This window comes from Mauremys reevesii, linkage group 21 (assembly GCF_016161935.1).
Source record: "Mauremys reevesii isolate NIE-2019 linkage group 21, ASM1616193v1, whole genome shotgun sequence".
Taxonomy (NCBI): Eukaryota; Metazoa; Chordata; order Testudines; family Geoemydidae; genus Mauremys; species Mauremys reevesii.
In genome coordinates this window covers 8,448,750-8,560,152 of record NC_052643.1, presented here as the reverse complement: position 1 = coordinate 8,560,152, position 111,403 = coordinate 8,448,750, and the positions used below count along the sequence as shown (strand labels likewise).

The following is a 111,403-nucleotide window of genomic DNA, read 5'->3' as shown; positions in this document are numbered from 1 at the left end:
AATCAGGGAGACTTGCTCAAATCCTGCATCTGCTCTTTGGTTTCATGCTGCGCGCCCTGGGATCAAGAGGTGAGTGTTTGAAGCTTAAATGTCTTACCAAGGGTTCTGCAGAAATGGAAATCCCACTCCTTTAATACAACACAATTCAGGGCCTGATCCAAGACCATGGAAGTCAGTTGGGGTCTTTCACGTTGCCTTTGGCTCAGACCCTGAGCAAATAGAGAGAAATGCAAGACTGACAGCCCTGGAGAGTGAGGGTCTCTCCATCACCCCAGAACAGGTACAGACAGCCTGGGCACCAGTGCCAGCTTCCCCCATTGCCCTGCTAATGTGCTTCAACCTTGCCCTTGAAAGATCAGACTCTAGAGGGGAGAAAGCTCAGTCGCCTTAGCTTCCCTATTATACTGCCAAGAAGGGAGCCAAGTGAGTGATAAATACCCATCCAGTAGCAACTGGACTGTTACCACCAGCATATTTGGCATGGGCTGCCAAGGAGCCTGCTGATTGTCACAGCTCAGCTGAGCTATTCTGAACCAGGGGGGAGCTAGCTGTTAAGAGCTCCATATCCCATTAACGAGCTTGTGTGCCGTTGGAGTCTCCCTGGAGACGCTTCCATAACTTCCTGCTTATCTCTTCCACTCTGTTTGTGTTGCTTTAGTTATCATGCCCAGGGAATGCAACACAGGCAGCCGGAGAGAGTGCAACAAAGTTAGACAGCGAGGCAATTTACAAGGTACAAGCAAAACAAAGCAGAGATAAAAAATAGCCCAGATAGGCATGGGAGACGTGCAAATGCACAATGCAAATAATGGCTCTAGTTGTTTTCAGATCCAGGGGATCATTAAGACATTTCGGAGTCACTTGAGTCCAGGGCACACCGTGATAACTAGGGATGAATGAACTACGCCATACACTGAAGAACAAGGGGAAGGAAAAGGGTTGATTGTATAAGAAGAAAGGAATGTCATGCACTAAATGGCAATTGTATCAATCCAAGTTATGACACTCATCACCCATAATAATACATGATGTCTTGCTCTGGACTGAGTGAAGGTGTTGAAGGGTGGCAGGAGACCTGCACAGGGCTGCATCTAAATCGTGCTTTTGCGTACACTCCTCATGGAGAACAGATTGCAACACGAGCATGGAATTGGCTTTAGAATGACAGTGTCCTTTTCTCCAGCGCTGGGGTTTCCCAGGCACTGGCTGGCTACTCCGCGATAAGGAAGAGGAGCGCCCCCTGCAATGCGCCACAACGGAGTAAACCAGCAACAAAGCCCACTAAGTTATCTTCCTCTCCCATTTGTCTCCAACCCATCTCTACACTAGGGATGAAGTTCCCAAATCCTCAAAAGTGCCTAATTCCCATTGGGAGTTAGGGGTCTAAATACCTTTGGGGATTTGGGCCAAAGGCCTGGTCCTAGTGAAGTCAATGAAGGTTTTGACGTTGATTTCAGTAGAGACTAGACTTCAGTGTGAAAATTTTCCACAGTTGCTACCACTAGTTCAGCTTGAGGGGGGGCTGGTGGAAAGGCTGGTGTATTATTATTATTATTTAACACATATATTGCAGGAACACCTAGAGGCTAACCAGGTCAAGGTCCTAGGCTCTGTATAATCACATAGTAATGACAGTCCCTTGGCAGACAAGTCATTTGTTGCCATCTGTGTTTTAGCCACTGTGTTGTATAGACCTGTCCTGAACAGGGATTAGATGTCACAGGGTTAGTGCTTAAAATGCCATCAGTCACCTGGATTCCTGTCTGCATTAGCACCCCACCCCCTCACCATTGCTACCTCTGGTGGAGCTGCTGCAGGAAGACACTCTATGGAAATAATCCTAGTGCTGATGCAGCCCTGGATTCTAAACTCTGCAGGGCAGAGCCAATTTGGGTTTTGTACAGGGCCAAGCACAATCTCTTTGGGGCAGGCAATGTCTTTTCATTAGATATTTGTTCAGCTCCAAGAACAGTAGCCCTGAGCCCTCATTTGGGTCTCCAAGTGCTACAGGAATACCGATCATAATTGCAGACCCGTAACAGATAATAAATAAAACAAAGGTAATAAATTTGCTATGAGGATAAGCCGTTAATTACACCCTTGTAAGAGTCTGTGGTTGGTATTAGGGACCAGTCCAGCAAACCTTACTCAGGCAGATAGTCCTGCCTCACCTGAGAGATCCTGTTGAATCATGTGCCCAACCTGGGCTACAGCCCTGCAAGGCCAAAGGCTGTAGCACAGTCCAGGAACCCCATAAAAACACAATATTTTACTGTTACCAGATGACCAACTTGTGTTGGGAATGTGTCATCCACCACCGTTCTGTACCATGGTCCTGCAATCCTATGTGGCCAAGATTTTCAAGAGTGGCTATTTGTTGTGACTGGCTCCATTTTCACGAGTCCAACTTGAGACACCCTGATTTTCAGAAGAGTTTTGAAAATATCAGCTACAGATTTTTGTAGTGTAGACAGGGCGTCTGCGTGAAACAGGGAAATGAGAGCTTAAAAGAGAAGTGGATCCTAGCTGAAAAGGAATATGGAAATAGTGAGTCATGCTTCGGTCTCTTACACAATTGAAGTGGTGCAATCTGGGAGAATTCGGGAGTCTTTTTTGGTTCGTTATTGCAGTTGCTCTGACCTGTAGGTACAGCCAAGCTTTTTCTGGTGCTGGAAGTGGCGCAAAAGCCTGGGCTTACTAACACACATCCTGCCTTGCGTGTTTCCGAAGAGAACTAAATAGTAATAGCTACAATGTTTGGCATCTACATGGACCTGGTGAGCCTCCACCTTCTTTGCTGGATCTGTTCTTTCTAATCTGCACAATTCTCGGAGTGGTTTTTACTAGATTAGCAGTTTGTAAATAATAGTTCCAACCTGGGCATTTAAGCAGCACTTTCTACTCAGACATACCAAACTCAGCAGGCAATGGGACTGGAGACACGATGAAAGGCCGGTCACATGAGCAGGATACAACTCTAAACTGCCCCCACCACAGATTTTCCAACACCAAACGGCCTGCCCACCAACAGATAGCAATGTGGTGTTGCAAACTTCTAGATAGCGATCGGCACCTCTTTCTCTACTGTCAGAGCAGCTCTCGTCTTGGTAGCTGTAGGGCTGGGGTGAGCTCAGCACACAGCTCCAGGAATGTGGCCTTCTGCATCTGAAAGGTCTGCAGCCACTTCTCGTGGTCTCAGATGTGTATCACAATCCAGCCTCACCACTTGGTGCTCATTGTATGGACCCAAAACTGCCGCTCCGTGTGCCGTCGCTCAGTGAATGCCTGCAAGAGGTGGTCAGCTTCATCCTCCATCTGTATCTTCCACTCGTCTTCAGTATCCCTGCTGAATGGCTGGCTGCTATGGTAGCCCTTGTCCTGTTCTTGAAATGGACAAGAGAGCTGCATTGATCAGTGCCGATTCCAGGTTTCTGCTAGTGAGACGGAGAAACAGTGGGAAAGAGGTGATTATAAAACGAGACAGATCTCTGGAAATTTGGCCCCAGACTTGCACAATTCCGTGGGAGGAGTGATGCTATCCCATAATACATGGCGCCAGCCCCATAATAGGCTGCAAACATTTCCACAAGTTAGCGACCAGACAGCAGTGTGGGGGACACTGGGATCTTACCACAGGGCCACGTCTTTTGCCGACACTGCCTGTTTCTGTGAGGACGTGCTCTACCGGCAAAGGCAGCCCAATGTGAATGCACTCTGCCAAAATAGCAATGTCTGTAGCACTTCTGCTGCTAAAACTTTCTAGTGTAGACAAGGCTTCTCCCTACATACGTGAACTCCTGACCAATGAAATGCAGTAAATCTTAAACAAGCCCATGCAGACCCACTGTCCCCTGCATGAACACACCATCTGTGTTTTCCATTTATGTGTTGATCAGACACTCCGGTGATCAGGGGCGGCTCTACAAATGGCATGAACACACCATCTGTGTTTTCCATTTATGTGTTGATCAGACACTCCGGTGATGATCTATGCCACTTTGCCACATATTCTGACTCGGTCCCCTTCTCCCAGCCTTCTGGAGATATTTTGCAGTCAGTTCCAAGAGCTGCAGGTTGGGCAGCCCTATGGTTTCCCATTGCATTGCATAGAGTTAATCCCATCACCTGAGTCTCTTCCTACTTGCCTCTCCACATACATAGAGGGACTGATCCAAAGCACAAGTGACGTCAGTGGGTATCTTTTGTCGTGAAAGCCAGCGGCCTTTGGATCAGGGTCATATAGCAGGAGCTTGTACTCTCACGGGGTAGGAATTCCTTGTAGGGTCAACTCCTCTTCTGGGAACTTGCTTTTCAGAGGATTTGAATCCTATTCAGGGGACTTGCTTTACTTCTTTTTCAGCCAGCAAGATTAGTGATATCAGGTGGCTCAGTTTACAGTTGTACAGTCTTGGGTTAGTGATACCGCTGCTCTATATTGCTATTTACCTTAATAAACCAATCGGCTGAGCCAATGTATGCAAACCCTCAGCTTGTAGTGAGATTAATTTGGGGTGCAGCTGGAGCAGCTGGGACTTTTTAAAGCAGCGAGAGAGCAAGACTCAATGTCCCTGAGTCCTAAAGCAGGCTAGCCACTGAGGAGAAGAGGTATTTCTCTAGGTGAGGAGAAGGATTTTATCACCCTTTCGGCTGGGGCCCTCAGGCAGCAATGGGGGGGATGTGCAGAGACATTTGGAAGGCCCTGGTCCTTTAGGAATATATACACCAAGAGCTTCCGAAAGGGTCTGGCCTCGGGCAGGATGGGTTTTTTTGCCCGCTCGCTTTTAAACAATAGCGTTTGCACCTGCAAAAATCTTTCACCGTCACATTTGATGTGCAATCCAAGAGGGACGGGAGCAGCCATGCGAAGGAAGGGGTGGTGCACAGAACGCCATGTCAGGGGTATGTGGGTGCTACCTGCCTGGTCCCAAAGGTCACCTTGGAATATTGACCAGCAGCCGATGTGCACAGGGCCGGTAGCCAGCCGGGCGGTGGCATCCTTCCTTACCACAGTCCCTGGTGCACCTGGGCCCCCCAGCCCCCTGCCCAGCCTCGGCACTGCCTGTGTCCAGCCCCAGCCCCATCTCTATCCACCTGGGGTCATCGCCCCACACTTCCTGCTCCCCCCGGCCGGGGTCCCTCTGCTCTCGGGGAGGGGGGTTCATTCTCCCCCTTGGGGGGGGTGACCGATCTATGCACCCCCCCGCAGGGAGCCCCCTCTGAGCCGGCTGGGCGGGGCGCGGGGACCCCCCCGGGGCTCAGCCAGCCCACCAGCGCCCGGCCCCGCCCCGCCGGCCCACGTGAGGCGCTGCCCGCTCGGTCACGGGGGCGGGGTGGGGCCGCGGAAAGTTTGGAAGTGGCCGGGGCAGGCGCCCTGCCAGCATGGAGGTGCCCGCGGTGAACCTCAAGGTACCGGGGCGGGGGGACACGGGCTGCGGCTCAGCGCCGCGTGGGGGTGGCGCCGGATCCCCCGGGAGGCTGCGAAGGTTGAGCCCCCCCCCCCGCTCCCAGGCGTGTGCAGGGGGTCTTCGTGCAGCGCCGAGCACTCGGTTAGCGTAACCCCCGCTCCTGAGCCCACGCGAACAACGGGGGAGACAGCGGGTCTGTCCCACGGGATCGGGGCACCCTCTGAGCAGTGGCGGGTCTTCAGTCCAGGGGTATCGCCGCACAGCCCTGAGCCCAACCCCCCCTCCCACCGCATTCTGTCCACACGCAAATCAGCCTGACTCCGGGCCCCAAGCACTCAGGACCCCGTTCCTAAGGCCGCTGCTAGGGAGGAGCCTGGGTCGCCCTGTAACTTGGGTCCAAACACTTGTCATTTTGTTAATGTAGACACAGCTCAAGCTGCAGACCCAAGCCAGCGGGTCTGTGTTGCACAGTAGGGCTGCGAGACCCCTGCGGCCAGCAGCTGTTAAGCCCATGTTTCCAGGGCAGTGTGGATGCTCAGACCCTGGCTTGGAAATACCAAACCCACAAGCCCAGGTCCCACAGACCTGGGTTTACAGTGCAGTGTAGACATACCCCCAGGGACTACCCTCTAACCCCAATACGTCAGACAGGAGGGTGGCTTTTATTTTGACAGTCTCCCTGTAAAGGTTCCATGACTCTTGACCAAGCATTTACCCAAGCAAGGGTCAAAATTCCCCCTCTGCTGTAGGCTGCATTGGTTACAGATGCCCCTGACTGTGCACTCCAGGGAGAGCTGCATTCGCACAGTGCGGGTGACTTGTCACTCTCTCGCTGACATTGGTTGTTGGTTTGATCAAAGATAGTGACTCATTCTCCCCTCAGAGGAGCAAATTTTTCTGTGGCTCAGGAGGGAGCTGCACTCTTGGGGGATGGGTGCTGGAGGCTGGCTTTCTCACTCAGTCTGTTTTTGTCTTCAAACCTTTGCAAGAATCTCCCCTGGCTGCAACTGGTGGTGCTTCTAATTTGACTTGTGCCCACCAGAAGCTAGGAGGCCAGGCGGGGTGCTGAGGTGAGAAACTGGGCTAGGACTCTGTCCTAACAGAGCTGGCGTGTGCCAATTGGCTTTGGAGAGAGTGCAAAGACGTTCCTTAAACTCTGTTATGTTCCTGTCATGTATTTGTGCCACCCAGGACAGGGTCTTGTTGTGCCAAACATCAGAAAATATGCACATTTCCTACAAGGAAGGAGGGAGTATTTATAACTAAGTTTCCTTCTTGCAACATTAACCCAGTTAGTTATTAACTCTGTCATGCATTTCTGATGTACCCAAAGCTCCCTTTAACTACAGGGCAAGTTCTGGGCGCAAGAAGACTGCAGCAGCGACAGTTGGTTAATTAACCATGTTTTTTAGCTGCCGACACTTGATCTCAGATAAAATTCTGCACAAGTTTTCAGAGTCAGAATGGGCTTGGCTGCTGTTGGGCCGAGCATTTTAGGAAGTGATCCAAATATCCTGGCAGTTTCTGTATAGCTGAAAACGGCTATGTTTTTTTGTTTTGGTTTGATGTGTAGGCTGTAGGGCATAGTTTCTAATCTGCAGGGTTTGAAACCTTTACTGGATAGCTAGTGGCCAGAGACAGATGCCGATGAGTGGCCTCTCCCAATATGGATCAGAGTCAACACCTGGGTGAGAAGCCCGTCCTCCTTGGAGAAATCCCAGCTGCTGGGAAAAGGGAGGAAGCTAGAATTCCTCTGCGGGGGGTGAGTCCTTGGACTCTGCTCAGGGACTCTTTCAACTGGTGTCTGATGAAACTGAGGCCTTCTGCACATTTTCACTGCTGTAAGAGAGCAGAGCCTTTCTCCTCAGAGCTCCCTGGCTGTTAGGGGGTGTCAAAGACTAGTTTATCGTTCCCTATCCTCCATTTTGGGGGGGGGTAAGTTAAGGATGAGGGGCCACTCTTCATTTTGAATTCCCTGGTTTTTGCTTGTTTATATTGCAGCTTTATTGGTTATTCACATTTTAAAAAGCAACAGTCTTTGTGTTAAACTAGAGAGTGGAGGAAAGGTCTTATGACCGAGGCTCTGTGCTGAGATCCAGGAGAGACCAATAGCGTCTCAGAGCTGTCAGTTTGTCCTGTGTTTGCACAGCCCCCTAGCACCATGGAGTCCTGATCCCTGACTGGGGCTCTTAGGTGCTACAGTAATACAGATAAATAATGACCCTGGATTCAGTTCCCAGCTCTGCCACAGCCTATCTCTGTGACCATGGGCAAGTCACTTCACCTCTCTGTACTTCCATTTGTAAGGTGGGAATGCTACGACTTCCTTTTTCCGTCCTGTCTCTTAGATTGTTCTCTGAGGAAAGGATGGACCTTTATTGCGTTGGATCCTTGAGGCCTCTAGGTGCTCCTGTGAACAAAGAATGACGCTTTAGTGCATGCGCTACATATTAGATGGCTCAGTAAATGCAATGAGATAGGAACAGTTCTGCGCCCAATCCCTACAATATCTAGACATGCCAAAACCGTTCCTAAATTTGAGTGCAATGCATGTGGACTGTAAGGGCTGGATAGAGACCCACTGACACCTGTTGAGAAGTCCCAGTGATTTCAATAGGACGTCTGCTTTGCATAAGTTAAGGTATTGCTATGGGGCCTTAAATGATGACGCGTGTTGGGGTTGATGTAATTTTCATGAAGCACCTGTCTCATACGATCTCTCTGAAAACTTTGCCAGGAGATCTGGATCCAAGCGTTGCAGTCAATGTGAGCTAACTGAGAGCATCTTTGATTTTTTTTTTCCCCTGTGGTTCCCCATCAAGGCTCATCATGTTTTAGAGAGAGTCCCACCCACACCTTGTACCAGTGGAACATACGTCCTGTGTTTCTCTGCAGGCCAGAGGTGTCTTAGGGAGCGGTAACAGAGCACAAATTGTTTGGACTCAGCAGGTTCAGTGTGTCGTTTTTCATGCTGCTGTTCATTCAGAAAGAGCAAAGCTCACAACAGTTGGTGGAAGTTCACAGAGGAGGCCCAGGGCACCTTTCCCAGCTGTAAATCAAATTAAACACAACCGGAGAGAGAATGTCCTGCAATGCATGGAGAATAAGAGTGTCTCCTTGGTTACAGAAAATCTCAAACCACCAGGAAGAGAATGCTTGTGCGGCTCAAGTTTGCTTTATTGTGAGCCTCTAGCTTCTGCCATTTGCCTAATTAAACACAATGGTCAGAGCCCTTCCTGTAAATATTTGTATTGTGACAGTGCCTGGAATGTCATTGCCATGCAAGGAGCTGGGATCTGACTGTTCTACTCCCATTGACTTCAGTGAGAGTGGAGGGAATTCAGCACCTTGCAGGATTGGCCCTGGATTTTTTTTTAGCAGGCATCTGGGAGGCTGAAAGTCACCGTTTCCGTCTTCAGGCCTGGCGAGGTGGCGCTGGGGCTGAGCGCTGACTCTGAACAGAATGGCAGGAGGGGAAGGGAGAAAGCGTATTAAACCCTCTGTGCCAGCAGGCAGGGACGTCTGCTGAGGGCTGGTACAAAATGGCCTTGCAATGGGAGCCGGGGCGCCAGGGCTGGGACACCTATTCGGTGGCGTTTTAAATGCGCTAATCAAGTGTAGATCAGATTGTCAGGCTTTCTAGTCAAACTGTTTTCTGGTTCCAAAATCAATAACTCATTTAAAAATCCTAACTGGGCCCTGAATAACCTGCTCAAAGAGGCAAGAACAGGAACAAATTGTGACCAGATCGAAAGAAGCCCAGCAGCAGAGGCCAAGGGAAATGGCAGTGGCCATTGTGCCTCTGCAAACCAGCTCTTTGAACTGGTCTGTTTCTATGGCCTGGCTGGCGCTCTTTGCTTTCCTTGCCCTTTGAAGCCAGTAAGAACCATTTCCCTCCAGTTCTCCCCCGTTTCTCAGACTTTCTGACCTGTCTTCTCTCCGCTCTCCTGCAGGCAATCGTTCTGGTGCACTGGCTGCTCACGACATGGTGAGTCATTGGTACGCTGCTCGGATCTGGTGAGAAGAGGGGGTTCTTGAGAACCGAGAGTCGGCTTGCGATGGGTTGGGTCACAGAAACTCCCTCAAGATGTGCTGGGATCCCACTGAGAACAAACCCTTCTGCCAGAAAAGGCTTCCCTCCACTCTGCACCAGTCTGCTCCAGCACTGACCAAGAGGTTGGGCCACCCACGCCCCGCCGCACTTCACAGAAATTAAGATTCACTTAGCCCAGGGGTTTCTCAGTTAACTGGGACTTTCCCAGCACCCAGTATTCAGTCTTTCTGGGACCCTAAACCCCAAATACATCCGTTTTACTCTTACAAACTCATAAATTGTCCGCCCAATATAACACTGGTAGACGTGCCCAGCTGTTTGCTCCCCCAGGTATTAATTACTTACTCTGGGTTAATTACTAAACAGACGTGATTTTATTAAGTACATCAAGTAGGATTTAAGTGGTTCCAAGTAATAACAGACAGAACAAAGTAAATCACCAAGTAAAATAAAGCAAAACACGCAAGTCTAAGCCTAATACATTTCAGGAACTGATTACAGATGAAATCTCACCCTCTGAGATGTTCCAATAGGCTTCTTTCACAGACTGGACTCCTTCCTAGTCTGGGCCCAATCCTTTTCAGACCAACGTTGTAGGTTATGGCCTGGGTCCTGCAATCACTCACATCCCCATAGCTACTGTCCTTTATTCCAGTTTCTTTCAGGCATCTCTTTGGGGTGGAGAGCCCATCTCTTGAGCCAGTTAAAGACAAAATGGAGAGGCTTCCAGGGCCTTTTATATTCTCTCTCTCTTGTGGGCAGAAACCCCTTTGTTCTTCTGTGCAAAATCACAGCAACGAGATGGAGTTTGTAGCCACCTGGGCAAGTCACATGTCCATGAATGAGCCAACTTTTTGCAGGCTGACGCCATTGTTTACATGTTAGTTTGAACGTTCCCAGGAAAGCTCAGACGTGGATTGGTGTCTCCCAAAGTCCATTGTCAGTTAAGTTTCTTGATTGGGCAGTTCTTTCTCAAGAAGCTGACCAGATGCTTCACTGAGGCTACTTAGAATTAAAACACATTGAGATACAAGTACATAGCCAATATTCATAACTTCAAATACAAAAATGATACACACATACAGACAGCATAATCGTAACCAGCAAATTATAACCTTTCTATAGACACCTTACTTGACCGCCTTTGTACAAGATTTGGTGCAGCTATAAGACCTTGGTTGCAACAATGATCTATATGGTCACAGCTCATGTCATTAACATCACACTGCTGTTTTGGTGTTGGGGGAGCAGTCTCCGTACAGCATTGTTCTCTGCCTGGCTATAATATAAGCACAGCACAGTGGTGTTGGTATGACCCTGGGGTGGCTGCTCTCTTAAATCATGCCCCTGCCCCATGAGCTTTTTCACAAGCGAAGCTGGGTCCTGTTTGGGTGGCAGCATAAGGCAAAAGCCAATGAAATGTGTCTCCAAATTACTCACTGATAACTCTTCTCTCTGTGTTGGTCCTGGGTAGTGCTCCAGCGTGGTGCTGGGGGTACCTTGATGCTGGGCGTTCTGTCTTTCAGATGCAAGGTAAAAGTGACCAACCACATGGAACTTAATGCTTGGCTGGTGTAAATCGGTGTTGCTCTGTCGGCTTCAAGAGAATGAGCTGGGAACCAGGCCCAGGGCTTCCTGTCTTTCTCCTGCCTACTTACATGGCCTTGCAGGAGGGCTGCCACCTACTGAGCAGTTCCTTGTGGCGGGCTCCCTCTGCTCTGCTCTCCCTTTTAGAGCCACCCACAGCCTTCCTTGTAAGTCCTGCCGCCCTCCTCTTGGGGCTGCGTTAATGACCTCCAACCGTTCCACCAGCAGAGTCCCATCGCCACAGTCCATCGGGTCACACTTAGCTCTGGCTCTTCTGCCGTCCACACACAGCTCGTCCCTCGCCACCTCCGGCTCTTCGCAGACTCGTCTCTCGTTGCTGTCTCTCCCTGGAGTTTGTGGCTTCCTTCTCTTGCCAGCATCTCCCCTGTACTGAGGAAGAAGGCTCCTGCCTCAAGAAAGCTCCTCCTGATTGGCTGGAGGAGAGGGGAGTCCTGACCCGTCCTACGCTACAGGGCTCCTGATCCCGAGCCCTTAAACCCCAAGACACTGTTCCTTTTCCTCCCATCAAACTCCTAATTCCCTGGGATCGGTTCCTCTCTTCTATTACCAGGGCTTTTCCTGAGCCTTTGCTCATTTCAGCTTCTTGGAACAGGGTCTTCTGGCCCCCTCTACTCTGAAAGGGCCAGTATACCCCATTATAGGCCCTCATCACTGTGGTATCTGAATACCTGTCAGTCTTTATAACCCCCCTGTGAGGTAGGGCAGTGCTCTTAGCCCTCATTTCACAGGTGGGGAACTGAGGCACCAAGAGGCTAATGACTTGCCCAAGGTCACACACAGAGAGTCCGCGGCAGAGCAGGGATTTGAACCCAGGTCTCCTAGGCTGGTCCCTCACCATGGAATCATCCTTTCTTGACCACCTAGGGCCATTTAAAAATCTTTTGTCATGGTTAGCACAAGCAAGATTAACTCGGGTGTCCTGCCCAAATTCCCGTGCACGTGTATTAATGCATCTCTGAGGCATTCTTTGTCATAGTATCTGGATACGAATTATATCAGTATGAAGTAGCAGAAGATTGCTCGGGATGGCTGAACAGAACTGCCTCCCAGTCTGCCGCCTTTTAGATTTAAGATGCTACTCAGGAAGAATCAAACCAAGATAGCTGGGGCCAGTTCCACCAGCCACTGTCTTAGGAAGAAGCTTGCTGGAAAAAGCTGAGTTTTGCAGTGCATCCTGCATTATATCCTGTCTATGACCCCTGTAGCTTTAATTGACTCTAATAGCCTTCACTTCTTGTTCTAAACTGCCTTCATGCTGTTGTGGGCTGCTAAACAGCTGTCATTTCCCCATGGAGGTGGCTGCATTTCAGTGACGGGTGAAGATCACACTTTGGAATCCTTCAGCATTAAGGTGCATAATGAACGTAAGAAGCTGTCAATTATTTGATTTACACTGCAGCAGTGCTTAAAGGTCCCTGTGACAGAGTTTCTGTGGGGCCCATTGTATTAAATTTAAGAATGGCTTATGTATAGGCTTGGCAGAATTCAATTTTTATCTTTTGATCATTTCAATGGGCAATGTCGATTTTTTTTAAGCATTTTTTTTGTTAGATTTTATCAGTTTAAATGCCAATTGTGGGAAATTACGGGGGATATCAGACAATGAAGGGAGTCCGGTAATAATTATTCAGTGACGGTAGATGTTACGATTCATAAAGCTTTATCACTGTTAAAACACAAGCTGTCAACATCGCAATATTGACAAAATATACAAAGTCGATGTCCTTAAATCAAACTCGAGTAAGTTCTCAAGCAGCATTTTTCTTACTTTACCTAGCTGTACGTTTTGATCATCATCGATGGAAATATTTTTTGTCGGGGTGTGTGTGTGTGTGTGTGTGTTTGCATGCGTGTGTAGTGAAATCGATGTTTATAAACATTTACTAATACAAATCGAATCTTTTCAAGCCTATTTATGTATCCATGTGGGCCAGAGAGTGTACGCAATTCCAGGGGGAGGGTTACCAGCATTGCTCCAGGAACCAAAAGCAGCAGGGAGCGATTATGGTGAATCACTTAGTTTGTAAGTACGGCTTGTGTACGCTGGGTCAAACTGGATTTTTCGGAGACCGACAGACCAAGAAAGGACTTTTGGCATAAAAAGGCTGAGTTTAAACTGTCTTGGGGCCTTCCTTCTGATCCAGCAAATGGACAGAACCTTCTGTCCATGGTGGGACCCCCAACCCTTGTGGAAGGGCTGGAAAGACATTGGCCTCCTCTAGGGGGCCATTAGACTCCTGGGTGACTCCTGGTATGTTTAGCGTGTGTGTTTATTGTTTCCATTATGTTTTCTCTATGATGCTTTTATCCTAAGAATAAATGTGCTTGTTTGAAAGAGCTGTGTGATAACTTGTAAGTGCTGGCACCACACTGTTCATAGCCCTTGGGAAGGAAGCAGTGCATAGAGGCTTGCTGTTAAGCAATCTGGCTTGCTGAGGATATCACACTGTCCCTGCCTTAAAATTCCCTAGTCAGAAGGGAATGGGACAAGGCTCTCTGTCCAGAGACAGGTGATGGCTGGTGACCTGACCGGGCAGTCCTGGAGTGGACCATAGAGGTGGGGATACAGGTGCAGTTACCCTGAAACTGACAATACCAAACAAGGTCCAGGCTCCACTGCGGTAGGTACAGTACCCACACCTTGCAAGAGCTGGTCTCTGCCCCATGCGGCTTGCAGTCTCAACTGACTTCATCCTGAATCAAAGCATTAGCCTAACTGTTGTCTGTAGCTTTTATTTTTGTGTAGGCTTGGCAGCGTTAGATTTTTATCCGTAAACGTCAATAAACATTGATTTCACCATACACACGCACATTAAGGAACAAATATTTCTATTGAAAATATAAATTTACACATAGGCAAAGTACGAAAAAGACTGCTTGAGAACTTTAGAGTTTGATTGAAGGCTAAAATGTTGATGTATGATATTGACAATTTGTGTTTTAACAGTTTACTGCTTAACTTTTTGAATCTCAATTTCTGTCATTAAAAAATTAGTCTGACTCCCGCCATAATTTCCTGTGACTGTGGAAAATTAAATGGATAAAACTAAAAAAAGCTTAAAAATAAACATGGATATTAGCTGTTGAAATTATTTAAAAAATTAATTCTGCCAAGCGTGCTTATGTGATTAGATTTTTTAGATGTAAATAAATCTCCATAACAGGGTGAAGGTAAATATATATCTGCAATGGAGGCCAGCTGGGAACAGTGTTCTGAACAAACATCAAGAGACCCTAAAGAAAAAAATCCTAACCCTTTGTTTGTAGGGGATTTGACTGTGCGAATTGCATGCGTATGCTGTAGGAAATGCTTGAGCTTAATTGGCCTCATAGCTGATGTTGGGATGATAGTTATAACTCTGGGAAAGGTTAACTGAGACTGGAGGGCAATCATCGGCTTCTTCCGGTTGTTGCTGCAGACTCCCTATAGTAGCAAATGGAGAGATCTTGTAGTAGTAATTCTTGGCTCTTACCCGTGATTGATCCAGAAAGCCGATAATTCCTATATATGCAGAGTTCTAGGGATGGGGAAGTAATCTCTTCATATTGCTGGAATCAGTTATGAGTCTTACCTGCAGGGGAAAACCCGGCATATTGCGGGAACAGATCTAGCATTCCGTATCGAAATCTTGCAGCACACAGCTCTAAGGACGGGGGTTGAATTCCAGTGGTTAAGATCACACTACTCATGCCGGACATGTTCTGAGTGGGGTTTTTTTTGTGTGCCTTGTTTGCCAGGGGATGCTTGCTGTTTTCGGGCTCCTACACATGGGGAAACTTCACCGTCCTGGCAGTGGGGGTTTGGGCAATTGCTCAGCGGGATTCCGTCGATGCAATAATCATGGTAAGTCTGGGGGCAGGCACCTTCCCGAACGGGCTCTGTAAGAGGGTGTTGTGGGGAAGACGTCACTGCTTTTAAGGAGAGAGGAGCAAAAATTGCTGAGAGTCTATTCCGCTTTTCAGCGGTGCTCGGAATTGAAAAGGGCACTTCCGACTCTCAAGCAGCCAGATTGTCAGAATAGCTCAGCTCTTGTTTAGGCACCTAACTGAAGGTTAAATGTGCTCAGCACCCATTGTTCCTACTGGGATCCGCTGGATGCTGAGCACTCATGGCCTTTACTGGATGAACTCCTTAACCTTGCATCGACAAGAAAGAGGCCGCCGCCACCAGCACCGCTTTAAAACAAACCAGTGTTCAGCTTGTTTGTAGAAATAAATTGGACGGCCTCTTTGAAAGGGACCCGTTCGAATTGAAAAAACAGTCTCTCACTTCTACCAGCAGCAGGCAAGAAGCTAAGACCTAAGATGACTGTAACTAAAATATATTGGAGAGACTATTTTCTCCTTTTTAAGTCTTGTGTATTTGACAGCATTTTGTCTGGTCAGTTTCAGTGATTTCCCTTCATATGCAGTTTGTCCTGTTGTTCCCTCCCATTTGTGTAGGCCTTTCAGATGATAAGGGAAAGAAAAACGTTTTTTTTTTTTAATAGGAAATTTGATTGTGAAGCCACAAAAATTGGCAGGGGGATTTAGGCAGGTGTAGGACAGGGAAAGTACTGTTAACTTTTTGAATTAACTAGGCCCTAATCCTGCAAAAACTTACACACATACTTACCTTTAGGCATTGTGAGTGATCTTATTGAAGTCTATGGGATGAATTACAGCAGTAGAGTTAAGTATGTGTATAAGTCTGGTGTCCACAGTTCATGAAGGACTAATAAATTGGAGAGGGTTCAAAGCAGAGCCAGGAGAATGCGCAAAGGATTCAAAAACCTGCCTCATGGCGATAGACTCAAGGAACTGTTTAACAAGAGAAAATTAAGAGATGATAAGTTTATAAGTAGCTACATAGGGAATACATATTTGATAATGGGCTCTTTCGTCTAGCTGACAAAGATCTAACAAGATCCTGTGGCTGGAAGCTGAAGCTAGACAGATTTAGACTGGAAATAAGGCGTACATTGTAACAGGGAGGGGAATTAACCATTGGAACAATTTCCCAATTCTCCATTAGAGGCCTTTTTAAAATCAAGACTGGATGTTTGTCTAAAAGATAGAATCTAGTTCAAACAAGAATTACTCCGGGTGAGTTCTATGACCTGTGTTGTATCAGAGGTCAGACTAGATGATCTGGCCTTAGAATCTACGATTCGTCTTTACAGAGTGTCTGCAAAGAGCCAGTAGCTGGTTAATGTAATATATTAAACAACAAATGTTTGTATTTTATGAACACAGAATATTGAATCTGAAAATTAAAAGACTGTAATGTACTCTCTATCCTTGGGCTTGGATACCACAGTGAGGGGCGGCAGTATAAAAGCACTAGAATAGAGCATTAATGCTCCATGTTTACTCTCAGCATTTCACTCAGCTTGGACAACGCAGAGAAGCGACTCAGTTTCACTTTGTCTCTCGTGTGCTAGCACAAAGCTACTGTTAGGGCCACAGCCGCTTTAGAGGAATATTGAAATCCTCACATACGGTATTCTTTTAAATCCGATACCAGCTGAATCCCTGATTGGAACTGCTAAGTGCTACTGCAGTATGAATATGAAATTTTGTGTCTACCTTAGACATGTCAAATCTCGTTTCATACCAACGCTAGATTTTTGGACCTAGCCTGACTTGGCAAAGGGTCCCACCGAAGACTCTGATCTGCCCCCCCCTGCCCCCGAGCTCAAAGTGCTGCATGTACTTTAAAAATAAATCTCTCTCTCACCCTGGAAAATACAAATGAGAAGGAAAAAATGTAAATATGAGACCAAGAGACGTCGTATTAGGAAAATCCATCTTTTACAGGGAAAAGTGGAAGGTGTTAAGAAATGAGCGGGAAGGGGGTGAGACTCCTGTCAAGGGGGTGTGAATTCCACATGCTAGAGGCCACCGTGGTTACAATTTCGTGCTGGCCTGGAGGAAAGGCAAAGTAAAGCCGGTGGCATGTGAGTGCAGCTCTTCAAGGATGGAGACGCATTACCTCCCGAGACTCTGATTTCCATTGGTTTGGGCTGTTTGGCTCTTGGTGGTGAATCAAATTTCCAGTCAATGTCTTTGTGTTTCTGATTTCCAGTTCCTGATTGGCCTGTTGATCACGATCCTCCTGGACATCATTTACATCAGCCTCGCCTATCCCCGGGATAGGTCTCTAACTGACCTGCAGCGCTTCAGTTCGGGCATGGCCATCTTCAGCCTCCTCCTCAAACCCCTGTCATGCCTCTTTGTCTATCAGATGTACCGGGAGCGTGGGGGAGAGTACATCGTCAACCTAGGTAGGAGGCCACACATCCAGTTCCTGTTGTCGGTCTGGGCTTATCCTGCCTTCTGGATCCTTCATGCCGGCTCTCGGTCTGGGATACGCACAGCTGGATTCTGCCTGTCCTAGTGGGTCTCTCTCTTGCCCAGTCTGTGTTCTCACCTTCTTGTGCCCCCAGTTTGTCTCCTGCTTTGTGGGTTTTTTATGTTCTCCCTCTTTTCCCTTGCAGAGCTGGAGTCCTCGCCCGACAGCTGTGACGGTATTGGCTCCAGTGCTATCCCCCTTGTCCGACGTAACTGAGCTGCCTGGCTCCTCTTCCTTCTCCCTGGGCGGAAGCCTTTGTGTCTGTCTTCCTCACCGACCAGTTCTGTTCCCGCTGGCTGTGACTGGGGCGGGAGGAGAGGGGAGAAATGAAAGCCTGTTGAGAGAACGGGGGCAAGGTGTGGGGGGGTTGGATGCTTTACATATGAGGTCGCATTGCCTAGACAACTGAGCATGGATATGAAAGTCTGGCTTCTCATCCCAGCCTTGTTGTGACACCTTGGGGCAAATCGTTTTAATCTGTGCCTCGGTTTCCCCTTCTGAAACATGGGGCTAATATCTACCTCGTGGGGGGGGGGATGTTGTGAGGAATAGGTGTCTCCAGTGTCCTGGATAGGTGAAACATGTCTCTAGTTGACAGTTCCTCAGTGACGACCGCAGAGAAAAGAGGGTGTTAGCTGCTGTGAAACGACCTTCTGCTGTGTGTCTGGGGCAAGCCCTGAGTCTGAACTAGCTGGCTTGCAAATCGCCACTGAGCTGCTCCTTGGCAGAGGGGCCTGCAAGTGGAGGCTGCAAAGCGAATTCTGGCCCTGTTGGACTGTGCCCGTCACTAGCCTTGCTGCTGCCCTCCTCCCCCTTCCTGCAGAGGGTACCATGCTCTCTGGAGCCTGCTTTTTGCCTCCTAAAAACCTCTCGAACCGCAGCTTTCCACGCTCGTCCCTTCGGAGAGCAGCTGGGGCTAATGCACCACTCCACCACCCCCAGCTCTGAACTGCCTGACTTGTAGGAAAGTGGAGAGGTGTTAGAAGGTCCTTGCTTTGCTGCTTCTGTGCTACTGCAGAGGATAAGGCCTCCCATGGAAGGGGGCACTGTAGAATCCAGAAGATGGGATCAGCTTGGGCACCTGGGGATGCCAGCTGTAGGATTCCAGTCTCATCCCACCTAGTGTAAAGGGGAACAGCTTTGATGCCTGCCAGTCTCTCTCCTGCCGCGCCGTTCATGAAGCTGCAAGCAGAACGCGGAGGTGCCGGTCCCTGTGGGTTCTCAGCACAGTCTTGCCAGGCACAAGCCACGTCCACGAGCTGCTTGCTGTGCTTGTAACCCAGACTTCCCATCTACTTGCTCGCAGCAGGAAGAGTAGGTGGCGTTGAGCAATGAGCGCCGTTCCCTTCACCTCTCTAGGTGTTAGGTGCTGTCCCTTCCAGCCCAAGAGTGAGTCCTGCACGTGGATCTCGTCTCTAGGCTTACGCAGCTCCGTCACTAGACCGAACTCAATAAAACCTGTAGCACTAGTTTCCTGCGCTAGTCCAAACTGGCTTCACTGCAGCCTTTCGGTACAAGGCGAGAGTCACTGATGAGGCTAACACGTTTACCAAACACCCCTTTCTATTAGCTTTTCCCAGTGGCACCTTCATGCCACCAGGTCTGTTCCACTGCAGTGCAACTATCCCACGTTGTTCCCCTTATGTATTTTCCTGGTCACTACTTAATCAGTTTTGTTCTATGCGGAATAGCTGTCTGTTGCTTGGCAGCTCCCCCTGCCTGCTTTCAGCAGGGGCTGTCACATGAGTCAGTGACTAGCATTGATTTAAATAATTTTCTAGCTCATGACAGTTGATCAGCCTAGATAGACAAAAAGCTTCTCTCTCTCTCTCTCGTCGCCATGAGGCTGCATCAAGGCTCTGTAAGATGCTTAACACTGCCAACCGTGTTTGTACCATAATCGGGGCACAGTTGTATTTTAAGACTGTGCCTAAGTGTGATATACTTTGCTTTGTGACTGGGTCCTCAGAGATACGAGGCTGGGCTTATTAGGAAGAGAGACTGAGGGGTGAATCATGCGTTCAACTCTTCGCTCATTTCCACCAGCTAGACATGGTGCCCCCTGGATTCATTTATTGCAGCGTGAGTTCAGTCTCCCCTGGCTCCCACAGGAAACTGTTCAAACAGGCCCAAACAAACTGTATTTCAGCAGCATTTCTACTGTGAGTAAGTGTGGGTCCGGCTATTCGACTCAGCCTCGTGGCTGCAAAAGCAGTACCTCAGTGAAAGAAAAGCAGCCCTGGCTTGAGTTGTTCTGAGTGAGGATCTAGAACTCATCACCTCCACCTATTAAAATTATTTTGCCTCAGACTAGCCCTTCTCCAGCTAGCTGTGCAGCTGTGTGCATGCTCCTGGTACCATACTTCTTCCAGGAACTCTCTCGCTGCATAAGCGTTAGGTCCCTTCTTCAGGATAAATCCAGTTGGAGTGGAGGACCCACTTACAGCATGATTGTACTACACCATTATTAAAACACCTGACACGCAGTTGTAACTGTAGAGGACCTTGTGGCATCAGTGTTTATTATTCAAAGCTAATGGCAACAGTGGTGTTTAGAATTAGCCATACTGCAGCAGCACACTGGTCCGTCCCTTCTGATATCCTGCACCTGGCCATTGCCCAGTTCTGCTTAAAAAAAACTCTGTAATGCAACTGGCAAATGGTGCATTGCCAAGCAAGGAGGTTGGGTGAGGGAGTCCTTCCTGCCCCCAGTGCTAATTGTCTTTGGAAGGAAGAGTGCTGTTACTTAAATGAGCGTAATTACAAGTGGCATGCATCACAAAATTCCTTAGGCGCAAGGAAAGCAAGGGTGCAATTAATGTGATGCAGTGCTGGACTGTACATTCATTTTATGTGACTTCCTGAGCTGGCATTGTCTGAAAGCTTCATCTCTTCCTCCCCATGCAGGTTTCCTCAGCGTGGGCCGGGATCGCAGCTCATACCAGTCGATTGATCAGCACGATGCACCTTGCCCGTACCCTGATCTGGACAGCAAGCCAGCCCCACATCCCTTTTGAGGCTCCCCCCCCTTGCCAGAAACAGAGAGCAGGATCTCACTGATGTCCCCCACCCAGCAACAAATTAAAAACTACCCCTCACTGTTTCTTCCCCCCTTATTGGAGTAGGCGCTAAAATGAGCAAGCAGTAGGGGCTCTAATTTTACTCTCTTCCCTTTGAGCATCCATCCCTCCCTGAAGGTGTGTAGGTGGATTGGGTCCTGCAGTGAGTTCAGAATGTCCCAGAGAAGTCAGTTTAAGAACCATAGGTCTGTCTAACCCTACCATGCCCTGCTCCACAATGTCACTATTGTCTGAGTAATTGGAAAAACCTTCCCTGTGGTCTCCCAGATCCTATGCTCTGCAGCTCCTGCATCACCGATACACCTCGCTACCCAAGATGTTCATGAAGAAGCTTGTTTAAAAGGCTCTTTGAAATGTCCATCTGATTGGCCAGCAGTCTACTGAGCCAGTGGGGGTGACCTTGGTCATATGGATAAATCTCACAAGTGATGGCCACTGGAGTTCACAGACACTCTCCTGGTTCAGTAAGGTGTGGTGGATGCGCATAAAGTTGTGTTCATGCGAGTAACTGCCCAGGCTAGCTGAGAGTAATTGCACACAGCTGGGCTGAGAGAAGGTGGGTCTGCAGGGCCAATGTGTTCTTATTCTCCCTCTGCCTAGTCTTGGGTTTTCATTTGTTGTTTGTATGCAGGTGCCAAGTCCACAAGGACACTGTGTGATGACTGTTACTTGTGCGTTGTAAATATGTGCCTTAAAACACACTCTTTGCCTTCACTTGGCATCTAAATAGAACTAATTTTTTTCTAAAATAAAATGAGCACCTTAGCGCTGACAGAATTCTGTGTTAAAAATTACACCACTCGCCCCACTGCCTCATCCGTAATGTGGGGAAATTCCTGATGAGTTAGAATTAAGCCCAGTGGCATGGGAGAGTGGTAAAAGAAGAAACAGCCTTTTATTTCCACTTGGTTACTGGTTCAAGTCCAGCACAGGACCTTGTGGGGGAGTTTGTATTGTAGTTAATCAGGGTGGAGTGGATGATGTGTCTTTCTGGGACTGCCACAGAGATACAGGTCTGTCTGATGCGGGTGTCCCAGTAGTAGGGTGACCAGCTAGCAAGTGTGAAAACTCAGGACAGGGAGTGGGGGGTAATAGGTGCCTATATAAGAAAAAGCCCCCCAAAATCAGGACTGTCCCCATTTTATGGCTGGTCACCCTACCCAGTAGTATTCCATTTTAAACAGATACTGCAAGTCCTCTAACCATCTCTTGTATTCTATTCATTATTCATCATCAGACTTCACATTTTTTCTAGTGCCTTTTGTGGGAAAATCACTGCGGCTTACAAACAAATCACAACATTCCTGGAAGGTAGGTGCTCCATAGTCAACAGATTGCTAAAGGGTGCCCTAAGAGCGCTACCCCTGCTCACTCAGCAAATCAATGGCAGAGCTAGTGACGTGGAATCTTGGCTAATGATTTACTCTAATAATTAAATAACACAGTTAAATTAAATAACACCCTTCTCTGAATATAAGCACAAGTGCCCTTGTATTCAGATATACAGCAAAAGTGAACGAGTGTAGCATATGCTATCACGCATATCGCTGCTGCGGCTCTGAATGCAGGCTTTATTCTATGCCTGCAGGAGTGTACAAAATCCAGTATTTTCCAGAGATCCTCCTTTTTAAACTGACAGCAGGATACCTTCACACAGAAATACAGAAGGTGCCAGGTGGAATACACCCACAGCCCGTGATTTGCAGGATTTCGGTTCTAAGGTGTTTACTTGCCCTACATTCTTCATTATCAGCTGGGGACAGTTTTCTGGATTCAAAACAACTGTCTTTGTTGCTGTGTTACTTATATTTCTCACGCTGCTGCCAAGAAATAATAGCAATTAAAAAACAACTTTTGTAGGACCTAAGTAAAGCTGAGCCAGCACCTTTTGCAGATAAAGCGAACCTGCAGTGTCTTATCTTTAAAATCTGGAGATTTTTAAAGCCGATCTGGTGATTTGGTGGGGAGGGTTCTGACTCGTGATTTTTTGATGCTGGGGGTTGGCAAGTTATGCCTGGTAAGTGGATGTTACGACCCTCATTCACGGATGGGGAAACTGAGGCACAAAGAGGTTTCCCCCCCCCTTTCTGGTTGTTTTGTTTTTTAAACAAGATCAGGCAAGTCTGGTGCACGCGCAGCTCACCGGGGGCTTCTACCCACGGGGCTCACTGAATTGCCACGGGGCTGTCCACGGCCTGCGTGGGCCAGGAGCAGGGCCCGGCTCTTGGGAGCTCGGCGGCGCCGGCTGAGGGGCGGGGGAAGCCGCTGCCTGGCGGCCCGGGGAGGCGCCGCGGCCACCGCGCTGCAGAGCCTGGCCGGGGGTTCGCGCTGCCCCCGGCCCGCCGCGTGTCGCGGGCTCCCTGCCGGGGCCCCAGCGGGGCGTCTCCGGCTCCGCTCGGTCGCCCCCGCCCCGCCGGTGACGGGCTGAGACTCAGAGCCGCGCCCGGTTCGAAAGGGGGCGGGAGACAGACAGACCGACCCAACGGCCGGCACGGGGCGCGTGCCCCCGACCGACCGACCCACCCACCCACCGGCCGGCACGGGGCGCGGGCCCCCCCCCCCCCGCGCACACACACCCCGGTAGGAACCTCCCCCCGCACACACAGACCGACCCACCCAACGGCCGGCAAGGGGCGCGTGCACCCCCCCCCCCCCCGCACACACAGACCGGTAGGAACCTCCCCCCCGCACACACGGACCGACCGACCCACCCAACGGCCGGCAAGGGCGCGTGCACCCCCGCACACACAGACCGACCCACCCAACGGCCGGCAAGGGCTGCGTGCCCCCGCACAGACCGACCGACCCACCCAACGCCCCCAGCACACACAAACAGACACACACAACAACAGCCCTGCCCCCAGCACAGACACCCCACAGCTTCCACCCCACTCCAGACAGACAGACACCCAGCTGTGTCCCCTCCTCAGACAGACAGACAGCCCGTAGCCCCCCACCCCCCCAGCACAGACAGACATCTGACAGCTCGCCCCCCTCACCCAATGAGTAAACCTCATTCTGGCTGATTCGGTGGGATAGTCAGGAACATCTGGATGCTCCCCTGGCCCGTAGGCCTTCCCAGTGGTGTGGGATGTGGGGAGGACACCTGGGACTGTAGGTCTGGAAAAACATCTGGCTGCTATTAGATCCTGCTCCCCCTGATGTGGTGGTTTTGGTTTCCCATATCATGGGCCTGCAGTGGCGTATAACCTGCGTTGCTGTGAGAAAGGCCTTTCCGTGAAGCCAGTTTGCAGGGTGCAAAGGTCTCCCCTGAACTGTGTAGAGAGATGGAGAACACAAATAGGTGCTTGAGCAGCCTGAAGAAAGAAAACATCCCCCCTCTCCTAAGCAGCTATCTGAAATCAGGTAAGCAAGGCTGCTCTGTCTGCTGTGGGGTTTCTAGGGTGATATCACTGTGTTACCTAGGGGCTTTGTCCAGGTAACCTACCAAAGTGGGCATCAGGAAGTGTGGCCCACCACTTTTCATTAGCCCTCCCCAATTGGTTAGCTAATTTATCTGTGCCATCTTGAGTATGTAGCTCTAATTAGACATGGGTCAAAGCTCCTTTTCCATGGACATCTGTAGTCACAATGACAAGCCAGCATCACTAATCATGGGCGATAAGCTTCTTAAAGTGCCTCAGCTGGGGTGCGCTTGCTGCTGGGATTTGGGGCATTAAGTGGACAAAGCTGCAGGTTTGCAGTGAGTTCAGAGAATCAAACACAAAGCGACGTTTGTTCTCGTCCCCGAGGTTCTGGCTGGAGCGAGTGGCATGTCCTGTGGTGGCTCTCAGAGTGAGTAACTTCATACAGGAGAGGTGCTTTATTTAGCACAAAAGGAGAGACTATCCCATGGTTGATATGAACTATACTGGGACGTGCAGCTCGGGGGCTTGTGATGTGTGCCAGAGTGATTTCCTGCTGAGAACAGCTTAGCATGGCTCCTCCAGGCTCGGCCCAGGGAGAGATTTCTCTAACCCAACCAGGTACAGCTTCCAGTGCTGTGGGTGGACCACCACGGGAGCTAGTATAGTTGTTGGCAGGCGGAGTGTGCAAGTCACATCATGCTGCAAGATGATGGGGGGAGAGAGGGTCTGATGGTAACTTAGCAGCCATGGCAGACCTGCCCTGTTTCCAGCTCAGCAAAGTAACATTTGTGTGTCTTTCTTAGACTTCAAGGGACAATATTGGGTTAAAAGCCCTTCATGTGCATGGTGGTCTAGAGTGCAGTGAGCAATCAGGACATCTCTATTCCGGACTTACTGTGTGACCTTGGGCGAGTCACTGCTCAATATCTCAGTTTCCTCACCAGTGAAATGTAAAATCTGTCACCTTAAATTGCTGTGGATGGGGAAAGAACCCACTGATCTGATCTAAGTGCTGCATGTTGGTTTGTTATGTGTTTTAACAATAGAGGTCTCCTTTGTTATTGATAAAGTTTCATAGTATTGACATGGAATGAATTTAAAACAATCCTGTTGACTTTGGTTAATTATGCTGTTTGTTTCCTTTCTGTGAACATTGAAAATAGACTGATCAGTTTCACTTTGTTTCCAGTCAGTTTTGTTTTTCAGTTCCAGTGCACTAGCTCAATGCTGCACAACTTAGTTTGCAATTACTTGTGTTTGTTTTTTTTTAATCCTGCTTATTGTTATTGGAATTACCACAACAACAAAAAATCCCTTGGTCGTAGGGTTTGTAATACTTGTTTTTATTTCAAAGCCTAAATCTGGGTCTGAGTTTGACCTATGTGTCTGTTAAGCCTTATCTATTTTCCTTGTCTAGACATTTTTTAAAATGGCTTTGATCAATTAATCCTGATTTTAAAAGTGTTAAACTGCATCTACACTAGGGTCCAAGTGGCATTTCTAAAAGGGTTAGTTAACACATGTTAGCTAATGTGGATTTAATAGACACAATTTTTTTTCTAATCTACACACGGCCTAAATGAGTTGGGGGAAAAATAGTTGTTAAAATCTAATCCTGGCCATGTGTTAAGGACCTAGTGCTTGGCAGAAAGAAATATGGGGATTGGGATAGCATATGTGTCTATATGTGAGAGATCGTTTGCTTGTAGCTTTTAGATTCTCAAACTTAAAAGCAGACTGATGTGACCCTGTGGTGAACATTGATGGAAGGGAACATAACACCTGAAGGGGTTTGTCCCTTTGTGATTCTGGGCCTGTTATTAAACCCCCCTTTTAGCAACATGCTGCTAGCTGTGTGGAAATTCCTGGGATGCAATGAATCCCTTTTTGAAGCACCAGCGTGCTGTGCTTTGTGATTATGCTTTGTGCAAGAATAGGCACTGAAAAGCCAGTGCCACTCTGGAAACTTGTGGAAAGTCTGTTCACTTTTGCGATGCCAGCCCCTAATTAAAATCTTCCCCTTTGCAATATGTTTGAGAACATATGAAAGACAGTGACAGCCGTTCCCAAAGATAATTGGAGTATCAGTGAATGAGCGTCTCCTTCCTGGCTTTGATGAGATTATTGGCTGAATTTCTGTCTCAGAAGGACCAGCAGCCCATTTGCAAAGAGAGAGAGCTGAGGTTGGTAGTTGGCTGTCTGGGCCTTTTTCTGAGAGAAAGAGGATGAAATGTACATAGTCTGGAAATTAAACCTTAGTGTGTAATACCTGACTAAAGATACATAGTTGGCTTTCGAGCATATTGTTCCGAAACGCTCTCAATGTGACAAAGATGATTGGTGTTCATGTCACAGTCAGCTCTGGCTTTTCCCCCCGATTCATCACGTTTGCTGACGAGGGAGGGGTGCGGGTGTGAGTATATTTCATAATGTACTTTTCAGCTCACATTCACTACCCATTAAAAAAAAAAAAAGTAACTAATAGTCAAACTGCTGACTTCAAGCTGTTCCTTCAGTCCCCCCTACTTTTTTCTGATGCTCTGTCGTGTGTGGCTGTAAATGGGTGATCTTCGATCTTAATCAACCAGCAGGCCAGCGAGATGGAGTAGTGGGGACTCCTCCTTGTAAATATTAAAAAGGGGTAAATAGCAACAGTTTCTGCCATCCTTTTTACAGAAGTCAGGGGAATGAAAGCACACAGCCCCCTAGTTCTGCAGTATCTCAGCAATGGGTATGAGCCTACATCCTGGAGGGGATTTGAACAGAGGCAAGACTGCTAATTAGGGACCTGTGTGCACTGTAGTTCTACTTAAAACATGCTCTGGTCTTGTAATGTAGACAAGACTAAACTGCGATTCCTAAATGTGCTGCAGCCTTGGACTTTTGCCAGACCGCAGCATGATTTGGGAACCTGGTTAAAACACAGTTCAGTTGCTTCCATGCGGCAAGACCGAATTGTACTGTAAAGAGCTCAGGGCATTATCGTGTACCCCAGCCCAGGAGGAATTAGTGTGGATGAGAAACCCAAGCCCTGCTGACAAAGCTGAGGCAGTGTCCGTGCTCCAGTTCAAACCACATTGTGAAACATGGTTCTTGCTAGAAATGTGTGTGTTTGATGGCAACTGGGCCTACCCATGCTACAGAAAACCATCTACAGCCTAGTGTGTGCACTGGCCGGGGACAACTGTATTCGCATCTTACTAGGAAAAACCTGTATTTAGTCATGGTTCTGGCTAACACATTCTGAGCTGAAGAGTAACTAGGGCCTTAGCCGTTGGTGGCTGCAGGTGTATGAATAATAATGCTAGGAGAGAGCCCTCTTTCCCTAGGCTCCTGTTGAGATCTCGGACCGTCCCCTTGAAATTCCTCCTGCCCTGCCAGAAGGAAGTGTCTTTCTTTAACAGGAACTCACTAGTGTATATGATATTCTCAGTGCTGGGACTGAGGCTGATCGGCGAGAAGAGGTTCATTATATGGGGAGTCCCTGAGGTGCGTGGAAAGCTGTTGGGGATGTGGTGATGAATTACTGATGCTCCCTTTAAAAGAACATTTTTTGTTTTTCTTTAGAGCACAGAAAAGTCCAGAAGAACGTGAACGTAAATCTGTATTTGGGCACTGGAAGCCGAGCGGAAGCTACTCATTGCTGGGCCAATGCTGCTGCGTTCACTGTAACCCCTGGCTGGGAAGCGGAGCAAGGCAGGAGTGCACCAGCTGTAAAAAGCAAAGGCCCCAAGAAGAGGGATCCCAGCCTGATACAGACTAATCTCTCTTGCCCTTCTCAGCCTTTCAGGGCTGCTACCAACCAGCTCTCCGCCTCCTGCTCCCAGCAGCAAAATAACCTCTACTGCAGGCTCCAGCGGCGCAGCTCTGAAAAGGTGGCATGTGGTAATCCCCCGCTGCCTTCATCATCTCCACCCAACGTGGATCTTCAGCGGAGACGTTCCTGCTCTGACACGTCTGGGGAGAATGTGAGTGCCGACGACCTCGCAGAGAGGAGCCTGCAGTACAAGAAGAAACCAAAGGAGGGGTCTAGGTCTAGCCCCTGGGATCAGTGCTCTGTGCACTGCACCAGCCATAGCCTTCCAGAGGGAGGAAACCGGAGCAATGAGCAACAAGGGGAAAAGCAGCAACATGGACCTTTTGCTGCTTATGATGCAGACCATGCAGATTCCCTCTCTCCAGCTGTAGTGCCTGTAATCTCCTCTGCTGGGCTTGTCCCCCCCCACAGACCAATGGTATGTCTCTCTCCAGGGAGCTCCAGAGGAAGTGTGAAGTCCTGTTGTCCAGGGCCTGCCCTCACCTTGGACGAACTGGGTCCCCCCAGCTTGGCCGAGTCTGCAGCCCTTCAGTCTCTCTTGCAGTCCTCCAAGACTTCTGCCAGCCTGCACTGCTCAATCCAGAGGCTTAAGCAAGAAGCTGCTTTAATGGGGATATGGAGCTCCCTCCCTTTGGAGTCCAGGTCTTCTCCACTAGCTTGCAGGTTGTGCTTTGCCCCTGAGGTCTCTACACCTGCTGTCCTGAGTGTGGGAGAGCAGCTTGCTAGAGAACAGAGCAGTGCTAAGCAGGCTAGAATGAAATGGGGTCCCCCATTTGTTAGGGATTGGGGTCTTGGTTCAGTGACTGGTGATGTGGGGGATGCCGAACCTACCTTTCTCTGTCACAGGTGCAGAAATGCTGAATTATTTGTGCAAAGAACCAAAGTTTCAGGTGGAATCTGGCCAGAAACCCTCTGTGCCGGTGCCAGCTCAGTCTACCTGGTTGATACAGACGCAGGTAGTCCCTATGACTGCTCTCCCTACCTCAGGTATAAATCTCAGGCACAGCACACTCCACAAGGGGACGGCACATTCAGCCGTGTAAAAACTCATTTCCCTGAAAAGCCACTTGGAGTGGAAGAGTCCTTTGCCAGAGCATCACCCTGCTCCGTGTGTTGGAAGAAGGTCCTTCCATCCGGCTCAGACCCAGATGGTTTGCAGATGTTGCTGGAGACCCAGGAGGGTGGGGCTCCGATGAATGTCAGTGTAGCTGTGTATGGGACTCCAAGGGGAGTGCATCTGAGAGTCCAGTCTCCTTCTGGAGATGCAGGGATCGGTCAAGTCCAGCAGCTTAGTAATGGCTTCATAGACGTCGGCACCTCTGAGCCTCATGGCGAAGACCAGGGAGAGTCAGCAGAGGCATGTGACATCGTATTGTCTGCAGCCAGGAGAACAGCCATGGTGAATAACAGGCAGTCTGTGCCTAGTCCCAGCTACAGCCCTTTTAGGGTAACAGCCAGGCAAGGTCCCGGTGAATATTCTTTGGTTGCCACTGGCGTGGATGATGTGAACTCTACCATTGAGGGAGGAAATGAAGAACGCTCCCAGGAGGCCTTCTGCAGGGATCAGGGGCTCAACACTGACTGGGACCAATCTGAGAAGCTTCTTGCAGAAAGGAGCAGCAGGGAACTGCAGAGCTGTGAGGAAAGCAGCCAGGCACAGGACAGGAGACTAGCATGGGTGAGGACCCTCTCAGTGCACAGTATCCAAGTCCTGTACCCTCTTGTGTTCATCTCCACCTTTCGCCAGCAGCAGCTGGAGGTGAAAAATGAAGGTGCTGAGGGAAAGGAGGTGTGGGGATGAATCTCATGGCCCTGAATGGTGAGAGCCCCCAAGAATAATTGCAGCTGTCATTTCCCTTCCCCAAGGGGACAGACCAGTAGTCCATCTGGTCTTGTAATGTATCTCTGACAAGGGCCTTAGAGTAAATATCACCATCTCCCTTTCCCTCTCTCTAGTGTCTTATTCTCAAAGATCAGCTTGTCACCTTTGCATTTTACCTTCCCTGGCTCTGGGGAGGGAAAGCACCATGATGGCTAACTCTGCTGCAGGCATGGCCATGGAGCACAGCGGGCCCAGTTCTCCCACTCTTTCGCATGCTGAAATTAAAAGGAAGCATTGCAGAGCAAGGTTCTACCCAGCATAGAATGAGCTGGGGCAGCCAGCTAGGACCACCCTGAGCGTTAGAGTTTCCCAACCACAACGGTTGAGTGAGGTTGCGCACCATACTGACCACAACCTGATTCTTCCACCTGGGGGTTGTGAGTACTTGTGAGACCGGCGCTTATTGCAGCTAATACCAGTGCGTCACTGTCTGCTCTTACTTGTAGGATCTAGAGAACAACTTCTCGCATTTGGAGATGAAGGAGAGAAGGTAAAGGGGGCCTCGGGTTGGGGGTTGAGCGGGGAGTTGCCTGGGGAAATGTGTGGCCAGGGAACATTTCCTGGGGCTTATGGTTCCAGGGAATGCTCCGCAATCCTACCTGGAACATGTACAGTTGGGGGAGTAGTTAGCCCTTGGGGAATAAATGGATGCAACATGCAGAACTGAGTATGCTTAAAAAAAATAATTGGCACGTCTTTTAACTTCCACCTTGGGTAGCTACCAGCAGTGGGCCGAAGGCAACGTCAGTTTAATATTCCTGTCTAGCAGTGCAGCTTTTTCAGCTGAACTCATTGCATAGTCAGCAGAGAGCAATCAATGAGCTAAGGCCTTGAGAAGGGACTTGAACCCACAACCTTTGGGATAAGAGGGGAGAGCGCCACTAGGTTTGCAATACTTATGCCTGTGTTTGGTGCAGGGCCGTGGCTGAGTACATGGTCTGGAAGCTGCTTTGGGGAGGCCTGGGATCACTTAGTCCCTGGGAATGAGAGGACTAGTCAAGTAGATGGAGTCCAGATGACGTGTCTTGGCTGGATTTGACCTTCCTTGCTCATACCGGAGTTCAGTCCCTCATTTCTGTTTCAGTTCTCAGCTGCTGTGTAATAGGCGACGACTAACCAGGTGTTTCCAAGCCTGGAGCAGCCACATCCTCAGGAAGAGGACTGCAGCTAGGGAGCTCTACAGGCAGCAGCTGCTTCGCAAGGGGCTTGGAGCCCTACGGTGGGCAGTGCAGCTGAGGAAGGTGCAGATGGAGATTGCCCAGCGGAGACACTCCCTGGCTGTGCTGTCCGTCAGCTTTCACAGGGTAAGGATGGGCAGGGGACAATAGAGGAGATGCTACCAGGGACCTGTCATGTAGTAAGGAGGGCAGGAGAATTACTGCTCATACACGTGATGAGGAAAGGGTGCCCATGCTACGTTCAGTGCAGAGTGGATTCGGAGCCGGGGATTCTGATGCAGGTAGATCTCACCATGGTGCTCCTCTTTCAGTGGAAGGCAGCTGTGGCGAAGCGAAACGAAAGCCTAACCTCCCAGCAGGAGCCAGCAATTCTCACCGAAGAGTCACCAATCGGTCTTGTCGGGCTGGGGAGAGGTCCAGCTATGGCAGCCCCAGCATGGTGCCGGCTGACGGCAGGGTCCCCACAGGAAGCTGCATGGCACAGTAGGTAAGCTGTGATTTTTCTCATCAATGACTCTTTGTCTTGGATGGTTGCGGGGCTGGAGCTGGAGGCAGAGGAACTCTCTTTAGCAAGATGACCTCAGATGAAGGGAGAGCTGGTGGCACAATCCTTCCCACCTCTGTGGATACAAGAGAAGATTTCCAGGGTGGGAATTTACACTTACAGCTTCTGAGCACTGGAGGATCCTACTTTAGACTCTTACGCTCTAACTTTGGTCCGATTTCAGCCCCTCTGATAGAGGGGACAAAAGGGAAACCTCAGGTCATTTCTTGAGTCCAGTTGCTATCCATACGTGTGGAGCAGGGGTTGGTGAGTCAGAATTAGACTCTTCATCAATCCCTGGCAGAAGAATGGACTTAGCAAAGGGAAAGACCTATTTGCTCAGGTTCTGTGGTGGAAGAGCTGAATCCAGAAAGATAGAAGCAGGCCTGGTGGAAAGGGAAAGGGAAGCCTTGATTGTAACCCTTCCCCCGGTCTGGGTCTGTGAACTCCCTCTCTGGTAGGCTCTGTGGTTAAATGCAAACTTGGGCCTCTTTCAGGGTGGAGGCAAACCTGTGGATGCAGCTTCATCGCAGGCAGAGAGCAGGCGAGCTCTGTCGGCGGGCACAGGCCATCCAGGACCTGAGGCGGCTGGCTGGTAAGCACTTGCTCCAGAGCGTTCAAACAAATGCAGTTAAACAGTGTGCTCCCAGACTGGAAAGATGGTGGCGTTTCACGAGATTTCTCTGTTGATGTCTAATTACTGCTTTGTCTTTGCCCGTTCAGGACCTGATCCCGTGAAGTGCTGGGCCTTGACTCTGGTGGGAGTGGAGGATGCTCAGCATCTCATAGGATTGGTCGCCTATTGTTCTGTTTCAATATCTCCTTTCTTATCTCCTAGATGAGTTTAGCTTATAGTGGATGTTCTGGCTACAGCAATGTGAGCTTCCTCCCAGTAGTGCCCGGCCATTCCCAGTAGGAGTCCTCCCAGTGGATGTTTGGATTAATGGTGCTAAGATGTTCTAAGCTCTTCTCTTCAGATCTGATTTTTCTCTCTCTCTTTCCCCCTCCCCCCCTCTCTCCCCCTGGTCTTGTAACACAGCAGCTTTCAGACTGTGGCGCCTGCAGAAGGAACTGCTGGACAAAGAGGAGACCAGAGTGCAGGAAGCCCGTGCCCTGCTGGAGAAGAAGCAGCTACAGAACATTTTCCAGGCATGGCGTTCACAGAGCTTGGAAACCGAGCGGATTTTGCCGCTGCTGACTCGGATCCGGAGAGAGCTGGCCACCCGGTAAGCAAAATGGGACCCATCTTCCTTCTCCTGGGGATGTCGGATTCAGTCTGGAATGTGTTCTATTGTGAAAACCCAGGAAGCAGGCTGGCAGTGAGAGATGCGACCCAGAATGACTCTATCGAATTCTAGACAAAGCCCGTCCCACTCTTATTGCTCTCAATATTTGAGGATTAATTCAGTGCTCATGGGGAGGATGTGGGGACATTGGCTAAAGACGGACCTAGCATAGACCAATATGGGGCAAGCCCCCTTGCACAGCTCAGCCACGGCACTTCAACCCTGAGCTCTGTTCTCCGCTAGATCAGTCACCAAATCAGAGACTCCAGCCATGTGAAATTATTCCAACTGGCACAGTGAGTCTGTGATATGGCAAACGGGGACTAGGACAGGAGAACCCAACTCCTTTTCCTTTCCTGGCCCAATCCAAGACTCGAACCTCAGTCTCCAGAAGTGAAAAAGGCTGGTACACTAATAGTACTGGTGTCTCCCTTCACTCGACAGTGCCTCCCCCACTCCCTTTCTCACAGCACCCACATTAAAGATTAAATATGTTGTGTGTATGAATTTAGTGTTGTAGGCTGAAGGCTACCACAACTCACCAAGGATTGGGGTGGAGTCTCCATCACTGGAAATTTTTAAATCAAGATTGAACTAGAGCAGATCATTGAGAAAAGTATCCAAACAGGAATTAATTCAGGGCAGTCCTACGGCCTGTGTTATACAAGAGGTCAGAGTAGATGATTGCAGTGGTCCCATCTGACTGAATCCTCTGTTTATCCACAGACCAAGTACTGCACAGGCTGTACTGGTGCAAGCTTCCCCTGCATCACCCCACTAAGAGGCCTCACCATTGATCTAGGCAGAGCACATCTAGGGTTGAGAAGATAGGTCAGTCTCCGTGGCTCATCCGGTTATTGGCTTTTCTGTTGAGGACCTCAATAAGAGGGCTAGTTGCGAGTTACAGTTTGGGCACAGTGGATTCCCGTGCATTGGGAACTGGCCCGAAACCCCCAATTAATTTCATGTAGGCCACCCAATAGCCATGCAGTGGTAAGATGTCTTGGTCTGGAGTCAGACCTTGGACCTAGAAGTGGAAGAAGCTTGGTTCGAGGGATTGTGGCATTCTCCCCAGATCCCTACAGTACCCAAGCACTCCAGGAATGAGTTATGGACAAGAGACTCCTGATTCACAAAAGTTCCACGGCAGAAATAACCAGAGAACCAGCTGTTGCTGCTTGATTTATTTTATTCTTTGGTCTCCTCAGGTGCTTCAGTGCCTGGAAGCAGTTTGTTGAGCGGAAGGCATTGTGCAGGCAGAACCTGGAGCATCACAGGGCAGGGTCCCTGAGGAAGAGCTTCCAGCAGTGGGTCCTGATGCTGCAGCTCAGAGAAGTGGACAAGATGACAGCTGTGAACTTGTTTATCTTGAGGCAGAGGAGATGTTATGGTGAGGCGTTGAGGGCCTATCTAGTCATCTTAGGATCAGAAGATACTGATGTGCTGCTACATTTTCCCCTCCCCATGTGGTGCACTGGAGACTGGCTGGAAGCTTATTGCAGAGCAGCATGAGTCGAGTCGGCTACACTCAGGATAAAACATGATACTAACGTGAAATGCCGAGTCGGGAAGAGGGTTGTCCCCCTTGACCAGATTAGTGCTGCTGCAGGAAGATTTGAGACCCCTTTGATAAGCCTAGAAGAAAGCCTGGCAGTAATTTACTTTGAGATCTAGAAAAGAAGCTGTGGGGTGGGGGAGTCAGTGGCTGTCCCCTGCCTCAGTCTGAGTTTCTGAGCACTGAAGAGTCACTCCTGACAAATGGTTTCTCTCTCTCTCTCCTGTCTGTCTGTGACGTGTAAAGGACAACAAAACAGCTCAGCTGCCAGTGGGTCTGTGGTGAAGGAAGATGAAGCTCAGCTATGCTTGGCTGTAAGAAGAAGTCACATGTGGAAAAGAGGTGGCTCTTTAGATGAACTCTACCAGCGAATGAAGCTCCAGAGGATATTTCTGCTGTGGAAGGAGAGGCTCCATCAGCAACAGCGAGCTAAGTGAGTGTTAGGATCAAATGCTGAGGGAACACCTTGATTCTTGGGGGTCTAGATTTCTTCTGGGTCCCTCAGCAAGAAATCACTTTGCCTCTCAAATTGCGTCTGCTGTAGAGTCTCTCTGTTGCCGGCATAGATGAAATTACATTCAGAGAAATGAACTGAAGGGGTCTGTCTAACCTATCGAAAGCCTATAAGGGGCTTATGGTCTCAGTGAGACCTTTTCCAGAGTGGGTCCATGCATGTGCACTATCAATGCCAAAGACGGTGCCAGGAGGGGCTCTGCGTTGCTGTGGCAGGAGAGGGCGCTCTCTTGGAGTGGGGGGAGGAATTTGCTGCTGAAGGTGCCTTTGCAGCACTCCCCTGAAATGCGTGTGAGGTTTCCTTCTCGTCGATTCTGAATTTTAGAGATTGACACACCCAGCTGCGTCGTACGTCTAGTACAATGGGGAAGATGCCTCCATTGTTGCCTGTGGTACCAGGTACGACACTGTGTGAAGGGCAAACATTCCAAAGGACAGTTTGTTGGCTCTTCAGGGACCATCACCAGGACTTGCTGCTGCAGTGCAGGGCATGCCTAGAGTCTGGAAATGAAGCGGGGAGGCTGGTGGTAGAACCCATCACCCATCGATTCAGAAATCAGCATGGCACAGGCTTCCCCGCTTTGCCCCACCAGCATGTCTCGGTGATCTAGAGAGTGGGGCAGTCTCCATGTTCCACTCAGTCCTTGGCCTCTCTGCCAAGACTGCCAGCACAGGAGCTGTTAGGGAGAGTTACCATGGTGGATTCCAGCAGGTGGCTTCCTGGTCAGACCACACCCATGGTAACTCGCCGCGACTGACCTGGGCTGGGTCTAAATGGGTAACCTTGAGGTGAAAGACCCGTTAGGCCAGCATCAGTCTGCTAAGCCATTATGCAAACTTTTCCTTACCCTCTCCTCCTCCTCCTTAGTTCCTTCTCCCAGGCTTCGGAGCAGCGCCGACTACGGGACGCTCTGAGGCGGTGGCACCAGAAGACTCTTCAGTTGAATCCTCTTCACCGCAATCCCAGGGCACCTCAGGAGGAGCCTCTTGCCTTGCTGGATTCTGAGGACTCTTCTCTGTCCTCCGGCTTCCACAGCAGCACTCTTGCTCCTCTGGTTTCCCATGGCTCGTTGGAAAAGGTGAGGGAGTCCTGCTGACAATCGTCTCTGTGCCGGTGCCCGTGCGCTTCAGGGAAGTTCAGATCCAGCAGGGACCTTGGGGGGGTCTGTTTCATGCTGAGAATACTTTGAGGCAGTGCTGTCTAGTGGTGAGAGCAGTGCACTGGCAGTCTGGAGACCTAGATTATATTTCTGCCACTGACTAGCTGTGCAGCCTTGGGCAAGCCACTGCACCGCTCTGTGCTTCACCTTCACCATGCCAATGTCACACTGACCCGGTGCCTTTCACCCGAGGATCTCAAAGTGCCCTGCCCAGATGGGTAAATACGATCATCCTCATTTACTGCTGGGGACAGTGAGGCACAGAAGGGCTCAGTGCAGATGGGGTGCTGCCTTACGGCACTGAAGTGCTGGAATTTGAACCTAAAGCTTCTGTTTCAACACAGTCCCCACACTAACAAGCTGATTTGCCTTGGCCTTAGACTTGAAGGCTCTGATGCCGGGGAGTCCATGTGCTAAGTGTCCTCAGAGGCAGATACGGTCGTGCCAGTCCCCTAAGTGAGGGCTTAGAGGGCAGGCGCAAGGGAGTTCTGCTGTGTACTCACTGCATGGCAGCTAGAAGGCACAGGGTCCCGAGACCCCTGTCAGTTGCGGGAGGGGACAGAGACCTCTTGGCTTGGCTCTGGGCTCTGTTCTACTTACCACCACACTGCCAGCCTCTGAGGAGCCATCAGGGTGGTAGGCTTTGCTGTACTCCCCTGCTGACTATGCAGAACACTGGGGTAATCCATAGCCAGGGCGGGTAGTAGCTAGTTAGAGGTCTGTTTTCCACCAAATGCGTACCCACGTCCCTGTACACAAACTGGCTGAGGAGTGTTCCCTGCGGCAGCAGAGGGATGGATGCAACTTGGATCTCTCCAAGCTCCGCTGCAAAGAGGAGTGAGCATAGAGCTTGGAGGTCATCGTTGCTCAGAGCACTAAACTCATAGCCATGTGCTTTCCTCTGACCAGGAGTGCAGCTTCGGTGACAGCTGCCAGAACAGCCTCTCCTCCCTCCTGACCTCCGAGGATACCACACCCCTGTCCCGGTCTGTCTGCTCTCTGCAGCAGCACTGCTGCCCAGAAGTCCCAGCTGAATTGGTGGGAGAGCTCTGTTTGCAGGCGTCCTCTCCGCCACAGAGTCCTCGAGTCGGGTGAGTTGGATCCTGGAAAGAGGTGGCTCTTCTGTACAGCTAGACGTGGCCTAGATGGCTGCCTTTTTCCTGACTCCCAGCCCAGTGCCACTCCAGCTGCTTTCTCCTCACCCTGCTGGGCAAGAGAGAACAGCCTGGTGCTTGTGTCTTGCAGAGAGAATTGTTTTTTGGGAGGCCAGCTCCAAGCTTCAGCACTGTGGAGACCAGACAGCGGGATTGAGCCTCTTGCCAGTTTCTCCGCATGGGAAGAAATGCGGTTCCAAGGTGACGTTCTGCAGGTAACGAAGGGTTTCTCCACGCTGCTCAATTTACGGAAAAGTCTTTGGGTTTAATCAGCTGCCAACCTCACACCTCACCAGTCTGCTCTCAGTTGGGCAAAGAGGTTCCCATGACCGGCAGATCTCTGCGCATCTCGTCCCCTTCCTCTTGCGAGCCTCAGCGGCAGATGAGCAGGGAGATTTGCCTGGTACTCAGAAATTGAAAAGGGTACTTTGAGAGGGGTTTGGCAGTGGTGAGTGCAGGTCGTGGCAGCAGTGAGAGCAAGCAGGATGGATGGGGTCCGGTGTCAGTGCAGAATTTCAGACCCCTTTCTGGTTTGTTGCGTTACAGGGTTACAGTTCTGGAGAGGAACTGGAGAGTCCCTGCAGCTCCCTCTGGCACCAAGCAGAGCTACGACTCCTGCAGAGGTATTTCTTGGTCTGGTCAGCTCAGACTCAGCAGCATCTAAAGATCCAGCAGCATTGCAGGCTTGTCCTGCTGTCCCGGTACGGGCCCCAGAGCCAGTTTATGCTTTTCTGACACTCTTCTCTTGTAATTGTTTCCAGAGCATCTGTAGAAATGTCTATTGGGTGAAAATAGCTCTTCTTACCCATAGATCTCAAAGCGCTTTACCAAGGAGGTCAGTATCATTAGCCTCGTTTTATAGAGGGGGAAACTGAGGCACAGCTGCCGTGACCTGCCCAAGTTCACCCTGCAGGCCAGTGGCAGATAAAGGAACAGAACCCAGGTCTCCGGAGTCTCAGCCCTGTGCTCTAGGCCACCTGGGCCTTGAGCTCTGAATTGGACCTAAGATTTGCTTTTCCAGGGTTCCCTCCCCCACCTTATGTATTTCTTTTCCTTCATTCCCCCCCCCTCCCCGCTTCCAGAACCCCTCATTTTAGGCTGGGCCAGGAACCTCCTAGTAGAGACCGGCATGTCTGAACAGAGCAGCGGACCAGCTTGTCCGCTGTCTGCAAGAGTGGCCAGTGCTGGGCGCTTCAGGAAGCAGGTCCTGTGCCCCCCCACCCCCCGTTCTTGTTTGTATAGGCGACCAATCCTTTTTGAGCTGCACTGAGCAAAGTGTCTCAATTAGGAAACATTAGAGCCTAAATTAACCCCAAAACATGAAGGCTCAGATGATCAAGACTGCCTAGGAGATTTAGACACACGGTTCCCATTGTACGTATGGGATGTGTATGTCTAAATCCATAGGCAGTTTTAAACAAATTGCAGCTGAAAAGTCAAAGCCAACATTTCACCATGGTCAAGTACAACGCAGCATGGTCTCCTGGTTAGAGCAGAGAACTAGGAGTCCCAATTCCTGCATTCACTTCCCGGCTCTGCCACCAAATGACCTGTGACCTTGGGCAGGTCACTTAACCTCTATTCCTCAATCTGCCCATGTGTAACGTGGGAAGATATTAACGCCCACTCCCCAAGGTGTTGTGAAGCTTAATTTAATGCTTGTAAAATACTGAGCTCTTGAATGGAAGGCGCTGAACACATGCCAAGTGTGAGTACGTTGGGTATGAACTCTCCCCTCGGCAAAGTGATCACAAGTAACATTCTAGGTACACTTTAGCTGGTTGCTGTTTAAAAACAAATCGGATGTAATTTGTGAAGTTAGTGAAATCTCCCACCTGTACAAAAGTAAATCTCTTTGAGCTGCTCCTCCAGCCTCTCACGTGTCCTGCATCCTCCCACCAGTGCGTTTCTTGGCTGGCACAAGTGGGTTGTGGAAGATAAGAATCGGAAAGCCATGGCATCCCAACAACATGGTCTCCATTGCTGCCAGGCTGCCTTTGACCTGTGGAAGCGGAGGCTAACTCAGAAAGTGGAAGCTGACAGGAGATTCAGGCATCGGATCCGCCAAAAGGCAGCAGATGCCCTGCGGTGCTGGCATACCTGCTGGCAGAGTGAGTTACGCCACGGCATAACAGGCCCTGAACGCTGTGTATAGAATGGGCTGAAGGGGAAGGATATTATATCAAACTGGTTGGGAGGAAATCCTGCTTGTAGTCCTAGAGTTGGGCTCTGCAGATCTCAGATGTAATGAACTGGCTAGTGTGTATGCGTACCACTGCCCCTTACTGGTTGCAACCAGAATTGCTCAGTTGTGTGTCACATGCCCTGTACTGCTTCTAGCTAATGGAGAGCCTCCCTTGGCTCAGGTAGTTTGGACCAGGAGGATCTGAGTTCTAATCCTGCTGTCACTATAAAGTTCCAAGTGGCGGTGATGTGTAGAGACAACTGGGAAGTCCTGGGTGACCACAGTTTTGAACTGAACATAATGGACTGGATCTTGCTCCCATTGAAGTAACTGTCAAAACTTCCTTTGGCTTCAGTGGGAGCAGGATCCAGCCCTGTGCAGTCTGTAAGAATCCTGAGTCCATAGCACCCTTCATCAGAGGATTTCCAAGTGATTTACAAACAGTAAGTTTCCATAATGCTCAGGGAGGTAGGGAAGGATCCTCTTTTATAGCGAGGGTAGCTGAGGCGCAGAAGAGCGGCAAAGTGATTTGCCCAGGATAACGGAATGTGCCGGTGGCAGGAGATGAATGCAGGAGTCCTGACTCCTTGTTCCCTTGTCAAACCACTAGACCACATTGCCAGGAATTTTTTTTCTAACCTGTTTAGCTGCTTGTGTGGAAGGAATGATTTAAAAACCTGTACAAGTCTGTCAGTCAGAGTGCAGGGTGTGCATCAGATCCCTTCTGTCTGCCTGGCCTTAGTGAGGCGGCTGCATCTCGTGTGCTGCTCTGGCCTGACTCCTGTGTTCCATTTCAGAGCAGTGCACCCTGAGGGATCTGCAGCTGCGATGGGCCCAGCATAGCTCCCAAGGGAGGAAGAGGACAGTCATGCGGGCCTGGCGCTGCCAAGCTCAGAAGTGGAGAAACGCTGCTTGGTGCCGGAAGCGTCTCCTCTTGCGCAGGTTTGTCTGCTCCCCCGGAGGCCTTTCCTAGGAGTAGAAATGTAATTTACTAGAGCTGGATCTGGTCTGCGCAGGGTAGAGCCGGATGTGAAAGTTCAAGGGAATTTTGCACAAATGATATTTCTGTAAAATCCTCCCCCCGCTCTTCTCTTCTGCTGCTGCTGAAACACACTGCGGCATAGCCCTTTCAGGGTGTCTGTGACCCATAGCCTAGCACCCCCTGCCTGGCAAGGCATCCTGGGAGAAGTGCCCAGCTTGAGTGAGCGATTGCGAAGGCCTGCCCTGTTCATATGCCTTAGACTGTGTCCCCTCCGACTGGGAGAGCAAAGAGGAGGAGGATTATTCTGCCTTGGCAAGAGAATCTCTTCCGATCTCTGCCAGGCAGGGTCAGTCCCATTGGAGCCTCTTTGCATAGCTCTCTCTAGGTTGTCTTCCTCCTTTGCAAGACTGCATTGAATCAGTGAAGGCAATGGGGTCACACCAAGGATGAATCGGGCCCTCTGTGCATACAAGGCGCTGGCAGCCTGGCACTCCAGTCTCAGGGTACACACAGTAACAGCTAGGTTCCACTAATGACTCATCTGTGCCCCCTCGATCAGCTGCCAGGAACCCCGCTGCCTTTAGAAAGGTTAATTGGTTGCTTTCCAGCTATTTGTCTTCGATTAATAAACCCCTAGTGGGCAGTACCAATTCAGGAGCCTCTGCTCTAGGCGACTGTATTTGCTAAGCCAGGTGCAGATCTCTGATGGCCGAAAGCAAGAGGCTTTTCCTTTTGAAGATCCTTTGACAGAAGGGAATTATTACTGGATCCTGGGGATCCCAGCTCAGGCAGCAGGAGGGGAGCACAGGCAGCAGCGAGTGCCTGAGAAACAGAATCTCTCTGCAGGAGTCCGTCCAGCGGGGCAGGAAGGAAAGATCTGCTCAGCCGAAAGGGAAGAGTCTGTTGAATGGGCTGGAGAAGAAGATCCAGGAGTGTGTTGGAAGTGGGGCGGGTAGGAAGAATCTGTGGAGTCGGATTATTCTGGTGGCTCTGACTCCCCCATAGTTTGAATCCCTCCCCCACCTGGTGTATTCAGAGTAGAGGTTTGTTGTTCTGAAGGCGTCTCTGAGCTTGGCATGGGCCAGTGTCAATGCGCCAGTGACTCCGGCAGAGCCTCCAAGCCTTTCAGGCTGGAAGGAGGGGGAAGAGGCTGTCTTTGCTGAGAGGAAAGGAATCCTCTGAGTCCGTCAAGCCGCAGCTCTCCAAGCCCGCAAGCGGGAGGAGGATGCTGCCCGCAAAGCTGCTGGCCTCTGGAGACGCGCAGTGCTGCAGAGGAGAGTTGACGGGCATCTTGACGGGGCACAGACCCTGCGGGCCTTTCAGAGCTGGTGCTCAGCAGGAGACTTGGAGCATCCAGGCGGGTCCGTCCTCTCGCTCTTTCCTGGTAGGTGAGCAGACCCTGCGGCAAAGGGAACAGGTGGCCTGGGAGTTCCGGAAGGGGAAGAGGGCTGGGCAGTCAAGTACTGGAATCTGTGGCTATCACAGCACATGCTGTTCGTGTGCAGCAGAGCAGATTACATCAAGGTCGTGAGCAAGCAGCGAGGAGAGGAATGGGGAGAGCGGCACCATTACCAAACCACAGTGAAACCTGCCTTAAGCGATCACCCGAGGGCCTGTAAAATTGGTTACCTAATAGAGATGGGTCTTCAAGGCAAGATTTGACTAAACTCTCCCAGCAACACTGGAAGTGATCTCTTCAGGGGGGAGGTTGAGGTCCTTGGTGCAGACTTCACTAACCCCAAAGGATGAATAAAATGAACTAGACATGCCTTGGGTATAGGGGAATTGTTTTCTTCCTTTTTGAGTGAAATCCTGGTCCCACTGAAGCCCATTGACTTCACTAGGGTGAAATCCTGACCCTAATCAGGTTAAAATCCTGTTTAAAAAAGCGAGTGCTCCTCTCTTTTTCTGTGTTACAAATAACTTGGTGATTATTTACACTGAGGATTTTAAACCTCTAATTTGCCATCCTCTATTTCTGCATTTCTCAGCGCAGGCAGCACAGATAAACTAGTCACAATTGTCCCTTGTCACTTTCGCTTGCCAGCCCTCCTGCGCTAACTCGGAGCTGCAGTGTGTGTTGCAAACACAGCAAGAGAGATGGTTCTTTGGTTAAAAAAGCAACCCCCTCTTTCTCCTGGAGTTGCACAGGAGTACTTTTGATGGCCTGAGCTCTTGTGCAATCTCTTCTTTACAAAATCTAAATTTGGGCATGAATGGGACCCGACGGGTTGGCTTCCATTTCTGTTAGTGTGAAAAATCAGAATAAATGATCTCGTGGAGAGAAGCAGTGTCCATAGCACACAAGGACATGAAACTATATACAGTACTGAACTATCACAAACATCTCATCCTGACCCCTTTTACTTGGATTGTGATTTAAACCCTAGGTAAAGCTGTTAGCCTGTCTCAGAGCCCCAAGCTAAAGGCCAAACCCTGAGATCCTCTGCCAGGACCAGCATGTTTTATGCAGAACAATGAGGAGTTCTCCATATAAACAATTGGCACGATCTAGCATCCATTTTGCAGGTATCTTTCATTGAAGTCAACGTGGATAAGGACTCAGGGCTTGTCTACGGGGTAAGTTACTGCACAGCAAGCCAGCGTGTGACTCTTCTGCGCACCAGCTTGCCACGCATTAACACCTCGGGTGACCAGATGTCCTGATTTTATAGAGACAGTCCCGATTTTGATTTTTTTTTTCTTTTTATATATATCCTATTACCCACCCCCCCCTGATTTTTTTCACACTTGCTGTCTGGTCACCCTACTAACACACCATGTGGATCCTGTTACAGGGCACTGAAAGTCCAGCCCTGCTCTGGGACTGCAGGATTTGGCCTCAATAGATTTTCTTGGGAGGGGCCAAATTTCCATTAGAAAGCAGCAGCAACAAATACCCTTTGTCCACAAGCTCACCCCGATTGGTTTAGCAATTCAGTCCATGTAGCAACCGCCCCAGAAGGTATGTTTGAGAGAGAGACAATCTTTCCTCTGCCTGCAGCGCGTCTTGTCTATCAATAATCTTTCCACTGAGCGCGTCTTTGATAAGGGAGCACTTCCCAATTTCCCACCTGGGCATGCTACAGGCTGAGCGGTGCCGCCTCCGGAGGGGGGCATTTTTCATGCTAGGATAACCCACTATAGATGCGCTTGATCTCAAGAGAGACCCGTCAAGTGGAGAATATTTACACCTCAATCCTACAGTGCAGGGGGATGATTTGCATAATGGAAACCCTGGTGGAACGAGGAACAAAGGAGCCGGCCAGAAGCCGGGCCTGTGAAGCTGCAGCGGCAGGCTCTGGTGTGTTTCGTGTCAGTGTGTTACGGTTTGGCTACAAGGAGACGTTATTCTGGAATAAGGTAGGGTGGGAGCGGAAAGTGCTATAGCTATTCTGGAATAAGAGCATCCACACGGAAAGCTCTTGTGGAATAGCTCTTGTGCTCAGTTCCTCCGTGTAGACAAACCTGTAACTGATCTGTATACTAAGCAAAACAGCTATAAACCCACCTTTTTCACCTCTAATCAACTAGTTCCAATCCAGCCCAGGGGTGCAGCAGCCAAGTATTGTGCTAGCTCGTCAGTGTTCTGTCTGAAATGAGTGTTGGGTGTTCTCGCTCCATGGAGAGAGTCCTCGCTCCCCAGCTAAACCACCTCCAGTTGCTGGCACTGGAAACAGTCCTGGCTTCCCTTCACAGCCCTGACCTGGAAGAACCACTAGTAGCTTGTGTCCATGCGGTATCTGTTCTGTGGGCAAAGCAGGGGATTAGGATCCAGGGCTCTTGCTCTGACACCCTGTGTGAGCATTACATTCACTCTGTAGGCGCCATTGCATTAATACGGATCCCAGAGGCTCATCATTAAAATGTGACAGAAGGAAATTGATGTTCCCCAGGTCACAGGAAGTACAGACAGGCAACCTTCTGGGAAAGGCTAAGTGAAGCGATTGGGAGCGTTCAGCAGAAAGCAGCTACAGTGCAGAAGTCTGGAGCTATTTGACCTCATCCTCCCAGTGCCTTTGCCCAGGAGCACTTGACAGCTCTGGGCGAAAGTGGGTGTATCCCCAATCTGAGCAAGCTTTGAGCAGTTGTAAATGACCCCACAGGATGGGAGGCAGAGGAGACTCGGACTGGTGCTGAAATGTTACTTCAGGAACCTGTAATTGCGGATTCTTTTCCAGGGTCCTAGTTGCTTGGTTCCAGGTAACCATCCGCAGAGCCACGCAGCACGAAGCTCTCGCCCAGTGCGAGCTCGCCAGGCAGCAGCGTAGCCTCACATTATGTTTTACCCGGTGGAGGATGGAATTCTTGAGAGCTAAGAAGTGGCAACAAGAAGAGAGAGATGGCAAACAACAGAGACCTGCTTGGGCTAAATCCTTTCAGCGCTGGAGAGTGGCCACTAGGGGGCATCAAGCCCTGCACTTAGACTCCATGGCTGTGGTGAAACAGGTGAGCAGTTTCTGTATGAGTAGGGCCCTACCAAATTCACAGTCCATTTTGGTCAATTTCACAATCATAGGATTTTTAAAATTGTAAATTTCATGATTTCAGCAATTGAAATCTGAAATGTCACAGTGTTGTAACAGTAGGGTCCTGACCCAAAAAGGAGTTGGGGGCAGGGGTGTTGCAAGATTATTTTAGGGGAGGTTGCAGTACTGCTACCCTGTGCTGCTGCTGGCGGCGGTATTGCCTTCAGAGCTGGGCAGCTGGAGAACTGTGGCTGCTGGCCAGGAGCCCAGCGCTGAAGGCAGAGCCGCCACCACCAGCAGTGCAGAAGTAAGGATGGCATGGTATGGTATTAGGTTTCAGAGTGGTAGCCGTGTTAATCTGTATCAGCAAAAAGAGCAAGGAGTATTTGTGGCACTAACAAATTTATTTGAGCATAAGCTTTTGTGGGCTAAAGCCCACTTCATCAGATGCATGCAGTCGACTGTATTTTCCACTGCATGCATCTGATGAAGGTGCCACAAGTTCTCCTCATTCTTTTTGATAGTATGGTATTGCCAGTATGGGGTGTCAGTCTGTGCTGCTGCTGGCGGGACGTTGCCTTCAGAGCTGGGTGCCCAGCCAACAGCTGTCGCTCGCCAGCCGTCCAGCTCTGAAGAAGCGCAGAAGTAAGGGTGGCAATACTGTGACCCTCCTAAAATAACCTTGTGACCCCCCTGCACCTCCCTTTTGGGTCAGGACCCCCAATTTGAGAAATGCTGCTCTCCCCCATGAAATCTGTCTAGTATAGGGTAAAAGCACACAAAGGACCAAATGTCACGGTCCGTGACGCGTTTTTCATGGCCAGAAATTTGGTAGGGCCCGATGTTCGAGACAACTCCCTGTTCTCTGAAGAAGAGCACAGCTGGGTGACTCGGCTCAGAGACTGGCGATGGGGCTCATCTCAACACAGATACACGGGCTCTGCTTGTGGGACTGGCTACGTGACGGACCGTGACTGTGCTTGGCCTTTCATCTGGAAGTGCTTTTCAGGCTATAGACATGCTGCTTCCCGACTGAAACGCAGCAACCAGCTGGTGCACCACACACTAGCCAAAAAGACTAGAACAAATCCCCTGCTCCTAAGAGAGGTGCCACGGGATAATTTCTACCCCACAGAGCAGACTGGACCTTGGTTATCACAGTCCTTTCTGACAGGCCCACAGCTGGCAAACTGCATGAGACTCCATTTATTTTGAAGGATTTAGTCAGCCCTGCTGGGATCTGAACCATGGGGTGTCACGCCTGCGGCTCAGCTTGTGTGACTATTGTGTGTGAGGGGAGGAGGGGTTCCCCCCCCTCTTGTTTTGTATTAGGTCTTGACCGCTGCTTTGTAAATTCTATCCTCAGGCCTGCAACTACTGGACGAAAGCAGCCGCCTTGTCCCAGAGCTCCCGGCAGCGGTGCACCCTCATAGGAGCCAGGAAGTGCAGGAAAATGCCTCTGTCTTGGTCAATCAGTAAGAATGAAACCTGCTTCCTCCTTTCTGGGGGCTGTACAGGGAACAGTGGGGCATTGTTGGGGCATGCGGGTGTCTGCCTAGAAGGGAGCCATCTACTCGAGCTCTTCTGTAAATGATTTGCTCATTAATTGAATAGGATGGAGGCTGTTTTGGGAGCTAAAGGTAGACCAACCCCTGCCGGCTCTTTACCTTGCCCCGGTGGCATGCCCTGTGTGATTGCTGTGTCTCCTCCTCCAGAGCCGAGACGACGCAGAGAAAAGGGTCTTGGACCAAGCACAGCAACTTACCATAGGCTCCTTCCCAGCGCCTTCTGTCGCTGGCTGGTGATCTACAGAAACCAAAGCAGGACAGAGAGGCTGCCAGTCCATCAACTTGTGGAGAGGCCTGGTGCGGCGGGCTGGGCACCTGGACATGCTTGGCCCCCGGAGAGCAGCACCAAGCTGGTACCAGCTGAGCAGTATAGAAGATGGCTTGGGTAAGCACAGGGTCAGCACCAAGGGATCTGGAGAAGGAATTGCTGGTAACTGTACTGTCACCTTCAGGTTGTTTTTCCATCAGTCAGCGTCGGGCAGGGAAGATGGACGTATCTAACCGAGCAAGACCTTGAAATCCCTGTTCCTCTTCCTTTCCAGTGGGGGCCCTGGCTGTTTAAATGGAAGGAGCATTTCTTAGGTCTCATGTATGTGCGTGTGCCTGGGTTCCCTGCTTCTGCTGGGGGCAGAGGAATCTCCGTAAACAATTTATTGGGCTCTGGGGGCTCCGAAGCAGGGAAGGGGATGGGTGATGGTCACTGGTTCGAATCTGGAGCAGGTGGGCAGCGACCGAAAGCTGTTACCAACATATGGAACATGCAGAGTGAGATGGGAGTGTCAGTCCAGGCCCTACAGGAGGTCAGCGGTGGAGCATATTGGCAGGGCAGCATGGGGGAAACTCGTACCTGTCGAGTGGATGAACAGAGGCCTGCAGGGTTGTTAACCGACCCCCACTATCTGCACTAATCAAATAAGCAGAGATGAGGCAGTGGGGGCAGTGAGTCACGGCTTGTCCCCCTCCTCCCACTGCATCCTTTACGGCCAATGGAGCGCACACAACAGATGGGCCGGGAGTCTCCAGTCACTAGGTGTAAGGAGCTGAGTGCAGGTTAGATGCAAGGACTGCTGGCGTCACTTGATCCTTGCCCTGGAGCGGCGTCGGGTTTCCCAGGAAGCACTGAGGCCGGCTGTGTCTGTGCTGAGGGAGAACATCAGCCGCAGCAAGTGCAGCCGTTAGGATGAGCAAATTCCTTTTCCTCCTCTGCCTCCAGGACAAAGTACCTGAGACGATGGCGACACAACGTGCTGCTCCGCCGGTTCCGGGCCGGCAGGAGGATGCGCTCTCTGGGGAGCGGGTGGCAGCGGTGGATGGACGCCAACAGGACAGCACTGATCGTACGGGCGCTGGTGAGTGAATGTCTGGGCCCATCCACAATGAGGGGAACGCTCCTGCAGTGGCTGTCCTCTCAAAGCCCCGTCCTCTTGGGAGGTGAGTCCCCATCCCCGCGTCACAGACGGGGAAGCTGAGGCCCAGGGAGGATTAAGTGGCTTGCACCTAAGGTCACACAGCAAGTCCCTGGCAGGGGTGACGTGAGAACCAGGAGTCCTGCCTTGTGTGCCTGACCAACTACAAACCCACACTCCTCCTTACTCAGTGTTTTCCTTCCTCCCTTTACCTCCTCCTCTATTCAATCCCCAGCCATCTGTTTTTAGTACAGACCCATATTCTGTCGTCGTCCTCCTTGGACAAGTGACTATTTGGGACCTGTTCTGAGCCTAGTCTGAGGGTCCCAGCAGCAGGCGTGTTCCTTCAGCTGGCCCCTGGCTGCCTGCTCCTAGAGTGCTGCTGGTGTGCAGGCTGCTTTGCCAACGGGGTAAGAAGAGGGGCCCTGCCCCAGAAAGCTTGCAGCCTGAACGCTGGCCGAGGAGATTCATGGCCCAAACCAAGTGACCGAGCAGTTTTCCGCAGGAGCCTGGTTAGCGTTCAGCTATGGTGTGAGCGATGGGGGGAGGCTGGTCAGGTTTTTAGGCCATCTCCATAGCAGCATTTCCAGGTCATGGGGGCCTCCTGGGAGGACCCAGAGAGTTGGCCAAAGGCAGTGATCGTGTGAAGCAGAGAAGGGTTGTACAGAACGGTGCTGGAAGAGGTAGGGAGCTGGAAGCCGAGGAGGCAGACAGTGCTGGGCAGAGGGAGCTAACCTCTGTGTGCTGCCTTTTCTCCTTGCAGGTTGGGCAGAGGCGGCTGGAATGGGGCTGGAGGATCTGGAGGAGGCGCTACCTGCAAAGCCTGGTGGCCCAGAGTTTCCTGGAGAGTGAAGACCGGAGCCTGCTCGCCAGGGTAGGAGCTTACTGCTCTTCCGCTTGATCTCCCAGTTAGTAGCTGAGGCTTCTAGCAGGGGACTGGACTAGATGACCTCTCGAGGTCCCTTCCAGTTCTATGATTCTGTGGACTACAAATTATTTGTATTATGGGAGCACCTAGAGGCCCTAACCCAGTTTGTGCCGGGCCCAGCACAAACGCCTAGTGCGAGATAGCCCCTGCCCCAAGAGCTTATAGTCTAGAAAGGCCAGAGCCAGGCGGGCAGAGCAGCAGGGAAGAGGTGGGAGCAGAGAGGGCACCGAAGGGAAGGGTGGTTTTCCATGCAAGTCCCATTGCAGGTGCTGTTTCCATTCTGTGTGGTCCGTAGTGTTGTGGGTCCTTGCCTTGAACGAAAGGAGAGTGAGGCCTGATGCTGCACAGGGTTAATGAAGCCTTAGTAATGGGAGACTCTGCTAATCAATCCTGGCTGAGGGGTAGGGAGGGGTTGCTGTTGTCTAGGCAGGTGTGTGGATTAGCGTGAGCCACGTGTGATGGTGCCATTGGCTGGGGCCCTGCTCTCTCAGCTACTAGGAGGCTGTTTCCAAACTACCTGACTCAGTTCTATGCTGTTCTAACTAGCAGGGCAAGTAAAGCTGGTTGGGAGATGCCACTGACCCAGCCCAGAGCCCACGCCACTTGCCTGGGCCAGGGGAAGTCCCCCGCCCCGGTCACTCCTGCAGTCGGCTGGGTGCAGGATTAACTGTTCATGGAAATCTCGCGGCTGGCCCCTTCTCGCTGTATCGCAGGGAAAGTGGAGGAGGGTCAGGGTCATGTGTAAACAGCCTGTGTCTAACACTGACCTCCTGTGTGCAGCAGATTGGCCGGCTCTGCTGGCGGGACTTGAGCCTCCTGCCTTGGGAACAGATTCTGGGCTCTAGCCAGTCTCCCTGAGTGCTAGGGAGGGGCAGGTCTCTGAGCCAGGCCCCAGGCTGGGGGTGGCAGGGAGACATCCAGGCAAATGCTCTTTGCCCTATCGTAAAAGAAGGGGATCCCCGTCACATCCTGCTGGATGAGCCCAGGCCATGCTCAGCCCCTTGTTCGAAGTCGGAGGCCCACACTTAACGCAGTGTGTGGAGATGGCAGGGCCCACTAGGCCACGCAGCCTCACCCAGGGCATCCAGGTCGAGCACCATGACCCGGGACCTCTAGTCCCCCTCTATGCTGTAGTCGAGGTGGGGGTGGCTGGGGCTGCATTGCAGAATGCTGGGGGCCACCCAGCTGTGACCTGGGTCTCACTTCTCCCCTCTTCCATTTCAGGCCTTTGGAAGGTGGCGCCAGCTGACAGGGTCCCCTCTGGAGGGCAGAGGACACTGCTGAGCTACTGCAGGGACTGGCCAGAGCTCACCCCTTTGGGCCAGCTGAGAACATGGCTGGGTATTGAAAGGAGGGGGGGGGTGTCTCCTTTGAACACTTACCAAGAATGCAGGGAAGTGGGGCTTTCTCAGAACTGTCGCTGCCGGGCAGCCGCAGGGGCTACCCGCTTCTGGCACAGCCAGTCCCTGCTCTGCTAGTGACACATCGGCCTGCCAGGCAGGAGCCCAGGAACTCCTAGGAACAGGGCGTATCCAGCCTGGGGCTCAGTTTCAAAGCACAGGACATTGTGTCTCCTCCCTGCCCTGCGGTGGGGGGGTGTTCACTCGAGTGAGCTAGCGCTTGCCTATGGTGGTGCAAGGCAGGACGAATGCAGCTTGTCTGGTGTAGGCTGCAGGCTGTGCTGACTGGGAGTTCTGATTAAAGGTCCGTCTGCCACATACTTGCCTTTGACTCAGGGGGTTCACCCTGTACCACAAACGGCTCCACCCTGGCCAAGGCTACACCAGGATCCAGTTCTCTGATGTGGGGGGGAAGAAATCAAGCTCTTCTCCTGCCCAGGAGCTCCCTGCGTGTGGGCTTGAGCCTTCCAACTCATCCAGCCCCTGCTTCCTCCTAGCGTAACAAGCTTGACTAGGAGCAGCCTATGCTGGCTTGAACAGGGGCTCTATTTTTAGATCTGCCTTGTCCCAGTGGGGATTCTTGTGCAGCCCTCAGCTCCTGCATGTGTTCCCATCCATCAGCTCCTCATTAAGCCCTTCGGTGGGTGGCCAACCTCTGACCCTCTGCCTCCCGCAGGGTCCTTTTTCTGCTGAATGGGTCTGTGACGAAGAAACCTGCTGGGAACAGCTGAGCATCAAAAAGCTTTGCTGAGGCCAGGTGGGCATGTCTGCCCCCACCCCCTGCCCCTCATTAGAGCCTGCAGTGATTGATCTAGCTAGGGTGTTTACAGGGTATCAGCCATTCCCCATAAGGCTAAAATTAAAGGGACAGAAGGATGCAGGAAGTGCTTCTCCCCAGTGCTCATGGAAAAAAGCATTCACCCAGCTGGCCAGGGACATTGAAATCCCACCAGAAGCTGCCCTGAGCTTGTCTATGGTGGCAGTAGGTCATCCGCTCAAGCTTTGCTACACTGGTTTGTCCAATGTTCCGCATCACTGAGGCGAACAACTGACTCTTGCTGCTCCTTTAGATGCTTGTTTCAGACACATCCCTGGGTGATGTGGCCTGGAGCTGTCATTGCTGGGTTCTTCCCCCACAGCTCCCCTCCTGGCTATGCTCAGGTGAAGGCATCTGTCTCCTCCCTCACCCCCAATGCACTGTGGCATGGAAGACATGTCCCATCAATGCTGCAGCATGGGCTGAGGTTTGGCCAAACGTCTCATTTCGCTTCATGCCCCCCCCAGTAGTAATGCTGGTGACGGGCACTTGTGCAGAATGGACCTGTCCCCCTGCCCAGCTACGCCCTGCGGGGGGGAAGGGGTGAATCCTTGACCGCACCAGCTGCTCAGTTTAACTAGACCTGCTTCTGCCTGAGGCCTGTTTATTTGTTGCGCTCAAGCCTCCCCAAGGATGCAAGTCCCCGGTTGTGGTGCTCAGGGCCCCAAGCCTAGAGGCACCGCTGCTAGCAGAAGCTGTGTTCAAAGCTGTGCACCCAGCACCTTGGAATGATTCCGCTTGGCTGGACTCACCCACTCCTGACTGGTTGGAGCGACAGTTCAACCGTGGTTGAGCCTGATCTTCCAGCACAGAAGATAACACTACACACTTTTGCAACACCGCTGGGCCTGTACCAACCATATTCTGATCATGTGCCTAAAACGAACCATGTTTTAACTGTCAGAGTGTTTACCCACGTACCTCGCCAGTGTAGGGATTAAACGTAGCTAGATCCACAATCCAGCGTAGGGCGGGGATTAGAAATAGTTCAGCCTGGCCTGAGCTGTGGGGAAAATGGAAAAGCTCACAGCCGACCCTCCATCATGTTGTGACACTTTAAGGTTTTCCTTGGATTACTATAAAGCATGAGCATCCACTGCTGGAGGGTGAAATCCCCAGCTCTGTTAGCCACACTGTAGCCGGCTTAACCAGCTCTGTGGCCCAGCCACACTGGAGGTTGTGCACACCCCCACCCAATCTGCACCTGTACCAGTGGAGGCTATGGGCTGTAAAATCCACTCCCTGAGCACACTAACCCCACTGCTAAACACCTCACACCTGGCCTGGCTGGCCCACCATTAAATGGTAAGTGCTGCCACCTCAGAGCAACCTCACTGTCATCCTTGAGCATGGAGAGGATGTTGGCATGACTCTAAAAACCGCTTTCAGCTGGGTTAGAGCTGAACTGACCTAAAATCCAAACCCAGTGCTGAGAGATTGTGCCCCCATCCTATTGATCCAGAAATGAGGCACGCTTGAGTGTCTGCTATTTATTAATTCATTCCTAATCACTAAACTAGAGCTGAAACTGACCTGGAGAATTCCCTTATTCCCGTTCCTTTAAAAAACAAAACACAAAGGGGAGCAGGGAGGTTGGGAGAAAAACTTGACCAAGTCTTTTAGACCCTTTAGTGTCCAAATACCCCAGCGTGCTGTCTGCTGCAGTGAGGGAGCGAGTCCCCACTACGATCACACTGAAACAAACCCTGAAGAGGACATTGGAAAAGCAGCTGGATCGTTTCTTAGAGTGGAGCCTGTTGCTCTGTGGGGAGGTTCAGATGGTTCTAGCTGCCATTAGCATATGAGAACAGACTACTACCTGGTTAGTTTGTAACAGACAGGGGCGTTAGGAAGCCCCGATGGAGTCTCGCTCTGGGAGAGACGAGCGTGTGCCTAGGGCAGAGCAGGAGAGAGAATGTGGCTCAATGAGGAGGCGAGCGCAGAGTGGTTGTGGCCTTGGGTGGAGTGTCTGGCTCCCTGTCCTGCGAGCCGGGCTCCTCTTGCCCCATGGCAGTTGTGCTGCCTGCAGTGAGCGGGTGGATGGACGGAGCGAGCAGCTGTGACTCACTGCTCCGTGGGACAGTTCAACAGCTCGAAAGTGTCCTCCATGACCTGCCACAGGCAGTTCTCCAGCGGGAACTCGTTGTCCACCAGGTTGACCAAGTAGTAGTTGTCGTGGATGTACTGGATAATCATGCGAGAGGGAGACTCCTCTTCGTACAGCTTAGCCCACTGCTCAATCCACAAAGCGAAGGCCTCATCCTGCCGGGACAAAGGCAGAGAGCTCGCTACAGTCACCACCCGCACGTGCGTTACGTTAGCTGCGACTCCTACAGCGTTGTCTAGGGCGGTGAGTCTTGGGAGGGGAGGCCGGAGGGAGTACGGCTTTGTGTCTGCCCCACTCCACAGCTGAGGAGCTGGGCATAAATCAATGCCGCCTCCGGCGTTCTAGAAACCATGTGCAGGCGGATTCTTGCACCAGTGCTGCCTCAGCCCCAACTGCTGTGGGAACTGGCACAGCAATACTGGGACTGGCACTCACATCGCCCACAGACCACAAATACATTGGGGGGCGGGGGGGGATCTTGCAGTCCTCACTCAGACAAAGCTCCCATTGCATGGAGTCCTTGTAGGCACTAATGTGGCCCTGTGACTGTCCAGTGAGTCTTGATAAAGAAGAGAGAAAAACCCCCAAACCAAACCCCACCACCTATCTCTAACCCCCAGGTGGGGATAAGTTAAGTGTCAGCTGGAGCAAGGCTCTTACCTTCCAGTACATGAAGCTAACTGGATCCACAACCGTCGGCTGAATGATCTCTCTGCCTGGGAAGATGCCCCAGGTCACGGCGTTGGGCTGCAGATCGGGAGCGTTGGTGATGTTTTCACCCTGCCAAGAGGAGGACGGGACATTGGACATTTCTAGAGAAAGATGGTCCTGAGCGGGACGTGGGTGCAGTGGAGCTGGACCATGGTGCAGTGGAGCTGGACCATGGTGCAGTGGAGCTTTTATGGGCGCTACTTCCTGAAATTAAACCATCAACCGGTGAAAAGCCAACGGCTCAGGAAGGAGCTGCAGGGAATAGCTAGTGCTGCTTCACCCTGTCGGATTACCAACTCCCATCTTCCTGCCCTGCTGGCAGACTTGCCTAGGCCGTGACGTGGCGGGAAGGAAGCATTGTCTAAGCACGCTCTTACCCGGACGTTGACAATGTGGTAATTCACACGGAGCTCGTACTTCTTCGTCTTCAGCACTTTAAGCAGCGCGGTGACGTTCTCGCTGGAGGTGAAGAATTCCAGGTATGCCTGCGTGGGCAGGAGGAAACAGAAGCCAAAACTCATTGCAGTGCAGGGATGGGAGGAACCCGTGGGAAACCCAGCTGTTGAGGACTCATCCAGTTTTCTGAAGCCCCAGCAGCTAAAATGGGAAAGGTACTAAGACGAATCCATCCAGCCCACCCCCTGAGCAGGCCCATACTATCCCCATTTTATCAATGGGGAAACTGAGGCAAGCCAGGGGGAGAGCTGGGAATGGCCAAATAAACGAAGGGCAGAAGTGGTGCTGGCCCCAAAAGTGCCTAGCACACAGAGGTAACGCAGGGCACAAGCCCAATGTTTTAATAATCCTTTGCAGGCAGCCTCTTACCCATCCTCCTAGCTTAGGTCCTTCAGAGCGAAGGGGTCCAAAATCAGGCCTCCCAGTGGGCTCTGCAGTAGGGGATGCGCCCAGGTAGCTAAGCCACAGCCTCTGCACCTGTCGTTCCAGGTGCCCATAAAGCAGCAGGTGCTGGTTGTTTCGAACAGACTCAGGCTTGACGTCTTTGTCCTGTGCTGCACCCTCGTTGGTAATTTCACCCCCACGGGCTGGCGAGCGATGCCGCGGAGGGTTATCCCAGCTGGGCTCTAATGAGGGCCCGACCATTCACAGCAGCACCTCTTTTGTCTGGTGTCCTCTGCGTGTGCCTAAGACAGCCTCATTCCTCCTTTTCCCCATTGGCTGCTGCTCTGGGCTGGATTCAGCAACTGCCTCCCTCCCCACTGGGCACTAGCTCCGTTTCCTGGCCATTGTGGGGGATGATTGATTTCCTTGCTCCTGGGGAATCTTTCGCCACTGAGCTGCATTTGCCATCTGCTGGCCCAGCGGCTTTAACGATCCAAATCCCTTTGAATTAGCTCGCATTGTTCCCCACCATGTGCTCTGCTCCCACTGTTTACCTTGATTCTGGGGGACCCCATCCTCATCATCATCATGATATTTTTCACTGCTACAGCACCATTCACTGGAGGATCTCAAAGTGCTGTCTCTTACACAAGACAGGCAAGGGAAATACAGAGATCGCTTCCCCAGCCACCCCTGAAATGCAGCCAGGCTCTGGGGTGGAGCACAGGCGCTGGCTGAACAGTGCATGGTAACACTGTGCAACTGCTCAGAACTGACAAAGAACAGCAGGCAGGCAGTATGGTCTAGGGGACAGAGTACTGGTCTGGGACGCCAGAGACCTGCGTTTGATTCCTGGCTCTGCTACTAGCCAGCTGGGTAACCTTTGGCAAGCTATTTCCCCCCTCTGTGCCTCAGTTTCCCCATTTGTAAAAGGAGGGGAAATGAGCCTTTGTAAAGCACCTTGAGATCTGATGAGAAGTGCTACATATGAGCTAGGCATCCCTCTCCAAGTGAAACTGCAGGGACAGAGTTTAGGGAAGCAGAACAACAACACGCAAGCTGGAAGCTGACCGGGACACTGGGAACACCCCCGCTCTTGTGGGCATTAAAGATCCCATGACTTTCTCATTGTTCTGTTTCCTCCAAAGGACAGTACCTCTTGCACCACCATGTGAGGCAGTGGCTTGGAGGGAAGAGCACCATCTACTGGATACCCTGCAGGCAGCACTTAGAGTGGGGCCTGATCCATGAGAGGATGGGATGCATCCTGGGAAGCTAAGTAGCACTCTCCATCCCCAGAGATGAAAGGCTGATAAGTGGCACTGTCTCTATTTTACAGATGGGGAAATAGAGGTTCGTGGATTAACTGGCTTGCCCAAGGCAACACAGCGAGTCGGTGGAAGAGCCAGGAGTACAGTCCAGATCTTCTCGGTCCCAATCTCCTGCCAGATCTTCCTGCCTCTTCTTGCACAAGACAGCAGAGTCACAGCAAGGAGCAGAAAATTCTCTTATTGGGCACGTAGCCAGATGCTATCACTTCCTGTAACGCAGGTTTTTGGAAAGTAACAAGCCGAAAGGTCTGGGTAGGAGCTCAGGGAATGGAAGCTAGACGTGTCCTTAGCCCAACAAACCCCAGCTCTGAAATAAACAGCTTTGGAAAAGAGGGTGAATGGAAGAGGCTGGTACAGCAGCCGTGGGATACAGGCATTGGGGTAGGACTACCCAGGTGCTGAAAGCCTGCCTTTCAGTGAGAAGCTCCATCTATCCAAGAGGAGATTGACAGGTGACTGGATCACGGTCTAGAAGTGCCTAGGGGGAGAAGATTCCTGATGATGATAAAGGGCTCTTCAATCTTAGCGAGCAAAGGCGTCACAAGATCCAGTGGCTGGAAGCTGAAGCTAGACAAATTCAGACTAGAAATCAAGTCCCATTTTTAACAGTGGGGGTAATTAGCTACTGGAAGGAAATATCTAGAGATGGGGTCATCATGTGAAGGTTAAAAAAATCTAGGCTGGATCTCTTTCTACACAGGTACTTCTAGCTCAACCAGCTGTTACTGGGCTGGATGCAGAAATCAAACAACGTTCTTTGATCTCCTGTGTAAGAGGCCAGACTAGATGCTAAGGGTCCCTTCTAGCCGTACACATCTATGGTTTGGTACCTTCTGGAAGACATAGCCCCCACTGGGTCCCCAGCCCACGATGGGGTCAGTGGACGGTTTGCCATTGATGTTTGGCTGGGAGTTGATGGTCAGGATTCCTCTTCTGTTCACCTTCTCCAGCTGCTCTTTCAAGAGGTTGGTTTCAGCAGCGAGAGGGTCGTCGTTCCAGGGCAGGCAGGTGACCTGCGGGAAGGAAAGAGGGTGAAATCCAAGGCCCTAGCCCCTACCATAACCTCACAGCACTGGGCAGCGACAAGACTCCAGTGGATAGGGACATGGCTGCCCACCTCATAGGTGAGATGAGCTACTGAGAGCACAGCCCACAAGTGCTCTTACCTCGCGCAGGCTGACGGCTCCCTTCTGGGTGCAAATCAAGACCCCAGGCAGCTTCTTTAAAGCCCTACACGGTCTAGGACAGCCCATCTCAGAGACCCCCTTCAAACCAGGGGTGCCTTTCCAGCGTGCGGTCCCCAGGGCGGAACCACTGGGGGCTGTCCCTTCTTACCAGGTGTGCCGTTATTCTGAAAAATCACTGGTCTTGGCCCTTTCACAGCACAAGGACATCTTGGTCCAGGCTTGTTCCTAGCTCTAGGTGCTGGCTCTCCCGTGCCGAGAGTCCCAGGAATGCCCTGACCCGTGTAGAGAAACGTCACAGGGTGCTCGATGCCTTTGAGAGGGCATGAAATAAGCACCATTGTCTCTCACTGAGCCAGCCCTCGTCGGGGGCTGCACTCTCTCCAATGAGCCTCCCCCTGCGTTCTCAGCCCCAGGCCTTCACTCACCTTGTGCCCCTCCCGGTTGGGCTCTCCGGAGATGTAACAGGTGAACACCTCGAAGACGCTCTCCTCGCTCATCAGCTCCTCGCCCCACATCTTCAGGAGCTCCTCCCGAGGCGACTTGCTCTTCAGGTAGAAGAGGTAATAGTCCTTCAGCTCGCCGAAGGCTGGCGAGGAAGAGTTCCCCCTGCGGGGTGGAGCAGAGAGACGGGGTTTATGTGCTGCCTGGGGTGGAATGTGACCTGCTTGACAGACTGTTCCAGCGGGTGGGGAAAAAGCCACTCCCCAAGCTGGGGAGAGAGTCGCCAATCAACCAGGGATCTGCACCCCCACCACGTTGGGGTCACCCACTCAACAGCTCGCTCCCTCAGGCAGCTCAAGCAACTGGGCACCACCAGAGAGTCCCCTAGCAAAGTATCACCAGATGGACTAAGTGACGGGACTCCGAAAGGGTCCTGAAATGAGTCCAGCAGCCTCTGCCTGTCGAACAGAGCCACTCTTCCATTTCAAGTGAAGTCGGAGCGGATGGTCCCATGACTCAAACGGCTTCCTGCTCCACTCGCCCTGGCTCCAGGCCCCTTTGGCTTGGGCCAGAGACTCACCAGCGGCCATTGGGGAAATCGTCCCATTCCTGAGTTCGGTGAATGTAGCTCTTTGGCCTGGAGGCCCAGAAAATAGGCCGGACGTCTTCGACTCTCCTCTTGGGGTGGGCGCTGACTGCCCAGGGCAGAGGCCGTCTTGGGGGAAAATGGAGATTATTAGGGTGGAGACTCCCTGTTTTGGGATTCAAAGCACTGCTAGTAAACGCGTTTTACGGGCGAGGCAGGGCTCTGGGGGAGGCTGACCAACAGGGGCTGAAGCAGGATTGAGAGACCTCACTGCATCCAGAGAGGCACCTCCCTCCAGAGCGGACACCTCTCCCCCATTCAGGAGATGGCGGCTCATGCCAAGGCATTCATTATCCCCCTCTCATGTATCCTCCCAGGCGGCTGGGCAGTTTGTTAAAGGCGAATTGCACAGATTAAATACACAGACGGGCTCCTGCCCTTTTCTGGTGGCTAGACAGGCCTGAAAGGTTTTTTTTTTTCCCCTTTAAAAATAGCAAAGAGACCCCAATGTTTGTGTTCCCCACCCTGGCTGAACAGCCCCCTGCTCAACTATTGAACATTTTCCCTATTTCTGCTGGAGATCACAGTGGGAGCTTACTCAGCACTTAACCCCAAGGGGTGGGGAAGATGAAAAGTTCTTCTCTCCCGACGGTTTGTCACACATTTGAGTTAAGTGTTTGTCCAAAAAAACCCCAACAACCCGCAAACAAAAGCCACAACAAACCCACACGTACACCACAAAACCAAACCCTGCCAATAGGTTTAAAGAGTCTGACTACAAACCACCTTCCCCTCAGTTGCTGCAGCTCTCACACCCTTGGTACTTTGAGGTCATAATCCTCTCAGCTCTCCAGTCATCCACAGAGCCCTCCAAGGAAGGCCAGATCTGAATTTCTAATGTATCAACACAAACAGAAGGAGAGGGGGACGGGGGCGGGGGGTGGGGGGGGGAAGGAACCTCCAGCCAAGGTTTACGGCTTTCTGCAGAAAGCAGTAATGGAAAGGCGCCAGCTCTTTTTCTTTCCTTTACAGGTCCTATCTATTGAAGGTGCAGCTGTGACAGGACAAAGATGTTCCAGGAGTAGCTCTCCGCTCACCTGGGATCCTCTTTCCAAATGCCCAGACGTTTGAGGATCTCAGTGGTGGCCACTTCTCTGTTGAGGGTGTAGAAATGCAGGCCGGACACCATGCCGCTGTCCAGCAGCTCCCGGCACATGGACACCGCCAGCTCCACCCCGTAGTTCCGGATGGCTGCGTCGTTGTCCTTGATGGGCTCAATCACTTCTTTGATCTCCTGCGGCACCTCGAGTTTGGAGAGCTTCACGAGCTGGCGCAGCGAATGGTAACCCTGGGCATGGGATACAAGGGGAACAGGGAAGGGGAATACCTGAGGGGAAGGCTAACGAGGCCTCTCAATTTTCAGGCCTATTTCGGCTCCCCAGCCAGTTGACAAAGTAACATCTGTACCAGGAAAGATCTCCGCTAGGGGAAGTCTCCTGTTATAGCAGTCAAAACAGGAGACTTTGCATCAGGACTCCTGGGTTCTATTCCCATCTTTATCACGGAGTTTTAGTGCAACCTCAGGCAAATCACTTGAACCTCTCTGTGCTCCATTTCTCCCCCTGTCCCAATCTTTAAAAAAGGGGCAGTATTTCCCTACTTCAAAGGGGGCGGGAAATTGAGGGGGTTAATTCATGTTTGAAAAGCACTCGAGATCTCCGCAGGCAAGGTGGAAACGTAAAGAGGAATGCAAAGCTCTGAGTCGCTGTTCTGTACCGTAGCATCCCGGCTGGTGCCTTTAGACTGTAAACTCTTCAGGGAAGAGACATGGTTATTGGCTTGTGTTTGGCCAATGGCTCCAGTTTACCAATTGCATCATGCTAGGTGTGTTTAGTGACATGACTAATGAAGACCCCTCGGAAAGGTGGCTCCCACCATCCTTCCATTACTTTGTCCTGCTACATTTTTGCTCTGCAGGGACAACAGGCAGATCCTACAAGCTACCAGTTGCCTCCTGGGGCGCACTCAGCACCCTCATCTCCCAGTGACTTGGAGCTTTAGTTGAGGGTGCTTGGGAACGGGCAGGATTTAGCCCAAAAATCCAACCATGGACCCCTCCTGGCAAGGGCTGGGGAATCTCACCTGTATGGGAAAGATGCCAGGTACAATGGGGCACGTGATGCCAATGGCCTGACAGTCCTTCATGAACGCAAGGAAGGTCTCGGACCTGAAGAAGAGCTGTGTGATGATGAAGTCAGCCCCAGCAGAGACTTTCTCCTTCAAGTGCCTCAGGTCGGCTTCGTAGCTCTCAGCTTCAGGGTGGCCCTTGGGGTAACCTTCAGAGAGAAGAGGAGAAGCTGAGCCAGGAGGCAGCACACTCTCTCCTCCAGAGCCTCAGTCACGCTGGGGCATCAAACGTCTGAACCATTCAGGTCCGAGTCCAGCACCCACAAGCCGTCGCTCAGTCTCGCCAGCACAGTCTGCCGATCGCCATGATCAGAGGCAAACCCCGCCACAGCTGGCCCATAAAAAGATGTGTTTACCTGCCACGCAGATGTCAAAATAGTCATCGAACTCGCAGCGAATGTGCTTCACCAAGTCAACGGCATAGTTGAAGCCTTCCACCTCTTCCTCCCACTCCTCACCAATGGGGTCTGCGTGAGGAGAAATGGAGATGGGTCTGACCTGTGTATAGCAAAGCTCAACCAGCACTACACGGGCCGCCCATTACTGAGAGGAAGGGGAAATGGAGTCTCCAAGGTCACTGGACCCTTACTTGGTTCCACCCATGGGCCCTTCACCTCCACCACCTGAGCTGGAGACACCACGCCTTCTGGGCTAAGGTTAACTCATCTCAGCCCTAACCCAGGAGGACTTCCCTGTCCTAGGACAACAGGGAGAACAGATTCAGACAGATGCTTAACCACATAGCCCCAGAACTGGGAGGGATGCTAGATCGCCAGGTTGGTTCATTCTAGTTCCTCCCACAGAGGAGTCGCTCACTGGAGGTGACGGTACCTCTGGCATTATCCCCAGGGCTCACCTCCTCGCAGCGCCATGATGTTCTTCAGCCCCAGATGCTTGGCCTTCTGCAGATGCCCTGTGATCTCCTCTTTGGTCTGGTTGCAACATGTCATGTGCAGGACGGTCTCCAGGCCACAGTAGTTGACAGCCGTGTTGGCGATGATCATGGAGGAAGTCTCCTTGTCTGAGCCTGGGTCCCCTGCTGGGTGCCAGGTCACGTCAATGAAGAGTGGGCCACCCATCCCCATGCGGTCGAACCTGCAGATTATAACAGAAGCAGTTTATGGCTAGACTGTGGAGGCGCTGTCACCCAAACGCCTGGGATATCGCACTCAGTGCCGGGCACCTCACTACCAGACAGCGTGTGGCAAACGGGAGGGAATTTGGACCAGAGCTGCAAGAACAGTTACTGAGCTGGAGCAGCCACCTCAGGAGAAGAGACCAAGAGCTAATTCGCTCCAGGTTGGTGAAGGAACCACTAAGGACCACGAGAACCTGGCAGAGCAACACCACAGAGGCGAGACCATGTTCAGGGAGAGCCAAAGGGGTGGAACTAGCAGTTCAGACAAGTGGGTTTTTTTTGTTTTGTTTTGTTTTTTTTTTTAAAGAGGGGGAATTCTAGACTGGATCTACCAGAAGCTTCCTCCCAGCCACATCTTGGAGGCTGTGGCATCTTCTTCCAAAGGAGAAGGTGGCAGGCCCATGGCTGTGATACGCATCTAGGGAATAGAGTATAATGAAGACTACAGGGAATAAGCAGGTGCTGCTGGGGGCCATTGGGAGGGGGAGGGGAACTAATAGGGCTAATCTAAGTCCAGATTCCAAACAGAGGCCTGCTCCAGATGCCAGAGACTCCCCTGCCTTCAGTGCTGCTGCACCTGCTTACGCCAGGCTGGAACCTGGCCAGGACGTGCAAAGCGGGGCCCTGCTATTCCGTTAGCACAGGCCAGAGGTTTTCAAACCACACCTTTCCCTTTGGACGTTGCCACAGTGACTCGTGACCCGAGAGGCCCTTCCTGCACGGGCTGGGCAAAAGGGGCAGAGCGTTCGCATTACACAGCACTGCAGAGGTTTGGCCTGGACACACAGGGAGAGATTCCCACCAGGAGCGGGAAAAGACAAGGGCCTCAAGCAGAGCATCTAGATGACCGGAAAGCAAGCAGGATTCCTTCCTTAGAGGTTTTTAAGGTCAGGCTTTGAGCAGGGGGTTGGACTAGATACCTCCTGAGGTCCCTTCCAACCCTGAGATTCTATGATTCATGTTGCCAAGGCCATGGGCCGCGCAAGACTAGACGAGCAAGACTAGACTGGTCCATCTAGTTTGGTCATTGCCAGGGACAGAAACTGATACACAATGCTTCCTGGAGAGACACCCATACACACCCCACTCATGCACCTACCGGACCCTGCACACTAAGCAAGTGGAAGATTCCTTTCTGTTCCCCTGCCTGACCCCACAGGGATCAGCTCAGACTCTGAAGCATGACAGTGGTTTCACCTTTAGCAGGATTATGTTCGCATACGAAATGATCCAGCCCCCTTAGTAATGGTGTTTAACTCTACGGGGATGCAAAGATGAATTACCTGGAGTCCATCACCCTTCTCAGCAGGGAAGCACAGACCCATTACCTGCTTCTTCACCTGGAAGGGAGACAGAGCACAGGCCTGAACCGGCTCTATCAGGCTGTCCCCCAATCACAGCCATCGCGCCTCCTCCCCGTTTCCCCCACCCCGCAGGGCTCACCTGGAGATCAGGTTGACCGCACCATTGGCCGTCCGCGGGGGGAAGAACTCTAAGGAGAACCACTTGTCCCCGGAGTCGTATCGCCGGCGCATCTTCTCCCGCAGCCGCTCGTGGCGCTCAGCATCCAGGACGGGGGTGGAGCATCGTGAGCTGTCCTTGGAGCCCTCACTGCCGCTGCTGCTGCCGTCCGACCTGGAACTGGCGCTCCCATTGCTGGCACTGTGGGGCTCGTTGACCATGATGCGCTCTCTGGGAGGGGGTGAGGGGAGGAGGGGGGGTGTCACTGCCTAGGGGGTGGCTAGGAAGGCAGTTTATGGAAGGCTGCTCTAAGCAGGAGCTGGAGGAGGGTGCGGGAAGACAAGGGGATCACAATGTAGGAGGAATGCATGGCGTATCCCTGTTGTCAACAGTCCACCACACCTGAAGATTTCAGTGGGGCTGGAAGGAGACTCGGGGGCTGTTAAAAATCACTCCACGCCCTCCCTTCCCTGAACTGTGCACCCATGTCTGCTCAATGGCTTTTAACAGTCCAGCAATCCCAGTGAGCAGTGATGGGATCAGAGAGGAGCAGCAATGAGGCCTGAGACCTGAGCAGGACAGCAGGGCCAGCTGAATGACCTTGGCGCCTGCTAATGCTCCCAAAGGCGTTCTGGCGGGGACGACAGTCCCTGCCTCCAAACTAGCTCCTGCAGGACCCTAGTCAGCCCTACTCAGCAGCTGCGTGTGGAGATCGGACTGAGCATGCAGTGATGGGGAGCAGGCAGTGGTGCCAGTCAGTGGGCCTTCTTCACCCCTGGTGTAACTCTGCTAAAGCCTAAAGTTAAACCAGGAGTGATTTTGCCCCTCATCAGAATCAGCAGGTTTAAGAGTGTTTCTTTCTGGCCTTTCGACCGCTTTACAATGTATTACCGCAGCGTCCTCGTGCAGCTGGTGAATGTCAGTCTGACCTTCTGGACAGCGACTGGGCTTGCCAGCAGCTCTGTCCAGAGTGGGCCGCGTCCAGCCACCTCTCTGGCGCAACGTGTGCACACAGCAGGGCCCTGCGGTCTCGCTGTTTACTCCCGAACCGCAATGTTTCTTACAATAGCTTGGAGGAGAGAGGCTAGATCGCTACCCCGCCCGCTCTCCCCTCAGAACCCTGCCATCAAGCCTCCCGTGTTCTCTGGCAGAAGCCAGATGGAAAAGCCCAGCACGGTCATCTAGTCCTAATGCCCTGACATGGGCCAAGCTTGTTCCCTACGGTCTGTTACCTCGTGCAGTGTCCAGTCTGGCATCACGAATCTGCCTTCAGCTGAGCACTCCCCCATCACCCAGCATTCCTTTCTAATGAGATTCTCCCCATCCCAGCATTCCCTTCTACACACAGCCTCCTTTTCCAGGCACTTCGCATCCCCTTCCCAATACACCATGCTGGGATGCCTGGATGCAAGCTAGGGAAAGTCCTATTCTCTGCCCGGGCAGCCAGAGGGAATGTAGTTACTCCTTGGGGAACAAGCTACCAGCCAGCCCCTTAAAAGGGGGATGCACTGATTGGCAAGTCTCACCTGAGCCTGGGAATGAAAACAGCCTGGCCTGCTGCTGGTCTTATAACAATATCAGCGCTGTGGGCCCAGCTTTACCGATGGGGACGCGGAGATGCAGGGACGTGCCCAAAGACACACAGCAAGTCAGCGGCAGAGCTGGGAACAGACTCCAGACCTCTTAACCCCCCATTCGGAGCGTGGCTTCCTGGCCTGGCCAAGTGTCTCCTCTCAGCTGCACTCCACCCGGTGCTTTGGAAAGAAGGAGCATGAAGCCAAGTTTACAATCCAGCTGGTCCCAGGACAGGCTGCTTTAACTTCTGACCGGTTTTGGAGGAAGCGAATGCGCAAACCCTGTACTTGTGGCACCACCTGTCCATGTCACCCAAACCAGCCACTGGCAGGCGGACTTTGCTCTCCCTTTGCTGCTTGCACGAGGGCTCAGGCTGAAAGGCTTTGCCTAGCCTCTGGGGACCTGTCCAGCTGGCAGGAGTTGTGAAAAAGGAGCAGGGAGGCTGCTGATGCCAAGAGGTACCTGGGCCTCCAATCTCTTGTGTGCATACAGACTGGATGTGTGTACAGAGCAGTCACAGGAACCCAACACCCCCGAACAATTACGACTGGAGGAGAAACAGCCAAAAGCAGCATAAAAACTCCAATCCTGGCCTTCAGTAACTGAGAAGTGAAGCCTGATCCTCTCCACCCCCAATCGTTGTTCTAATCCACAGCTCAGAAGTGGGCATTAGTGGTTAGACCAGTGGTTCTCCACCTGCGGCCCAGTCACCACACAGCTGTGGCCCATGTGACATCCTCAGGGCTATATAGGGAGTATAAGATGGGGCCCACAATGGTAAATAGGTTGAGAACCACTGGGTTAGACCAAAGGCACCGGGAATCTGAACTCATGGGTTCTCTTCCCAGCTCTGTGACTGAGTTGCTGTGGTTCCTTGGGCAAGTCACAGGTGTGCCTCAGTTTCCCTTCCAGGAAAGGGTCGAGGCTTCATTCATTAGGGTCTGTATTGTGCTTTGAGGCTCTTTGATGAAAGGCGCAAGAGAAGGACCATTTATGATTGTAAGCCTGGAAAAGGAGCCTGCAGATAAGGTATCTCCACCAGCAAGATGTCTGGCCATGTCCTCATCCTCAGATTCAGTACGAGCTTACGGGCAAGAGAAGCCAGACAAAGGCTGGTAACATGTGAGAAACAATCATCTGCCCAGCCTCTGCCTTCATCGTAGGTTTGGTTCGTTCCCTGTATCCATTTGCGGTTGTTGACGTGATTGCTTGGGTTTGCCAAGACAGCAAGGAGAGGTCGGAGAGCAAGGGCATTAGCCGGAGAGAGGAAAATGGCTCTCACAGCCTTGTGGGCTGCCAGGGAAGCAGGGCTAATGGAGTTACAAGGGGAAAGGGGGCTAGAGATAGAAAGCCCTGAGGCTGGGACTTGCTGCTCCCTGAAGTCAGGAGGTGAAAAGATTCAGAGAGGCACGGCTGCAGGCACCGACCAGGGGCTGATGCTGCCCTTTGTGTGGCGGTGAAAGAGGAGATAACGTGGCTTTCCTTCCAAGGACTGCATCTGGACTGCTTGGCCCCTGTCCACGCTAATCCGTCATTCATCCTAATAACCCCCCAGGCAAGTACAGGAAGGAGCACGTGCCTAGCTGCTCAGACAGATTCTCTCTCCCCAAAGCAGAGCAGAACCAACAACCAGAAACAGGGTGCAGCCGGGCAGGCTTGGGATGGACATCTACTTCCCAGCTTTGGGATGGGAGGTGCAGCAGGCATCCTCGCTGGAGGGGAGAGGTCCACTCTCCCAGGTCTCAGACACTCCTGAGCCCAGGTGCACCCCTCCCCTGTGCAGCTTAAGCCAGGCAGCCTAGCTCAGTGCTACTTATAGCCCTGGGGGGACGCAGAGGTCTTCCAGCGAGTACATCCACTCATCTAGAGATCTACCTCGTTTTACAACAGGCTACATAGAAAGCGCTAGTGAAGTCAGAACAAACTAAAATTTCATACAGACAATTACATTTCAGCATATAGGGCAGTATAAAGTAAGTACAATTATTTATATTCCAAGTGATTTATTTTATAACTATATGGTAAAAATGAGAAAGTAAAAGCAATTTTTCAGTAATAATGTGCAGTGACACTTTTTTGTATTTTTGTCTGATTGTGTAAGCAAGTGGTTTTTAAGTGAGGGAAAACTTGGAGGGTACGGAAGACAAATCAGACTCCTGAAAGGGGGACAGTATTCTGGAAAGGTTGAGAGTAATGTACAGAGCAAAGAAGGGGAGGCCAGGACTCCAGGGTTCTAATCTCAGCTCTCCCACTGAATGGGATCCCTCTGTTTACCTATCTGTAAAATGGGACTAATATTACCCTCCCAAACACACACACACACCCATTATTAGAAGTATTGTCCTTCTCCACCAGCGCACAAGGCCCTTTCCCCTACTTCCAAACTGACAGCTGCTGTCAGCCTAGGGACGCTGGGTCCATGCCACAGTTCGCCCACACTCCCCGATGAAGCTATCCCCGTGGGATAGCTGGTCAGAAAGATTCCCAAAAATAAAATTAAAAAGCCGAACATTTTGGGGGAAGCTCGGGACAGGGTGTTTGAGAATTTGCTGATTTATCAATCAAGCCATTTTGTAGGAACAGTTCAGTTTCCACTAAGTTTGGACAGATCCCAGGCAGCATTTGAAACCTGCATTGGCTTCTTGTCAGCTCAGAAGCTGGGCTCCTCACCAACCTGCTTGGAAGGCAGCGCTTGATCCACTGCAGGCAGCCTGGGAGCAGATTTCATTTGGGAAACACCATGGTTCAGTTTTCAAAACAAATATTGTGAACTAAAATTTTCAGGTTTTCATCATTTGGTGCCAATCCAGCACAGGGAATTTTTTTGAGTCTCCCTCTCTTTTTCCCTAAATCTCCCTATCCCCTGGTTCTCTGCTGTCCTGCATCAGGGCTCCATCGGGATCTGGGTGCTCACTCTCTGAGTCCGAGCCAGGCTGTCCCCTGTTCTTTCAGCTCCACCACTGCAATGAATCTGATCTTCCCCACCTATCCTGCCCCACGGATGGGGGCCTGATCTGAGGTCTCTCCCCCACGCACGCACCCCAAGCACTGGGGGGATCCGGGATTTCTCCCCCAAGTGCACCTGCCCTGGGGATTGGGGTTGATCTGGGGTCTCTCCCCCACACGCACACCTGGCCCAGGCATTGGGGGGGAAATGATCCAGGGTCTCTTGCCCACGCACCCAGTCCGGGGATGAGGGGGGGGCGCTGACCCGGGGTCTCTCCCATACGTGCGCACCCGGGGATGCGGATGTGGGGGAGATCAGGGGTCTCTCCCCCACGCGCGCACCCAGCCTGCGGAAGCGTGTGTGTGTGGAAATGATCCAGGCTCTCTCCCCCAGGCACGCACCCGGCCCAGGCATTGGGGGGGGGGGGGCTGATCCGGGGGGTCTCTCCCCCACGCGCGCGCCCGGCCCCGGGATGGGGGGGGCTGATCCGGGAGTCTCTCCCCCACGCGCGCGCCCGGCCAGGGGATGGGGGGGCGCCTGATCCGGGGGTCTCTCCCCCCCGCGCGCGCCCGGCCCCGGGATGGGGGGGGGCTGATCCGGGGTCTCTCCCCCACGCGCGCGCCCGGCCCGGGGATGGGGGGGCTGATCCGGGGTCTCTCCCCCACGCGCGCGCCCGGCCCGGGGAGGGGGGGGGGGGGGCTGATGCGGGGGCTCTCCCCACGCGCGCGCGCCCGGCCCGGGGATGCGGGGGGGGCTGATCCGGGGGTCTCTCCCCCACGCGCGCGCGCCCGGCCCGGGGATGCGGGGGGGGCTGATCCGGGGTCTCTCCCCACGCGCGCGCGCCCGGCCCGGGATGCGGGGGCTGATCCGGGGTCTCTCCCCCACGCGCGCGCCCGGCCCGGGGATGGGCTGATGCGGGGTCTCTCCCACGCGCACGCCCGGCCCGGGGATGCGGGGGTGGTGGGGCTGATCCGGGGTCTCTCCCACGCGCGCGCCCGGCCCGGGATGGGGGCTGATGCGGGGTCTCTCCCCACGCGCGCCCGGCCCGGGGATGGGGGGGCTGATCCGGGGTCTCTCCCCCACGCGCGCGCCCGGCCCGGGGATGGGGGGGGGGCTGATGCGGGGTCTCTCCCCCAGGCGCGCACGGACGCACCCCGCACCCAGAGGGAGGAGCCAGGCCGCCCCGCCCCGGATCCAGGTCCCCCCGGCTCTTACCCCGCTCTCCAGCTGTCTCAGCAGCACCACGTTCCTACGCGTGCCCGTTGCCACGGGAGCGCGCGTTAAATTCCCCTCCCCGGGGGAGGAGTGGCCCAGCGTGCCTTGCGCTCGTCACGTGACCAGGCACCCGGCATTGCCCCCGCCCCCGCTCACGCCATCCTGCGCCGGGCGGCCGGCGGGTCCCCTCGCACGTGGGGAGAGAACAGGCGGGGCTGGGGAGACGTCACGTGATTGCTCTGGGGTCACGTGAGGGGTGGGCGGCTGGCGGGGGAAGATGGCGGGGTGCGGGGCCCCCTGGTGCTGCTGCCGCTGCTGCGGGGAGAGGGAGAGCCGCACCCCGGAGGAGCTGGTAGGAGGCTGGCGGGGGCGCAGGGAGAGGGGCGGGGAGCGGGTGGGGCTGGGGCGCAGGGAGGGGCTGGGGCTGGGGCGCGCAGGGAGAGGGGCTGGGAGCGGGTGGGGCTGGGGCGCGCAGGAGAGGGGCTGGGTGGGGCTGGGGCGCGCAGGGGTGGGGCTGGGGCGCAGGGAGAGGGGCTGGGAGCGGTGGGGCTGGGGCGCAGGGAGAGGGGCTGGGAGCGGTGGGGCTGGGGCGCAGGGCGAGGGGCTGGGGAGCGGGTGGGGCTGGCGGGGGCGCGCAGGGAGAGGGGCTGGGGCGCGCAGGGGGTGGGGCTGGGGCGCAGGGAGAGGGGCTGGGAGCGGGTGGGGCTGGCGCTGGGGCGCGCAGGGAGAGGGGCTGGGGCGCGCTGGGGCGCAGGGAGAGGCGCTGGGAGCGGGGGCCGCTGCAGGGCTAGGGTGCAGGAGGGCGTCTGGAGCAGAGCGCAGCGGTTCCTTTTTCTTTATGCAAATAGCTCCAGACACTTTTATGAGCCTTTCTGTCTCCTTGGCAGCCAGGGCAGGCGGAGTCCTCCCGCTCCGCCCACTGCACTTCCTAACCCCCCTTTTCTCAGCATCTCAGCCCCCTTCCCCCCCCCCCGGGGAGTCATTTGCATTCACCGTGGCTTTTGTCTGCTCTTTGCTTTTCCCTGCTTCTCCCACCCCCTCCCTGGCTCAGGCCGTCTGTAATGTCTCTTTGTCTCACATACAGCCCAGGGTTGGGGCTGCCTGTTCTGTTAACTCAGCTCTACTGTCTTCCTCCCTTTCTGCAGCGCTCTTGCCTCTTCATCGCTCTTTGCTGCAGTAGAGCAAGTGGGTGGGAAGAAGCACCGGAGTTTGAAAAATGAGGATTCCGGTGGTACCTTAAAGACTAATGAATTAATTTGGGCATAAGCTTTCGTGCATAAAAAACCTCACTTCTTCAGATGCATGGACTGAAAATTACCTGGAGTTTGAAATGAGACAAAAGGGTCAGAGTTAAATGGATAAGGAAGAAGCATCCAGTCTCCGTCCTCGTTTTCTCTTGCTAACCTTACCTGTGTGCCATGCAAAATTATCCCCCCTCTAAACGCACACATGTGGCGCTATCCTATCTGCCTTCACCTTTCTTTGTTTGACTTTGTTCCTGGCTTGTCACTTCTTCTCTTCATACTGTATATCCCTTTCCTATATTCTTTCTGCCCCACTTATACTGCGGGTATCAAAATCTGAAATAACACAGGCGGGTGAGAGCAGAAATTCATCACAGCTACAGTGGAATAAGTTTCTAAGGAGAAATGGGCCATTTTCATGACCACTACAAACAGTTCTTTTTCTCTCCTGCTGATAATAGCTCACCTTAACTGATCACTCTCCTTATAGTGTGTATGGTAACACCCATTGTTTCATGTTCTGTGTGTGTGTATCTATGTGTGTGTGTGTGTATGTATATGTATATATATATATGTGTGTGTATGCATATGTGTACGTATGTATATATGTATGTATGTATATATTCCTACTGTATTTGCCACTACATGCATCCGATGAAGTGGGCTGTAGCCCACGAAAGCTTATGCTCAAATACATTTGTTAGTCTCTAAGGTGCCACAAGTACTCCTGTTCTTTTTCCTAAGGAGAGTAGGGTGAGTTCTGGTATTAAGATTTGGCGGCAGCATCTAATGAATGGAACATGAGATGAGGGGTACGTGTCTACACAGTAGGTGGGAAGTGTAATTCCCAGCTGGGGTGGGCATACAGGTGCTAGCTCTGCTTGAGCAATCACCTAAAAATAGTAGTGTGGCTGTGGCGATGGGCGCCAGCCACCCAATTACGTACGCTGGGGTTGGTAGGGATTGTACTCAGGCTGGTAGTTTGAGCAGTCACTGCTATTTTTAGATGCTAGCTTGAGCAGTGCTAGTGCATGTATGTTGACCTGAGTTGGGAATTACACCTTCCAGCTGCTGTGTAGACATGCCCTGAGAGTAAGGAACCCTTGAGTGATAGTGTTGGCTGTGCCGATGTCTTTCTGGGCAATTCATATAACTCCTGTGTGTGTTTCCCCATCTCTAAAAAAGAAATACCTCTGCCCTGATAGAATGTGACCCGATATAACATGAATTCCGATAGAACGCGGTAAAGCAGTGCTCCAGGAGTGGGGGGGGGGAAGAGGGGGCTGCGCACTCTGGCGGATCAAAGCAAGTTCGATATAACGCAGTTTCACCTATAACGCAGTAAGAGTTTTTGGCTCCCAAGGACAGCGTTATAGCGGGGTAGAGGTGTAATACTTTCCTCCCTTGAGGTGTTTTGTGGGTTAGTTAATGTTTGTAAAGTGCTTTGATAAGGTGAAGCGTTATAAGTGTGGATCATTACTATGATGTTGGGTTTGAATATATCAGTCAAACTCCAGATTCTGCTTTCATTGGTCTGTCTACAAGCTGGCATATCCTTCCTATTGTGTTCTTGGATTGAGGGTTGGCTACCCTTGCAGAGCAGCATGGGGAGGCCAGTTTTCATCAGTACTAGCTTTAGGGAATGTAAGAATGTGAATTACGCTTCATGTGCTGCTTGGCCTCACACTGCTGGCTCTAGTGTTCTCTCCAGCAATAGGACCTGGGGAAGTGGCATCTCTGGTGGTTTCCCCTCCCCCGCTAGCATTTTGGAGCACTGCGCTGCACTGGGCCCCCTACAACCTGGGGACCTGGATTAACCAGTGCAATGATAACAAACACCTGTCAGTGCGCAATATCTGGTGCCTGTACATTAGCTCTCCTGACAATTCCCCTCCTATCTCTGGGGTTTGTTCCATAGACTATCCTTGGGGAAACACAAGAAGAAGATGACGAGATTCTTCCACGCAAGGACTATGAGGTGAGAAACTAAATAGTTGCAGCTTGTGAAATGTGTGCGGGGAAAGAGGTGGGGGAGATTGGGTCTCATTCTTTTTGTAGTGGCACAAGCACCATCACAGCTGGCACTCCTTGGCATCTTTGGTATCGGCAGAGATGCCAAGGACTGGGTGGGTTATGGAGAATTGCCTCTCACTACTACACATGGTTTTGCTAGGCCAGGGTTCAGGTGTGATGGTTTGAGGTCAGGGTCCTAGGGCCACCACGCTGTCCCCCTTTCACAAACGTTGTATTCACTTGAGCCTGTAGTTCAGTTTCCTATTGTTTAGTTCCTAGTAGCTGTAGGGTGCATATACTGAAAGTTGGCTACAGCTGCCTTGTTGAAATGTCTGGGAGCATCCTGGCCAGGAGCTGCCCCTTCCACTCATCAGGTTCTGATTCCTAGGGGAGGCTTTCTTAGTGGGGGGTGGGGGGGAAGGGTGCTGCCATGGTAGCTGTTGCTGTCACTGGGTTGACACCAGGGCATCCTATCACCATTTGGCTGGTAAAGGTGAAGATGCTGCAAAGAGACTCTGAGACTAGCTGTGCTTTGCAAGTGAAGGACTCCACCCATGATACTGCTCTATGGTGCTTTGCATCTCCTATAGTATACAGTTAAGACCCTGTGCATTGTATCCTGCACGTCATAGGCCTGTCATCTGTTCTGGAATCTCTCCAGTTGCCTGGAGAGGGATTTCTCAGCTGGCGACCTTTGTCTCAAGTAGTTCCTATTTCTGGGGGAGTTGAGGAGTGGGAGAGACGATGGGCCTGTAGAACCCTTCATGTAATACATAGCTTTCAGGGGGAGAAGGATTAGGCATCTCATTTTGATGCAGTCCATGTGAAATTGGATACTCTGTCAAGCTAAAAATCCGGTTTAAATCATGTGTGGTACAACTACTTCAGATTAAAACCAGATTGAAAATTTCAGTTGCTTTCCATCTCCTGTGCTTTCTTGGTTAGTTTTGTATTTCACACAGTTTGGGCAAGAAACTAGATTGGTTTGTTTCCCTTCCTGGTTCACATGTGCTGCTAATGCTGTAGGGTTGGGGTTTCCAGCCCTACAGGGGTAACGTTTCAATCTTCCAAAACCTCTGTTTTCATTGAAATGGCTCCCAAACACGTCTATTCTTAGTGGTGTCTGCCAAGCCTACATATAGGGCCTGAACTTCTGCAGTGACCCCTAACATGCTTCCCCATCCCCTGCTGTGAGCCTCATAGTTCTAGATAAGCCTCAGCATGATCAGTTTCAGCCGATTATCTCCCATTAACCCCGTGGTGTTCTCTGCTAGAGCTTGGATTATGACCGATGTATCAATGACCCCTACTTGGAAGTACTGGAAAGCATGGACAACAAGGTAGGAGCCTATTCTCTCTCTCCCGTTTTGTTGGTTTAAGAGAGGCAAACCCATAGAAATATCCTCCTCTGCGGCCAGGTTTGGCTGACCCCTATTCACATGGGAGAAGTATTGTTTACCCTTGTGCTCCGCTCAGCTTCTCTATCAAAAGGGCAGAAACAGGCACGAAGCTCCCACAGCACCCAGGACCTTCCCTGAGCCTCAGGTTTAATGTGGTATATTTATCGTTCAGACTCCCTCTCCCCAGTCCTCTGATGCTTCTCAGGATACTTGTCTGTGCCTGCTGTTTTCTCTCTCCGGTTCTGTCCCAGCTGGTGACTGTGATATCACATTTCTCTGGTCCCCGTTTGTGTGCTCTTTGACTTGCTTATATTGCCTTGCCCTAAACAGAAAGGCCGGAGGTATGAAGCGGTGAAGTGGGTGATGGTTTTCGCCATTGGAGTCTGCACTGGACTGGTAAGGAGCCTATTGGGTGGGAAGCAGGGAAGTTATTAGAAGGAAAGAGGCACTAGGAGAGTGCCTTGTGCTTCATTAAGAAGATTGCTTTGTCTGTGGCTGGTGCTGGGCCTTTCTGAGCATCACAAGGGAATGCAGCCGAATTATTTTCTTTCTAAAGGGCACGTTTTTTCCCTGTAAGTCATCTCGGTGTGTTTTCCTTACAAGGCTTACCTTGCAGCTCCCCGAAGGCTAATATTCTGCTTGCAGTGAAACCTGCCTTAAGAAACCGCTTAATGGAATGATCAGATGGGACAGAATTCTGTCCTCAGACGTACTAAGTGCTAGCTTCACTGTGTACAGTAACTCCGCGCTTAACGTTGTAGTTCTCTTCCTGAAAATGCAACATTAAGCGAAACTGTGTTAAGCGAATCCAATTTCCCCATAAGAATTAATGTAAATGGGGGAGTTAGGTTCCAGGGAAATTTTTTTCATCAGACAAAAAACTCTCTCTATCTATACACACACACACAATAAGTTTTAAACATTTTAATATTGTACACAGCATAGATGATTGTGAAGTAAGAGGGTGGGGTATTTCCCAGGGAATGCCTTACTGCTAAATGATGAACTAGCACTTGGCTGAGCCCTCAAGGGTAACATGTTGTTTATGTAGCTTCACACTCCACAAGGCAGCAGTAATGAAGGGATGGGAGACACAGAGAGAGACACCCTGTGTGTGGGGGAGAGAAAGATGCGCATTGCCCCTTTAAGTACGCTGACACCGCATTCGAAGTACATTGCCTTTAAAAAGATCAGGAAGTTGAGACAGCAGCTGTGGCCAGCTCTCTCTGTCCTGAGGCCTGTTGTGTCTCCCCCCTGCTCTATATGGAGAAGAGATAAGTGAGGGGCAGGAGTTGGGGGATACCCTGACATTAGCCTCCCTCTTCCCCCCCTCCCCTGCACAGCAAGCAGGAGGCTCCAGGGAGCAGCTCCAAGGCAGAGGGCAGGAGCAGCACGTGGCAGTGGTGGGGGGCAGCTGAACTGCCGGCCATTGGTAGCCTGCTGGGCAGCTGCTGCACAAGGAACTTAGGGGAGCGGGGAGCTGATGGGGGGCTGCCGGTCCACCCTGGTTCCAAGCCCCCACCAACTAGCTGCACTGGGCTGCTCTTCCTGCAAGCAGTGCACAAATCAGGCAGCTACCAAGTGACATTATAAGGGAGCATTGCCCAATTTAAACCAGCATGTTCCCTAATTGATCAGCAACGGAACAACGTTAACTGGGATGACTTTTAAGGGAGGAGTTACTGTATGTGTTAGGGACTTCTGGGCTGCCTGTGAAGTTGGGGATGGTCTGTGCATGTCTCAGGTTTAATACAGACTGTCAAGACCTGGACTCTTAACAGAGCTACTCCCATGGGACTGATGGATTCAGCTGCAGCTTGCTCCTACTGCTAATATGCTCACATGGGAGTGTCTCTTTCCTAGCTCTTGTCAATTTGCCCAGGCAGTCGTCTGGAGAGATCGTTGCCTCAGCTTGGCTATAAGGTGGGGGTGGATGCATTTGAGAAGAGCATAGCAGGGAGCGAGTCTGAGCACCCAGCGTTACTTTGCCTTGACTCTCCGTCCCCACTTGTTGGATTTAAAAGCCTGTACAGGAGCTGTCATGCATAATTGCTGCACTACCAGTGTTCTGTCAGACTGCAGCTGTCCCAGTGGGGTGATCGGTTGGCATGTGCAAGTAATTGATCTGTGATGCCAGGTCTCTCCTCTTCTCTCTCTTTCACAGGTGGGTCTATTTGTCGATTTCTTTGTGCGACTCTTTTCCCAACTCAAATTCCATGTGGTACAAACCTGTATCCTTTATGTGGTGCCTGCCTTATCGTTGGACTCAGGTGGCCTCTTTCCCTTTAAAACCATGGCCTTGTCTTGAAAGGGTTGGTTCCACTAGAGGACTCTCCTGGGTGGAGGGGTTTATTAACCACTAACCTTCTTACTGTGGTTCTGCTTCAGTAGTTGGGAAAGTCCCCCTGGCAGAGGTGACAGAGCGTGAGTAGCACAGTACCCTGTGTACGGGTGCTCTCCGGCCCAGTCTTCCTACCACTGAAGCCATTGGCAAAACTCCGTTAACCAGGATCTGACCTTTGACTCATTGGACTAAGAGCTGGATTCTGGAAGAGGAACTGGCCCAGTCTTGTAAAAAAAAAAAAAAAATCCCTGCCGTGGAGCGTCTCTGCAGCAGCATCTCTGCAGCAGCACCTGCAGCAGCGTCTCTGCAGCAGCACCTGCAGAACGATTTGATACTAAATCATCAGCATTGTCTGTTAGACCCACCCTGTGGTTTCTAGCCCCCATGCTTCCCTGGCTCCTTCTCAGAGGAGCTGCCTTATGCTTCATGCACAGAAGGTGCCATCAGCATTTCTCCTTGTCCTTCTCTGTTGCTGGGCCCTGTGAATTGTCCAGTTGGACAGCACATGAAAGGGGAAGGCATGAGGTGTTTGCAGTGAAGATGGAAGCCAAGCCCACTTTGTGGTTGCTGGGTGTAGTACCCAAGGAGTGGGCTGCCACCCCCTGGGAAACATCGATCCAGGAAAGAACATCATGGGCCTGTCAGATGCTCTTCCTGGCTTGTGGTTTGGGTATCTTCGGTTTAGTCCAGCTTGGTCAGGGGGGCTGCGACGGGAGCCTGGACTAGGAGATTCAGCCTTGGGTCCTGTGAATGGGCCCTGCAGAGTGTGCTGGCTGGGGTTTGCGTTCCTCTTGCCTTGACTCCCTCCCTGCAGCGGTGGAGGAGTGCAGCGAGAAGGGCTGCCTTGCCGTGTCCCTGCTGGAGCTGCTGGGGTTTAACCTGACCTTCATCTTCCTCGCCAGCCTTCTCGTCCTGATCGAGGTGAGGCTGCTTTGAATACACCCTTTCCTCTCCTCTCTGTCCCTGCTATCGAACAGATAATGCACACAGAGTCTGTTGCCCTCCTGCAGCACCTTCCCGCCCAAGGTTTCAGAGCATTGTACACAGACTAATGAATTCAGCCTCTCGGTGCGCTCTTTCCCATAGTCCCTTTCTGCATTCATTGGTGGGGGCTCATCAATCTGCCGTCACACTGGGGTGTTTAATGTGTCCTCCCCGCAGCCCGTGGCAGCCGGCTCTGGGATTCCGGAGATTAAATGTTACCTGAACGGAGTGAAGGTGCCGGGGATAGTCCGTCTCCGGACGCTGGTGTGCAAAGCTCTGGGAGTGCTCTTCAGCGTAGCCGGAGGTAAGAGGGAGCCGACAGATGCATCATGGACTAAGTGTGTGGTGGTGGGGAACGGAGTTTGACTGAGGCTGCCCCTTTATAGCCAGCGATGGGAAGGAGAACAGAGAGCCCGGTTGGTAAATGCTGTCTGAGTGCCGGGAGCACGCAGCCTAGAGCTACCTGAACAAGCAGCAGGGAGCATGTCACCCACTCTGCCTGGGGAGAGTGCAGACACCTGGGATAACAGCCCTCTTTGATGGGTGTATCTAGTGCAGTCCCAGTGCCAAGCCTCAGGTGCATGGCTGAAGTCCTCACTGTGCAGAAGCATGTGTCCCACTGGGACATGCCTGCCTGACGCTGCCTGGAATATTGACATCCTGGAGTCATGCTGCCCCTGAATTTCCCAGAGGAGCAGGCAGTGCTCCTACTTTGGGGTCTGCCCTCAGCCACTGTGCTGGGCAGAGGGTTGGAAACTCGTTCTACACAGGCACAGGGGTGGCTGGTTTCTGTGCCCCATGGCAAAGAAGTGATGCCGCCCCGCCCCAGTACTGCCGAACAGGACGGAGCATGCTGGGGTTAGCTGCAAATGTCTGACTTCTCAACGAGAACGCTTTCTGTTTTCCAGGTCTCTTTGTAGGGAAGGAGGGTCCCATGATACACAGTGGCGCTATTGTGGGGGCTGGCTTGCCTCAGGTTAGTGCCGGAAATGCTCTGAGACTCTCTGTGACTTGGGCCCTGCCTGGGATGGGTTAGGCACTAAGGACATTGCGGGGAGGGATAGCTCAGTGGTTTGAGCATTGGCCTGCTAAACCCAGGGTCGTGAGTTCAATCCTGGAGGGGGCCATTTAGGGATCTGGGGCAAAAATCTGTCTGGGGATTGGTCCTGCTTTGAGCAGGGGGTTGGACTAGATGGCCTCCCGAGGTCCCTTCCAACCCTGAGATTCTATCATTTTGCTCTGAAGTTTATCCCGTCTCAGCCCCTTGGTTAAGATGAGGTGTAGTGTCTGTTAGATGTGTTCTCGTAGAAGCTAAAGTAACGGCGGAGGGATGACATGGCTGCGTTGGCCTCGTTCTGCTCCCTCTCCACTGTGCGTTTCTAGGTCACAAATTTGGGCCATCTTAAATCTGTGTGGGTGCCATAACCTCCTCCCTCGACCACCTGGTGAGGGCTGTTACAGGCTCAGGCGAAACCCAGCACTGAGCAGGGATAAAGATGAGATCCCCTTTCGGAGGGGTCCTCTTAGGCGTCAGTAAAGCTAACAGCAGCACACAGTGTAGCTGTTTGCACTGTGCCAGAACAGCTGACAAATGGAAGAGCCTTTCTCTTGAGCGCAGATGCTGCCTCCTGGCTCAGCCTCTGGCCTGCAAGTGTGGGCTGCAGGAGTGTCTGGAGAGCCTCTCTGCTCATGCTGAGAGACTAATTGACACTAATCCCCAATGGGACGTAGTGCCTCTTTAGGCCAAGATGTTGCAGGAAGGGAAGGGAGCATTGGGCGTTCCTCTCCCTCATGCTGAGAGGAGAGAGAACCCTGGAGGCTGGTGAGCAGAAGCAGGTAGTGGGTACTTTGCAGAAACCCTCCCAGCTCCAGCATGCACTGAGCTCTATAAATAGGATCTGTTAGTAGAGCAACCGACACCTTATCAGAAAGTACATTTCCTTGTCTGCTTTCCCTCCACCATGGCGTACAGTTGGAGTAACGGTATGTAGGCAGAAGAGCTCGGTGTCTCCCAAGTGTTGGCTGCTCCCAGAGAAGTGTTGGGAGAGGGAAGGGGGCTGCCTTGGTTCATCATTGTGTCAGTTTTGACTCTGTCCTTCTGTTTTTTCAGTTCCAGAGCATCTCCTTTAGGAAGATCCAGTTTAACTTTCCCTATTTCCGAAGTGACAGGTACTGTACCCAAGAGGGGAGGGCTGAGTAGGGTGGGGTGAGAGTGCTGGATTGGGTGGGTCAGTCAGCCGGAGCCTGTCAGCCCAACGGAGAGAAGGTCATAGTTGTATATCCAGGTGAGACTCCTTCCTGGGGCACCTGGTCTCCCCTGCAATCCTCTTGGTGGGCGGCCCCCTCCGAAAGGTGTTGGGGACACTAGATTTGCCATAATGTATCAGACCCCAGGTCCCTTCAATCCCATATTGTATGTCTGGCTATGGCCAGTATTTACGACGTTAGGGAGAGATGATAAACCCGACGGCAGCTAGCGAACTGCATCATGCTGCCCACTGGGCACAGCTGGCTGCAGGAGTAAGACTCCTTCCTGCCCCCATCAAGCAATTAGCTTAGTCCCAGGCTTGATTCCCCTTTGCCGAGTTCCTTCCAGATTCTGCCTTGAGAAACTCTCCTTGTTTCCCTCTTTGCCTAGGGACAAAAGGGACTTTGTATCTGCAGGGGCCGCCGCGGGGGTTGCTGCAGCTTTCGGGGCCCCAATCGGGGGCACCCTATTCAGCTTGGAAGAAGGTTCCTCCTTCTGGAACCAGGGGCTCACGTGGAAAGTGGTGAGAACTTTGGCTTTTCCCTGACTCGAGCTGGGAGCCAGCGAGCTCGGCTGTGAAGAACCCGAGATCCTTGAATCTCTCAAGCTGAGCTCTCCCGGCACAATGTGAACGGCTTGCAGTGCCAGTGCCAGATTATAACGGGGGGTCAGCGGCGCTTCCCAGGAACGTGCTTGGGAAGGAATTGTTCCGCGTTGTTGGGGCAGCTCTGAGAAATGGCTTTGCTCCTGTGTCCCTTCCTGGCAGTGGGAGCACAGCAGGCAGAGGTTAGATCCCTGTGTCCCCATGGGCTGTGAGCAGCAGACTTTGCTTTGCCTTAGGGTTGGAGAAATTCTCTGACTCCGATTGCTGCATTGGGCTGGAGTTGGCAGAGTTCTCAGAACGCATCAAACTGCGCTAGAACAGCAATCTTTGGTGACGTGACTTGGCCCAAACACTTTGTGCATCTGGGAAGCAGCAGCAGACTCCCCTCTCCAGAGTGGATTAAAGGAGCGGAGGGCTTCCCCGAGACTATAATCCAATCCAGAGCCAATGTAGGCCTCCATTCATAAATTACACACACCAGCAAGCTGTGTACGTAATCGATTCTAGCTGCTGCAGCTCAGTGCCCATGACTACGATGAGGGGCTTGTTGCAGGAATTACTGGGCTAAATTCTATGGAGCGGTGTTATGCAAGAGGTCAGAGTAGGGGATGACAGTGGTCTCTTCTGGCCTTATTCTCTGAACACAGTGAAAGGATAAAATTTTGGAAGTGCCAGTAGGTTGCAAGCTCCCTTCCCCAGACATGATCTGTGTGGAGAGACTGTCCTTGTTGCCAATGACCCGGGTGTTTTCCTTCCTGCCTCTCCTCCAGCTCTTTTGTTCCATGGCTGCCACCTTCACCCTGAACTTCTTCCGCTCCGGAATTCAGTTTGGAAGTTGGGGATCTTTCCAGCTACCTGGGCTGCTAAACTTCGGGGAGTTCAAGGTGCGTTGTGCTTGCTTTACTGCCTCTCCGGCCACCCCCGGTTGTAGCTTCTGGCTTGCTTTGTGAAACGAATCAACACTGTTAGTTGAAATCCGGCAGAGGGGCGCTCCGGCTGGAACGTCCTAGCTGCTCCCTGGAGAAAGGGGAAAGCTTCTGCTCTGCTTTGACAAAGGGAATGAATCCTGGTTTGTGGTCGGTGCTGTTAAATGTTTCCTGCCTGAGGTAGAAGTGGCTGAGGTGTTCGGTGCCTGCTTCAGTACGTCTCCATCTGCTCATTCCTGCATTTCTCCCCCTCTCTTCCCTCCCCTGTCCTCCCTCCCCAGTGTTCTGACTCTGATAAAAAATGCCACCTCTGGACGGCCGTGGACTTGGGGTTCTTCATCATGATGGGGATTGTAGGAGGCCTTCTTGGAGCCACCTTCAACTGCCTGAATAAGAGGCTGGCGAAATACCGCATGCGGAACGTACATCCAAAGCCGAAGCTGGTCAGGTATCGGTGCTCCTTTCCACCTGCCTTGGTGTAATCTCTGTGGGTGTCTGTCTGTCCTCACTGTCTGTGTCCACAGTGCCTCAAAGAGTAAGAGCCAAGAGGCTAAAACACTGAAAAATGGGGACTTGGTGAAAGGGTGCAAATCCCTCCCAGTGAAATAACAAAACCTGGCAAACCGTATAGCAGCTGCACAGAGAATGTTAAGCTAACCTCAGCTACTGCAGTCCCACTACATCCCTGTAATGACCCTTGTGGTACAAAGGAGCCAGGATACCTTTATGAGGAGTATGAAGGGGGTTCTTTGAGGCTGCTGTACACAGACTCACTCTATGGATCTCTTCAGTTCCTAGACTAACAATACAGCTTGTGCTGCCTGTGTGTCACCACTGGGGGTCTCCCTAGGTCTTGTCTTGGACTAAGTATTCATGGTAGGAACAGCTGAGTATAGGACGGTGCCTTTTACTTAATCGGTTTATTTGATCAGCACATCTGAAGTCAAACTGTGTCCAGTCCATTGATGCAGGAAATTGGTGTGTAATTCAAGCTCTGGTTACAGGAAATTAGCATTTGTCTAACAAGGAAGAGACACATTTTGAATGATCCAGGAGAGCCCATGGCAGGCAGGTAAAAGCTTGTCTGTCAGACATTGCTATGGATGCTAGCTTCACCATGTGCTGTACAGGCCAAGAGCCCTACCCTAGGGGGCGTGTGGATGAGGAGGAGCCGTGGCTGAAATTGGAGGAAAGGCTGTAGCGAGATCGCTCCGATCCTAGTGTGGGCCTCTTGGATTAATGTGATGGCAGAGAGGGTCCGTACCGGGCAAGCCCAGTGTGGAGTTAAATGACACTGCGCCCAAATACTCTCACCAGCCAAAGAGCTTTCAAAGCCTGTCATCCCATGTCAGAGGGGCCTCCTGATTGGATGGATCCCTCTGCCCAGCCTGCGAGGCCAGTCAGAATGAACATGATCACTAGACTGTCTGTCTCACAGAACCTAAAATGACCTGCTGTCTGCTTAGTGGAGCCACAAATTGCTGATTACTGTAGCTTTTTCAGAGCAGTGTTGGATGCAGGGCTGAGTGCAAAGACCAAGGGCGTGATTACTCTGAGCATGGTTGTCCCTGCATGGTTTCTGCTTTGTGCTTGCAGAGTCTTGGAGAGCCTGCTGGTGTGTCTAACAACCACCGTTGTGGTGTTTGTAGCTTCCATGATTCTAGGAGAATGCCGGCAGATGTCTTCCACCAATCCTAGTGGCAACAGCACTCTGAGCCTCCAGGTAACACTTGTCCTACAGAGGGTCACGTTCCCGCACAGTCCCCACCGCCCCAGGAAACATGCATCTGTAAAGTGTGTCCATGTAACGCAACCTCACCTACATTAATATACACCCTTCATAGACACACCCACAGAGCTTCACTAACAGACTCCATCACCTGCCAATAGGCCTGCATGCACTCATGAAAGCCAGATGCGTGAGAAAATATTGCCCCCCGGGGCAAAGTGGTGGCAGTTGTGTATCTGGGCTCATTTCAAGTCCGGTATCCTCTGTCTGGATGTGATTTTTTTCCTCCCAAAGGCCATGCTCAAAGGTGTGTGTGTGTGTTTACTCTGGTCCCGGTGGAAGCTCCCAGTGGGGCGTGACTGGATTATATATTAACATGATGTCTGATTGCTGTTGGTTAGGGCTCTTCATCGGAGGACCTGAATTCAAGCATCAAGACTTTCTTCTGCCCCAATGAAACCTACAATGACATGGCAACGCTCTTCTTCAACCCCCAGGAGTCAGCCATCCTGCAGCTCTTCCACCAGGATGGTGAGTGTCCAGGAGATGCCATGCTCAGGTTCCCCGCCGGCATCATCAGAGTCTTGTCTAAGCCTTACCTGTGCTTCCATGGGGATCTGAGAACTAAAAGCCTCTTCAGATTCCTGTGGTTTTCAGGGCCTGCTGAGAAACAGGGCTAGGGCTCCAGCTGCAGTGAATAGGGCCTGCGGTCCTAGCTTCCCCCTTGCTCTGTGTTGTCATCCTCACTAGTGCTCACTGGGACTCTGAGACTAAGGACTTGCTTTGAGGTGGAGAGGAGAGTCTGCTCTGATCCCAAGGGAGGACGTTGTGAGATCCCAGCTTGACCCAGGAGGCCTGTGCCCCTGAGTCATAACTCTTCTTGTGTTGCAGGTACTTTCAGCCCAATCACGCTCTCCCTGTTCTTCCTTCTCTATTTCTTACTCTCCTGCTGGACGTATGGGAGCTCTGTGCCCAGTGGTCTCTTTGTACCATCGCTGCTTTGTGGGGCTGCCTTCGGACGCCTGGTCGCCAACCTTCTCAAAAGGTGCCTTGTGTGCGTGTGCTGTAGAATGCTGCTGAAGCTGTCTAGACTCTTGACCGGCTTGGTTCTGATGCCAGGGCTGTGTGTGCTTCCTCCATAGCTACATTGGGCTGGACCACATCTACTCAGGGACCTTTGCACTGATTGGTGCGGCGGCGTTCCTGGGAGGCGTGGTCCGCATGACGATTAGCCTCACCGTCATCCTGATAGAATCCACCAATGAGATCACCTACGGGCTTCCGATAATGATCACCCTGATGGTGAGCACCATGTCTATGCCCCTCTCTTGATTCCTGGCCAGACTTCGGCTTTTCTCTGCTTGGCTGAGGGAGGCTCCCATGCATGTCCATCCTGTCCACCTCCTCTCAGGTTTGAAGACCAGGAGTCCTGCGCTTGGAAAGCGGTTGAACTGCTACTTTTCTGTCTTTCTAGGTAGCCAAATGGACAGGAGACTTCTTTAACAAGGGCATCTATGACATCCACGTGACCCTGCGAGGGGTGCCACTGCTGGAGTGGGAGACGGAGGTGGAAATGGACAAGTAAGGACATTGCTCTTGACTGTACCTATGTTTTGAGAACTGACTGTGGTTCTCTGGCCTGGTGGTAAATGCTCTTTGGGATGGGACACCCCTTCTTCTCTCCCTGTGGGACTTCATGGAAGCATTGGCAAAATAGCTTGATATTGTGCATAAAGCCTGCAATGGGGTGGGAAGCCTGGGGCTTTCCTTGAGAAAGGTGGATGGCGGAGTGATCAGGGTAAGGGCACTCCTGAGTGATCAGGGTAAGGGCACTCCTGAGTGTTCTCCCTTTCTCTGCCACTGTGGACTGGGAAAGTCACCTAACATCTCTGGACCTCCTTTTTCCCATCTTTAAAGTGGGCTAATATCTCACCGGGGTGAGTTGGTTGGTTGGTTGAAATGCATCGCTAATTAATAAGACTGGGACTAGATTAATAAGGCTGGGACTTTTCGGCTTGGAAAAGAGACGACTAAGGGGGAGGATATGATAGAGGTCTATAAAATCATGACTGGTGTGGAGAAAGTAAATAAGGAAGTGTTATTTACTCCTTCTCCTAACACAAGAACTAGGGGTCACCCAATGAAATTAATAGGCGGCAGGTTTAAAACAAACACAAGGAAGTATTTTTTCACGCAATGCACTGTCAACCTGGGGAACTCCTTGCCAGAGGATGTTGTGAAGGCCAAGACTATAACAGGGTTCAAAAAGAACTAGATAAGTTCATGGAGGATAGGTCCATCCATAGCTGTTAGCCAGGATGGGCAGGGATGGTTTCCCTAGCCTCTGTTTGCCAGAAGCTGGGAATGGGCGGCAGGGGATGGATCACTTGATGATTACCTGTTCTGTTCATTCCCTCTGGGGCACCTGGCATTGACCACTGTCGGAAGACAGGAAACTAGGCTAGATGGATCTTTGGTCTGACCCAGTATGGCCGCTGTTATGTCCAGCTAAAGAACCTATTGCTCTTTTAGTGAATGGAGGTAGCAGGGCAGGCTCTGCCTGATACTGTTATAAAATCACTGACCCCTGGGTGCTTCCCCATGTACTCGGACACTTTGCTTCCCGTAGAACCGCAATGCCTAGAGGTTGTGACAGAACACAACAACGAAGGGCTTGGTGAAAACGTTGAGGCAGTACACAGTTGTTGTTTCGTGTGAAGTGTCTTTGTTGGCTTTGTTTCCCTTTCCTGGTGGTGAAGGAGAAGGAACCCTTGCGTTGTCCATCTAACTTAGATGGTAAACTCTTTTGGGACAGGAGCCTTTGTCATGTTTAATGCTTCGTGCACTCCTGTGATTCTATGTAGATAATGCTGCTGCCTCGGTAACCTTACAGCTGTTCTCTGCAAACAGGGTTTGTAGGAAGGGCAAAGGCAGCACGAACGTGAAATGGGTTCCGTGGGGTTCTCTCTGATGCTGGTTCTGCACCATGCGTGTTTGCAACTAGTGTGTTGGCGCCTACAGCTGTGCATTTCTATATTGCCTCAGGCTGAGAGCCAGCGATATCATGGAGCCCAACCTGACGTACGTGTATCCTCACACGCGGATCCAGTCGCTGGTCAGTATCCTGCGCACGACAGTCCATCACGCCTTCCCTGTGGTGACGGAGAACCGGGGGAACGAGAAGGAGTTCATGAAGGGGAACCAGCTGATCAGCAACAACATTAGATTCAAGGTGAGGAGGGAGGTGGCCGCCCAGTGCCCTCAGGGGCTTTTCTCTGATCATGGAGGGAGGCAGCTTCCTGGGTCATCCTGGCTGTCGATGGTGCACGAGTCATGCTTGCCTCAGTGTGCAGCTTGTCCTCGACTTTGTTCCGCAGCTGAATGTGTTTTGGTGTCGGGAAGAGTTTCCCAGATTTCTGAGTATGTGGCAGGAGGGATGGAGTGAAGCTGTCGTGCTCCGTGAGGAATTCTCTCCCAAGGGTAGTGGTGGAAACTCGTTCCTTTGGGACACTTACCACTGGGCAGGGTGGGGTGAGTGGGTGTGAAATGCTTGTGAATGTGCCGTAAGGCGCGTGCCTGAGCTAGCAAGAAGCCGGACTAGCTGGACAGCAGCAGGCCTCTTCCAGCTCTAGATTCTCTCGTTTTTAAGAGAGTGAATCCTGCAGTCCTGGCAATACCTGCAAATACAATTCCCGGGAGAGCTCCGGAGCCGGTAGCCCTTCACTGGCGACTTAGTTCAGGTCAGAGGCTTAGATCAGAACGGGCTAATTCTTGCCCTCGGATGTTCTGCACTTTACCTGATTCCTGACCCCCTGTTTGGCACGAGACCTGTGTCCCTTGTCTGAAGGTTCTGCTCCCCCTCACAGAAATCCAGCATCCTCACCAGAGCTGGAGAGCAGCGCAAGCGGAGCCAGTCCATGAAATCTTACCCCTCGAGCGAGCTGCGCAACATGTGTGATGAGCACGTAGCGCCAGAGGAGCCGCCCGAGAAGGAGGATCTGCTGCAGCAGATGCTAGAGAGACGGTGAGACCCCGGGGGTGGCGATGGCTGGAAACACGGTGGGGTTTACCTGTGGTGCTTGTGTGGTCCCCATTACCATAGTAACTGAGTGCCTTGCATCTTTACTGTAGTTCTCCTCGCAGTGCACTGTGGAGCCAGGCTGGACCATTGGCCCCATTGTACAGATGGGGAGCTGAGGGAGACTAAGTGACTTTGCCAAGGCAAGGACTTGTCACTGCAGCAGAGCAGGGACTTGAACCATCTCTCCCCAGTTGTAGGGCTGGGGCCTTATCCACTGAACCATTCTTCCTCTCTCTTTACTGTAGTCCAGCCCGGTCGTCTCCATTCCGCCTCTAGACTTCACTTCTGGCTCCTGCTGGGCCTGGCGTACTTGGGAGTCTCCTAACACCTGCCCCTCTTTCGTAAGGGGACGTGGGGATTGTGAAACCAGCTAGCTGTATCTGCAGCACGGGTGGTGGCAGGGCAAAGTTCCCCTCGTGTGCCTCGCCCTGCGTGGGTGATCCCTGCTGAGCTAGCAGCCAGTGTCCTCCTGCACTGCTCTGTTTCACAATGCGGACAGCAGCCTGCTGGGAGCTGGGCTGAGACCCCAGCTGAGTTTCACACACGTGTGGGGTTTAATGGTCAGAGCAGGGGCTCCGTCCGGGTTGGGAAGGCTGGTTTCCGGTCTGCTTCTGCCGCCGAGTTGCTGTGTTGGGGCAAGTCACTTAACCCTCTGTGCCTCCGTTTCCTGATCTGTACGAGAGAGGGGCAAGTGTTTTTCCCCATTGTGAAGTGCTTTGAAATGCTTGCATGAAAGGCACTCCGTGTAGCCCAAGCACGTCACGGCTTTCAGACAGTAACCTATTCTGGTGGTTCTGTTCCTCTGTCATTGTTACTTCCAAGCAGCACCCATTGTAACAAGTGGTGTGAAATCTGTCACAGGTACGCTCCCTACCCCAACCTGTACCCAGACCAGTCCCCCAGCGAAGAGTGGACCATGGAGGAACGCTTCCGACCTCTGACCTTCCATGGCTTGATCTTGCGCTCGCAGCTGGTTACCCTGCTTGTCCGAGGAGTCTGTTACTCTGAGAGTCAGTCGGTGGGTCTTGCAGATTCTGGGGCAGATGAGGATCCTTTGTGGGAAGGGAGGAATTGGGAAGACCGCATCCCCAGGAGCTGCTATGCACTATTTTAAACTCCATCGTCCCCTTAGAAGCTGCAACGGGTAGAACAGTGAATCCTCCCTTTTGTCTGCGAAGTGAGAACTACGCCTGTTATGTAATGGTGCGAGCACAGGGAGAAGGCGCAGCTACCAAACAATAGCAGCTTCTTTATGAAAATGCCCCGTGTACTGCGTGGAGGTGACACTCCCTCATGGGAGTGGAGAAGGGGAGGGGTCTGACTGCCCGTAGTGCACCCATCAGCACGGTGTCATTGTCCCCCATGTCTCTGCCTCTCAGTGGCTTGCTGAACAGATGCATCTCCAGTGTGTAGCAAGCAAAATGATCTAGCGTGTTTGAATCCCTCTCCAGACACGTGTGTAACTCCCTGAGCTTGTTGGGGGACCTGGAGGGTTGCTGAGAGCGCCAGTCTCGGCTGCGCTCTCCCATGGCTTCAGCCGCTTTAGGAATACCCTTTCGGAAGGGTGATGCTTCTCCTCAGCGAGGCGTTTTCATTGTCGAATTTCAGAGCACCAGCCAGCCTCGACTGTCGTATGCCGAGATGGCTGAGGATTACCCCCGTTACCCTGACATTCATGACGTGGACCTCACGCTGCTGACCCCACGCATGATAGTGGTAAGCGGTGCTGATGGGAGCCTGCTGCCCTGTCGTGGTGCCCTTTCTCCCTGATGCACGTTCTCAGGAATGCTCCAAAGACCTCTAAAAATGCTTCCCCGTCCTGGGGTTATGGAGACCCTTCATACCTAATCTTACTCCCAAATTCCAATTTTGGTCTCCCCGGGTTGCTGCTTTAGGTTGAGCCCAGGTTCAAATCCACTTGGGGTGACAGTGACCAAAAATCCTGCACCTCTGACGTCTCGGTCTGAAATACTTTTCTGACCACTTCCTAGCTGGCTGGATTTAACAAATCAATTGAACGTTAGTGGGAGAACAGTTCCTGTTCTCAATAGACTTGACTCTTGGTTTAAGTGAATATGGATCTCACTTGTACCTGTTCAAAATCTCCCTGCCGTTGGATTGGACCAGCAGGCTCCGGCAAGAGGCCCAAGACTCATGGAGTCTATAGGGCTAAAGCTCCCTCTCATCCCCTCCCTTCCAGGAGAATGGAAATTCACTTTGAAACTACCTGGTAGAAATGACCTCGGTGTTTTCTTCCTGACTCTCCCCAGGACGTCACCCCTTACATGAACCCGTCTCCCTTCACGGTCTCCCCTAACACACATGCCTCGCAAGTCTTCAACCTCTTTAGGACAATGGGGCTCAGGCACTTACCAGTGGTGAATGCGGTGGGAGAGGTGAGTCCATACTGCGGCCGTGTCCGGGCTGAGGGGGGCGTTATGGGGCCTGCCCCATGCTACATTTCAGTCCCAGATTGATGTTGAAGAAACTCGTTCTGACCAGCGAGCAGAATGTGACTTTCAGGGGTTGGAGAAACCTCTCTCCACTATATGGTGCTAGATTTTACCCGATTGTGTCTCAACTGACACCTGCTCACTTGAAAAATCGTTAACTGAGGCTGGTAATAAAGTTGAAACCTTGAGGTGTCCTGAGTCTGGATCCAGCCCCAGGTTGGCCGTGACTGGAAGCTGATGCTGTCTGAGGCCTGTTCAAGGGTCTTAGTCCACTTCCCAGTGGGCAAGGGTCCACTTGACAAAAACCACCACAGGTGGCACTAATTGCCCTTTGTTTTGGCAGCATCTGCAGCCAAAGAAGGCTGAAAGCCCCTGGGAGCGACCTCTCCAGGATGGGGCACCTCCTTCTATTAGACAGGAATTTACATTGTATTTGTAAGAGCTGAGACAGTCAACTATAGACCCAATCCAGTTATCCAGACTTGTGGCATTTGCAGTGCCCAGAAGTGCCCATCAGGTGTCCTCAGCTTCCCATGAACATAGCATCCCACACTTGTGCTGGAGCTGGATAAGAAAATCTGCAAAGCATACCAAGACTACCGCAGGACATGTGTGGGAGGGGGTCTTGCTCGTGTATTGGGTGAGCTGTTGCACTGGTGGGTCTCTCGACAGAGTTTGTCGTGACATGAAGCCAAGTTGCCCCAGAGATTGTACATGCCATCCTCTTATCTAACGCCTAGAACTAGCTCCGGTGTATTTCAGGGACATAACTGATGAGGTACGCAAGGATGAGGCTGCAGAACCTTTCTCCGAGTGTCAGGATTTCTGATGTTTGCCCCACTGAACCTGCTAGAGGAAAGCAAACATTGCAAGCAAGAGCTATTGAGGGGTCATGCATTTTCTACTATGGCCCTACAGAGTATCACTGATCTTTAAATGCATCCCCATTCTGCTGAACACCTTCTGGTGTTTCTGCCACTGACCGCACTTCACAAGGTTTAAATCTTCCCCCAGCTGCTTGTGAGGCAGAGCAGCGTTGTAGGTGAAGGCAGTGCTGGCTTCTCTCTGAGACCAGGAAGCCCCCAGCACTTTTCCTTGTTTAGCCTTCATCCTCTGGCTCTCCTGGGTTGCCTAGGATTTATTGCTGCTACCGTCAGTCTCCCATGTGCCGTCCCTCAGTGGGGTTCATGGGCGTCTCTCTCTAGGACACCCACACGAGGGTTGTGCTGGCCAGAGGAGCCAGCGGATGGACTCTGAGGCTAAAAAGGCAATTGGCTAAAATGTCTTGATACAGAAGTGCCTAATGCTGCTGGCTCATGAGGAGAGTCCAACACCTCTCGGGGCCCGAGTCAGCCCTTGTATTGGCTCTTACAGTAAAAGTTAAGCTGGGTAGAAGTGGGGAGAGATCCTGGCTTTAGCTGCCTTCGGAGCTGTAGTCTGAAGTATTTCCCGGCTGGGCGTGGAGCTGTTCCTGGGGGTGAGGAAGGAGGGTGTTGAGGACCCGGTCATGTACCGCTGGGCTGTGACCAGACAGGCAGCTTCAGAAGAGTGTGTGTCCAAACCCAAGCTAACACATGGCACTGAGCTAACATATGGCTCTTCTTTCTTTCCTAAATGATACTCTGAGATGTGACTAGCGCCATCTAGAAATGGCTGAAAATAGATCGGGCAGCTTATGCATGATATTAAAGTGGGAGTGACTAGAAACCTGGCTATGTGGGCCCTACGGAAGGTGAACTGGAAGAAACTGATCTAGAGACGGTTTCACTCTTCTCCGCAGAGACTGGAGAGCAGTAACACATTGGCCAGAAGCGTTCCTTTTAGCTGCCTCACTTTAAACATCCGTTCTTTCCCAATGTGCTGAGCACCTGCTGCTCCCAGTGATGCACTCGGCACCTCCAGTATTCCGGCCACAGAGGCGTCCAACTCGACGCACCTGACTTTGAAAAAGTTGGCATCGTTGTATAGCTCTCAAAGCAATGCCACCCCATATGGGGAGAATTAAACCAGTTTCAGATGGAGAAAGTCTGAGGTTGGTGACGTGTCTGTGGTCTCGACTGTATGCAGATTTTGTACCAAGGTAACTGGTTTGGTTGGCGGTCTGATTTTCCTGCAGAGATGTAGCTATATTGGAACAACGCCTAGGATATAAAAGTGCCTTATACCAGTACAGCTTATTTCCCTTCCCATGTGGCTATAAAGTACCTTCATGCTGATATTACTACATCCATGCTAAGGTGCTGCCATTATACTGGTCTAGTTACATAGGTGTAAGTTGTGTGTGGACAAGCCCTAAGAAAGAGAATCCTGTCAGAGCAGGGATTAGAGCTTGGACCGGCTCCCAGCCCTGTGTCTAGACCAAGCCTCTCGGAGAATTGCCAGAGGCTTCTCACCTGCCTCCTCTCCTCCACCAAGCCCATGTCTCCTCACGTGAGTCGGTGAGACTGACTTGTATGGTTTCCTTTCTCCCCTCACCAGATTGTTGGAATAATAACTCGACACAACCTCACTCATGAATTTCTGCAGGCAAGACTGAGACAGCACAACCAGACCATCTGACCCTGCTCTCGGTATGGCTCCCTCCTTCCTCCAGGCCTGCACACGCCCTCGCTTTCCGCTTGGATGCCCCATGTCCAAGGACACGACGGTTGGCTTCTCTCTCACGCAGTCTGGGGACCAGAGAACATCTCACTGGCAGAGAGTAGAGGAGCTATCTGAGTCCTGAGCTGCTGGCCGGCCCCAGAGAGGTGCTTCGTTTGACTGCTCTTGGCCAGAATGCTCCTCTCCTGCCGTCTCCTTTCATCAGAAGTTGCCCTGACTCTGCTCTTCCTCTAGAAATGCCTGCAGTTTGGAGGGTAACAATCTACACCGTGTCCCATGTGGAGGAGTGCAGCGAATTTCCCCTCCCCTCTCTTGCTGATTTCTTCTCCCTCCCCAGTTCTGCTGCAGTAGTTGCCTTACTCGCACGAGAAGGGGTCATTGTCAAAGCTGAGATCACCCACTGCAATTTGCTAATATCCTCAAACACTAAATTGCTGGTTATTCTCAGTGGCATTAAAACTACACCTCCTTAGAGGGGTGGGGAATTTTCTGCCATCAGGAACTCTTAATTTTTCACTCTGGCTTCATGTTTTTCAGTTCAGTTCTTAAAGCTCCTAATTTCTTAATGTCCTTCAGGTGCTGGAATCCCTGCTATGGATTTGTCTGACAGCAGCTGTCTGCTGAGAGCATCTGGGCAAGTCAGGAATCCAAAACAACTTGGTTCTAATTCCTGTTCTGGATTAGAAACCCTTAATGCACCCACAAAACAACTGGGAAGAGAGAAATCCCGTTAACCGCATTAGCTGTTGCCAGTGATTTCCCCTTAGAAGAGAAGCCTTTTCTAAGGCACTCTTGTCCCTTCCCTGTAACGCTATGTTGCCCCTCTTTGGAGCATTATGTAGTGCCCTGCTGCAGAGATCCAGTGCTGAGAGCCTGGTTTCACTCGGGGGTTCTGGATTCCAGGGGCATCTTTACAGTCAGGGTGGTGGAGCTGGAGGAAATCTCTTTTCTCAGCCCGGCAAGCCCTGAGCTCAATATGGGGCAGAGCATGAGCGTTACTCCTCCAGCTCGGATTCAGCAGCAGTGTTGGCTTATCTCGGTTTCCCGGCAAGAGGCGATTCATGCTGCGGCCAGCCAGAAGGGGCTCTGGGAGGTTGTGACTGCCAGCCAGCCAGCGCTCTGCAGAGTGCTTAGTGGAAGGGCTGCCGGCAGCTCTGCGAGCACTTGGGATGTTTGTTGCAATTGCAGAATCACCTGCAGGGTAAGGTCAGCACTTAGGAGCCAGTCGTAACCAGTCTGATGCTCTGGCAGGTACCATCCTGGCAGCACCTGTGTCGTTCCAGCAGGCTCCTGCCCTTGTGGGTTTTGCATTCAGACAACGGGGGGAAGCCAGCCTCATGCCTTCAGGGACTACATAATTGATTGGCTTGATAAAGCACAGAGCATTCTTGCTGCCTCTGAGACTGGCCCAGCTAACTGGGGAAATGCATTCCCCACAGCCCTCTGACCAGCCCTTTGGTTAACCTGTTCCACGCCATACCGGGCTTTAGCTAGCTGCAGAAGGAGCTACTGTTTTAGGAGTAAAACTGAGCCATCTTGAGAACTCTGCCTTCCAAGCGTAGAGGGGTTGCAAAACCTGTTTTCACGTGTCAGTTGCAGAGTCCCTGATCTGCCAGGGGAAGCTGCGTGTTCCCATGCTGGGCAGCGCTCATGGGGGCGGTGGCAGAGGTTGCTGTGCTCTAACTTCTCTACGGTAAGAGGTGGTGTGCACAGAGCAGAAGTGCCCTTGGTTAAGCAAGTCTCTTTTAGGGATGGGTGAAGCTTTCGCCTGCAGCCCGGGTTGTGGGTGGTTGATAGGTACAGGGAGATCCAGTCTCGGGGGGGGCGGGTATCTACACCATACAAGGAGCCAAGTCATAGGAGCTGGTTGCAGTTTGTGTTGTAGATAGGAGATCACTGTCGTATCTGCATTGCAGCCTGGACGAAAGACGTTCCCTTGACTCCATTCTGACATGTACAGTGGAGGATGGGCCCCCGGCGTGCAGGGCAGGGCTCAGCTACATGTTGGTTTATTCACTTCCAGTGAAATCTAGCAAAACCCTTCTTGGGTCTTGTCTTTTCCTTTCTATCGCCCCTCTTACGAGACTGGCAGCAGACTTCCTGTGAAGCCCTGTTCCTCCCCAAGTCTGGAGCAGAGGCCTTGGCCCTCCTTACATATCCTGCTGAGTGGAGAGGGAGGAGCCTGGCTACACGTAGTGCAAAACTTCCCTTCAGCAAGTGACTCTCACCCTCCTGGGCCCATCTGTTATAGCAGGTACCATCCGAGTTCTGCATTCCAGCCCGGGTGGCGTCCTGCGTGACCAGGGTGCATGGAACACGCCCCCACCCCTGGCAGCTGGTCAGTCTCCTCCACCATTCCAAATAGCCTGTGTGCTCAGGAGAACCTTCCAGCGTAGCCTAAAGGGTGCGTGTTGATCTTTCAGCTTCCCAGAGCGAAGCCAAGGCATCTTCCCAGGGCCAGCACCTATCTTGTACCCCTTCCACGTGGGCTCCGTAGCTGTGATGGGAGTGGCACCCTCGTACTTCTCCAGGCCCAGCTGAAAGATGGCTCAGTCCCAGCTGCCCATGCTGTTCTTCAGGGAGATCTTTGGTTAACCGAGTCTAAATGACTGTCAAGTAGGTTGACTTTGGCTTGGGCTTTTGACTTAGGGGGTGTCTTGCTCTACATAAGTTGACTAAGGGTCTTCAGCCATATCTAGAGCGGGCTTGTCAGTAACTCACCTTTCCTGTGCTTTGGGGCAGGAGGAGTACTGGTTTCCATGGCTTGAGAGAGACTGAACTGGTCCAAGAAACTCCAGGATGTATCCCCTCCCCCATTCTCCCCCAAGGTGAACTGGAAGTTTGAAATACGTGTGTGTTGCGCTAGGTTCTGGCACCTGGACAGTCCCAAAGTGCAGCAAAGCAATCCCGCTTCATTAGGGTTACCTTAGCGTTCGGGCATTTAAGGCACAAACCACAAGATGCGGCAGCCATGTAGGCCCTCTATCTCTTCATAAACCCAGTGAGAGATCCAGTCCCTCTCCCTCTACTCAGTTGCTATGTGAGAATTCACTTACCTTCCCCCCCCCCCCCCACTAAAATAGGGCTCGTTAGCTCTGTGTCAGTGTTTGTTCAGTACATGAGTCGTGGCAGTGTATTTTGCCACACCATGTCTTGGCCTCACTAATGAGTCATGGAGCTAGGAACCCCAGGCAAGCCGAGCTGAAACATCTTGCTCAGGTATGTCTGGACACCAGCCGTGCCTTCCTTTATGAAGGCTGCTGGACTCCACCCCATGCTCAGCCGCACCTGCTCTGCCTAAGCATCCATCTTACTAGAAACCTATCGCTCGAGGAAACCAGTTCCTTTCACTGCTGCAGCCAGGGGAACGTAACTGGCCACTGTGGCATGCTGCTAGCCACTTTAAAGAAATTCACAACTGGACTCGCCAGGTGTGCTCAACAATATTGCATATGGCCCATAGCAGGGAAAGTTCCTCTTTCAGAAATGAAGGGGTGTGTGGATGCTCTTCTCTGAGTAGGGTTCTGAGATGCAGCTCAGCCAGCGGCTCTCGCATGTGCCACTTATGAAGGGCGCAAAGGATCCCGGATCCTCTCCTGAGTTGAGACTGCTCAGACTTAGATGACCACTGAACGGCCTTCTCACAAACCTTAACTGCTTCTGGTCTGGCAGCTGACAAAGAAACTCTACAGGTGCCTGTAATTCTTATCAGAGTAACACCAAGGGGGGAGAGTCCATGTAGTGGATCAGTATTGATGGCAGAAGCTCAGGATAGTGGAAGGTGCTGTCTCCTGCTTCCTGTGCAGTGTTAACGCGGGGTAGCAAGTCTTAACTTCTCTGTACTATGAGCCATGCCAGGGGCAGACACTTATCATTTGTTTTGCACTGTTTTGTTATGAGATGATGTAAGCGGATTCCACGGTGTATATAAACTGTATTTTTGTTAAATTTGTATGAATATATTTTTTATTTGAACTTTGGCACTTGGGATGTCGTCCTGTAACCATAACGTGTCTGAGAGTAAAATGTCGTCATGTGTCCTTCTGCACCTGCTGGGCTCTGTGATCTTCTTCCTCCCCGTTGTATGGTTTGTTTAAACTTTATTTATTGATTTTTTTTATCCTAATAATAAAAATGGTCCAACATAGATCTAAGAACCTATATTTTCAAGGTAGGAAGCCATGAATGCTGTCTGCTATTGGAAGGCCCACTTCAACTAGGCATCATCCTACTGTTTCAGATAAATGGTCAGTCTAGGTCCGTCTCCTCTGCCAGTGGCCAGTTCCAGCTGCTTATGAGAAAGGAGGACACCTGCCCCTAGGCAACCTTTTCCTCCCTGCTGCCCCTCTTCCCCAGAGACCAGAATTTGGTTTGGGTAATTCTGGAGGTTCTAACTCCCCATCCCACTGTCTGATCCTTTTTGGAATCCTTGTTAAGTTCGTGCCCAATAGATTAATTTCAGCAGGACGATACCTCCACTCAGACCCAATTCCATACTCGGTGACTTCAGGGGAGAGCTTTGTCATTGACTTCAATGGCAACAGGATTGGTCCCACCTGGTTTATAGATGGTCCCTCCTGCAGTGGAGAGAATATTCTGCTTTCTTAGGTAGCCTCCCTCCCACACCCCAGTAAGTGTCTAAGTATCCAGCTGTTTCCTTAGCGAAGGCAGGTTTGGGTATTGCTGGGGCCCTAACTCCATCCTTAGTGCTTGGAGGGAGGCTGGGGCTGGCTTTCCTGTATCTCAGTAGCTGTGCTACCGTCTCTGTCCGATAGAAAACACCAGCTGAAACAAAACTCAGCCCCGGTCCCAGCAGTAGTTGCTGTAAGGCAGAGCTGCCCAAGATGTGTCCTGAAGTGTAATTCGTGGAGGTGGCAGCGGCAAATGCAGCCCCCCCCCCCCCCCTTTGCCTGTGAGCTGTAGCGTGACGATGGTAGTAACGGCTTCACCGTTCTCCGCATCCTGTGCAACACTCTTGCTGTGCGTTGATTTATTTGAACCTCCGGCTGTATACAGATGCTGCTCTCTGCCTCCTGCTGAGTCACCAACCTACACTCTCCCGGGCGGGCGGGCTAGAAATTGGCACCAAGCATCTTCTTTTGGCAGGGAGCCACTGCAGTGGTTGGGCCCGAGGGACTGACAGGGACACACCTGCCCCCTCCCCGAGGGAGTGGGGAAGTTCAAAATTTGGTTGAGTGGCTGTGGGCTAAAGTGCAGCTACCGTGGGCCTAGTCTCTTGCGCTTCCACTCAGGAGCCGGGGCAGACGTGCTGGCTGGGAGGAAAACGCCTTTGCTCAATCTGCACTTCTCCTCCTCGTCGTCACACACGCACTGGCGTGGGGATGGAGGCGGGAATGGGAGCTGCCTCTTTTTTTTCAGTTTTTCTCAGGTGTAATGTAAAAAATGGGGAAACGGGATCTACTTCTCTTCAAAGGGAGCTAGGCCGCCCTGGGCTATGGGACATCTCAGTGCATCTGCAGTTTTAAAACATCCCCAGCAGGTGTGAAACGGGTGCGCCTCACGTGGCTACAGCACTGTCAGCGTAGGGACTGGGCCGAGGGGTCAGGATTGTATGTATGTGGGGTGGGGGTATTTCTTCATAGGACAGAAGCAGTAAGTGTCTTGCTTGGAGAAGAAAGTTAAGCTGGTTCTAGGTAACTCTTTGCCTTTGGTTTTATACTCTGCACCGTTGAGTTAATACAGCGGCTATAATACAGTTACGCTTAAACCTGCCCCTGCCTGTACTCAGACTTAAATGGGGTTTATAGGTTCATTCATCCGAGCGCTTGTTAGGAGACTCACAATACCCTTAAATTGCTCCTATTTACCGGGTGCATTAGTGCAGGCCACTGAGATTTTGTCATGGTCCTCTTAACGGAGTATGAGCTACATTTTTACACACACAGACAGGTCCTGCAGGGTATGGAAAAATTAACCGTAGCCTTTTATTGCACTCATTTATTTGATGAAAGAAACAGACCTGCACTTTCTGTCCAAGGTGCTGAAATCTGGGCTGGAATTCTTTCCAGTGACAGCGGACTAAAATGATCCTTTAACCCTTACACTTCAGGGAGAAAGCCAATATCCTGTACATTGTTTGGCTAATGGTGCTGGGGGGCAAATTGTTTGCAAATGGGTGAAGCCAGATGGCTGCTGAGTTTCGCCTACTGTCCCTGCTGCAACATAAGTTACCAGCGAGGAGCTAAGAAGATGCAGTTGACTTCGGAAGAGCTTCGATGTCCAGGGCTCTGAGGAAGAAGATCAGGATTGCCCCCATCTCCAGGTATAGCTTCAAAACTGAAGGAGAGAGAAAAAGACAAGTAAATGTAGGGGTGGTACATTTCTTTATTCTTTGGGGCGGGGGAGGTATCGGAGCATAACCTACTGGTGAGCGTGTTACAGGTACCGAACTTTAGCTCAAGTACATCAGCTTCTGCTTTTAGCTCTGAAGTTCTCTAGTTCAGGCACCACTGTGTTGCTCAAACAGTGGTCATCACAATAGCACCTAAAGGTACGGAGAGCGGGATCCCGGTGCACTGGGTACTATCCACACACACAAGAGACTACAGCCAAGGCAGCTAGAGAGCGGGAGAATTATCCCTGTTTAACAGAGCGGGAGTTGGGCTACAAAGAGATGAAGTCACTTGTCACAGGAAGTCTGTGGCAGAGCCAGGATTTGATCCTAGATCTCCTGAGTCCCACCACTCAACAATCCTTGCTCTTAAAAATTAGCTGAATCAGAACAAATGCAAGGCAGGGTTTTAAAGGGTGGCTAAAGACAGGAGCAACTTAAGCAGCTACTGGTGCATCAGCAGGCCCTTCCCACTGAGAATTTCAGCAGCATCCCTTTTTTCCTCTTATTTCCCCCCCCTGGATCCCTTTTCCCCCATCCTCCAGCTGGGCTGCTGCAGTGTTAAATGTTTGGGCCCCTCTGTCCTGAACTCATCACAAAAGAGGGTGGAAGCTGGTTCCTTTTTAGTAGCTCCTTTAAGCTTTGAGAGGAGCCTTCCCATGGCTTGTGACTAGCTGGGATCGTAAAGTGGTGGGAAGGTAACGCGTCGTACTGTCTGCTGCACGTGATCCTGAACAGTGCCAGAGCGTGGCTACTTGAGCTGAATAGCTAGAGCTGCGCTAAGACAGGAGTCAGATGTGGTGGTTAAGGCATAAATGTTTAAATCCTTGACTCGCCCAAAGAGCACTGGGATTGTTTAGTGTGGTTCACAGGGGGCTAACCAGGGGCCTTTTCATCATTACAAAGCGTTATCGGGTGAGACCAGGACTTTGAAGAGGCGAGTTAGCTACCGTGATGACTGCAGTCAGCGTCGACACGGACAATTGTGCTCAGTGCCATGCTGGCTACTTACAGTTACTCCCCGCTGGGACTGGGGTGTAGCCACGACTAGCTAACGTGATGCTGAACAGGACTTGCCCTGGTCTATGCTGACTGCAAAGTTGTCAGCCTCGTGCTGGTTGATCCTTAGGGGCTGGGATCTAACCTACTAAAATTTGGATCAAGGACGTTCCCCGTGAACAATGTGCTGAAATGAAGAAAAGGCAGCATTGGAGTCTGCCTAGTGAGGGAAACTTACTGGCACTGATACTTTTTAAATAGCAGACGAGTCTCCCATGGGAAGAAGAGGTAGAAACCCCCGCAGGTTGGATTGTAAAAAACTCGACCCAGCAGAATGCTAGATGTTGAAGGGGAACAATGCTGCATTGGCCCCCAAGAGATGGGCTCTGATTTCTATGGTCCTTGCGGTGGAAGATTCCATTGCTCTGGAATCAAATGCATCCTTCTTGAAAGGATTTTATCTAGGGTGGTTCTTGTGGCTGGTGTCTGAGTGCACCAATCCACCTGGGTTATGTGTTCTCACTGCCACACTATGCTAAATTAGGGAACTGACTGCTTGGGACTCAGCCAGAAAAGGACGCAGTCTCCATTGTTGTTTCTAAAAATTGAAATTTCCTAAAAGTTCAGAAAAGATGTGTAAGAGAGAGGGTCACCCAATGCACTGTAGCTAGACCCCCCACCCCATTTTAAGTCCCACTGGTTTTTTTTTAATTATCCACCTGGACACTGCAGCACAAGAACAAGAGAGTTGATGCAGGAGACCCCTCAAAATCCATCATCCATCTTTTAACCCGGACTAGACAGTCCACCTGTGACTTCCTGGCAACTCCGCCCAGAGCGTAACATTGCTTCATCCTTACTCTATTGCCCCAGCTGTGCTTGAGTCATCTAGCCGTTCCCTCTCCCTCTTACCCGGGAGCTGTTGCATCCAAGTCCGCTCTGGGCTCCTATTCTATCTATCCGTTGGCCAAAGCAATCCGAGAACCTTCTCATGCTGCGTGGCGAGTTCAGCAGTGCTCGTAGTTTGCTCCTCAGGGCAGACGGAGGTTTCTCGGGCAGCTCCCAGCTGTTACGCCCATAGGCGAGGCCTTCTCTTTGGGGTCTAACGTAGTCGCTGTTCCTGGGAGCAAGGGGACGTGAGGCATCTCCTGGGGCTTCCTCATTCTGTTCGTTCATTTCTTGGGACAGACCTGCCTCTGCTGCTTCTGATGGGAGCTTGTCCTCCAGGCGGTCCAGCAGGGCCTGAAATGCAGAGAGAGGAAGTGGGGAGATAGCGTTATAGAATCGCCCTAGGGGACGGAGTGAATGGCAAAGCAGTGCACACCTTCCCCGCTCCCCCAGCCCTCGGTTGCACCGCGTTCTGACAGTGATGCCTGCCGCCCTACCTTGAAGTCAGCCAGTTCAGCCGCGGAGGCCGAGCTGTACATGGGATGAGCTTTGGCCCTTCCTTGGGGCTTCACGCTGAGCAGCAGCAGCAGCAGCAGCGGGAACCGCAGGGCGGCAGCAGTCAACGAACCCATGCTGGAGTGCAAGTTCTTCTCTCGCCTCCAGTGGTTCCCCCCCCCACTCGCTTATGGGCTGCGAGCTTGACCCCTCCCTTTTTATAGGCGCAGAGTCAGAAGGAGTCACGCCCAAGGAATGAAGCCCGCCGCATTCTGTCACTTGCCCGCGATAAAGGATCTTGAGACCGGAGCTGGCAGAAGATTCCCTTTTAAAGTGATCCATCCCCCTTGCTGGCTGTCGCCGGGGCGGCGAAGGCGCGTCGGCTGCAGCGGGAATGACAGTGCGAGGACCGCATTCCTGTTGATTTGTCTCAAGAGGTTTCACACTTCGAAGGTGTGAGAGAAGCACCAAAAAACATCCCCCTTTATCTCTCAGCAGTGCCTCCGGATTCTTGTTCCTTAACGATGGAAACAATGAGGCAAGTGTTGCACAACTGGCCAGCAAGCCTCCTATGGGCATCGTGGTGGGGGAGGCAGGAGAATTGGCTGCAGAGCTGCCATTAAAGCCAATGACCTAGACACGTGGGGCCAGGTTCTCAGCTGGTGTAAATCAACACAGCTCTTTGGGGCCAGCTTGCTGTAGATTGGCTGAATTCCATTAATTCCTGCACCAGCTGAGAATCTGTCCCTTCTGTCCCATTCCTTGCAGACCCAGAACCGTTTAACACTCCTGTCAGCGTGATGAAAGGGCTTCCAGCTCGTGCTTCCGGAGGCCTGGGATTTCATTCAAGAATGGTGCTAGGAAGGAAGCTGGAGGGGGGTAGTCAAGTGTGCGAGAGAGAAAACTCTTCAAACGCTCTTTTTGAAAAGACCCAGCCTCATGTTTTGAGCAAAGACTGCAGCCCGGGTGTGAGAGAAGAGTGTAGGATGCCAGGGCAATTTCGTATTTCAGACCCATGATTTGTAACTGGAATCTGTAAATTGAAGGACAAGACACTGTTGGATTTTGAATTTCCTTTCACGTTTACCACTAGAATACATTAGCAAGGGATTCTGAAGATGTTACCGTCACATTTAGGGAGGAGTCAGGTGTCACTAGGGCAAGCGATTCTGTAGGACTGGGCAGCTCTGGGTCCCTTTCATAGAATATTAGGGTTGGAAGGGACCTCAGGAGGTATCTAGTCCAACCCCCTGCTCAAAGCAGGACCAATCCCCAGGTTTTTAACCCCAGTTCCCTAAATAGCCCCCCTGAAGGATTGAACTCACAACCCTGGGTTTAGCAGGCCAATGCTCAAACCCCAGAGCTATCCCTCCCCCGATTTGGTACCTTAGTCAAGTAATGGGACCTCTTGCCTCAACCTCCCCCTTTGGTAATGGCGGGGATAACACTTCCCTCCCTCCTGGGGTGTTGTGAGCTTTAACTGATGATTATAATGCATGCGAAGAGTCTCTGGTGAGGAAGGGGAGATATTTTCGGAAGTTGCTTCTGTATCTGGGCTGAATCATTACTTGGAATCTAATCTAGGGTCGCTGTTTTTAACATCAGCCCTTGATTTGCATGGGTAGCTGTTTGCCCCAAGGGCAGCCTGGGGCAAGACAGTCTGCAGGGTGTTTGCCATTCCAAGCTCCACCGAATCCCTCTCTCCCAGCCGCATGGCTTTCCGGTGCTCCCCAGCTGAATGCTTTGCAGAGGAGGAGTGTTACTGGCTCAATTGCCTGACTCCCCATGCCTGGTCTCTAGCTGTAGTTTTAATCCCTGACCAATAGCGCCACCTCGATCTTCCCATGGAGGGGGGGTCTCTTTGCTCTGCTCCGGTGCCCATGCCACACCCGACAGAATCTCTCCAGCCATTTCAGTCTGTTACCGGACCCTCCATTCATTCCTTCCCTTCCCCGAACTGCCTCCGAAAGGGGCCAGCGTGAGCGGTCTCCTGAATCTCCATGCGCCAGCAGCTTCCCCCACAGCCCCGCACCTCTGCTAGTTAACTAATAAACCCATGGGGATGGTGAATAGGACTCGGTGCTTCTTGTGGGGCCCATGCTCTGCCCTAGGAGTGAGTCTAAGCAGCAAAGACTTTAATGTGTGCTGCACGAGGGCTTATCAAAGCGAGTGCTCCAGCTCCCAACCAAAAGCCCATGTGCCATGGAAAGGGCAGCTGGGGGCAACGGGTTTTTCTATGCATGCGTGTGCCGGACTCCTTAAGTAGAGGCAATGCAAGCCCAGTGCTAAACCACAGTGGAAGTCTGTCCAAGAGCCCTTATGCAGGGAACATCCTCCCTGAACTGATCCATAAGGACCCTGCCCTGTGCTGTTTCAGGTCTCCCCTATCACCCACCTCTGCCATAATGCCTGTAAGAAATCAGCCACCTGGCAGGGCTAGACTGAGAGGCAGTGCGGGCCGCCCGTGAGACGCATAATTTAAATAGAGGCACTGGGCTGTAAAATCATGTCGGTTTGCAGCTTGCTTGCTCTCTTTCTTTTTGTGCCTCAGTTACTTTCTCGGAGTGTAAGTTTTGGAGCAGGGACTTGGCCTTCCTATGTGTATGTACAGCACCTAGCACTGGGACCTACCTCACTCAATATAAAATAATAACAAAGGTGGGTCTCTAACAAGGTTGCATTGGAAACCACGGGGGTGCTCTAGTGGGGCCTCAAGATGGGGAATCGCCTAGTGAAGGGGGCCTTGTTACATGTGTGACCGCATTCTCTAGCTAGCTAGGCACCCATCAGCATGGTGGGTAGCTGTCTGGGCAAGAGAGGTGCTGTGCTCGTTATGCTGAAGGAAGAGTTCTGCTAGCTAATGCCAGCAGAGAGACAGGTTACAATTTTCAATGCTGGGTGCCTAAAGCCAAGCTCCTAAATCCCATAGACTAGAACTGGCCTCATTATCAGAGGTGCTTGAGCTATTCATAATCTAAGGTCAGTGGCAGCTGCTGGACACTCAGTGCCTTGGGAAATCAGGCCATTAATACTGAAGTGCCCAAAGATAGATTTAGGAAGCAGGCGTTAGGCAGCCAGGATTGAAAACGGTGACCCTAAGTATCAGCAAGACAAGGAGGGTGTGGTCATCGCTTTCATTGGAACAACTGTTGGTGGGAGAGAGACGCTTTCATGCATACACAGAGCTCTTCTGCACATCATCTTCCTCAGTCGCTTGCATGATGGGACTTCGTTTGAAGTTATGGAAGAGCTCGGTCTGATGATGATGATTATATGCAGGCCCAGAACAGCTGTCAGGGAGGTAGTACATTTCAGCTAGGCTGGATTCAGGGACCTGGAACTCTGAAGTTTCCTACAATGATTTTAAAACAAGCCCTCGTTGTCCCTAAACTACAGACAGGATCTTTTGGACAAAGACAAGCAGAGAGGCAAGAGGCCATTTCAGGTCTTGCCGTACAGTGTACATTTGTGGTGATGAGCACAAAGTGCAGCTCAGGCCAGAGCAGAGATCTTGGTGGGAAGGAATTAGAGCCACGGGGCATTGCAGCTGCATAAGTGGCTGGGAGTTTGTTTGTTTGTGGGTATCAGTGAAGTGGATTAAAGGGCTGGAAAAATGCAGTGAAGAGAGCTGGAAAAAACAAAACAAAAAAACTCTCCAGAGTAACGAGGGACCTCTATATTTTCAAATATGCTGCAAACCCAATAACACTGGACGACTCTCTATAGTACCTTTCACCCAACCCTCTGAACTCGGTTAATTCGGCCTCGCAAACCCTCCTTTCATGTAGGAAAGTATTAGTGTACCTACCGTTAGATGGGGAAACTGATGCACAGAGCAGGGAAGTGACTTACCCAAAACACATGTGGGGGTGGGTCTGAGAGCCCTAACCACTAATGAACACTGCCTCTCTGGGGCTGATCCTCTCCAGAGCAGACCATGACCTGTCTCGGTCGGGTCACTGTGTCGGTGCCACTCCAGTGGACTCCATTGAGCAGTTTGGCGGTTGCCAAGGACTTTAGGGGATAAGGCCCTTGGCGTGTAGAATCCATCAATGCTAAAGTTTTTCTGGATTTATATTCCCCAAACTATCTCCTCTCAGTGGAGCCGCGCCCGGAACTGGCTCTGACATTCCCCAGGGGGAGTTTTGCAGTTCGGTATGTTTCTATGTGTCGCAATAAAAACCCAGCCCGAGCAAGATGCTTTTCCTAGACAGCCTCCTCTTGCAATCTGCTTCTCCCAGACTGCAGGGGCTATTAACATCATACCTGCAGCAAACCCAGACTTGTTCCACCAGGAACCGGCTTGCTGTTGATGCTAGAGCCACCTGGCTTTACGTCAGGCAGCCCAGACTCTTCCTTTCACATTGAGCACGTTCCACTGATTTTATGAGTATTTTGCTCGGGGGGGGGGGTGCTAAAGGGGGAGGAATGGTTTTCAAAGCCGCAATGTGTCTCCAGAGGTTTTGCTTGATGGCGTGACGTGCAGCTCCAGCGAGGACGGGATTGATTGCTAGAGCTGGGATTGTTATCATCTGCCCTTCCCCTGGAGCACCTCACGTGGGGGCGCGCTGGGGCGTGGGGCTGGTTTCTGGCAGCTCCCGCCTGTCTCGCTGCTGGCGGGTGTGGATGGGTAGGATAGGGCTGTTTATGAAACGCTCTCCTCTAAGAGAAACATCAGGGAGGCCTCACGTGGTGTGTTGCTCGCAGAGGGCCTGCTTTTGTGGCCATTGCAGGCAATGGCAGAATACCCACTCAGTCCAGGGGAGCTGGAGCCCTTATATACGTGATACGCATGAAAGGTGCCTCATGATTGCACCAGAGAACGAAGTCCCCGGGGCAGGTGCAGCAGCAGAGCCAGCGTCCTCCGTGATGACCCTCCAGAAGCAACCACCTCTAGGGATGAAAATGGAGTTTACTCCTCAATCTATGCTTGTCATCTCCACTGAGATTGCTAACGAGAGAGATGGGAGGCCAGGCTAAGGAAGCAGGGAATGGGAGTATAAAACCATTTCATAGGATATAATAGTTTGGGCATGGGGGTGGGTCTGCCCCAAGCTCTGCCGCCAAACCAAACTCCACCGACTGGTGACACCACTCACAGTAGATTGTGCATAACACAGCCGTCCTTCTGCCGGGAGGGCTTTCGGCAGCAGCAAGGGTGTTCCAGTGACATTCGAATCATCCTCCTCGTTGCCAGGATGCAAAGTTAACGCTCCACTGAGATCAGTAGGGGGCAGTTCAGAGCTATTGCACAGGCTGTGAGCACACTCAGGCAGACATCACTGCTTCAGCTACACTCAGTTCTCAAGCTGAAGTTTTAAAATGAACCCTTGGATTCTGGATCACAAGTTGGCAATACCCTCTCCTCACCGCACACACAGAAACTTTCTGTTCTGCCACTGGGAGCCAGTTCAATTTGACCCCAGCAGAAAAGCATTAAAAGCTTTCATTGAAAACCAAACGCTCATCTGTGAGACATACTGAGCAGAACTATGGGCATTAGGCACCCAAATACCTTTGAGGATCTGGGACCAGGTGACTCATCATTCTGTTTGCATGAACAATCTAATTCTTATAAGCATCTTCTTTAACTGGCATGCCCAGAGCAAAATACCCACCCAGCTCTTAAACTACATTTCCCAGAATGCCAGCGGCCAAGGGTCAGAGTTCACATACTCCTTTCCAGGTATAAAAGCTCCAGCCTCTGTGTGTAATTCCATTACAAGGTGTTTCTGCTACCAAGATAATAGTGAGGGAATGAAGGAACATTGTTCCAGCTGCCTCTGATCATCCCATGGCACAATCAGTCACGTAATCAGCTTTACCAACACAACAAGGTACTTTCTTGACAATTAATGTAGGAATTGGGGGTGGGAGGGCCGCTCATGTAATTGGTCTCATATTTATTCTTCACAGCAGTAATGCCTTTGGTACTCAAAGCATTGCAATATGCATTGGTGTAAATATCTCTCTTTCCCCAGTGTATTCTCTGTCTGGGTTAGCTGGAGTCACACCAGCACAAAAGAAAAAATTTGCTGGCCGGTAAGCAGAGGGTAGAACAGGATACCCCTTCTCCTTACGCCTGTATGTGTATTGGCGGTGACCCAAGTTCTCTGTCCCATATCTCCCAGCCCCTCTGATCCAGGCAGTCATTGGATACTATTATTCTAGCAAGGGTTTAAACCCAAATAAACATCACCTAGGCCTGGTTTACACTTAAAAGTAAGTTTACCATAGCTGTGTCACTCAGAGGTGAGAAAAGTTCACATCCCTGCCAGGCAGCTGCAAGCTATGCCCTGCTGCAGTCATGGCTAGGATTGCTGAGCAGGGTACAGCTGCTCAGAGAGGTGGGTTACCTACTGCAATGGAAAAATGCCTTCTGTCACTGTAGGATGCGTTTATGCTACAGTGTTAGTGCCACAGCTGTGCTGCTGTAGTCCTAGTGAAGTAAGGAGAAGCTCTTGTGCTTTGCAGCCAGCTGGTAATTGTGCTAGTAGTTTTTGCGATGCATTGCCGAGTTAGGAAATGAATTGAGACCAACAGCTCACCTTGTGCAAGCCATTGGATGAGGCACGTGCTTACAGCTGCTGTTGCTTCTGCCCTGTGTGGGGTTTGAACTCCTGGCCTAGATGGGGAAACAGAACTCTGCAGCCCATTATAAAAACCCCAGGTCATCCCATCCTCTCTCACCCCTTTGAGTATTTATTGCAGCTGGGTTGTCAGTGCCCCACCCACAGGACCAGTGAAGTAGTGGCACAAGGGTAGGCACAGTTGGAAAAGGCCTCACATATTTGGCGGGAAGAGCAGGGGGCTAGAACCATAGACCAGAGTCGTGCTCGATTCCTGACATGACTTACATCAGAGCTAAGAAACAGGTGGGAGCCGGTTACCATGGGCAGTAGATAGCTGGTGTTACTTCCTCTGTGTAAATAGAGGGCCAGTCACGTTAGCTAAGAGTGTGTCTACTCAGGAGCCAGGAGGGTGTTTCCCAATGCAGGTAGACAGAGGCACTTCCTCAGCTCAAGTTAGCGTGCTAAAAATGGCAGTGTGGGTGGTGGCTTGCGCTAGCCATCCCACCCCCCAAGTACATGCAGGAGTGGGATGCTTAATAGAAAGGAAATGCATTCCCTGGCCCACAGCTCTTCAGTTCAGAGCTACCGCGAAGTAACTGCCCCAACGAGTCCTGGACCGTTGTATGGACAAAGAACCCTACTTTGATACTGTTACAGTGTGTTACTGGGTCTTTGCTGTTTGTGGCCTTGTGTGGGGGGTGATGTTACCGGCGTGGATTGTCGGTGGGGGGAAGCAGCTCTTTCTAACACACACATCACATCGCTCGAGGGTGGTGGTTGAACAGGGGCAATGTATCGTTGGGCAGCCTGTCACTGATCTTCCCCCGGTACGGGTCACTAGGCCAAATGCAGCGGGGGTAAGTGGGTGCCCGTGGAGTGGCGATCTCTGTGCCCGTGTAAGCAGTAATTATAAAGGGTGTCGGTGGCACATCGAGGACCTGGTGTAGCTGGCCGGGTAGCATAAGTCCTACGGATCTGCCATGCTGAAGTTGTGTGAAACTCACAGGCTGAGAAGTGGGATGGGGAAGTGCGGCAGGAAAAGCAACTAGCAAGAGGGTGTGAGACAAAGCAAACCCATCCACACCCTTTTGTGTATGGTTGCCCCCTTTGGGCCGCCTTTAATCTCCGTGTGAGCAAGTACAATTCCCAGGCAGCTTGACTTTCCCCATAACTCTATCACCTTCAATGGGCTTACTCCTGTTTTCCGCTAGCGTGTTTGAGATCATGGTTAGACCTGCCGGGCCAAATTCATTTCGGCACCGGTGCAGAGACCAGTGTCTTGCTGTCCCGTCCTTGGGGAGTGTTGTGAGGAAAACCCGGTGGGGCCAAGATTTTCAGAAATTGATGCCTAAAGTTTGACACCCAAATAAGTAGCCTTATTTCCAAAAGTGCCTGGAACCCATTGCTTCCAATAGTCCTCAATGTAAACTACTGGGGATTAGGCACTTTAGCAAATCAAGCTACTTATTTCGCCTATGAACTTGATTCAGATCAAGGGTGTAAATCGATTAAATCCACTGAGGTCAGCAACTACGTGAGTGTAAATGAAACCAGGGTCAAGCCCTCAGCGTGCACATGGCAGTGATTAAGGGTGAGGGGGTGTCCGCTGAAGCTGGCCAATGTTAAACAGAAAGGGCTGCAGAATCATGGGATTCGAACCTGCAGAGATCAGGAACCTTGCCCCCAAACCCTGGAAACTCTGCTGTAAAGTCCCAGAATGCCAAGGAGTCCTGCCTCCCACCGAGTGTGTTAATGCTGCAAAGGCCACACTTGGGGCTGTGAATCTAAAAGCAGCTGATAATGGATCTCTCCCTAGGTGCTTAGAGTCTTAATTTGGTCTGCGCAGTTAAACACAAGCAATTAGCCACCCTCCACCACCCGTAAGTATTTTACAAACTGACTCCTAGTGATAGGAAGTCTCTGTCCCATCTCTCCCAGGCATACTGCTTTTGAGTCCCTAAACTGTGAGATCCTTCCTCACCGATGGCAGTGCACCTAATAAAATGTAGGCATCTGAATTCAGGAAAGTACATGGATTTTTTTTTTTAATGCAACAGACAGGAAAAAACAATTCAACATAAAAGACTAATGTGTTAGTTTTATTTGAACATGATTTTTTTTGGTGCTAAAGTAAGAAATGTTCTTATAAAACATCAAATAAATAAATAAATATAAATAAATAAATAGGAATAACTTCTCCATGAAAGCGTTTAGAAAGCACATGGAAAGCGTCCTGGGAGAAATCAGCACTGTAACACATTCTTCAGAGCACCGGAGAGTCACCTTAATTCTTCCTGAAACCTGCAAGCAAGTCATGAAACAAGAGTTATGGCAGGAAAATGGCGAGACCTTGAATGCCTTTTGCTCTGTCTTTCAGTGTTTGCCACCCTCATCCTAGGTCTGTGCTTTGACAATCAAATCCCCAAGCTGCGTCCTTTATTAAAACACAGAAGGTGGTTTTGTTGGGTGACCTTTGGCAAACCACTTTGCCTTGCTGTACCTCAGTTTTCCCATGGGACTAGAATGAGACTTTATGCTTTATTGTAAAGCACATTAAGATCTATGGATGAAAATCACTATAGAAGAGCTGAGCAGTATTGTTAAATCCTGGGTTAATATAAATTGTCTGGGGGTTAAAGAAAGATGCTTCTCTATGTGATGATGCCAGAAATCATTACCAGGGCTGCTTTTAAAGGACAGTGTCAGGTTAAAAATTATAACTAGCCTTGGAAGGATTAGATTTTTATCGGTAAATATCAGTAGATGTCAATTTCACCTTACCCACAAACAAACAAAAAATATTGCCATGGATTAATCATTGAAATGTACAGCTAAGCAAAGTAAGATGCTGCTTGAGAACTTACTAGAGTTTGATTTAAGGATATTTACTTGATCTGTTTTGACATGTGATGTTGATCGCTTGTGTTCCTGACTCTTACAAAACTTTTAACGTTTGAATTTCAGTGTCTGCTGTCATAAATAACTGTCCCCTCCCCTTGTTAATTTCCTGCCACTGAAAATTTAAAGGATAAAAATGCTTAAAAATAAACATCTGTATATTTTTTAGAATATCAAATTCTGCCAAGCCTAATTATAATAAAACAAACTTGCAAAAAACATTATTTTGTTACTAATAACCACTGTAGATTATTAAAATTAGGGCCAGATCCTCAGCTGGTGTTAATCAGCGTGGCTCTGAGTCCATGAAGCCAGTTTACACCAGCTGAGGCTCTGGCTCTGAAAACGGTAAAAAATCTTAGGCCATGTCCGCACCAGGAGTGCCTCGTCTGTATAGTATCCTGGTATTTTCCTGTACCAGTAAAGTGCTGGGCTTTTGCAGGCATAATTTATTCCAACCTCTTCCCGCTCTCCGTCCTGAGCCATAAAAGCACAGCTTCGCTGAGATAACTGCATCTGTACCCGTGGCTTTTTCTGGCACAGCTCGGTTGGTCACAAATCACCCCTCATCCTGCCCCGAGCGACACAGCCATGCCGGCAGAAGTCTGTAATGTAGCCATCACCTAAATTACTTCTCCCCATCGCTGCGGTTGGGTTTACACTTTGTACTTCGCTCAGATCGGTCAATGAAAACAGACCAGTCAGTCTAATTTTCTCAGGTTCTCGTGCCCTAACCTAATGCTGCAACGACTGGTTTGCAACCCCCATTGGCAGGGGTGGGGAAGTGGTTACGTCCAGATCAAACACTATTTATACTGAGTTTCTTCTAAACAAATGTCACTAAAACGCTTTTGTTTTAAATGTTCTCCTTTTTTAAAAGCAAAAGCCAAATTGCAGGCCTACGCTAATGGGCATCATTTCTTTAAAAGCAAGACATCTTTGGTAGCAGAAGCATCTCACTATCCAGGTTTTTATGCTGTGCCTATCACCGTGGTTTCCACGCACCTTGCCATGTCCCTACGCTATTAATACCACTAATTAAATAAACACATATAGTGGCACTAATTTGCATGGTGATGATGTGCAAAAATAGGGTTAGATCCTGCATATGGCCCCTTGTGCCCATGCAGCTCCCAGCTGAATAGATCCAATGGCAAGATCAGAGCCATAGACAAGAAGGTCCTCACTGCAGAGTCTCAATAAAGGGAGATAAACTTTGGACAGGACACAGGCGGCCAGTTCAGGAGAAGGATGAGGTGGGTTTCAAGGCTGGATTTGGAGAAGGGAGCCTGGTGCAAGGGGGCTGTTCTAGACGTAGGGGTAGGTGGTAAAAGGCCCGAGGATAAGAGCGAGGGAAAGGACGGGAAGAGAGGCTAAGGCAAAAGGGGTGAGGTGTGTAATGAGTGGGAAGGAGAGCAGATGACAGGGTGGTTTGACAGAACAGAGATGTCCATTGGGTTGTCTCTAAGCTGTAAGGTCCATACAGAGAGAATCTTTTTGTTCTGAGTTTGTACAGCACCTAACACAAGGGGGTGTTGGTCCATGACTAGGCTTCCTAGGAGCTACGGTAACCCACAGAAATAATCCTCCATTTATAATGAGTTGGGTTAGGAGGGACTCACCATTGCAGCCCATTCCGCTCAGAGAGCCGATCCTGTCAATTCTTCTCCCAAAGCAGCTTGAGTCTCTCATCATCTTGGGAGCTTGCAGCCCCCTCAGTCGCTTGAGGATGGGGTCGCTGTAGGACAGAGGGGCGCTGGGGGCTGGTCTGGGCTTGGGCTGCTGGTCACTGCTGTCGTCGAAGAGTTCTGGTGGATTGTCCTGCTGAGCTTCGGGCTCCTGAAGATCAGGGTTGGACTCCAGGGCCTCCATCAGTGAGAACTTGTCCTCCAGCCTCTCCAACAGAGCCTGCGAGAGAAGGGCGCAGACTGAAACACCCGTCCCTGTGGATTTTCCCCCTTGCCTTCCTATCCGCTCAACCTTTGCCTAACCATTGAAAATAGCAGTCGTCCTATTGCCAGAGGGCCGGGAGAGACTGTGCAGGCTGGGCCGTAGGGTCACCTCACCTCTGTCATCTTTGTCCAACCCAGACCCTACAGTCTTGTTACTCTGCCCGTGTGTGAGCACATACCTGGGGGGTTGGGCAGGGTTGT

At 51.5% G+C, this 111,403-nt stretch overlaps 6 protein-coding genes across 15 annotated transcripts in view; 3 read left to right on the top strand and 3 right to left on the bottom strand.

Moving 5' to 3' along the window:
• Positions 1-5,277: 5,277 nt before the first annotated feature.
• On the top strand, positions 5,278-21,258 carry LOC120387983 (angiotensin II receptor associated protein). 3 transcript variants are annotated; one of them, XM_039509466.1, is made up of 6 exons: positions 5,278-5,406; positions 9,359-9,393; positions 14,806-14,911; positions 17,135-17,333; positions 17,547-17,576; positions 20,309-21,258. In XM_039509466.1, the coding sequence occupies exons 1-6, from the start codon at positions 5,380-5,382 to the stop codon at positions 20,416-20,418; spliced, it is 507 nt and encodes a 168-aa protein (XP_039365400.1). In that variant the 5' UTR covers positions 5,278-5,379; the 3' UTR covers positions 20,419-21,258. The 3 variants fall into 3 exon arrangements, with proteins under 3 accessions (XP_039365400.1, XP_039365402.1, XP_039365401.1); XM_039509468.1 differs by lacking the exon at positions 17,547-17,576; XM_039509467.1 differs by lacking the exons at positions 5,278-5,406; positions 9,359-9,393; positions 17,547-17,576 and adding an exon at positions 9,478-9,581.
• A 2,029-nt stretch (positions 21,259-23,287) lies between these two features.
• Positions 23,288-50,694, top strand: C21H1orf167 (chromosome 21 C1orf167 homolog). Of its 6 annotated transcripts, none has more exons than XM_039509510.1 (21): positions 23,292-23,847; positions 27,417-29,344; positions 29,995-30,038; positions 30,633-30,852; positions 31,038-31,213; positions 31,768-31,865; positions 32,313-32,496; positions 33,765-33,946; positions 34,358-34,544; positions 35,493-35,703; positions 36,694-36,875; positions 37,030-37,153; positions 37,485-37,639; positions 38,841-39,049; positions 39,921-40,065; positions 44,287-44,554; positions 45,941-46,049; positions 46,290-46,527; positions 47,356-47,491; positions 48,312-48,422; positions 49,701-50,694. In XM_039509510.1, the coding sequence occupies exons 1-21, from the start codon at positions 23,769-23,771 to the stop codon at positions 49,758-49,760; spliced, it is 5,046 nt and encodes a 1,681-aa protein (XP_039365444.1). In that variant the 5' UTR covers positions 23,292-23,768; the 3' UTR covers positions 49,761-50,694. The 6 variants fall into 6 exon arrangements, 5 of the variants coding, with proteins under 5 accessions (XP_039365447.1, XP_039365444.1, XP_039365443.1 ...); XM_039509509.1 differs by having other exon boundaries at positions 32,310-32,496; XM_039509512.1 differs by lacking the exon at positions 23,292-23,847 and adding an exon at positions 24,140-24,276 and having other exon boundaries at positions 32,310-32,496.
• Positions 50,695-52,042: 1,348 nt separating this feature from the next.
• On the bottom strand, positions 52,043-68,565 carry MTHFR (methylenetetrahydrofolate reductase). Of its 2 annotated transcripts, none has more exons than XM_039509507.1 (12): positions 68,420-68,565; positions 62,665-62,913; positions 60,940-61,178; positions 60,440-60,550; positions 60,039-60,232; positions 58,994-59,244; positions 57,891-58,025; positions 57,295-57,475; positions 56,513-56,695; positions 53,889-53,996; positions 53,461-53,580; positions 52,043-52,955 (listed from the first exon to the last, which is right to left on the bottom strand). In XM_039509507.1, the coding sequence occupies exons 2-12, from the start codon at positions 62,901-62,903 to the stop codon at positions 52,758-52,760; spliced, it is 1,959 nt and encodes a 652-aa protein (XP_039365441.1). In that variant the 5' UTR covers positions 62,904-62,913; positions 68,420-68,565; the 3' UTR covers positions 52,043-52,757. The 2 variants fall into 2 exon arrangements, with proteins under 2 accessions (XP_039365441.1, XP_039365442.1); XM_039509508.1 differs by lacking the exon at positions 68,420-68,565 and adding an exon at positions 62,505-62,561 and having other exon boundaries at positions 62,665-62,745.
• A 51-nt stretch (positions 68,566-68,616) lies between these two features.
• Positions 68,617-95,094, top strand: CLCN6 (chloride voltage-gated channel 6). 2 transcript variants are annotated; one of them, XM_039509505.1, is made up of 23 exons: positions 68,626-68,771; positions 71,582-71,641; positions 72,951-73,016; positions 73,407-73,472; positions 75,241-75,307; positions 76,235-76,341; positions 76,582-76,708; positions 77,313-77,380; positions 78,515-78,573; positions 79,043-79,175; positions 80,027-80,140; positions 80,464-80,630; positions 81,779-81,905; positions 82,313-82,442; positions 82,803-82,956; positions 83,054-83,213; positions 83,386-83,492; positions 84,957-85,143; positions 85,778-85,935; positions 86,854-87,010; positions 87,601-87,708; positions 88,263-88,388; positions 90,924-95,094. In XM_039509505.1, exons 1-23 carry the CDS (start codon positions 68,697-68,699, stop codon positions 91,002-91,004), a joined length of 2,604 nt encoding a protein of 867 aa, XP_039365439.1. In that variant the 5' UTR covers positions 68,626-68,696; the 3' UTR covers positions 91,005-95,094. The 2 variants fall into 2 exon arrangements, with proteins under 2 accessions (XP_039365440.1, XP_039365439.1); XM_039509506.1 differs by lacking the exons at positions 86,854-87,010; positions 90,924-95,094 and having other exon boundaries at positions 68,617-68,771.
• A 2,182-nt stretch (positions 95,095-97,276) lies between these two features.
• On the bottom strand, positions 97,277-99,918 carry LOC120388036 (natriuretic peptides A-like). The gene is made up of 3 exons (XM_039509573.1): positions 99,783-99,918; positions 99,310-99,639; positions 97,277-97,343 (listed from the first exon to the last, which is right to left on the bottom strand). The coding sequence occupies exons 1-3, from the start codon at positions 99,915-99,917 to the stop codon at positions 97,338-97,340; spliced, it is 471 nt and encodes a 156-aa protein (XP_039365507.1). The 5' UTR covers position 99,918; the 3' UTR covers positions 97,277-97,337.
• Positions 99,919-108,459: 8,541 nt separating this feature from the next.
• LOC120387766 (natriuretic peptides A-like) overlaps positions 108,460-111,403 on the bottom strand; it is a 4,764-nt gene continuing 1,820 nt past the window's right edge. Inside the window, exons 2-3 of the mRNA XM_039508878.1 lie at positions 110,873-111,158; positions 108,460-108,653 (exon numbers count right to left, since the gene is read on the bottom strand). Coding sequence (XP_039364812.1) covers positions 108,637-108,653; positions 110,873-111,158 — 303 coding nt within the window. The 3' untranslated portion in view covers positions 108,460-108,636. The remainder of the gene's footprint in view (positions 108,654-110,872; positions 111,159-111,403) is intronic.

Bases quoted from the DNA above. Each gene is read 5' to 3' on its own strand.
- LOC120387983 (XM_039509466.1), top strand. From the start codon at position 5,380: ATGGAGGTGCCCGCGGTGAACCTCAAG. The intron at 17,334-17,546 runs GTAGGAGGCCAC...TTTCCCTTGCAG, and splicing joins AGAGTACATCGTCAACCTAG to AGCTGGAGTCCTCGCCCGAC. The intron at 17,577-20,308 runs GTATTGGCTCCA...CTCCCCATGCAG, and splicing joins CTCGCCCGACAGCTGTGACG to GTTTCCTCAGCGTGGGCCGG.
- C21H1orf167 (XM_039509509.1), top strand. From the start codon at position 23,769: ATGGAGAACACAAATAGGTGCTTGAGCAGCCTGAAGAAAGAAAACATC. The intron at 32,497-33,764 runs GTAAGCAAAATG...TGGTCTCCTCAG, and splicing joins CGGAGAGAGCTGGCCACCCG to GTGCTTCAGTGCCTGGAAGC. The intron at 39,050-39,920 runs GTGAGTTACGCC...GTTCCATTTCAG, and splicing joins CTGGCATACCTGCTGGCAGA to AGCAGTGCACCCTGAGGGAT.
- MTHFR (XM_039509507.1), bottom strand. From the start codon at position 62,903: ATGGTCAACGAGCCCCACAGTGCCAGCAATGGGAGCGCCAGTTCCAGG. The intron at 60,233-60,439 runs GTAAACACATCT...TTCTCTCTGAAG, and splicing joins TTTTGACATCTGCGTGGCAG to GTTACCCCAAGGGCCACCCT. The intron at 56,696-57,294 runs GTGAGTGAAGGC...TCCTTCCCGCAG, and splicing joins CCAACCGGGAGGGGCACAAG to GTCACCTGCCTGCCCTGGAA.
- CLCN6 (XM_039509505.1), top strand. From the start codon at position 68,697: ATGGCGGGGTGCGGGGCCCCCTGGTGCTGCTGCCGCTGCTGCGGGGAG. The intron at 83,493-84,956 runs GTAAGGACATTG...ATATTGCCTCAG, and splicing joins ACGGAGGTGGAAATGGACAA to GCTGAGAGCCAGCGATATCA. The intron at 88,389-90,923 runs GTGAGTCCATAC...TCCCCTCACCAG, and splicing joins TGGTGAATGCGGTGGGAGAG to ATTGTTGGAATAATAACTCG.
- LOC120388036 (XM_039509573.1), bottom strand. From the start codon at position 99,917: ATGGGTTCGTTGACTGCTGCCGCCCTGCGGTTCCCGCTGCTGCTGCTG. The intron at 99,640-99,782 runs GTAGGGCGGCAG...TCTGCATTTCAG, and splicing joins CTGAACTGGCTGACTTCAAG to GCCCTGCTGGACCGCCTGGA.